Source organism: Nomascus leucogenys, chromosome 23 (genome assembly GCF_006542625.1).
Source record: "Nomascus leucogenys isolate Asia chromosome 23, Asia_NLE_v1, whole genome shotgun sequence".
NCBI lineage: Eukaryota > Metazoa > Chordata > Mammalia > Primates > Hylobatidae > Nomascus > Nomascus leucogenys.
This window is the reverse complement of record NC_044403.1, coordinates 25,628,440-25,762,535: the sequence shown is the minus strand read 5'-3', so window position 1 is coordinate 25,762,535 and position 134,096 is coordinate 25,628,440. Positions and strand designations below refer to the sequence as shown.

General features: G+C 50.1%; 8 protein-coding genes, 3 long non-coding RNA genes and 2 other non-coding genes across 23 annotated transcripts; 9 read left to right on the top strand and 4 right to left on the bottom strand.

Moving 5' to 3' along the window:
* Positions 1-16,608: 16,608 nt before the first annotated feature.
* Positions 16,609-26,650, top strand: LRRC23 (leucine rich repeat containing 23). The gene is made up of 8 exons (XM_003273763.4): positions 16,609-16,779; positions 17,467-17,641; positions 17,726-17,835; positions 18,287-18,540; positions 19,204-19,334; positions 21,416-21,552; positions 25,157-25,454; positions 26,313-26,650. Exons 2-7 carry the CDS (start codon positions 17,516-17,518, stop codon positions 25,428-25,430), a joined length of 1,032 nt encoding a protein of 343 aa, XP_003273811.1. The 5' UTR covers positions 16,609-16,779; positions 17,467-17,515; the 3' UTR covers positions 25,431-25,454; positions 26,313-26,650.
* A 77-nt stretch (positions 26,651-26,727) lies between these two features.
* On the top strand, positions 26,728-36,013 carry ENO2 (enolase 2). Of its 2 annotated transcripts, none has more exons than XM_030804932.1 (12): positions 26,728-27,074; positions 28,240-28,336; positions 28,837-28,932; positions 29,089-29,147; positions 29,456-29,525; positions 29,985-30,118; positions 30,317-30,539; positions 31,638-31,835; positions 33,916-34,117; positions 34,388-34,496; positions 34,676-34,734; positions 35,047-36,013. In XM_030804932.1, exons 2-12 carry the CDS (start codon positions 28,252-28,254, stop codon positions 35,114-35,116), a joined length of 1,305 nt encoding a protein of 434 aa, XP_030660792.1. In that variant the 5' UTR covers positions 26,728-27,074; positions 28,240-28,251; the 3' UTR covers positions 35,117-36,013. The 2 variants fall into 2 exon arrangements, with proteins under 2 accessions (XP_030660792.1, XP_030660793.1); XM_030804933.1 differs by having other exon boundaries at positions 26,753-27,074; positions 28,237-28,336; positions 35,047-35,679.
* LOC115832933 lies at positions 31,854-38,860 on the bottom strand. Its single transcript, XR_004028346.1, has 3 exons — positions 38,316-38,860; positions 36,037-36,100; positions 31,854-32,311 (listed from the first exon to the last, which is right to left on the bottom strand). It is a non-coding gene; the product is annotated as an uncharacterized LOC115832933 (long non-coding RNA).
* Positions 38,861-40,574: 1,714 nt separating this feature from the next.
* On the top strand, positions 40,575-54,601 carry ATN1 (atrophin 1). Of its 2 annotated transcripts, none has more exons than XM_030804925.1 (10): positions 40,575-40,750; positions 46,149-46,337; positions 46,482-46,619; positions 46,771-46,884; positions 47,855-49,833; positions 50,111-50,333; positions 50,718-51,414; positions 53,162-53,305; positions 53,655-53,835; positions 54,028-54,601. In XM_030804925.1, the coding sequence occupies exons 2-10, from the start codon at positions 46,311-46,313 to the stop codon at positions 54,059-54,061; spliced, it is 3,537 nt and encodes a 1,178-aa protein (XP_030660785.1). In that variant the 5' UTR covers positions 40,575-40,750; positions 46,149-46,310; the 3' UTR covers positions 54,062-54,601. The 2 variants fall into 2 exon arrangements, with proteins under 2 accessions (XP_030660785.1, XP_030660784.1); XM_030804924.1 differs by having other exon boundaries at positions 47,852-49,833.
* A 1,495-nt stretch (positions 54,602-56,096) lies between these two features.
* Positions 56,097-56,161, top strand: LOC115832967. Its single transcript, XR_004028378.1, has one exon. It is a non-coding gene; the product is annotated as a U7 small nuclear RNA (small nuclear RNA).
* A 77-nt stretch (positions 56,162-56,238) lies between these two features.
* Positions 56,239-58,256, top strand: C23H12orf57 (chromosome 23 C12orf57 homolog). 3 transcript variants are annotated; one of them, XM_003273785.4, is made up of 3 exons: positions 56,239-56,477; positions 56,736-56,912; positions 58,024-58,255. In XM_003273785.4, the coding sequence occupies exons 1-3, from the start codon at positions 56,345-56,347 to the stop codon at positions 58,173-58,175; spliced, it is 462 nt and encodes a 153-aa protein (XP_003273833.2). In that variant the 5' UTR covers positions 56,239-56,344; the 3' UTR covers positions 58,176-58,255. The 3 variants fall into 3 exon arrangements, with proteins under 3 accessions (XP_003273833.2, XP_012357760.1, XP_012357762.1); XM_012502306.2 differs by having other exon boundaries at positions 56,245-56,477; positions 56,736-56,825; positions 58,024-58,256; XM_012502308.2 differs by having other exon boundaries at positions 56,246-56,477; positions 56,653-56,912; positions 58,024-58,256.
* Positions 58,257-58,710: 454 nt separating this feature from the next.
* PTPN6 (protein tyrosine phosphatase non-receptor type 6) lies at positions 58,711-75,569 on the top strand. Of its 5 annotated transcripts, none has more exons than XM_030804926.1 (16): positions 58,711-58,987; positions 65,864-65,986; positions 66,240-66,434; positions 69,062-69,251; positions 69,407-69,523; positions 69,628-69,741; positions 69,916-70,012; positions 70,399-70,478; positions 70,675-70,824; positions 71,913-72,044; positions 72,179-72,333; positions 74,181-74,248; positions 74,342-74,493; positions 74,594-74,685; positions 75,058-75,168; positions 75,378-75,569. In XM_030804926.1, exons 1-16 carry the CDS (start codon positions 58,974-58,976, stop codon positions 75,460-75,462), a joined length of 1,875 nt encoding a protein of 624 aa, XP_030660786.1. In that variant the 5' UTR covers positions 58,711-58,973; the 3' UTR covers positions 75,463-75,569. The 5 variants fall into 5 exon arrangements, with proteins under 5 accessions (XP_030660786.1, XP_030660788.1, XP_030660787.1 ...); XM_030804928.1 differs by having other exon boundaries at positions 75,058-75,197; XM_030804927.1 differs by lacking the exon at positions 58,711-58,987 and adding an exon at positions 64,302-65,775.
* Positions 75,570-77,496: 1,927 nt separating this feature from the next.
* On the top strand, positions 77,497-78,693 carry LOC115832910. Its single transcript, XR_004028315.1, has 2 exons — positions 77,497-77,600; positions 78,451-78,693. It is a non-coding gene; the product is annotated as an uncharacterized LOC115832910 (long non-coding RNA).
* A 903-nt stretch (positions 78,694-79,596) lies between these two features.
* Positions 79,597-84,969, bottom strand: PHB2 (prohibitin 2). The gene is made up of 10 exons (XM_012502292.2): positions 84,682-84,969; positions 84,457-84,541; positions 83,752-83,831; positions 82,672-82,856; positions 82,153-82,282; positions 81,937-82,040; positions 81,432-81,509; positions 80,666-80,742; positions 80,157-80,162; positions 79,597-79,956 (listed from the first exon to the last, which is right to left on the bottom strand). The coding sequence occupies exons 1-10, from the start codon at positions 84,806-84,808 to the stop codon at positions 79,929-79,931; spliced, it is 900 nt and encodes a 299-aa protein (XP_012357746.1). The 5' UTR covers positions 84,809-84,969; the 3' UTR covers positions 79,597-79,928.
* On the bottom strand, positions 81,598-81,867 carry LOC115832976. The gene has a single exon (XR_004028385.1). It is a non-coding gene; the product is annotated as a small nucleolar RNA U89 (small nucleolar RNA).
* A 114-nt stretch (positions 84,970-85,083) lies between the features above and the next one.
* Positions 85,084-94,214, top strand: EMG1 (EMG1 N1-specific pseudouridine methyltransferase). 3 transcript variants are annotated; one of them, XM_003273772.3, is made up of 6 exons: positions 85,084-85,356; positions 88,616-88,717; positions 88,829-88,970; positions 89,367-89,425; positions 89,504-89,653; positions 89,962-94,214. In XM_003273772.3, exons 1-6 carry the CDS (start codon positions 85,189-85,191, stop codon positions 90,073-90,075), a joined length of 735 nt encoding a protein of 244 aa, XP_003273820.2. In that variant the 5' UTR covers positions 85,084-85,188; the 3' UTR covers positions 90,076-94,214. The 3 variants fall into 3 exon arrangements, with proteins under 3 accessions (XP_003273820.2, XP_030660576.1, XP_030660577.1); XM_030804717.1 differs by having other exon boundaries at positions 85,342-85,417; positions 89,962-90,243; XM_030804716.1 differs by lacking the exon at positions 89,504-89,653 and having other exon boundaries at positions 85,096-85,356.
* Positions 90,467-132,854, bottom strand: LPCAT3 (lysophosphatidylcholine acyltransferase 3). Its single transcript, XM_003273771.4, has 13 exons — positions 132,390-132,854; positions 97,694-97,801; positions 96,931-97,037; positions 96,063-96,156; positions 95,857-95,894; positions 95,269-95,447; positions 93,750-93,858; positions 92,883-92,969; positions 92,628-92,794; positions 91,886-92,033; positions 91,655-91,813; positions 91,424-91,552; positions 90,467-91,179 (listed from the first exon to the last, which is right to left on the bottom strand). Exons 1-12 carry the CDS (start codon positions 132,538-132,540, stop codon positions 91,436-91,438), a joined length of 1,464 nt encoding a protein of 487 aa, XP_003273819.1. The 5' UTR covers positions 132,541-132,854; the 3' UTR covers positions 90,467-91,179; positions 91,424-91,435.
* LOC115832909 lies at positions 100,390-103,107 on the top strand. Its single transcript, XR_004028314.1, has 3 exons — positions 100,390-100,626; positions 102,081-102,137; positions 102,471-103,107. It is a non-coding gene; the product is annotated as an uncharacterized LOC115832909 (long non-coding RNA).
* Positions 132,855-134,096: the final 1,242 nt, after the last annotated feature.

The following is a 134,096-nucleotide window of genomic DNA, read 5'->3' as shown; positions in this document are numbered from 1 at the left end:
CTGGGATTACAGGCATGCACCACCACGCCCAGCTCATTTTGTATTTTTAGTAGAGACGGGATTTCACCATGTTGGTCAGGTTGGTCTCGAACTCCTGACCTCAGGTGATCCACCCGCCTCAGCCTCCCAAAGCGCTGGGATTACAGGGGTGAGCCACCGCGCCTGGCCCTAGTTTTCCTTTTGACATCCTTCCGAGCCTCTGTTTCTTGCTAGTTAATCCTAACAGGGTATCTTCGAGGCTTGTCACTTGTTCACTACTTAGCAGTGATTCTCAAAGTGGAGGGAGGTAAGGGGATTTTATCTGTAAGGGCAAATCCAAATTGAGGGGAGGGTGCTCTTGATTACTTTTTTTAAAAAAGCACATTTAGGCCAGGCATAGTGGCTCACTCCTCTAAAACCAGCTACCCTGGAGGTTGAGGTGGGAGGATTGCTTGAGCCTGAGAGGTCCAGGCTGCAGTGAGCTGTGATCTCGCTATTACAGTTGAGCCTGGGTGACAGAGTGAGACCCTGTCTCAAAAAGAAAAAAAGTATTTATTGAACATTTACTGTGTGCTAGACACTGTGCCAGGCAGTAGGGTGCAGAGTGAAACTGAAGAACTCAAAGTCTATTGGAGGCCAAGTGCAATTTGCTCATGCCTGTAATCCTAGCACTTTGGGAGGCCAAGGCAGTCGGATCCCTTGAGGACAGGAGATTGAGACCAGCCTGGGCAACATAGGGAGACCCCCCACCGCTACAAAAAAACTAGCCAGGCATGTTGGTGCATGCCTGTAGTGCTAGCTACTTGGGAGGCTCAGGCAGGAGGATCACTTGAGCCTAGGAGGTCAAGGCTGCAGCCAGCACTTTGGGAGGCCGAGGTGGGCAGATCACCTGAGGTCAGGAGTTCAAGACCAGCCTGGCCAACATAGTGAAACCCAGTCTCTACTAAAAATAAAAAAAAATTAGCCAGGTGTGGTGGCATGCGCCTGTAGTCCCAGCTACTTGGGAGGCTGACACAGGAGAATTGCTTGAACCCGGGAGGTGGAGGTTGCAGTAAGCCGAGATCAGGCCACTGCACTCCAGCCTGGGTGACCAGAGTGAGACTCCATCTCGGAAAATAAACAAATAAATAAATAAAAAATAAAGAAGAAAAAGCAGAGTTAGAGGAAAAGATTGAGAATTTGGTTTTGGACATGTTGAGTTTGAGATGTCTGTGCCTCATGTAAATGGAGAAGTGAAGTGGGAGGTTAGATGTATGAGCCTGGGGCTCAGAGAAAAGTTCTCAGTTGGAGATAGAAATTTGGGATTCATGGCTGGGTGTGGTGGCATACGCCTGCAATTCCAGCACTTTGGGAGGCCAAGGCGGGCAGATCACCTGAGGATAGGAGTTCAAGATCAGCCTGGCCAACATGGCAAAACCCTATCTCTACCAAAAATACAAAAACAACCCGGGCGTGGTGGCAGGTGCCTGTAATCCCAGCTACTCAGGAGGCTGAGGGAGGAGAATTGCTTGAACCTGGAAGGCGGAGGTTGTAGTGAACTGAGATCGTGCCACTGCACTCCAGCCTGGGTGACAGAGTAAGACTCCGTCTCAAAAAAAAAAAAAAAAAAAAAGTCTGGGTGCGGTGGCTCACGTTTGTAATCCCAGCACTTTGGGAGGCCAAGGCAGGCGGATCACAAGGTCAGGAGATCAAGACCATCCTGGCTAACACGGTGAAACCCCATCTCTACTAAAAATACAAAAAATTACCCGGGCATGGTGGTGGGCGCCTGTAGTCCCAGCTACTCGGGAGGCTGAGGCAGGAGAATGACATGTTTTTTTTTTTGTTTTGTTTTGATTTTTTTTTTTTTTTTTTTTTGAGACAGATTCTTGCTCTGTTGCCCAGGCTGGAGTTCAGTGGTGCAATCTCAGCTCACTGGAAACTGTGCCTCCTGGGTTCAAGCTATTCTTCTGCCTCAGCCTGCCAAGTAGCTGGGATTATAGGCACGCACCACCACACCCCACTAATTTTTGTATTTTTAGTAGAGATGGGGTTTCTCCATGTTGGCTAGTCTGGTCTCAAACTCCTCACCTCTGGTGATCCACCTGCCTCGGCAGCCCAAAGTGCTGGGATTACAGGCATGAGCCACCGCACCCGGTCAAAATCTTGAGAGTACAATTTGAATGTGGCCGCGTGGTGGCTCACACCTGTAATCCCAACACTTTGGGAGGCCGAGGTGGGCGGATCACTTGAAGTTAGGAGTTCGAGACCAGTCTGGCCAATCTGGTGAAACCCCATCTCTACTAAAAATACAAAAAATAGCTGGGTATGGTGGCGGTCACCTGTAATCTCAACTACTTGGGAGGCTGAGGCATGAGAATCGCTTGAACTGGGAGGCAGAGGTTGCGGTGAGCCAAGATCATGTCACTGCACTCTAGCCTGGGCATCAGAGTGAGACTCCATCTCAATAATAATAATTTGAATGTGAAAAATGGGACACACACACATGCACACACAAACAAACATACATCTGGTTTTGCAAACTCTGGCTAATAAATACACAAAGAAAGCCTTTTGAGTATCAGTGATTTGCAAGGAGCAGTGTATCAAGATACTTTGCATTGGCCAGGCACGGTGGCCCACGCCTGTAATCCCAGCACTTTGGGAGGCCAAAACAGGCAGATCACCTGAGGCCGGGGGTTCAAGACCAGCCTGACCAGCATGGTGAAACCCTGTCTCTACAAAAATTACAAAAAATTAGCTGGGTGTGGTGGTGAACACCTGTAATCCCAGCTACTTGGAAGGTTGAGGCAGAAAAATTGCTTGAACCCGGGAGGCAGAGGTTTGCAGTAAGCCGAGATTGCTCCACTGTACTCTAGCCTTAGGTGACAGCAAGACTCTCTCAAAAAAAAAAACAAAAAAAACAAAAAACAACTTTCCATTGAGTCATAAAAATTCTGAGGAAATGGTATTAAAGGGCATTTCATATAGACATTTATTATCTCACATAAAAATAAATCAGGAGGCTTCTGGAAAGTGGATGGTTCCTTGCTCTTATGAGACAGCAGTAAGAAAGGACTGTCAGTGGTCCCACTTGAGTCTCTGATAGCTATGTGCAGCTATCACATGACACTGGGAAGACTCAGTTACAGAAGTCATCACTGTGGACTGCAGTCCTGGAAGACATGGTAGAGCTGAAGGATCAGCCAACTTTGAGACTCAGCTCTAGCTCCGTGTCTCCAGTGGCCTAATGGACATCTCTATGAGGATGTTTGATAGGGTTTGGCTCTGTGTCCCTACCCAAGTTTGATCTCAAATTGTAGTCCCCGTAATCCCCACCTCCAGGGAGGGACCTGGTGGGAGGTGATTGGATCTTGGGGACAGTTTCTGCCATGTTGTTCTTGTGATAGTGAGTGAGTTCTCATGAGATCTGATGGTTTTCTAAGTGTTTGACAGTTCCTCCTTCACACTGCCTCGCCTGCCACCATGTAAGACATGCCTGCTTCCCCTTTTGCCATGATTGCACAGTTCCTGAGGCCTCCCAAGCCATGCAGAACTGTGACTCAATTAAACCTCTTTCTTTATCAATTACCCAGTCTTGGGCAGTTCTTTATAGGAGTGTGAAAACAGACTAATACAGTGTTCCATTACCACTAACTAGTTGGATATATTCATCTTCTCTATGTCCTATGTCCATTCAGTTGCTGAGTCTTGTTGAGTCTTCCTCTCCATCCCTACCTCTTTACTCCATACACTTGTCATCTTCAGCTTCCTAAACTTTCTTTTTTTTTTTTTTTTTTTGAGATGGAGTCTCACTCTGTTGCCCAGGCTGGAGTGCAGTGGCATGATCTTGGCTCACTGCAAGCTCCGCCTCCCGGGTTCACGCCATTCTCCTGCCTCAGCCTCCCGAATAGCTGGGACTACAGGCGCCCGCCACCACGCCCAGCTAATTTTTTGTATTTTTTAGTAGAGACGGGGTTTCACCGTGTTAGTCAGGATGGTCTCGATCTCCTGACCTTGTGATCCACCCGCCTCAGCCTCCCAAAGTGCTGGGATTACAGGCATGAGCCACTGTGCCCGGCCTTTTTTTTTTTTTTTTTTTTATATGGGGTCTTGGTCTATCACCCAGGCTGGAGTGGCTCCCTGCTGCCTCCAACTACAGGGCTCAAGCGATCCTCCTGCCACAGCTTCCCGTATAGCTGGGACTACCGGTTCATGACACCATGTCTGGCTAATTTTTTTTTTTTTTTTTTTGGAGAGACAGGGGTCTCACTATGTTGTCCGGGCTAGTCTCCAACTCCTGGCCTCAAGTGATTCTCCCACCTTGGCTTCCCAAAGTGCTGGGATTACAGGAGTGAGCTACTGTGCCTGGCCTCGAGAATTATTCGTGTTCCTTTTTTTTTTTTTTTTTTTTGAGATGGAGTTTTGCTCTTGTTGCACAAGCTGGAGCGCAGTGGCGCAATCTCGGCTCACCGCAATCTCTGCCTCCCGGGTTCAAGTGATTCTCTTGCCTCAGCCTCCCGAGTAGCTGGGATTATAGGCACACACCACCACGCCCGGCTAATTTTTGTATTTTTAGTAGAGACAGGGTCTCGCCATGTTGGCCAGGCTGGTCTTGAACTCCCAGCCTCAGTTGATCCACCCGCCTCAGCCTCCCAAAGTGCTGGGATTACAGGCGTGAGCCACCGTGCCCGGCCCTCCTAAACTTTCAAGATTCTTCTACCTTCACTGAATCATATGCTAGATATATACCATATATATGCATTTGCTATTTTAAGAATTTAAAGTAACATTTTAGAATTTATTGAGTTTTCTGCTTCTTTCTATCCAATAGTCTATTCTATTATCAGAAACAATAAGGTGGGCTGGGTGCGGTGGCTCATGCCTGTAGTCCCAGCACTTTAGGAGGCTGAAGCAGACAGATAGCTTGAGCCCAAGAACTCAAGACCAGCCTGGGCAACATGGCAAAACCTCATCTCTACAAAACACACACAGAGACACATGCACACACAAATTACCCAGGCATGTGGTGTGTGCTTGTAGTCCCAGCTACTTGGGAGGCTGAGGTAGGAGGATTGGTTGAGCTTGGGTTGTCGAGGCTGCAGTGAGCTGTGATCACACCACTGCACTCCAGCTTGAGTGACAGACCAAGACCCTGTTTCTAAAGGAAAAGAAGGCCTGCATCGGGCGCGGTGGCTCACGGCTGTAATCCCAGCACTTTGGGGGGCCGAGGTGGGCGAATCACCTGAGGTCAGGAGTTCGAGACCAGCCAGGCCAACATGGTTAAACCCTGTTTCTACTAAAAATACAAAAATTAGCTGGGCATGGTGGCGAGCACCTGTAATCCCAGCTACTCGGGAGGCTGAAGCAGGAGAATCGCTTGAACCCGGGAGGCGGAGGTTGCAGTGAGCCGAGATCGCGCCATTGCACTCCAGCCTGGGGGACAAGAGTGAAACTTTGTCTCAAAAAAAAAAAAAAGGCGGCCAGGCATGGTGGTTCATGCCTGTAATCCCAGCATTTTGGAAGGTTGAGGCAGGAGGATCTCTTGAGCCCAGGAATTGGGGACTAGCGCAGGGAACACAGGGAGGCCCTAACTCTACAAAACAATTTTAAAAATTAATTATCCGGGCATGGTGGCATGCCCGGTAACTAGGTGATTCTAGTTACTTGGGAGGCCAAGGCATTACCTGAGCCCAGGAGTTTGAGGCTGCAATGAGCCATGTTCCCAAACTGCACTCCAATTTGAGTGACAAAGCAAGACCCCGTCTCAGGCCAGGGGTGGTGGCTAATGCCTGTAATCCCAACACTTTGAGAGGCTGAGGCAGGTGGACTGCTTGAGCCCAGGAGTTCGAGATTAGCCTGGCCAACATGGCAAAACCCCAAATCTACTACTACTACTACTACTACTACTACTACTACTACTACTACTACTACTAAAAAACTGGCCAAGGTGGTGCGCGCCTGTAATCCCAACTACTCAGGAGGCTGAGGCACGAGAATCGCTTGACGGGAGCAGAGGTTGCAGTGAGCCGAGATTGCACCACTGCACTCCAGCCTGGGCGACAGAGTGAGACTCTGTCTTAAAACAAAAACCAAAAAGACCTTGTCTCAAAAAAAAAAAAAAAAAAAGAAAAGAAAGAAATAATAAGGTGGCAGGATATATTATATATAGAGAAAAATCAATACTAAAATCAATAGTTATGACAGTGTGATACTAGAGCAGAAATAGAGATAGAGATCAATGGAAGATAATAGAGTCCAGGAATAAAACCCATATATATGATAAAGATGGCATTTCAAATCAGTAGAGAAGGATGGGATTAATCAATAAATGATGTAGAAAAAAATTGGCTCCCCTTTTGGCTCCCCTACCTCACACTATATACCAACCTATTCTAGATGTAACAAAGACCGAAAAATATTTAAATACCATCAAAATAGTCAAGAGAATATTTTCATAACCTTAGGGGTGAAAAAGGCTTTTCTGAACCGGACCCACAGTTCAGAAGCCTTATGCAAGAGACTGGCAGTTTGGACTTCACACAAATGTCAGATTTCTGTAAGGTGACACTCTATAAGCAAAGTGAAATGACAAAGTAGGAAAATATTTTCAACATGTATAAGAGACAACAAGTTAATGTGTCTGTGTGGTGGTTTAAAAATATGTCCACAAATTCTGTGATACTCTTCAAGAGGTGAGCCTAATTCCCCTCCACTTGAGTGTGAGCTGCACTTAGTGACTGGCGTCTAAAGAATAGCATAAAGTGGAAGTGATGGTGTGTGATTTTGGAGACTCAGTTAAAGGCAGAGTGGCTTTCATCTTGGTCTCTTTCTGTCTTGGATCACTTGCTCTGGGGGAAGCCAGCTGCCATGTTATGAGGGCACTCAGGCCCTATGGAGAAGTCCAGATGGTAAGGAACTGTCTTGCCAACAACCATGTGAGTAAGCCATCTTGGAAGCAAATCCTTCAGCCCCAGCCAAGCCTTCAGATAACTGCAGCTCCAGCCAGCCGTTTGACTGCAACCCACCTGGGCCACTCTTGGATTCCTGAGAAACTGAGATAATACATTTTGCTGTTTTAAGCTGCTACGTTTTGAGATAATTTGTTATACAGCTATAATCAGTTAATAGTTGCACTTGGCTGGCTGGGCATGGTGGCTCATGCCTGTAACCCCAGCATTTTGGGAGGCCAAGGCAGGAGAATCGCTTGAGCCCAGGAGTTCGAGACCAGTCTGTGCAACATAGTGAGACTCCATCTTTACAAAAAAAGTTAAAAATTAGCTGGGCATGGTGGGGCGCACTTGCAGTCTCAGCTACTTAGGAGGCTGAAGTGGGAGGATTGTTTGAGCCAGGAGGCCAAGGGTGCAATGAGCTATGATCATGCCACTGCACTACAGGCTGAGTGACACGGTGAGACCCTGTCTCTAAAAATAATAATAATGATGTGCCTATTTTTAAAAAGTTTTTAAAGTCATGTTTATTAAAGTATGAATTTACATTCAGTAAAATTCACCCTGTTGGTTGGTTTTGGTGGCTCACACCTCTAATCCTAGCACTTTGGGAGGCTGAGGTGGATGGATCACTTGAGGCCAGGAGTTCACCACCAGCCTGGCCAACATAGCAAAACTCCATCTCTACTAAAAATACAAAAAAATTAGCTGGGCATGGTGGCACATGCTTGTAATTCCAGCTACTCGGGAGGCCAAGGCACAAGAATCGCTTGAACCCAGGGAGCACAGGTTGCAGTGAGCCGAGATCGTGCCATTTCACTCCAGCCTGGGTGATAGAGCAAGACTCCATTTCAAAAAAAAAAAAAAATCACCCGGTTAAGTATAAGCTCTGACAAATGCATAGTCATATCATAGTCAAGACATAGAACAATCGTAGAATCACTCTAACAGTTCCCTCAAGATCAAGATCAAGAAGTCAACCCCTTCTTGATCCCAAGGAACTCATTGACCTGTTTTTCTGTCAAAAGGGGCAAATTTAATCACTAAAATGATCTACAATACTATGGAAAAATTTGTAAGCATAGAAAACACACAAACCAACTTTTTTTAAAAAGTGAGATATTTAAAAAGTTTACCATACCAACAAAATGGAAGTCATTTATAGGCTTTCACCATTTTACTAACAGATTGTTGGCCTAGATATTCAGTCCAAAGGTGACTGAAACTCATTGTCCCCCCCCCGTTCTATCATATGGGCTCAACACAGGAAGTGAAATCACACTCCGGGGACTGTTGTGGGGTGGGGGGAGGGGGGAGGGACAGCATTAGGAGATATACCTAATGCTAAATGACAAGTTAATGGGTGCAGCAAACCAACACGGCACATGGATACATATGTAACAAACCTGCACATTGTGCACATGTACCCTAAAACCCTAAAGTATAATAAAAAAAAAAAAAAAAAAAAAAAAAAAAAAAAAGAATATACTGGCCAGGGCCGGGAGTGGTGGTTCATGCCTGTAATCCCAGCACTTTGGGAGGCCCAGGTGGGCGGATCATGAGGTCAGGAGATCGAGACCATCCTGGCCAACATGGTGAAATCCCATCTCTACTAAAATAGAAAAATTAGCTGGGTGTGGTGGCGCGTGCCTGTAATCCCAGCTACTCAGGAGGTGGAGGCAGGAGAATCACTGGAACCAGTGAGTCGGAGGTTGTGGTGAGCCGAGATCGCTCCACTGCACTCTAGCCTGGTGACAGAGCGAGACTGTCTCAAAAAGAAAAAGAAAAAATACTGGCTAGGCACGGTGGCTCATGCCTGTAATCCCAGCACTTTGGGAGGCGGAGGCTGGCGGATCACCTGAGGTCAGGAGTTCAAGACCAGCCTGGCCAACATGGTGAAACTCCATCTCTACTAAAAATACAAAGATTAGCCAGGTGTGGTGTCACACACCTGTAATCCCAGCTACTCAGGAGGCTGAGGCAGGAGAATCATTTGAACCCAGGAGGCGGAGGTTGCAGTGAGCTGAGGTTGTGCCATTGCACTCCAGCCTGGGTCACAAGAGAGAAACTCTGTCTCAACAAAAAAAAAAAAAAAAAAAAAAAAAAAAAAAAAAAAAAAGAATATACTGTAAAATAACAATCTTTAGAAGAGTTAGAATAATGTGATTTTTGGTTTTTTTCGAGACAGGTTCTTGCTCTATCATCCAGGCTGGAGTGCAGTGACGCAGTCTTGGCTCACTGCAACCCCTGTCTCTCAGGTTCAAGAGATTCTCGTACATTAGCCACCCGAGTAGCTGGGATTACAGGCGTGTGCCACCATGCCAGCTAATTTATTTGTATTTATTTATTTTTTGAGAAGAGTCTTACTCTGTCACCCAGGCTGGAGTGCAGTGGTGCGATCTCGGCTCACTGCAATCTCTGCCTCCTGGGTTCAAGCGATTCTCCTGCCTCAGCCTCCCCAGTAGCTGGAATTACAGGCATGTGCCAAGACCACACCTGGCTAATTTTTTTTTTTTGTGGGGGTAGATATGGGGTTTTGCCATGTTGACCGGGCTGGTCTCGAACTCCTGACCTCGTGATCCGCCCACCTCAGCCTCCCCAAGTGCTGGGATTACGGTGTGAGCCACCACGCCTGGCCAATTTTTGTATTTTCAGTAGAGAAAGGGCTTTACCATTTTGGCCAGGCTGGTTTCAAACACCTGAACTCAAATGATCAGCTCGCCTCAGCCTTACAAAGTGCGGGGATTACAGGCGTGAACCACTGTACCCAGCCCTCAAAAGCTATTTTTTAACATATTAAGATTGGCAAAGTACGTACCATTTGATCCAGAAATTCTACCTTCTAAGAATGTACGCCGGGCACGGTGGCTTCTGCCTGTCTGTAATCCCAGCACTTTGGGAAGCTGAGGCGGGCAGATGGCTTCAGCCCAGGAGTTCAAGACTAGCCTGGGCAATATGGAGAAATACCCGTGTCTACAAAAATTGCAAAAAATTAGCTAGGCCTGGTGACATGTGCTTGTAGTCCCAGCTACCTGGGAGGCTGAGTTAGGAGGATCACCTGAGCTTAGAAGGTTGGGGCTGCAGTGAGCCATGATAATTGCACCATTGCACTCCAGCCTGGGAAAGAAAAAAAATAAAGTTTCTCACATAGTCATATTACTCAATGTGTAGTCCATGAATCAAGAGCATCAGCATCACTTGAGAGGTCTACATTTCAATGAGATCCTCAAGCAATTTCTACACACGTTAACATTTGAGGAATACTGCTACGCAGAAGAGCGAAGATAAATCTATGGGGATTTAAACAGCATTATTTGTAATATTGACAATTTTTTTTTTAAAGTTAATATCCATCAGTAGGGAACAGTTAAAAGTCTACAGGCTTGGTGGCACACAGCTGTAGTCCCAGCTACTTGAGATGCTGAGGCAGGTTGATGGCTTGAGCCCAGGAGTTTGAGGCTGTAGTGCACAATGATTGTGGGCAGGAAACAGGACCTCGACTTTGGACCAGATTCAAGACTGGCTGAAACAGGGAAGAGGCACAGAAAGAATTTCTCCATAAGACACGCCCACCAGCACGACAGTTTACCATTGCCATGGCGACACCCAGAAGTTACTGCCTTTTTCCATAACAACCTGGAAGTTACCACCCCATTTCTGGAAATTTCTGAATAACCCACCCTTTAATTTGCATGTAATTAAAAATCAATATAAATGTGACTGCAGAAGTTTCCCTGAGTTGCTGCTCTCCACACGCTGCTTAGAGGGTGGCCTTGCTCGGTAGGAGCAGTCATGGGGCTGTAAAACTGCATCCTCAATAAAGCTGTATCTTCTACCACATGCTCAGGGAAGAACCATAAGCTTTATTGGGCTAATCGCCAATTTGGGTGTTCACCTGCCCTGCATCAATTGTGCTTGTGAAAAGCTACCGCACTCCAACTATTACCAGTTGAGGGTAATTGTCCAGGTTCTCGGCGTTTTGAACAAAGAATTCGACGAAACACACAAACCAAGGCAATGAAAGCAGAGATTTTTTTTTTAATTCCCCACCCCCCACCCGCCCGTGAAACAGAGTCTTGCTCTTTCGCCCAGGCTGGAGTGCAGTGGCACTATCTGGGCTGCTGGGTTCAAGCAATTCTCCTGCCTCAGCCTCCTGAGTAACTAGGATTGCAGGATTGCCCCACCACACCCGGCTAATTTTTGTATTCTTAGTAGAGATGGGGTTTCACCATGTTAGCCAGGCTGGTCTCCAACTCTTGACCTCGTGATCCACCGAAAGCAGATATTTATTTTAAAGGAAAGTACAATCCACAGAGTGGGAGCAAGCTCGAGCAAGTGGCTCAAGAGCATTGGTGACATAATTTTCTGGGGTTTAAATACAATCTAGAAATTGTATTTAAACATATTTCCATTGGTTCACCCTATGCAAATGAAGTAATGCCCCACTACCAGTCTAATTGGTTATGGGAGGGGACCAATCAGAATGAAGAATAGGCCTGCTATCAGTCTGATTGGTTGTGAGAGGGGACCAATCAGAGGTACTTTCATTTTTCAAATGCCATACAGAGAAAGGAGGGTTTGAAAAGTCAGCATGATTCGGCCTTAGGTTCCCTGCCTCCAAACCCTATTCTCCTGCCTCTCAGCCTGGACAATGTAGTGAGACTCTGTCTCTAGAAAAACACAAGAAAGGGCCGGGCGCGGTGGCTCACGCCTGTAATCCTAGCACTTTGGGAGGCCAAAGTGGGCAGATCACGAGGTGAGGAGATCGAGACCATCCTGGCTAACACAGTGAAACCCCGTCTCTACTCAAAATACAAAAAATTAGCCAGGTGTGGTGGCAGGCGCCTGTAGTCCCAGCTACTCGGGAGGCTGAGGCAGGAGAATGGCGTGAACCCGGAGGCGGAGCTTGCAGTGAGCCGAGATCGCGCCACTGCACTCCAGCCTGGGCGAGCGAGCGAGACTCAGTCTCAAAAAAAAAAAAAAAAAAAAGGAAAAATACAAGAAAGAAAGGAGGCCGGGTGCGGTGGCTCACGCTTGTAATCCCAGCACTTTGGGAGGCCGAGGCGGGCGGATCACGAGGTCAGGAGATCGAGACCACGGTGAAACCCCGTCTCTACTAAAAATACAAAAAATTAGCCAGGCGTGGTGGCAGGCGCCTGTAGTCCCAGCTACTCGGAGAGGCTGAGGCAGGAGAATGGCGTGAACCCGGGAGGCGGAGCTTGCAGTGAGCCGAGATCGCGCCACTGCACTCCAGCCTAGGTGACAGAGCAAGACTCCGTCTCAAAAAAAAAAAAAAAAAAAAAGAAAGGAAAGTGGTAGTATATCCACACAATGGAATACCAGACAACTATGAGAAAAAGAGGTAGATTTATGCTTAGTTGTGGGCAGCAAGCCACCCAGGCACCGAGGCAAGAGACCAAGGACACGAGCTGTTCCAGTATAATAAAATATAAAACAAGAATAGTCATACCAGATATAGATCTTAGATATGATTATATATGAATATCATTAATCATTAGTTGGTAGTAATTACTCTTTATCCCAATATTATAATAATCCCTGCTCTATAATCATAACCGAGGAAAAACCAGGCCATACAGAGATAGGAGCTGAGGGGACATAGTGAGGTGTGACCAGAAAATAAGAGTGCACAACCGTCCCCGGAATGTGATGTTCCCCTTCCTGTGTCCATGAGTTCTCATTGTTCAATTCCCATCTGTGAGTGAGAACATGTGGTGTTTGGTTTTTTGTCCTTGCGATAGTTTACTGAGAATGATGATTTCCAGTTTCATCCATGTCCCTACAAAGGACATGAACTCATCATTTTTTATGGCTGCGGCCTTCTGTTATGCCTGGACAGGGCCACCAGAGGGCTCCTTGGTCTAGCGGTGACGCCAGCATCTGGGAAGATGCCCGTTGCCAGGCGGACCATGGTCTAGTGGTAGCAAAAGGTGTCAAGGAACAACACCGGCTACTTAGCAGACCGAGAAAAGGAGTCTCCTTTTCCCCAGGGGAGTTTAGAGAAGACTCTGCTCCTCCCCGTCTTGTGGAGGGCCTGACATCAGTCAGGCTCGCCTGCAGTTATCCAGAGGCCTAACCATCTCCCTGTGATGCTGTGCTTCAGTGGTCACGCTCCTAGTCCGCCTTCATGTTCCATCCTGTACACCTGGCTCTGCCTTCTAGATCGCAGTAGTAAATTAGTGAAAGTACTATTAGTCTCTGATATGCAGAAATAATGGCGTAAGCTGTCTTTCTCTTTGTCTGCTCTCTCCCTCTGCCTCGGCTGCCAGGCAGGGAAAGGCCCCTTGTCCAGTGGATACGTGATCCACGTGACCTTACCTATCATAGGAGAAGACTCACATTCTTTACCCTGCCCCTTTTGCTTTGTATCCAATAAATAACAGCGCAGCCAGACATTCAGGGTCACTACTGGTCTCCGAGCATTGGTGGTAGTGGTCCCCGGGGCCCAGCTGCCTTTATCTCTTTGTCGTGTCTTTATTTCTACACTCTCTCGTCGCTGCACATGGGGAGAGACCCACCGACCCTGTGGGGCTGGTCCCTACACTTAGTGACATGAAAGAAGCCCAAGACATTAGAATTGAATAATTAGAAAAAAAGAAACCCTAATCTAATCTAAAAATCTCTTTTTCTTTTTTATTTTTTTTTGAGACTGAGTCTCACTCTGTTGCCCAGGCTGGAGTGCAGTGGTGCGATGTCAGCACACTGCAACCTCCTGCTCCCAGGTTCAAGCGATTCTCCTGCCTCCGCCTCTGGAGTAGCTGGGATTACAAACGCCTGCCACCACGCCTGGCGAATTTTTGTATTTTCAGTAGAGACAGAGTTTCGCCATGTTGGCCAGGCTGGTCTTGAACTCCTGCCCTAAGTGATCCGCCCACCTTGGCCTCCCAGAGTGCTGAGATTACAGGCATGAGCCAAAGTGCCTGGCTTTTTTTAGTTTTTTTTGAGACAGAGTCTCGATCTGTTGCCCAGGCTGGAGTGCAGTAGCGTGATCTCGGCTCACTGCAACCTCTGCCTCCTGGGTTCAAGCGATTCTCCTGTCTCAGCCTCCCAAGTAGCTGAAACTACAGGCACAAGCCACAACGCCTGGCTAATTTTTATTTTTATTTTTTGAGACGGAGTTTCACTCTTGTTGCTCAGGCTGGAGTGCAGTGGCACGATCTCGGCTCACTGCAACCTCTGCCTCCCGTGTTCAAGCGATTCTCCTGTCTCAGCCTCCCGAGTAGCTGGGATTACAGGTGTGCGCCACCACCCCGGCTAATTTTTTGTATTTTTAGTAGAGACGGGGTTTCACCGTATTGGCCAGACTGGTCTTGAACTCTTGACCTCAGGTGATCCACCCGCCTAGGCCTCCCAAAATGCTGGGATTACAGGCGTGAGCCACCGTGCCCAGCCTAAATATTACTTTTATAATTGAAAGAGACTATCTAGACCAGCCAATGGGGGAAAAATATCAAGGATGTTGTGGAGTATCTAGCTCTCATTACACAGTGTAACTTCAGTCCTTGCCAACTAAACACAAAATAAAACCTTCAATGGCTCCCCACAGCTTTCAGGATAAAGTTCAGATCCTTCAGTGTGATCCAAGTCTGTTTAGTGCTTCTACCATATTCCAATCCCCCACTGCACCTACTGTTCCAGCCAGCAGAACCACCTGCTTTCTTTGCACAGGCATTGAGCTCTTTTTTCTCCAAGCGTTACCACAGGTGATTCCTGCGTCTGAAATCTCTGCCCTGAATATATGATATCATGTATATGCATATACTATACAATGATCCCTAGCACTTAGTAAAAGCTCTGTAAATGTTGGGTATGATTATTATAACATGTCTCATTATATTGAATTACTTGTGTACTTGATCTTGTCACTGAACTGTACACCTCTTGAAGATAAAAGATAAGGACTTCTGTGCTTTACTGTCCCAGAGCACCAAGCATTTAGAGCCGGGGACAGATTAAGTGCTTAACAAAAGTGTGGCAGGGCACAGTGGCTCATGCCTGTAATCCCAGCATTTTGGAAGGCCGAGGCAGGCAGATTGCTTGAGCCCAGGAGTTTGAGACTAGCCTGGGCAACATGGCAAAACCTTGTCTCTACAAAAAATACAAAAAAATTAACTGGGCATGGTGGTGCACACCTGTAGTCCCAGGTACCCAGGAGGCTGAGACAGAAGGATTGCTTGAGCCCAGGAGGTGGAGATTGCAGTGAGCTATGATTGCTCCACTGCACTCCATCCTGGGCGACAGAGGGAAACTCTATTTCAAAACAAAAATAAAAACAAAATAACAAAAGTGTACGTTCACGGACACCTTCCTAACCCTTACATCACACCTTTTCTTCCCATCTAATGTGTCTTCCTCTTTCTTCTTGGCCAAGGAAAATCATATCCATTTCTTTTGACTACATCAAACCACATGGATTTTTCCCTTCTTCACACTCCAACAATACAATAAGTTTCATTTGTATAGCACATCTAACTCTTCAGAGTGCTTTCATATTTATTATTTCTTTTTCCTCACAGCAACCCCAGTACCGAGGACACAGGCCAGGGGTGGGGAGGAGCAGGAAAATGTTTACTAAGGGTCAACTAAGTGCAAGGCGATTTACCCACATTATCTCTTTTAATCCCTTAACAATCCTTACAGGTGGACATTGTAATCCCCATTTCACAACTGTGGAAATTAGACCTCAGTAAGATTTCATAACCTGCTGAAGGACACACAGGTATTAAGTAGTAGAGACGGGTTCTGAAGCTGGTGGCTCTGACTTTAAAGTCCCTACTGGTTCCATGACACCAAGTAAACAGATTTGCCTATTAACCACATTCCTCCAAGCTGGCCTGGGCAGGAGGTAATATAATACTTCCTGATTTCTTGTCCACCACATCTTCCATCAGACCACTTTGCCGTTAGATAAAGTCTGTGGGCACAATTTAACAAGGAATCACATGCCATCTTACCTGGTTACCTCATTGTTTCATTTACATTAGATACCACAAGACTGGTAACATCCCCCTTTCCCCAGGCAGGAACTGTGTCATCTTAACCTCCCTGAGCCGCAGTATACTCTTCTTTCAAATGTCTGTCTTACGGGACTGTTGCAGAGATTAAATATCAGTTGTAAAGACGTTTGACATAATGTCTCGCACAAACTCTCCAGAAATATTTATTGCATCTCAACATCTTTTTCATCTCCTTCAACACGTCAAGCAGGCCTGAGTGCCTGGGTTTGGCTATGCCAGTTCCTGTTGATTATTGATATAACAGCGTTGGATCAGGAGTATTTTAGTGGGCAGATGTTGAATTTTCTGCCTTCCACCCACTAAAAGGTTTGCATCAAACCAGTCCAGGATAACTCCTAGTGGATCCCTGTCAGTTGATATAGTTAAGCTAATTCTACAGATAACAAAGAGTCTTGGGTACATTTAGCTAGTAAATGCAGATCTGCCAAGATTCCAACCCAGTTCTTAAGGTATCTGGGTCTGGACTCCACCAAGCCACCTTCCAAAGGTCTACCTGAAAATAACTAATTAGGCGGAAGGGGAAAAGACCCCTTATCTTGGTGTTTCTTGCTTTTCCTCTCAGCCCCGTCCTTTTTGCTTCGAAGGATGAGTTTTTCCTGAATTCACAATACTTTTGCATTGAAGATGTCCGGTCCCTTTAAGGTCTTGGGTGACGTATGACTAGCCCCGCCCCCTCTCTTCTCTCTTCTCAGCCCTGCCCACGTGTTTTTGTCCTCAGCCAATTAGCGCCCGACGCCCTTTCCGCGCCTCATCCGGGTTCCCGGGACCGGGAAATTGGCCTGGTAACCAGGCAACTACTGATCAATCTCCTCCCCGGCTGATTTGCGCATCAGGTAGTCGCCGCTCTGCTCTCAATGGTGGCGAGCTGCAGTAGCCAAGTGCCCCGCCCCCGTTGCCATAACAGCAGTACACAACCCCTCCTTCCCCTCGTCCGCTTGCTAAACAGTCCTTCCCTCTCGGGACCAAGGGCCTCTCCAGAACTGCTTCTGATTGAGCAGAAACAGGGCCTGAGCCCCTTTGCTAAGGGGAATTGAGTGGGAGTGTTGGAGACTGCGCTTAAGGCTGGTGTACCAGAGGGCCCAAGGAAATTGGCCCAGTGGGGAGGGAAAAGTAGAAGAAATGAATGGAGCAGGGATTAGGGATGGCGCAATGGGAGCTAAGAGGAGAGGAGGAGGAGGAGGAATTGGTAGGGAAGATTGGAGAGCATGGCTTAAGGGGGAGGTGGGAAGAATGGGGGAGAGGGAAGCTCAGGAAATAGGGACACCCGGCTGCTGGAAGAGAGCTGGAGCCACTGTGAAGGACAGGAAAGGCCTGGGGGTGTGGGTGACATCCTGAAGGGAGGCGGTCCTCAGTGGAAAGTGTGAAGTGGGGGTTGAGAGTCAAAATGAGATGTTCACAGGGATAAGGAAAGAAGCCTAGAGTTGGTGGGTCAGAAGTCATGGGGGTGATGGGAGTGGCACGTGTCAATGACAATGAAGAAGCTGAAGGCTGGCAGAAGCTGATGAGACCTTCTTTCTCAGGAGGAGGACTGAGCTTATCTGACTCCAGAGCTTTCAGGAGGGAAGAAAGATGTCAGATGAAGATGATCTAGAAGACTTTGAGCCAGACCAGGGTGATTCTGAGAAAGAAGAGGACGAGAAGGAGACAGAGGAGGGGGAGGACTACAGAAAAGAGGGGGAAGAGTTCCCTGAGGAAGTGAGAGCCTGGACAAGGGGGGTCCTAGGGCTGAGGGGCGGGGTTGGTCAGGGGAGAGACACCTTACTCCACTTCCACTTGCAGTGGCTGCCCACCCCCCTCACGGAGGACATGATGAAGGAAGGGCTTTCTCTGCTCTGTAAGACAGGCAATGGGCTGGCTCATGCTTATGTCAAGCTGGAGGTTAAAGAGAGGTGCGTTTTGGGGGGACCAGATGAGGACTGTGAAACTGTAGGGCCCCTGTCTCCTTTCCCACTGTCATTCCTGGGTGTTCTGGCTGAGAGTTTGACCCTTCTCATGCCTAGTGGAAAGGAAAGGACAGAATTTACTTTTCAGGAGCTCTGAGACTTCAGCTATCAAAGCTGACATGGGGAATTGAAGACTGGGAGTATATGGGGGGATTCCTGCTGGATTCCCTTATTTGTCTTTCAGAGTATGGGTTCTCTGTCCTTCACAGACACAGGTCTCTCTGCCCACTGTTAAGAACCCATCTACCTTCCCTTACCCTTCTTCTCCCCTACCATCTGTTGGTCATTCTCCCCATTATAAGCCATCTCTATATTGCCTTCTGCTTTAGCAACTCTGCCAGTACTCACTGGGTTCTTAACCCTAAACCTGGTTCCTTCTCCCTCTTCCATCTCCTAGGGACCTGACAGACATCTACTTGCTGCGCTCCTACATCCATCTGCGCTATGTGGATATTTCTGAGAACCACCTGACAGACCTGTCTCCACTCAACTACCTCACCCACCTGCTCTGGCTCAAGGCTGATGGCAATCGGCTGCGAAGTGCCCAGCTGAATGAACTGCCCTACCTGCAGATTGCTAGTTTTGCTTATAACCAGATTACTGACACTGAAGGCATCTCTCATCCTCGTCTTGAAACCCTGAATCTCAAAGGTGGGTCTTTAGGATGGGCTACACAAGATTCTTTCCTTCCTAGCCTGAGGCCAACAGAAGTGGGCAGTATGGTCTTTCGCTAGGGCACATGGCAGTCTGCATTCATTCATTCATTCATTCAGATATGCAATATGATTCATTATGACAGTTCTACATGCTAACCATATAGGAGCCAATAAGACAAGGAACGTCCCTATTCTCATATAACTTATATTCTAGTTGGGAGAGACAAACAAGTAACAACAAACACAATAAGTAAATTCATGTAGCATGTTAAAAGGAGACAAGTGCCTTGGAAAAAAACAGATCAGAGTAAGAGGAATGGGGGACACAGGTGGCAATGTCAAATGGATTGGTTAGGACAACCATCACTGAGAAGATGACATTTGAGCAATGAATTGAAGAAGGAGAGGGAATTAGACATGTCAGCAGCTTCATTCACTCTTCAAAGGCTTAGGTGGATATGTCCATCAGGACCTTGGACTACCTACCACACCACTTGCCTCAGGGCTCCAGAGGTATTAAGGCTGGAGCTGGCCTTCCTCACTATCTACCCTGCTTTGCAAATGTCCAGGGTAGGATGATTTAGAGGCTCCCCAAATTCAGGCTCTAATGCTGAACATTTGGAGTGGCCCTTTGAGCTCTTGAAACCCTCCTCCCCAGGGAACAGCATCCACATGGTGACAGGTCTGGACCCCCAGAAGTTGATCAGCCTGCACACAGTGGAGCTTCGGGGGAACCAGCTGGAAAGCACCCTGGGAATCAATCTTCCTAAGCTGAAGAACCTCTACCTGGTAGCTCACTGGGTCAGAGGGTGGTGCAGGGAAGAGGGCACTGTCCTGGGGGTCAGGATGCCTGCTTTCTAGTAGGCTCAGCTACTAACTTCATCATTATGATAATAACTGGTATTATTATCAAGCCCATAGTTGGTTCCAGATGCTGTGGAGATACAGAGCCACCTAGCAGGGCTGATAATATATAATGTGTGGATAATACAGTGATGATTTACCTTGATACAGGTAGCAGCAAAATGGACCATAACTGAGGTACAAACATCAGTCTGTGGAAATGTTTTGGGAAAACTCTCCTCTCAGACTGGGTTTTTCTTCAGCTCTTACACTACCACCACAACAATCATCAACATAAGACTTCCGGGACCAAAGGTGTGGGACTTTCTCCCCATACACCACGTAGTAGACACCAGCTGGGTGATCTCTAATTTGATTCCTATACTGTCTACCTGGGGATAGCATCAAATCCCACAGATTGAGGGCTCGGTTCCCAAGAGTGACCCCCACACCGCCCACATACACCAGTTGCAAGTCCAAGCCTCTGGAACTTCTGTCACACCAGCTTCAACATGAAGCTGGTTCCCATCACCTCTTCTTTGGATTTAATTAATTTTCTGGAGTGGCTTTTTATCAGTTTATTGCAAGGGCAAAGGATACAGATGAAGAGATGCTTAGGGCGATGTATGGGGGTATGGGTGCGGTGCTCCATGCCCTTCCCAGATGCATCACCCTCCAAAAGCTTTCACCTGTTCAGCTACCCAGAAGCTCTCTGGACCCAGTCCTCTTGGGTTTTCATGGAAGCTTCATGATGTTAGTATTCCTTCTCCCAGGAAATTGGGGAGGCTGTCTCTGGGGAGGGTCTTAAGAACCACAATCAGGCCGGGCGCGGTGGCTCATGTCTGTAATCCCAGCACTTTGGGAGGCTGAGGCGGGCGGATCACCTGAGGTCCGGAGTTCGAAACCAGCCTGGCCAACATGGCGAAACCCTGTCCCTACTAAAAATACAAAAATTAGCCCAGGGTGCTGACATGCGCCTGTAATCCCAGCTGCTAGGGAGGCTGAGGCAGCAGAATCGCTTGAACCCAGGAGGCAGAGTTTGCAGCGAGCTGAGATCATGCCACTGCAATCCAGCCTGGAAGGCAGAGCTAGACTCCATCTCAAAAAAAAGAGGCTGGGCGCGGTGGCTCACGCCTGTAATCCCAGCACTTTGGGAGGCCGAGGCAGGCAGATCATGAGATCAGGAGATCGAGACCATCCTGGCTAACATGCTGAAACCCCGTCTCTACTAAAAATACAAAAAAAAAAAAAAAAAAAAAAAAATTAGCTGGGTGTGGTGGCGGGTGCCTGTAGTCCCAGCTACTCAGGAGGCTGAGGCAGGAGAATGGCGTGAACCCGGGAAGTGGAGCTTGCAGTGAGCCGAGATTGTGCCACTGCCCTCCAGCCTGGGCGACAGAGCTAGACTCCGTCTCAAAAAAAAAAGAAAAGAAAAAAAAAGAACCACAATCAGAAAGAGGGAGAAGGGGGGAAAGATTAGAGCCTTCCCTTGGGGCAGGTGAAAAGATGGCTGGAGAAGTTCCTGAGACCCGCCCCTGAGGCCCAACACACCCCCAACTTTATAACAAAAGACTGCAACAAGGGCTATTATGGGGGTTATAAGCTAAGGACTGTGGATGAAAACCTATATATATATATATATATATATAAAATAACACCACAGGAAGCCACTGAAATATTTAGTCTTTTAGACTCTTAAGCTTCGTTATTCTGGGATGGTGCTGATGCCAATCCTCCGTGGTGGCATGGGGGCTCCTGGGCCGGGTAGGGGGTGGGTTGAAGCATCTCCTCCATCCCAAGTGGCTTTGATGGGGTGAGTGGTAGAGGGTTACTGCTGACCTTTCTCTGGGATGGCAGCTTCTCCTGAACTTCTTTACTTTCTATACTGATCTCTACTCACCCCCACTCCCTTCTTCCACTCCTCCCTTTCTACCTCTTGGATTTCCTCTTTTGCTTTATCTCATTCTGACTTCTCTTTCTTCCCTATCCCTGCTCCCTCTCAATCAATCCACTGTGCCCTGGGGGTCTAGGCCCAAAACAGGCTGAAGAAGGTGGAAGGCTTGGAGGATCTGAGCAATCTCACCACCTTGCATCTTCGAGACAACCAGATTGACACCCTGAGTGGCTTCTCCAGAGAAATGAAATCATTGCAGTACCTCAACCTGAGGTATGCACCCCCTCCAAGCCCCACCTTGCCCCTACCCCTGACCAGGTGCAGCTTTTTTTTTTTTGAGATGGAGTCTCGCTCTGTCGCCCAGGCTGGAGTGCAGTGGCGCAATCTCGGCTCACTGCAAGCTCCGCCTCCCGGGTTCACGCCATTCTCCTGCCTCAGCCTCCTGAGTAGCTGGGACTACAGGCACCCGCCACCACGCCTGGCTAATTTTTTGTATTTTTAGTAGAGACGGGGTTTCATCGTGGTCTCGATCTCCTGACCTCGTGATCCGCCCGCCTCGGCCTCCCAAAGTGCTGGGATTACAAGCGTGAGCCACCGCGCCTGGCCCAGGTGCAGCTTTTGAGCTGTGTTCCTCCCTGGCCCAATCCCCCAGTCCTAGTCTACAGCTGGATTCTCACCTCATCCTCCTCCCTGATCCTCACCCCAGCTTTCCTTACTTTCTTCAGCAGTGAGTTGCAACACTAAGTCCCTTATAGCTTGTGACCCCTGAATTTTTATTCATTCAGTCCACAATTATTGAGAATGTGCTATGTGCCAGCCCTTGTGCTGTGTTTTGGGGACATTTAAAGGAATCAGAGGCTGGGCATGGTGGTTCATGCCTGTACTCCCAGCACTTTAGGAGGAAGGATCAATTGAAGCCAGGAGTTCAGGACCAGCCTGGGCAACATAGTGAGACCATGTTTCTACAGAAGTAAAAATAATGGCCGGGCATGGTGGCTCACACCTGTAGTTCTAGCACTTTGGGAAGCCGAAGCGGGAGGATCGTTGGAGCCTAGGAGTTCAAGACCAGTCTGGGCAACATGGCAAAATCTCGTCTCTACCAAAAATACAAAAATTAGCCAGGCATGGCGACAGGCACCTGTAATCCCAGCTACTCAGGAGGCTTAGGCGGGAGGATCGCTGGAGCCTCGAAGTGGAGTTTGCAGTGAGCTGAGATCAAGCCACTGCCCTCCAGCCTGGGTGACAGAGCCAGACCCTGCCTCAAAAACAAAACAAAAATAAAATATTAAATAAAAATTAAAATATTAAATTAAAAATAAAAATTAACTGAGCCTGGTGGTGCACACCTGTGGTTTCAGCTACTCAGGAGGCTGAGCTCGGAGGATCACTTGAGCCCAGGAGTTCAAGGTTGCAGTGAGCCATGATTGTGCCACTGCACTCCAGCCTGGGTGACAGAGTGAGCTGTCTCTAAAAGAAATAAAGGAATCAGAGGTGATTCCTGTTCCTAAGGGGCTCACAGTCTGGCTCCAACTCTTTTTTCCTCGCCCTATCCTATATAAGTTTCCACTGCCCTTCTCCATTTCCTCAGTCCCAATTCACCTTCCCATTTCCTGCCTCTCTTCTCCTGAGCCCCACCTGTAAGGGGTGACCCTTTTACTGATATAAAACACAAGATGTGCTCAGATTTGAGGAGAGAAGGACATTTGTAAGAAAATCTTTTGGTAGAAAGGCACTGAAGATCAGCAACTCTTGTTGGATGGAGGACTTTATGTGTGTTTCTTTAAGCAAACATGTAAGGAAACTGCCTCTTTCCTTAGTCAACAAGACCAGATTCTTTTTTTGAGACAGAGTCTCGCTCTGTCACCCAGGCTGGAGTGCAGTGGCGCAATCTCGGCTCACTGCAAGCTCCGCCTCCCGGGTTCCCGCCATTCTCCTGCCTCAGCCTCTCTGAGTAGCTGGGACTACAGGCGCCCGCCACCACGCCCGGCTAATTTTTTTTGTATTTTTAGTAGAGACAGGGTTTCACCGTGGTCTCGATCTCCTGACCTCACGATCCGCCCACCTCGGCCTCCCAAAGTGCTGGGATTACAAGCATGAGCCACCACGCCCGGCCAAGACCAGATTCTTGAGCTGGCAATGGAAAGAGCATCTCCAAGTAGGGAGAAGTAGTTGTATCTGGAAGCCCCAACTCTCATCCTGACCCCCTGGCCATTCTCTTATTCATGAACTCTGCCACATGGATCTGGTGGGGTGTGTATATGTGCCATCTTCCTGTTAATGATCTAGGCAGGCATGACGGACCCTTTCTGAGTGGCTGGGGATGTTTTGAGAGTAAGTTGGGTATGTGTGTGGAGGCGGGTGAGGGTGTCTCAATGATTGGGAGGTGCCTCTGGGGCCAGAGATGCTAAGCATCCAACAATGTACGGCAGAGTCCAGTACAAAGTTCCTGTAGCCCTCCTGGTGAGAAACACTGCATGAGGCTCAGCACGACCATGAGATCAGGCTGAAACACTTAAATAGATTTCAGAAAAGCTTAAAGCCAGAACGTGAAAATAAATAAAAGGCCAAGCACAGTGGCTCAAGCCTGTAATCCCAGCACTTTGGGGGGCCAAGGCAAGAGGACTGCTTGAGGCCAGGCGTTCAAGACAAACCTGGGCAACATAGTGAGACCCAGTCTCTACAAAAAATTTAAACATTAGCCAGGTGTGGTGGCACATGCCTGGAGGCACTTGGGAAGCTAAGGTGAGAGGATCACTTGAGCCCAGGAATTCAAGGCTGCAGTGAGCTATGATCATGCCACTGCACCCCCAACCAGGGTGACATAGTGAGACCCTGTCTCAATAAAAATAAAAATAAAAACAGAGTATCGGCCGGGCGCGGTGGCTCATGCTTGTAATCCTAGCACTTTGGGAGGCCGAGGCGGGCGGATCACGAGGTCAGGAGATCGAGACCACGGTGAAACCCCGTCTCTACTAAAAATACAAAAAAAACTAGCTGGGCGTGGTGGCGGGCGCCTGTAGTCCCAGCTACTCGGAGAGGCTGAGGCAGGAGAATGGCGTGAACCCGGGAGGCGGAGCTTGCAGTGAGCCGAGATTGCGCCACTGCACTCCAGCCTGGGCAACAGAGCAAGACTCCGTCTCAAAAACAAAAAACAAAAAACAAAAAAAACAGAGTATCATATAATGAGGCACATTAGGAGATGAAGTTTATTCTTCAGGTTGGGAGGCTCCAACCCATCTGTAGCCCTAGGTTCCCTTTGTGGAGAGCACGAAAAGAGCACCCACCACCCTAAACTCCAGCTTAGATCCCAGTTCCTTATCCACTGACCTAGGTCCTACAGGGTGGAGTGCAGTGGCTCGATCTTGGCTCACTGTAATCTCAAACTCCTGGGGTCAAGCAATCCCTCCTCAGCCAAGTAGCAGGGAGTACAGGTGTATGCCACCATGCCCAGCTAATTTTTTTATTTTTAGCTTTTGTAGAGATGGGGTCTTGCTATGTTGCCCAGGCTGGGTCCTACCTTCTACCCTCTGTTTAGGTGTGATCACAGAAAAAGTTTCTCCCTGTGAGGAAAATTTGCCCTCTCCTCCCCAGCTACAAGACAGGGTTGTGGCCTAGCTTTGCTGCACCAAAAGAACACATGAACACATTACAGAGTAGAATATGGCACTTAGGGATTCCTTGAAGGGCAGAAGCAGGACCAGAGCGGGGTCACACAGCACCTCTGCAGTAAATCTGGCAAGGCTTGGCAGGCCAGTCCTCACAGTGTTTCTAGGGAAACTGGAACCCAGTAGGAGAGTTCCCCCAGAGGCCCCATTCCTAGCAACTGGCAACCAAAGCCCATTATTCCTGCATGAACCCCTCCTGACCACACTGGCAGGGGCAACATGGTGGCCAACCTGGGGGAGCTGGCCAAACTGCAAGACCTGCCCAAGCTGCGAGCCTTGGTGCTGCTCGATAACCCATGCACGGATGAAACCAACTACCGCCAGGAGGCCCTGGTGCAGATGCCATACCTTGAACGCCTGGACAAGGAATTCTATGAGGAGGAGGAACAGGCTGAGGCTGATGAGATTCGACAGAGGCTGAAGAAAGAAAAGGAGCAGGAGCCTGAGCCCGAGCGTAACCTGGAACCGGAACAGTCATTGATCTAGCAGCAGTTCTAGCCTCTAAAGATAGTAAGGAAGCCTGCGGGGAGGCAGTGGGAGGAGGCCAAGGGCTGGGCAGGCAGGGGAAGAGGCAAGAGGGGAAGCTGCTGCCGGAGGAGGTGGGAGAGGAAAGCATCAGACAAGCAGAACCCTTAAAGAGAGCAGGGTTAGGAGTCAAGGAGAGGAAAAGAGACCCAAGGGGCCTGGGACCAGCTGAGAAAGGCTTAGGAGGCCAGAAGAGTAAGTGAAAAGAATGAGGGTGGCAGGCAGAGGAGTTGGTGGGGGGTGGGGCAGCCATACCTGACACAGAGTGAAGTCTGCTAGGAAAGGACAGGTGTGGGTGCATGGTAGGGGCTGCAGGGGAAGGTTGGTGGTGTATGCAGCTGGACCTAGGAGAGAAGCAGGAGAGGAAGATCCTGCACAAAAAATCTGAAGCTAAAAACAGGACACAGAGGTAGGGGAAGAAAAGAGGGCAGAGTGAGGCAAAAGGAGACTGAAGAGATGAGGGTGGCCGGCAGGCACTTTAGATAGGGCAGAGGCTTTATTTATGTCTTTTTTTTTTTTTTTTTTTTTTTTTTTTTGAGACGTAGTCTTGCTCAGTCTCCAGGCTGGAGTGCAGTGGCACAATCTCAGCTAACTGCAACTTCCACCTCCTGGGTTCAAGCAATTCTCCTGCCTCAGCCTCCTGAGTAGCTGGGACTACAGGCGCATGCCACCACGCCTGGATAATTTTTGTATTTTTAGTAGAAACGGGGTTTCACCACGTTAGCCAGGATGGTCTCGATCTCCTGACCTCGTGATCTGCCCACCTCCGCCTCCCAAAGTGCTGGGATTACAGGGGTGAGCCACAGCGCCTGGTCCCTATTTACTTCTGTCTTCTACCTCCAGGAGATCAAAGACGCTGGCCTTCAGACCTGATCAGACTCCCGGGGGGGGCACCACATCTATGACAGAGGACAGAGGATGCCTCTTTTTGCCCCAAAGCTGGAAATTCATCACAATCTGAGGCCCAGGATCCGCTCTGTGCCGGTCCTCTGGGCAGTGTGGGGTGCAGAGTGGGGTGCCTAGGCCCGAGCGCTGCCTGGACCCTAGGCCGGGGACTGCCCTCGGGCAGGCGTGAGTGGGAGCCAAGCCCGCGTGGGCCGCGGGGTGCTGGTAGGAGTGGTTGGAGAGACTTGCGGAGGCGGCTGGGGTGTTCGGATTTCCAATAAAGAGACAGGGTGATGCTCCTGCGTCTGACTGGATTTGTGAGACATTGAGGCTGTCTTGGGTTTCACTGGCAGTGTGGGCCTTCGTACCCGGGCTACAGGGGTGCGGCTCTGCCTGTTACTTTTGAGTGGGTCGGGCCGTGGGTATGAGCGCTTGTGTGCGCGGGGGCCAGGTCGTGGGTGCCCCCACCCTTCCCCCATCCTCCCCCCTCCCCCACTCTACCCGCGTCGGTCCCCCACCCGCGCTCGTACGTGCGCCTCCGCCGGCAGCTCCTGACTCATCGGGGGCTCCGGGTCACATGCGCCCGCTCGGCCCTATAGGCGCCTCCTCCGCCCGCCGCCCGGGAGCCGCAGCCGCCGCCGCCACTGCCACTCCCGCTCTCTCCGCGCCGCCGTCGCCACCGCCACCGCCACTACCACCGGCTGAGTCTGCAGACCCGAGGTGAAGCCCCCGCCAGGCCCGGAGCCCCTGTGGCCCCCTCCCCTCGCCGCGGCGCCCCTGCCCCCTTTACCCAGTGCCGCTGCGCACCTCTCCGCATCTCTGGCCCTGTGCAGCTGCGCACCTGCTCCGCCGCCCGCGCCCAGGACGCCCTCCCTCCCTGGCCTTCCCCGCCCGCTGCCTTCGCTTTCTGGCCCTCTCCGCGCCCATCTCTAACTGCGCCTCTCCACCCTTGCCTGCCTTTCTCCCGGTGCTCGCCCTCATCTACGGCTCTGTCCATTTGTTTCTAAGTTGGGAGCCTCTCCGGGCGGTGCATTTTTATCCTGGCGCGTCCCTTTTGGTTTGCATTTGGGGAAATGTCTTCTCTCACCCTTCCTCACCTCCCCCAGACTTCCCTTGGACTCCCCTCTCTCCTGCTCTTCCCCACGGCACCCCTCTCCGTTCGCGCTTCCTCCCCTCTGCTGCACGGGGGAGAGATGGAAGAAGTGGGGATCTGTCGAGGCGCAGTGGGGAGGACAGACCCAGCTAGCCTCCACTCCCCACCGGCTTTTATCCTCTTCACTTCCCGCTGCAACCCCCAGGGACTGCAGAGCCTTTCTCAGGACCCTCTTCCCCGACACCTCTACTGCGTGCGCTTTTCGCGGGAAGAGGAGGGACACACGTTTGGGAGAGAGTGGGACCTTGGGGAAGGGGCAGCGTTCAGGCAGCTGAGGTGTTAAGTTGGGGAGGCATGGGGGCTCTGGAAGAGAGGCCCAGGCAACCCATCCTCTTCCTGGCTCCCAGGAGAAATGCAAGCCTGGCAGCCATTCCGCTCTGAGGAGATCTGGGGGAACCCCACCGGCTGGCCAAGCTGCAAAGAGGCGCGGGAACCACTGTCGTGCCCCTCCCCTCCTCACTGCAGTCTTCTCCCATCTCATCATTTGATCGTACCCCGCCCCCCACTGCAGTGACCTCCCCTTCCTCACTGCATTGACCTTCTCCTCTTCCCAGGGGGGAGGGGGAGTCCCTTCTACAGCCCTAGACTGCAGCCAGCGCCTCCCTACCCACCCCCCACCCACTGCAGTAACCTCTTTCCCATCCCTCCCAGCCTCCCGCCCCGCCCATTGATCTCAGGCTCCACCCCTCTAAGCCTCTTATCTTTCTCCTTCCTTCCCTTCCACCCGAGGAGATCCCAGCCATCATGTCCATAGAGAAGATCTGGGCCCGGGAGATCCTGGACTCCCGCGGGAACCCCACAGTGGAGGTGGATCTCTATACTGCCAAAGGTAATGGGTGTGGCATGGGCCTTCCTACAGCCCTAGCTTTTCCACCGCCAGGCTGGGTTCAGCCAGGGGTTCGGAGGCCTTTTTTGATACCCAGGGGGATGGGGTGCTGGGCCAGGCTCACAAGCCTGGGTTGTGGAGGTTGGATCCTCCTTGTCCGGGGAGCCAGGGTAGGTGGGTCTGTGTTCGAATTTAGCGTGTGAGGCATGCCCTGCCTCCGTGTGTCTGCCTGTGCACTTGCATGTGTGCAGACGTGTGCTGCAAGCAATTTCCTTTCTGCGGGCTCCCACTTGTGCATGTGGGGCCTCAGATGGGCGGATGAGGAGGCCACTTCTTGTGCATCTGCCTCAGTGTGTGTGTGGGGCGGGGGTGGGGGGGATGTTAGGAAGCAGTGTGGGGAGAGAGCTAGATGTGGTAGGCAGGCAGTTTAGAGCCAGAAGGCTGAAGGGTTCCCTGGCCCCTGTGTCCTCTTCACTCCCTGTCATTCCATGTTCCTCCTTTAGGTCTTTTCCGGGCTGCAGTGCCCAGTGGAGCCTCTACGGGCATCTACGAGGCCCTGGAGCTGAGGGATGGAGACAAACAGCGTTACTTAGGCAAAGGTGAGGTCCTTTCTCTTTCCAGACTCTCCCCCACCTCAGCCTTATGCCCCTACCTCACACCAGTCCCCAGTCCTCCTCTAGCATGCCTTCCCCTCTTCCCATTGTCCCTTCCGGCCCCTCCTGGCCTGACCCAGTCCAGCCTCTTCCTTTCCCCAGGTGTCCTGAAGGCAGTGGACCACATCAACTCCACCATCGCGCCAGCCCTCATCAGCTCAGTGAGGCCTGCTCTTTGCTGGGGATAGCAGGGCCAGAGTTCTGGAAGGAATCCCAGAGCAGGGCGGGAGGAAGGGGAGAAAGAAGGCCCACTTTTAGGAATCATGGTTACAAGGGGGAAGGGTGGGGAACAGCTTCTTTACTGCCCCCTGCTCCCATGGGGGTCCAGGTCCCCTAATCCAGGCAGGCCCCTGTCACAGGGACCTGGTTGGACCCTGGCCAAATGTGAGGTTGGGTGTGAATGAGGGGACCCTCTGCCTTAGGGCTCAGCCTCCAGCCTGGCCCTGGGTGATGGAGGCTCTGCCCTCAGGGTCTCTCTGTGGTGGAGCAAGAGAAACTGGACAACCTGATGCTGGAGTTGGATGGGACTGAGAACAAATGTGAGCCCCGGGGCTGGGAGAAAGTGGGGAAGCATCAGGGTGGGGAGGCGTGAGCAGAAGGGCCAGTGCTGTAGTGGCTTCCTCAGGAATGACTGTCAGGGGCCTCCTCCTCTCAAAGCCAGAGCAAGGGGAGATGAGTTTAGCTGCAGAGGGAGGGACCGACATTAGGCAGAAGGAAGACCTTCTTTGTAGCATACAGAGGAAGGGGATGGCCTGAGAGAGTCTGTGGTCTCAGGGATATTTAGAGGTGCGGCTCTCTGCTGTTTCCAATCTCCTTCTCCCCACCCAGTCCTCTCCCTGCTGTTTTCAGGAGAGCATGGATGAGGTGTTGCTGGGGCAGGGGTGGGGAGGGAGGAGGGGGCCTCCTTTACTGGCTCCTTTTGGAGACTACAGATGGAGGCAGGAGCTAGAAAGGAGAAGGGGACATTGTGCTCAGCGCCTTCCTCTGTAATCTCCCAGCCAAGTTTGGGGCCAATGCCATCCTGGGTGTGTCTCTGGCCGTGTGTAAGGCAGGGGCAGCTGAGCGGGAACTGCCTCTATATCGCCACATTGCTCAGCTGGCCGGGAACTCAGACCTCATCCTGCCTGTGCCGGTGAGCAATGAGCCAGGCCTGTGGCTCTCCCGGGCAGACGGGGGAGGGAGCATGGAACTGGAGGAATGATGGGAGGAAAGTGAATTGAGGGAGGTAAAGAGGAAGGATGAAACTGGGGGAAGTTTGGGATCTTGGGTTAACACTCCTGGGGCGGTAGGGAGGGGCTCTTTTACCCTCTGTCTTTCTGTGGCTTCCCAGGCCTTCAACGTGATCAACGGTGGCTCTCATGCTGGGAACAAGCTGGCCATGCAGGAGTTCATGATCCTCCCAGTGGGAGCTGAGAGCTTTCGGGATGCCATGCGACTGGGTGCAGAGGTCTACCATACACTCAAGGGAGTCATCAAGGACAAATATGGCAAGGATGCCACCAATGTGGGGGATGAAGGTGGCTTTGCCCCCAATATCCTGGAGAACAGTGAAGGTGAGGCCAGGAGCCCCACTCCCAGCTCTAAGTCTTACCCTATTGTGGGACATCAGAAAGGGCCACACAGTTCACCAAGTCCTGAGTAGGCGTGGAGGGTCCTAGGACTCTGCAAACTCCAAAAGGTACCGGTTCTTAGAGAGGATTGCAGAGGGCCTGCCAAATTCACATGCAGACCTAGGGGGACAGTCTTTTACCTGCCTAGCCAGATGTGTTAGCATCCGTTAAGTTGTCACTGGAGGGCCGGGCGCGGTGGCTCACGCCTGTAATCCCAGCACTTTGGGAGGCTGAGGCGGGTGGATCACCTGAGGTCAGAAGTTTGAGACCAGCCTGGCCAACACGGTGAAACCCCGTCTGTACTAAAAATACAAAAATTAACCGGGCATGGTGGCGTGTGCCTGTAATCACAGCTACTAGCGGGGCTGAGGCAGGAGGATCGCTTGTACCCGGGAGGCGGAGGTTGTAGTGAGCTGAGGTCGTGCCACTGCACTCCAGCCTGGGCAACAGAGCGAGACTCCGCCTCAAAAAAAAAAAAAGTTGTCACTGGAGCCCTTGGGAATACTGGGAGATAGTCTGGGTGACCTGTTGGATTCATCCCATCCATTTGAAATCTGTCCTGTCCCCGTCCCAACCTCCTAGGCCTCTAGAATCTCTAATTTTTCTGTGCCTGGGAGAAACTATATAGGGAATGGAAAGAATATAGGTAGTGGTTAAGAGTTAAAGTTCTGGGGCCAAATTACGTGGATTTATTTGAACCTTGACTTGTGGAGTTACTGCTGGTGATCTTTCTTACTTCTCTCTGGAAATAATAACAGAATCTAGCTCATGGTAGTGTGAGGCTTAAATGAAATATATATAATATGCTTAGGTGACATGATGCCAATGAAAAGATAGTAAGTATTATTAACAGAATTCCACTCCTCTATGTTCCTAGAAGATGGCCTCTCCTCCCAGACCTGGGGATAACCCCAACAGCAACCCTGCCAAACTTCCCTCAGGAACAGCCCTCCACCTCTGCCCTGAATGTCTTTTCTTTCCCTCCTCCTTCTTGCCCATCCCTCCTGCTTGTACTGTAATCTCACTGTATTCTGTTCCCAGCCTTGGAGCTGGTGAAGGAAGCCATCGACAAGGCTGGCTACACGGAAAAGATCGTCATTGGCATGGATGTTGCTGCCTCAGAGTTTTATCGTGATGGCAAATATGACTTGGACTTCAAGTCTCCCGCTGATCCTTCCCGATACATCACTGGGGACCAGCTGGGGGCACTCTACCAGGACTTTGTCAGGGACTATCCTGGTGAGAGGAAGTGGTGTGAGGGGGAGGTCTGGGGGCAGGCAGGGACGTGTCCCAGCAACTCTGGACCTTATGGGGTGCTGACTCAGGCACCAGGTGGAGGTGTCCTAAGAAGAACCTGAGAACCAGGGAGAAGGTGCAGGAGCCACCTGCAAAGACTGGGCTTTGTATGTAGTGTAAAAGTGCAGGTACCCGTGACCAATCTGTTCTGTCTGTCTCAGATCCTGATTAAAGTCATGGGTTCTGAAAACTACTGGGGTCATGGGGAAGGCTCTGGAAGGAACCAGGGATGATATGAGTGTGACTGGATCTAGCAGAGAACTGGAACATTTCAGTATCTTTGATTGTTGAAATTGTGGATGCTGAATGGAGCCGGGACTGATGTGTGAGTAGAAAGAAAACTGAGGGGGACTGTATTAGCTTCTGCAAGTCTGCCCAGGGCCTTTATCTCAGGATGGAGGCAGTTGGTCACCATCTTCCTGAAACAGAGTGAAAGAAAATCAACATAATTGCAGAATTAAGGATTTGGATTAGCAATAAGGAAGGGCTTCCTGGCAGTGAGAACAGGAAAATGCAAAGCTGGGTTGTGAACCCTTGTTACTAGAAGATTTTTTTTGGGGGGGAGGGGGGTTGTTTTTGTTTTGTTTTGTTTTGTTTTTTTGAGACAGAGTTTCACTCTTCTTGCCCAGGCTGGAGAGCAATGGCGCCATCTCGGCTCACCACAACCTCCACCTCCCGGCTTCAAGCGATTCTTCTGCCTCAGCCTCCCTGAATAGCTGGCATTATGTGCCACCATGCCTGGCTAATTTCGTATTTTTAGTAGAGACAAGGGTTTCTCCATGTTGGTCAGGCTGGTCTCCAACTCCTGACCTCAGGTGATCCACCCGCCTTGGCCTCCCAAAGTGCTGGGTTTACAGGCGTGAGCCACCATGCCTGGCTGGTTTGCTTTTAATTTTTTTAATTTTTTTGTAGAGACAGGGTTTAGCCATCTTGCTCATGGCTGGTCTCCAACTCCTGGGCTCAAGTGATCCGCATGCCTCAGCCTCCCAAAGTGCTGGGATTACAGGCATGAGCCACTGTGCCCAGCCTATGGAAGTGGCACGAGATCTCTGCTCACTGCACGATTCTTTTAGCCTCCCAAGTAGCTGGGATTACAGGCGCACACCACCATGCCTGGCTAATTTTTGTATTATTAGTAAAGATGTGGCTTCGCCATGTTTGCCAGGTGGGTCTCAAACTCCCAACCTCAGGTGATGCACTTGCTTCGGCCTTCCAAAGTGCTGGGATTACAGGCGTGAGCCAGTGCACCTGGCCTGTTTTATTTGAGACAGAGTCTTGCTCTGTTACCCAGGCTGGCGTGCAGTGGTGCGATCTCTGCCTCCCAGGTTCAAGTGATTCTCATGCCTCAGCCTCCCCAGTAGCTGGGATTTACAGGTGTGTGCCACTATGCCTGGCTAATTTTTGTATTTTTAGTAGAGACGGGGTTTCACTATGTTGGCCAGAGAACTCCTGTCCTCAAGTGATCCGTTCACCTCAGTATCCCAAAGTGCTGGGATTACAGGCATGAGCCACCGTGCCTGGCCTCTCCATGTAAGGTTTTATGAAATAAGAATCAGGAACCAGGCATGGTGGCTCATGCCTGTAATCCCATCACTTTGGGAAGCTGAGGCAGGAGGACCGCTTGAATCCAGGAGTTCGATACTAGCCTGGCAATACAGTGAGACCACATCTCTACAAAAATTTAAAAAATTAGCTGAGTGGGGTGCCACACGCCTATAGTCCCTGCTACTCAGGAGGCTGAGGTGGCAGGATCACTTGATTGGGGGGGGTGGAGGTTGCAGTGAGCTGAGCCACTGCACTCCAGCCTGGATGACAGAGTGAGACTCTGTCTCAAAAAAAAAAAAAAAAAAAAAAAAGTTAAGAATCAGTTAGGGCAGGCTTACACTGGGGTGATTTGTCTTAGCAAGGATTGAGCAGGTGTAGTTAACCAAGGGCCTGTCCATTTCAGGGAATAAAGGGGCATGTTCCTGCCTGATGTAGAGACCCAGGGAAGATGAACCCCCCGCCCATACTCTCTCTGCAGTGGTCTCCATTGAGGACCCATTTGACCAAGATGATTGGGCTGCCTGGTCCAAGTTCACAGCCAATGTAGGGATCCAGATTGTGGGTGATGACCTGACAGTGACCAACCCAAAACGTATTGAGCGGGCAGTGGAAGAAAAGGCCTGCAACTGTCTGCTGCTCAAGGTCAACCAGATCGGCTCGGTCACTGAAGCCATCCAAGCGTGAGTGACTTCTGGCCCTCTCCTGTGTGGTCCTCGTTTCTATAAGACTCCTCTTGCAAGTGCTCCAGCCTAATTCTACCCAGGGTTGCCAAAGAGAACGGGGAACCTGGAATCATCACAGTTCTCTCACCTCTGCCCCTCCACCCCTGATTCTCTGCTCCCCTCCCAGATAGCTTTCCCCTAGATGTTTCCTGACATAGACCAAGGTTGGGGCTGGGAAGAGAGTGCCCAGTGTGAGGGCTGGAGAATCAGTGCTGTGTGTGGATACAGGTGCAAGCTGGCCCAGGAGAATGGCTGGGGGGTCATGGTGAGTCATCGCTCAGGAGAGACTGAGGACACATTCATTGCTGACCTGGTGGTGGGGCTGTGCACAGGCCAGGTGAGTGAGGCAGCCTGGTGAGTGAAGAGAACTCTCTGTGGGATTGGTATTTCTAGCTCACCCACCTGGTCTCTCCTTCCAGGTGTTTGAGGGTGTCAGGGGAGTTTCAGGAGAGCAGAGGTTTCCTTTCAGGGGTGAGAGGGCAGTCACTGAGCTGCAAATCCTTTGAAATGTTTCAGATCAAGACTGGTGCCCCGTGCCGTTCTGAACGTCTGGCTAAGTACAACCAGCTCATGAGGTGAGGGTCCCTGGGGTGGGAGCCCCTGGCCCAGATGGCTAAAGGCCCCATTTGCCTGCCAGACCATCTCTAGCACCCAGGGCCTGGATAACAGTCCATTTCCAGATAATACTGGTTTTTGCTTCCTGGGTTTATTGATGGCCTGATTGACAGATCCCAGAGATCACATGGGAAAGCCAGGGAATGCTAAGCCTTGGGGCAGGACACAAAAGCAGGTGGTGTGGGGGTGGTTGGAGTCTGGGGGACCCCTAGAGAGAGAAGCAGGATCCTCCTGCATCCCTGACCACTTCCTTTGTGGATCATCTCTCTCAGAATTGAGGAAGAGCTGGGGGATGAAGCTCGCTTTGCCGGACATAACTTCCGTAATCCCAGTGTGCTGTGATTCCTCTGCTTGCCTGGAGACGTGGAACCTCCGTCTCATCTTCCTGGAACCTTGCTGTCCTGATCTGTGATAGTTCACCCCCTGAGATCCCCTGAGCCCCAGGGTGCCCAGAACTTCCCTGATTGACCTGCTCTGGCTGCTTCGTGGCTTACCTGACCTCTTGCTGTCTCTGCTCGCCCTCCTGTCTGGGCCCTCCTCATTGGGGTTCCACAACTTCCACTTCTTCCTTTCTCTTTCTCTCTTCCCTCAAAAACTAGAAATGTGAATGAGGATTATTATAAAAGGGGGTCGTGGAAGAATGATCAGCATCTGTGATGGGAGCGTCAGGGTTGGTGTGCTGAGGTGTCAGAGAGGGACCGTGTGTCACGTGTGCTTTGCCCTTGTCCCGCGTGTTTTCCACTTTGCATATGAGCCATGAACTGTGCACAGTGCTGGGATGGAGGGGAGTGTTGGGCATGCAATCATGCCTGGCTAATAAGGCTTTAGTGTATTTATTTATTTATTTACTTATTTTGTTATTCATTCATCCCATTAATCATTTCCCCATAACTCAATGGCCTAAAACTGGCCTGACTTGGGGGAACGATGTGTCTGTATTTCATGTGGCTGTAGATCCCAAGATGACTGAGGTGGGAGGTCTTGCTAGAGTGGGAAGGGTCATAGAAAGGGCCTTGACATCAGTTCCTTTGTGTGTACTCACTGAAGCCTGCGTTGGTCCAGAGCGGAGGCTGTGTGCCTAGGGGAGTTTTCCTCTATACATCTCTCCCCAACCCTAGGTTCCCTGTTCTTCCTCCAGCTGCACCAGAGCAACCTCTCACTCCCCATGTCACATTCCATGGTTGCCACCACCTCTGTGGCATTGAAATGAGCACCTCCATTAAAGTCTGAATCAGTGCACTGTTGTGTCTAAGGAGTCTTACCTCTAGTCCATATGAGGGGAGAGAAGATGGAGCACCTGGAAGCTGGTGAAACTGGATAGCAGAGCTGGGGAGGGCACAAAAAGAGGAAGACGAACTGAACAAATATGGCAAGATGATGGCACTGCCTACCCCATTCTGGCTAGGTGGGGTGCATGTGGCCCCTGCTTTCTTAGCAGCAGGCTTGGCTCCCAGACCCAGGTGAATTAAGGGGTTCAAGAGCCCCTAAAAGCATAAAATATTGTGTGTGTGTGTGTGTGTGTGTGCGCGTGCACGTGCGCATTTTGGGGGAAAGGAAGTCTAAGGTGTTTTCATATCCAAAGGGCTTGTGGACTGGAGCAGCTCCTGTACTGGGCCTCTGCCAACAAAACCCTGGCTGGTTCTCGAATGGAACAGGACTTCATGGCCATTACCCACTGCAAGATGGGGAAATGGGAAGGAAGAATGGTTCTGGGGGTAGTATAGAGAAGGACCTAAGGACATAGAGTCCTCCAATAAACTGAAGATTCAGGAACAAAAGTGCTTAACAGACCCCTGGCTGGGTCAGACTAATAGGAGGGTTACAATATGTGGCTAGAGACATTACTCCTTAGCTATAACTCGTTAACTCTTTTGGGGCCTCAGCGTTGAGATGCTCATTCTAGGTACCCCCGAGAGGCACAAATCCCTTCCTAGTGGCTTGGATGCAAGGTTGCATCCCACAGATAGGGTTTGCACATGGGAGATCTAACCACTAGAGGGAGTCAGAGTTCTGCAGGACGCCATACTGGACGCCAAGTGGGAGGAACTTCAAGGCTGTCCCCTGTGGGCCTCCCACTCTGCTTCTGCTAAGGTCTGGTCCCGGCTCCCTCTGCCATCCTGCCAAGCTCTAGGGCTAAAATAGGATTCTAGTTCTGTATGGGTACAGCCCATTTCTTTTCTTGTCCTCCTTCCTGGGTCCCTGACACCTCAGCCATTTTCAGTTCAAAGAGCTTCATGCCCCCTTTCCATTTCTGTGCCTTTTAATTTCAGTGTGGGCATCTCATCTTTCCCTTTTCTCCTGTCTCCTGGCGACCCTTTATGCCTCCCTTAGGGTTTCCTGTACTTTTTTCTGTGCCTCTCAGTTTTCTCTGGGGTCCCTGATACCCATCTTACCTTAGTAACTCCCAGACTGACCAGGGCTATTCTAGTTTGAGCCTGCTTCCTAGCCTCTGTCCTTTCTTTCATCCCTCCTCACCAGGTTGCCTTCTCTGACAGTCTGGTCCCCCCACCCCCAAAGTACCGGGGTTGGATTGGGTTACAGCTAGCTCTGCCTGGGCCTCCCAGGCCCTTCTCTCCACTTTCCCTTTGTGTCGTTGCCTGGAGACCAGTGGGTTGTGGGGGGCTGAGCCAGAGAGGGAGCTGGGGTGAGGGATGGCTGGGGCTGTGCGTGTGTGTGTGTGTGTGTGTGTGTGTGTGTGTGATGTCCCTGCAGCTGGACTGTAAGCCTGGCCCTCAGGTAGGGGAGGAATGGGAGAGGGTAGACAATGGTTTCTTTTGTGACTCTCACCATCCCCTATCCCCACATATGCCTAAATTTTTCTTCTCGTATCCATTGTAGCCCATTCCTTAGTGATTAAAAAACAAGGGAGAAGAGCTCAGCCTGGAAGGGATTTGGAAAGGGCTTGAGCCAAGGCCCAGTGGGAGACTGAACTGAGTGGTACAGAAAGAGAGGAAATGCAATGGGGGGAGAGGGTGAGAGGGAAAGGGGGAGCCCTGGAACAAAGTTGGGGGTGGGGAGGAGCAGGAGCTACCCTAGAGCAAGAGGAAGGGAGTCGGGGTGCACAGGGAGACAGGGAGCTGGCCTGGTCTCAGGGAGGCCCTGGGAGGGGCTGGGAAGGTGTGCATGGAGTGGTAAAGTGAGTGCCAACCAATTCAAGGGACTTGAGAGTGATGACTCATTCCCAGGCCAAGGAAGTGTTCCTGTTCCTGCGCCCAGTTCCCCAGTGCTCTGGAATCTTGTTTAGAGCTTTTGAGTATTCCCAGAACTTTGTTGAATCTGGCCCAAGGAATTGTGAGACAAAATCTACTAAGCTGCTCCAGAGCCAACCTCCTTCCTTCCCTGAAGGTCAGGTGGGATCTTGCCAATTCAGGGCCCACCCTTAGCCTCCAGCAAGACTGGCCCCACAAGTACCTGGCCTCCACCCCAAATCTGGAGCGCCACTGAGGGCTCCCAATCCACACTCCAGCTCCAGCTCTTCCGGTTTGCCAGTCTGCCTCCCTCCCATTCTCTGGCCTTCCCAATTTTTGCTGCCAAAAATCACCCTGTGTCCTTTGTCCTGGGAGATGTTGCCGCTTGGTGGAGGGCCAGGAGGGAGCCCAGGAGAAGGAACTGGTGGTGGGCTGGCGGAGGTGCTGGCTTCACAGCCGGCGGCAGACTGACTGCTAGAGGCTACCTGGAGAGCAGGGGAGGGAGAGGGAAGGGTTGGGAGGAGCCTGCAATCTGCGGTGGGGACTGTCTCCACCTTAGAACAAGTGGGATTGAGGAACAAGGATATCTAGGGATTTGGGTCCACATTAAGCCCAGTCTTCACCCGACTGCTTCCCTGTGACCCAGGGGATCTTCAGTGATGACTTTCAACAGATTTGAAAAGGAAAATGGAGATGCCACTAGATGGAAGGCCTGAGGATGGTGTCTCGCTCCTCCAAGCTGTATCCCTTACCTATCTACCCATGGGCTTGCCAGCAACACCCCCCCCCGCCCCCCCCCCCCGCACATCTGTCATTTCCTTTAACTGCCCTCGTTTCCCATCTCCATTTTTTCTTTTTTTTTTTTTTGTTTTTTGCCTTTTTTTTTTTTTTTTTTTTTTTTTTTGAGGAGGTGTCTCGCTCTGTTTCCCAGGCTGGAGTGCAGTGGCACGATCTCTGCTTGCTGAAACCTTTGCCTCCCAGGTTCAAGGATTCGCCTGCCTCAGCCTCCGAGTAGCTGGGATTACAGGCATGCACCACCACACCCGGCTAATTTTTGTACTTTTAGTAGAGATGGGGTTTCGCCATGTTGGCCAGGCTGGTCTTGAACTCCTGACAAGTGACCCAGCCGACTCAGCCTCCGAAAGCGCTGAGATTACAGGCGTGAGCCCCCGCACCGGCCCCATCTCCATTTTCTTTTCCCATCCATGATCCTTCCTCTTCCATACTGCCGCCAAAGGCCTTGTTCAGCTTACATTTCCTTCCAATCTTCTTATCCCCCTCTTCCCTATTCTGCCCGCCCAAGTAAACCCTCCTCCCAAGTAAACCCTCCTCGGATCTACTGGGAGCCCCCACCCCCAGGATCCAGCCAGCCCTGTGTCTCCCACCCTCCTTTCCCATCCAGAGCCCTCCTTTCTCACCCAGAACCCATTTTCCCTAGAATTGGCACCTGGGCCCACCTCCTTCATCCCTTCTTAAGGTTCCTCACGCGTTCCCTCCTCTCTCCTCACTGACGTTTCCTCTGGACTTCTCTCTCTCCAGCATTCCTTCATCCCCCCCACCCCCAATTCTTATATTTCTGACTCTTTTGCCAACACTAATCACCCCCAAAAGCTTTACTTCTTCCAGAAGCCCCATCTTCCTATATATGTCATCTTTTCACTTTTTCTCCCTCCTTATGACCCCAAACTTCCATCCCATTCTCTCTGATAATAGCCCCCAAACCCCTCTGGCTCCATCTCTGCCACAGACCCCTCACCCCAAGCTTCTCTCAGTTCTCACTAGGCACCCACAAAGCCCCCAGGCAGTTCCATCTTTCCAATCCAATCCCATTATCCCAATCTCTACCCCAGGATCCCCCAAACTCCTCCCACTTCACCTCTGCCACAGACCCGCTCGCCCCCAAACTTCAGCCTCCCCTCATCTGCCCTCACCACCCACAGCCCCTCCTACCTAGCCCTCTCCCGCGCCGGGCCGGCGGGCTCCCCACATTCCGCCACGGCTAGCCCTCCCCGCGCCCCGGCCCCCTCGGCCTCGGCCTCGGCCAACTCGCGCGGCGCCTCCCCCTCTCCGGCTCCCCCCCTCTCCCCCCTCGCGGCTTGCCTCGCGCTCCCTCCCTCGCGTCTCCCTCCTGGCCCCTCTCTCCGCCGTTCCTCCGCGCTCCCTCCTTCTCCCTCTTCCTCCCTTCTCCCATCCCCCTCTCCCAGGCTCCCTCCCTTCGCCGTCCGCTTTCCTGTGCGAGTCGCCCGACGCACCGCCCAGCCCGTCCGCAGCCCCGCGCCGGGTCGGGGCCACGGGCCGGGCCATTTCGGAGGGACCGCGGCTTCGGGGAGGGGCTAGGAGGGGGAGAGGGAGCCGACTGCCGGGGAAGGGGCGGGGGCCGCGGGCGAGGCGGCCGAGGGGCCCCGGATCGCGCGGGTGCGGGCTGCGCTAGGCGGGCGCGGGCGGCGGCGGGTCGGAGCTGCGCCGAGGGCCGGGCGGCGCGGCGGGGGCGGGCGGCGCGGCCCGGGGCATTCCGGGCGGCCAGGGGGAGGCGGCAAGCCCGGGGAGGTGGGGAGCAGAGCGGAGATCGGGTTTTGCTCCGTGGGCCGGCGGGCGATTGGGGCCAGGCGGGGAAAAGGGGGGATGGGGGCCGCCCTCCGGGGGGGTCGGGCCCGCCGCCGCCGTCGTCGCGGCGGCGACTGAGGCCGAGAAGAGGAGGGGGGCGGGGGAGCTGCCGCCGCCGCCCCCCAGAGGCGCCGGAGCCCGGAATCCCGCCCGGAGCCAGCCAGCCGTCCCAAGCTATCAGCAGGTAAGGTCTGCGGCCGCCTGGGCCCCGAGCCCGCGGGGTTCTGTCCTGCCCGGGCTCCGGCCTGCGGCTCCCCACCCCCACCCCTCCCAGTTCCCCCTCCTGCCGCCGCCGCCTCCATTTGTTATTTTCCCAATCCCGTCCCCCCACTGCGGGCTCTGCCTGGCCTGAGGCCGGGGGCTCAGGGGGTGGGGCCCGCTGAGGAGAATCGGGGGCCAGGGTTTCGGGAGGATCGGGAAGGTGAGGAAGGAGGGAGGGTCTCCGGAGGAGGCCTGTGGGGCCAGAGGGTATCCGGGACCCACAGACCCAAAAGAGGAGGAACATCGAGGCCAGGGTTGGCGGAGGAAAACGGGGGATGCTGTGAGTGGGGTTCCGGGCGAAGGCAGAATGGATAGGAGAGATGGCAGCGAGGTGGGGCATGAAAGCTCCAGGAAAAAGCTCCAAAGGCCCAGAACACGGGTTCCGGAGCCTGGGGTTGGGGGGTTTTAGGAATAGACGGGAAGTGGGAAACGGGAAAGGGGTGTGGTAGGTGGAAAGAGGGATTGTGGCTGATGAAGCTGGGGGAAGCGGAGGCTTGGGCAAAGAGAGGTCCATTTTTGAGATGAGCCGGAGGTTTTCCAGCGTGGAAGTGGGAAGGCCATGTCTTTGTGACGGTTTTCATTCCCCTACTCCAGGTCACCTCTGACCCTGTTTTCCCCATCCCAGACATAGTTACTTCTTGGAGAGGGCACTGGGGCCCAGTAGTGTGGGTTGTCCCAAAACTAATGAGGAGGAAAACAGGAACACAGAAGGGAGAGTTGGGAAGAAAGGGGTTCTGGGAGGATGGAAATGAGAATTGAGCAACCTTATAGGCACTCCAAGCAAGTTGCGACCTCCACCCTCCACCCTCCAATTTCCGGAGCGTCCGCTGCCCCTGATCTATATAGGGATCTATATAGGGAGGCCTTAGTTACTGCTTTGAGCTCAAAGATCTCCCTTTGTGCATGGGCTTATTTCGACTAGGGTAGGTACCTTTAAGCTCCCTTCCCTGAGGTGCTATAGGAGGGTAGGAGTTGCTTTGGCAACTGGGAGGGGGTAGGGGGTGGCTGCCAGATGGACTCCTGGGATGGTCTCTTGAGGGGCACCTTTTGCCACTGTGTTGCTATGGTAGTGATCCAGTGGGATGTCCAGTTGGTTGGGGGGGCTTCGAATGTTTATTGGACCTCAGCCTGTGGCTATGCCCTTGGGACTCTGGGCTGGGTTTTGGAGGATGTTTCTGGATCTGTTGCTGAATGGGAGTTTCCCCACGGTGTCCACCCTTTCATGTTGCAGTCTGTTGGAACAGGTAGATCGGTTCCTTGCAGATCATAGGTGTTTCTCCAAGTCTCTCCACCTGGGCATGATGGGAGGATGAAAACGCTTCTGTTCAGGTTACACCATCTTTTGGCCGTTGGTTCTGACCTCTACCTCCCTTATTATGCTATTTTTTGTAGAGTTGTCTTTTTGCTTCTTTGCACTTTCTTTCATTTTCTAAAACTTGAATTCCTCTTTGAGCCTCCCTAACCCTTTTCCTCCTTCCCTCAGCTAACCTTTGGCCTTCTTCCCTGACCTTGTAGAAATGGCTGGGCTCCCAGGCCCATCCCAGGTGAGAGTGGCCCAGGACAGAGGGCTGTGAAACAGCTTCATGCAGGGGAAATAGTATAGAACAGGAGCCAGGAGACCTGTGTCTAGACCTGGCTGTGCCTCTGTGACCTTGGGCAAGTCACTTCTCTTTGAGCCCTGGCTTCACTTTTAAGATGAAGGGGCTGTAGTTGAGATGATCTCTGAGGCCTCTCTGAAGGTCCTGATTCTCAGAAGGCTTAGGCCAGTGCGTTATCTGCTGGTCTGGGCTGCATTGTTATCTAGGAGTCACTTCGGACTGGTTTGTTAGTCTGGCCGGTCCAGAATGATGTTGGGGGCTGGGCCAATGATCCTGAAATTTAGCCTTCGAGCCCCTCCCAGAGAGCTTGTGACTCCACTGTATTCCTTCTGACATCCCGTATTTCTCTCTTCTTTTCCTGTTCTTACTTAGGGGCTCTTTTTCTAGTTCTCACTTTCTTCCCAACCCAGTCTGGTCTTAATCATTTTCTTTTTAAAGTAAGGTAACGGCCGGGCGCAGTGGCTCACACCTGTAATCCCAGCACTTTGGGAGGCCGAGGCGGGCGGATCACGAGGTCAGGAGATCGAGACCATCCTGGCTAACACTGTGAAACCCCGTCTCTACTAAAAATACAAAAAAATTAGCCGGGTGTGGTGGCGGGCGCCTGTAGTCCCAGCTACTCAGGAGGCTGAGGCAGGAGAATGGCGTGAACCCGGGAGGCGGAGCTTGCAGTGAGCGGCGATCGCGACACTGCACTCCAGCCTGGGTGACAGAGCAAGACTCCGTCTCAATAAATAAATAAATAAATAAATAAAATAAAGTAAGGTAATGAAGGTGAATGTGCTTAGTATGTGGCCAAATACAGAGTAGGTGCTCTGTAATATTAGTTACAATGATTGCCTGCTAGGAGTGTAGGCTGGTGCTAAAACATGACCCAGGTCTAGAAACACACACAATCCAACCCTAACTCCTTTCCTCCTCTGCCACTCCTTATCCCCAGGATTTCTTGTTCTTTTATGACTGCTTTTCTCCTTCAAAGCTACTCATTGCTAGTTTTTATCAGATTTCAGGTGATTAAAAAAGAAGGGCGTACTATGATTGCTGTGTTCCTCAGGTACATTCCTGTGTTTCTCTGACCTTTTGGATCCCTTAACCTAACTGACTTGGTGAACAGGTTCTGTGATGGTGAAGGGATATGGACACCCTTCTCTAGGAGGGCCGGCAAAAATACACCAATCACAAATAGTCATCTTTGTTGTGCTTTTTGTTTAAGATTGTTTTCCTCTTTTGCTACAGTGGGTGTTGTTCTTTGGATTTTTTTTTTTTTTTTGGTTGATAGTATTTTAAAACCAGTCTACACAACAACTAAAAAATGTGGCAAAATAGCTGTAGTTGAAAAAAAAAAAAAGGCTGGGCACGGTGGCTCATGCCTGTAATCCCAACACTTTAGGAGGCCAAGGCAGGTGGATCATCTGAGGTCAGGAGTTCGAGACCAGCCTGGCCAACATGGTGAAACTCCGTCTCTACTAAAAATACAAAAATTAGCCAGGCATGGTGGTGTGCGCTTGTAATCCCAGCTACTTGGGAGGCTGAGGCAGGAGGATGGCTTGAACCTGGGAGGCGGAGGTGGCACTCCAGCCTGGGGAACAAGAGCGAAAATCCATCTCAAAAAAAAGTAAAGAAAACTAGTTGGCCGGGCACAGTGGCTCAGAGTGCCTGTAATCCCAGCACTTTGGAAGGCCGAGGCAGGCAGATCACCTGAGGTCAGTAGTTTGAGACCACCCTGACTAACATGGTGAAACCCTGTCTCTACTAAAATACAAAAAATTAGCCAGGCGTGGTGGCGCATGCCTGTAATCCCAGCTACTCAGGAGGCTGAGGCAGGAGAATCACTTGAACCTAGGAGGCGGAGGTTGCAGTGAGTGAGATCGCGCCACTGCACTCCAGCCTGGGCAACAAGAGTGAAACTCTGTCTCAAAAAAAAAAAAAAAAAAAAAGACACGTCTACTAGGCAGAACATCAGTTGAAAGTTCAGAAGACAGGCTCTGTTCCAGCAATTTTGTGATTCTAAGTAAATTGTGAAGTTTCCTGGAAAGGTTAGACTCACCCCTTACTGCCTGCATCAGTATGGTTCCATGGAGGTGAGTGAGAATTACTGTGTTCCTTGGGAAAAATACACTACAGAATATGGACATGCCGTTTACCTAGCAGGCCTCCAACTCAGAATAGAATAGATGGGTAGGCTTAGTCTATTCCCACTGGAGCTAGCAGCACTTAATTCAGGAAGAAAGACCTACTGAAGTTAGTGGGTTTAAAGGTCAATCACAAGAAAAGCGCACACACATCAGTGGAAAGGAAGAAAACAGTAAGAAAATACCATTTTTGCTCTCAAAAGATCTTACAATCAGTAATTTGCAGGGACTTGACACTTAGCAAAAAATACAAACAAGTGCAAATGAATACAGCTGGCTATAGGGATTTGGATAAAGATAGATACCTGCCTACCTGCTGATAGACAGATATGGATGGACTGGCTGTGAGAAGCTGTGTAACCCAGTCTACACCAAGTAGGAGGATAGGCTTAAAAACTGGTACATCTGTATTGTTTGCTCACGGATGTTTTGAGTCTTTAATCATTTATGTGAAAACTCTGACTTTTCCTCTAGCCTTAGGGAGCTCAAGTACTAGAGAATGGGTCCTTTATGGGGCTCTCAAAAATGAAGTTCTACAATTTGGGGCTACCTAGGTTTAGTCTTGGGATTGGTAGGGCTGTGTTCCTTTGTATTATAGAATGGGACATTCTTCTTCTACCTACTCTGATGTGAGAAAAGATTCTTTTCATATCTCTGTGACTGATCTAGGCCTTCTGAGAATTCTCCCCAGCAACTTCTGAGGAGAATATAGCAAAGTATAGAAGAAAGAGCATGGGCTTTGAAGTCACCGACGTGGGTTTGATCCTGGCTCTGTCACTGGTTCCTCAGTGTGTGAGGTTGGGCTAGTCCCAATCACAATCTTTGAGCCTCAGTTCCCTCACGTATATAATGAGGGTAATAATGCTTACCATTCAGGGTTGGTTGTAAATATTAAATGAAATCATGTATGTGAAGGGCTTGATATAAAGAAGGTACTCAATAAATTAATACTTCAACGTCATTTCTTTTTTTTTTTTTTTTTTTTGAGACAGAGTCTTACTCTGTCACCCAGGCTGGAGTGCAGTAGCATGATCTCGGCTCACTGCAACCTCTGCCTCCCGGGTTTAAGTGATTTGCTTGCCTCAGCCTCCTGAGTAGCTGGGATTACAGGCACGTGCCACCACGCATGGCTGGGTTTCACCATGTTGGCTAGGCTGGTCTTGAACTCCCGACCTTGTGATCCGTCCACCTTGGCCTCCCAAAGTGCTGGGATTACAGGCGTGAGCCACCATGCCCCGCTCCATTTCTTTATGTTCCTTTGTAAGGCTCTGTGGAATGTGTGTGTTCACAAATATCCTTTAGGAATCATGAAGGGTAAAACTGTGTAATCTCCTGGATTGGGGCTTGTAGGTGCATCCGAATTTTCTGCCCTCTGCAGAGATGAAAGAGATTATACTCTAAGCAGAGTCTGCCTCCCTTTTTGATAGCTAAGGTAGCCCATGGGGCATGCCAGCAATGGCTTGTGGTATCTGTACCTCTTGGCCCAAAGGCTTAGGGTTGGGCCGCTTGCTCAGTTCTCTAACGAGCACAATAGTATTCCTTTGTGACTCTGCTCTCCCAGTTGGAGACTCTGATGGTTTCCTTCTAACAGGTTTCATTGAAAACAGATCCTGCAAAAGTTCCAGGTGCCTACACTGGAAACTTGGAGATCCTGCTTCCCAGACCATAGCTGTGGGGAACTTGGGGTGGAGCAGAGAAGCTTCTGTATTCAGCTGCCCAGGCAGAGGAGAATGGGGTCTCCACAGCCTGAAGAATGAAGACACGACAGAATAAAGACTCGGTGAGTTAAAATGAGAGAGGTGAAAGATGAGGGGCGGGGCAGGCAAGCTAGGAGGAAGGGTCTAGAGAAGAACAAATAATGTGCACCATAAAGTTAGGTGCAATGTAAAGAACAGTGTTACCTACCTCCTTCCTCCTCCTGTAGATGTCAATGAGGAGTGGACGGAAGAAAGAGGCCCCTGGGCCCCGGGAAGAACTGAGATCGAGGGGCCGGGCCTCCCCTGGAGGGGTCAGCACGTCCAGCAGTGATGGTAAAGCTGAGAAGTCCAGGCAGACAGCCAAGGTATTCTGTCCTCAGGTCCTCCCACAGGATGCCCAGGCACTGGGGCTGAGGGTGTGTGTGTGTTGTGGGGGGAACTTCCTGTTTGGCAGAGGGTAACGGTGGAGCTTGGGAGGTAGGGAAAAGACAGAAATTTTCTCTTTCTCTCTAACAGAAGGCCCGAGTAGAGGAAGCCTCCACCCCAAAGGTCAACAAGCAGGGTCGGAGTGAGGAGATCTCAGAGAGTGAAAGTGAGGAGACCAATGCGCCAAAAAAGACCAAAACTGAGGTGGGAGACCCTTGTCGCCATCCTGACCCATCTTGTGACCATTCTTTTCTCAGACTTCCTTATGCTCACTATTCTTAGCTGGATCTCTCCTGGGACATAAGAGAAAGGCCAGATCATAGTGCTTACGAGAGCAGTTCTGTCTATAATATGCCAGAGAGATTCTTAGAGCTTTGACAGACCACCAGATGACCAGGCAGGGCCAAAGGGGACCAGAAGAGTTGGGGGATTCTAGTCTCTGGGTGAGAAGTCTTAGTGGGAGGAACAAATAAATCTTAAGGAAAATGCAGAAGTGGTCTTTCTTTTTTATTGTTTTTTGTTTGTTTGTTTTTGAGAAAGAGTTTTGCTCTGTCACCGAGGCTGGAGTACAGTGGCACAATCTCAGCTCATTGCAACCTCCGCCTCCTGGGTTCAAACAGTTGTGCCTCAGCCTCCCGAGTAGCTGGGATTATAGGCATGAGCCTCCATGCCCGGCTAATTTTTGTGTTTTTAGTAGAGACAGGGTTTCACCATGTTGGCCAGGCTGGTTTGGAACTCCTGGCATCAAGTGATCCGCTTGCTTCAGCCTCCCAAAGTGCTGGGATTACAGGTGTAAGCCTCTGTGCCCGGCCAGAATGGTCTAAGAACCAAGGGCTTGGGGGATGGAGGATGGTTAAAGTGGTGGTTATGAGATGGTGTAAGACAGGGATTTGGAGTCAGCTGTGGGTAGAGACAAGGTGCTTGAGATGGATCCTTGAAGAAGGAATAGGGTTTTACAGGAGGGAAACAAGACTGGCTGCTAGGGAGCAGCCAAGAATGTGAGGAAAGTGAGAAATCCCCAGATGGTAAGAGGTGGGCTTGAGCAAGAGTACTCACCACATCACAGTACAACAGTGTGCTGTGAGGGGAAATGATTTTATGCAAGAGAGGCCCCAAATCGCAGGGAAGCAAGAAAGGAAAAGAGAAAAAATGAGCCTTCCCTTTTCTACAGCAGGAACTCCCTCGGCCACAGTCTCCCTCCGATCTGGATAGCTTGGACGGGCGGAGCCTTAATGATGATGGCAGCAGCGACCCTAGGGATATTGACCAGGACAACCGAAGCACGTCCCCCAGCATCTACAGCCCTGGAAGTGTGGAGAATGACTCCGACTCATCTTCTGGCCTGTCCCAGGGCCCAGCCCGCCCCTACCACCAACCTCCACTCTTTCCTCCTTCCCCTCCACCGCCAGACAGCACCCCTCGACAGCCAGAGGCTGGCTTTGAACCCCATCCCTCTGTGACACCCACTGGGTATCATGCTCCCATGGAGCCCCCCACATCTCGAATGTTCCAGGCTCCTCCTGGGGCCCCTCCCCCTCACCCACAGCTCTATCCTGGGGGCACTGGTGGAGTTTTGTCTGGACCCCCAATGGGTTCCAAGGGGGGAGGGGCTGCCTCATCAGTGGGGGGCCCTAATGGGGGTAAGCAGCACCCCCCACCCACTACTCCCATTTCAGTATCAAGCTCTGGGGCTAGTGGTGCTCCCCCAACAAAGCCGCCTACCACTGCAGTGGGTGGTGGGAACCTACCTTCTGCTCCACCACCAGCCAACTTCCCCCATGTGACACCGAACCTGCCTCCCCCACCTGCCCTGAGACCCCTCAACAATGCATCAGCCTCTCCCCCTGGCCTGGGGGCCCAACCACTACCTGGACATCTGCCCTCTCCCCACGCCATGGGACAGGGTATGGGTGGACTTCCTCCTGGCCCAGAGAAGGGCCCAACTCTGGCTCCTTCACCCCACTCTCTGCCTCCTGCTTCCTCTTCTTCTGCCCCAGCACCCCCCATGAGGTTTCCTTATTCATCCTCTAGTAGTAGCTCTGCAGCAGCCTCCTCTTCCAGTTCTTCCTCCTCTTCCTCTGCCTCCCCCTACCCAGCTTCCCAGGCATTGCCCAGTTACCCCCACTCTTTCCCTCCCCCAACAAGCCTCTCTGTCTCCAATCAGCCCCCCAAGTATACTCAGCCTTCTCTCCCATCCCAGGCTGTGTGGAGCCAGGGTCCCCCACCACCTCCTCCCTATGGCCGCCTCTTAGCCAACAGCAGTGCCCATCCAGGCCCCTTCCCTCCCTCTACTGGGGCCCAGTCCACCGCCCACGCACCAGCCTCAACACATCACCATCACCACCAGCAACAGCAGCAGCAGCAGCATCACGGAAGCTCTGGGCCCCCTCCTCCTGGAGCATTTCCCCACCCACTGGAGGGCGGTAGCTCCCACCACGCACACCCTTACGCCATGTCTCCCTCCCTGGGGTCTCTGAGGCCCTACCCACCAGGGCCAGCACACCTGCCCCCACCTCACAGCCAGGTGTCCTACAGCCAAGCAGGCCCCAATGGCCCTCCAGTCTCTTCCTCTTCCAACTCTTCCTCTTCCACTTCTCAAGGGTCCTACCCATGTTCACACCCCTCCCCTTCCCAGGGCCCTCAAGGGGCACCCTACCCTTTCCCACCGGTGCCTACGGTCACCACCTCTTCGGCTACCCTTTCCACGGTCATTGCCACCGTGGCTTCCTCGCCAGCAGGCTACAAAACGGCCTCCCCACCTGGGCCCCCACCGTACGGAAAGAGAGCCCTGTCCCCGGGGGCTTACAAGACAGCCACCCCACCCGGATACAAACCCGGGTCGCCTCCCTCCTTCGGAACGGGGACCCCACCGGGCTATCGAGGAACCTCACCACCTGCCGGCCCAGGGACCTTCAAGCCAGGCTCGCCCACCGTGGGACCTGGGCCCCTGCCACCTGCGGGGCCCTCAGGCCTGCCATCTCTGCCACCACCACCTGCGGCCCCTGCCTCAGGGCCGCCCCTGAGCGCCACACAGATCAAACAGGAGCCGGCTGAGGAGTATGAGACCCCCGAGAGCCCGGTGCCCCCAGCCCGCAGCCCCTCGCCCCCTCCCAAGGTGGTAGATGTGCCCAGCCATGCCAGTCAGTCTGCCAGGTGAGCGGCCAAGTGGGGCGGAGGTGGGCCTGGGAGGGGGACGACGACAAGGCGGCGACGAGGGAGGGAGTAGCAGGGAGGGGCGTTGCGCTGGTGTAGTGTTTTAGCAAAGCACGCCCCTCTCCTCCGTCCATGCCTAGTGGCCAGTGAGGCCGGCAGCAGCTCACAGCCTGCAGGGGTGGTTTTGAGGCGGGGGCTGCAAGCACTCGCCGCGGCGCCGCGGGCTCCATCGGGCAGCTCGCACCGGCTGAGCACGCGCTGCTTCCACGCCCGGCAGGTTCAACAAACACCTGGATCGCGGCTTCAACTCGTGCGCGCGCAGCGACCTGTACTTCGTGCCACTGGAGGGCTCCAAGCTGGCCAAGAAGCGGGCCGACCTGGTGGAGAAGGTGCGGCGCGAGGCCGAGCAGCGCGCGCGCGAAGAAAAGGAGCGCGAGCGCGAGCGAGAACGCGAGAAAGAGCGCGAACGCGAGAAGGAGCGCGAGCTTGAACGCAGCGTGGTGAGTGCGTCACTGCCTGCGCCACCGCCTTCTTTTCCCTCCTTCCCGCCGCGCTACGCGGCTCGGTGGGCGGGCGAGTCACGTCGCCACCTGTCGGAGGGGAGGTACCACTGCAGCCCAGGAAATGGAGCCCAAAAGGTTTTCAGCGAGAGCAATCTGCATTCCTGGGTTGGGAAAAGGCATGCTCAGATGGGACTACCTGTGGATCCCAAGAAGGGCAAATATTCGGGAGGGGGCGGGGGTCGCAGTTAAGTTCCAGGTGGGCAGAGTTTCAGTGAGTTGAGGCATTTTGGCATTCGGCTGTCGAAACAAATGGGCAGCTTGAAACCAGCCACCTCTTTTCATAACTTCCGCTTTGACTCCACTTTTCCCTGTACCCCACAGAAGTTGGCTCAGGAGGGCCGTGCTCCGGTGGAATGCCCATCTCTGGGCCCAGTGCCCCATCGCCCTCCATTTGAACCAGGCAGTGCGGTGGCTACAGTGCCCCCCTACCTGGGTCCTGACACTCCAGCCTTGCGCACTCTCAGTGAATATGCCCGGCCTCATGTCATGTCTCCTGGCAATCGCAACCATCCATTCTACGTGCCCCTGGGGGCAGTGGACCCGGGGCTCCTGGGTTACAATGTCCCGGCCCTGTACAGCAGTGATCCAGCTGCCCGGGAGAGGGAACGGGAAGCCCGTGAACGAGACCTCCGTGACCGCCTCAAGCCTGGCTTCGAGGTGAAGCCTAGTGAGCTGGAACCCCTACATGGGGTCCCTGGGCCGGGCTTGGATCCCTTTCCCCGACATGGGGGCCTGGCTCTGCAGCCTGGCCCACCTGGCCTGCACCCTTTCCCCTTTCATCCGAGCCTGGGGCCCCTGGAGCGAGAACGTCTAGCGCTGGCAGCTGGGCCAGCCCTGCGGCCTGACATGTCCTATGCTGAGCGGCTGGCAGCTGAGAGGCAGCACGCAGAAAGGGTGGCGGCCCTGGGCAATGACCCGCTGGCCCGGCTGCAGATGCTCAATGTGACTCCCCATCACCACCAGCACTCCCACATCCACTCGCACCTGCACCTGCACCAGCAAGATGCTATCCATGCAGGTGAGACTCCTCCTTCCTTGCCCTGGCCCTTTGGGGCCACCTTCCCCCTATCATGACTGGGCTCTTTCGTTCCTCGGGCCAAGACGTTCCTCCCCTGGCCTGGCATGAACCTTTCCTGAGATTGCTGCCCTGAACTTTGCCTCCCTGACGTTCTCTCAGCCTTGTCTCCTCATGGCCTTCCCTGGCCACAAAGCCTGTATTCCCCACAGCCCAGTCCTCTCCATAGTCTAGTGTCCTACCCATGACAGAGGCCGAGGCGGGAGCCTTTGAAGGACACACCTTTCTATCCTCACAGCCCCATTCTCCCAAGCCCTTCACAAACCTATCTTCTTACTTATTTTTTTGAGACATGGTCTCGCTCTGCCACCCAGGCTGGAGTGTAGTGGCGCAATCACAGCTCACTGCGGCCTCGACTTCCCGGGCTCAAGTGATCCTCCTACCCCAGCCTCTGGAGTAGCTGGGATTACAGGCGTGTGTCACCATACCTGGCCAATTTTTGTATTTTTGGTAGAGATGGGGTTTCGCCATGTTGGCCATGGCTGGTCTCAAATTCCTGAGCTCAAAGCGATCCACCCACCTTGGCCTCCCAAAGTCCTGAGATTACAGACGTGAGCCACCATGCTCAACCCACAAACCTATTTTCTGATTTCTCTGGATTCAACTCTTTTTTTGCCACTTTCTCCTTTTCTCCCTGTGGGAGGTCTTTCATGTTCTTCCCCATCTCTAGATCTGTAACTTTCTGGAAAAGGCCCTGTAGGTTTGGGTTTGGGTGTCATAGGCAATAATGAGCTTTACTTACGATCCTTTCACCATTTTTTTTTTTTTTTTTTTTTTTTTTGAGACGGAGTCTCGCCCTGTCGCCAAGCTGGAGTGCAGTGGCGCGATCTCAGCTTACTGCAACCTCTGCCTCCGGGGTTCAAGCGATTCTCCTGCCTCAGCAGGCACTGCCTGCCCAAGTAGCTGGGACTACAGGCGCGTGCCACCAAGTACAGCTAATTTTTGTATTTTTAGTAGACACAGGTTTACACTATGTTGGCCAGGATAGTCTTGATTTCTTGACCTTGTGATCCGCCCACCTTGGCCTCCCAAAGTGCTGGAATTACAAGTGTGAGCCACTGCACCTGGCTTCCTTTTTTTTTTTTTTTTTAATTTGAGATCGAGTCTCACTCTTTTGCCCAGACTGGAATGCAGTGGTGCGATCTCGGCTCACTGCAGCTTCCACCTCCCAGGTTCAAGCGATTCTCCTGCCTCAGCCTCCCGAGGAGCTGGGACTATAGGCGTGTGCCACCATGCCTGGCTAATTTTTTTTGTATTTTTGGTAGAAACAGGGTTTCACCATCTTGGCCAGGCTGGTCTTGAACTCCTGACCTCAGGTGATCTGCCTGCCTCAGCCTCCCAAAGTGCTGAGATCATAAGGCTTGAGCCACCGCGCCTGGCCTCTTCTTGTCTTATTTCCTAAGCTTCTATCTTCCACCTCCTTCAAGCAGTCCACCTCTCCCTGTCCTTCCCCTCAGACCCTTCTGATGACTATAATCTCCTGTGCTCTGTCATCCATATGTCCGTCCTCCAGGAGGGCTCAGCCTGTCCACCCCTGCCAGGTCTCTAGTTCTTCCACTCTGCCTTTGTTCCACTTTGGAGCTCCTTGTGTTTGTCTGACTCAGTTCCCAGGCTTGGATCCCTTCACCCAAATGCATGGTTTGCCCTAAACCTGCCTTCTGGTGACACCTTCCTCTTCTCTGCCCTCCAGCCTCTGCCTCGGTGCACCCTCTCATTGACCCCCTGGCCTCAGGGTCTCACCTCACCCGGATCCCCTACCCAGCTGGAACTCTCCCTAACCCCCTGCTTCCTCACCCTCTGCACGAGAACGAAGTTCTTCGTCACCAGCTCTTTGGTAAGGGTGGAAGTTGGGGTAGGCAGCTCTAATGAGAAAAGGGCAGAAAGGAGGTTTTGGGTGGGGGGATGGGCCTAGTTGGTCTTGGGGAGGGATGAGGAGGTACCTAAGGGAGCTGGGCATGGGAATAGGAGAGCTGAAGCTCTGCCCAAGAGAAGCACAAGTTTTAGTGTCAGCCTAAGAGGTTTGAATCCCAATTCCATTCTACCACTGGCAACTTACAGAACTGGCTGTGTTACCTGACTTTTTAGTTCATTAACTTTGCATGTAAAGGAGCTGGCTATCCCCTGGTCCAGAGCAGCTACTTGTTATCCATTGGTCATGTGCCCCTTGCCCTTCCTGCTCACAGCTGCCCCTTACCGGGACCTGCCGGCCTCCCTTTCTGCCCCAATGTCAGCAGCTCATCAGCTGCAGGCCATGCACGCACAGTCAGCTGAGCTGCAGCGCTTGGCGCTGGAACAGCAGCAGTGGCTGCATGCCCATCACCCGCTGCACAGTGTGCCGCTGCCTGCCCAGGAGGACTACTACAGGTACCCTAGGGTGCCCCAGCCCAGGGGACATGGGCTCAGCGAGCCTGGGAGGGGCTGTGGACATGATACGGCTGGGCACTGTGCTCCTGGGGGAGGGAACTCCTCCTCTCCCAACCCCTTCGGCAAGAGGGGGCGAGGTCAGGGTTGGTCTCAAGTCTCTTACCTCTCTGCTATGCACTGCCCCTTCCCTAGTCACCTGAAGAAGGAAAGCGACAAGCCACTGTAGAACCTGCGATCAAGAGAGCACCATGGCTCCTACATTGGACCTTGGAGCACCCCCACCCTCCCCCACCCCGCCCTTGGCCTGCCACCCAGAGCCAAGAGGGTGCTGCTCAGTTGCAGGGCCTCTGCTGCTGGACAGAGAGTGGGGGAGGGAGGGACAGACAGAAGGCCAAGGCCCGGTGTGGTGTGCAGAGGTGGGGAGGTGGCGAGGATGGGGACAGAAAGTGCACAGAATCTTGGACCAGGTCTCTCTTCCTTGTCCCCCCTGCTTTTCTCCTCCCCCATGCCCAACCCCCGTGGCCGCCGCCCCTCCCCTGCCCCGTTGGTGTGATTATTTCATCTGTTAGATGTGGCTGTTTTGTGTAGCATCGTGTGCCACCCCTGCCCCTCCCCGATCCCTGTGTGCGCGCCCCCTCTGCAATGTACGCCCCTTGCCCCCTCCCCACATTAATAATTTATATATATAAATATCTATATGATGCTCTTAAAAAAACATCCCAACCAAAACCAACCAAACAAAAACATCCTCACAACTCCCCAGGAACATGGCTGTGACTGTTCTTTGCGGGATATGGGGGTAAGGCTGGGTCTCAGTGCAGCGGTGCTTAGAAAGAACCGCAGCCAGGGTCTGGCAGGGAAGCGGGAAGAGACCAGACCTTCTTAAGGAACTAGGTGTGGGGGCTGGGAAGAATTGGAGAGGGGATTCCTGAAAAGCCCAGAGCCTTGACTCAGCTGGAGGCGGTACCACGGGTGCTGGTGCTCCCTCCTGCCCCAAGGCTAGGCAGGACCACTGCGCGCCAGTGGAGGCCTCGGCCTGGGCTCTGGCTAATGCCTGTAAGAGGCGGGTGGATTGCTTGAGCCCAGGAGTTAGAAACCAGCTTGGGCAACATAGAGAAACCCCATCTTAAAAAAAAATCAGCTGGGCGTTGTGGTGCACTTATGGTCCCAGCTACTCAGGAGGCTGAGGTGGGAGGATCACTTTGGGGTCGAGGCTGCAGTGAGTCATGATCGCACCACTGCACTCTAGCCTGGGTGACAGAGCAAGGCCCTATCTCAAAGCAAACAAAGGAAACCCCAACCAACCAAACACTAGAGGCCTGGGATAGGCCCACCTCTGACATGGTCAGGTCTAGGAATCTATTCAGACAGGTCTCACTGCTAGGAGCCACCAGAGTCCTCTGGAACAAAGGCTTCAGCGTCCTGAAACCTTTCCGTGGAATAGTTTAAGAAACAGTTATGAGGCCAGGCGCGGCGGCTCACGCTGGTAATCCCAGGACTTTGGGAGGCCGAGGCGGGCGGATCACGAGGTCAGGAGTTACAGACCAGCATGGCCAACATGGCAAAACCCTGTCTCTACTAAAAACAAAAAATTAGCTGGGCATGGTGGCGCGCGCCTCTGTAGTCCCAGCGACTTGGGAGGTTGAGGCAGGAGAATCGCTTGAACCCGGGAGGGGGAGGTTATGGTGAACCAAGATCCCCCCCAACTGCACTCCAGCTTGGCGACAGAGCAAGCAAGACTCCGTCTCAAAAACAAAAAACAAAGCCGGTTATGAAGCGGGGACGGGGTGGGCTAGTTTTAATAGGTCGAGGCGATTAGTACTTGGCATCCTTAACCACCCTACAGTTTGAGAAAGGAGTGGGTGATAATCTCACAAGCCTGGAAGGGAAGGGAAATCGGGCCGGGCGTAAGGCTCCATCGCTCATCAGTAGACAAGGCCATTTTAGGAAAGTGCGACAACGGCTTTGGCTCTGGGCTTTTACTGCGGAATCCAGGTCTCCAGGCTTAACAACAACGAAGGGGCTGTGACTGGCTGTTTTCTCAACCAATCAGCACCGAGCTCATTTGCATGGGCTGAGAGCAAATGTTCGCGAACTCTAGAATGACTTAAGTAAGTTCCTTAGAATATTTTTCCTACTGAAAGTTACAACATGCGTCGTTGTTTATACAGTAATAGGAACAAGAAAAACGTCACCTAAGCTCACCCTCACCAATTGTGGAGTTCATGCATATCCCATCTTCTCTCCAGAAATAAACGCAGTAGTGTTACAGCTCTTTTAGAATTTGTCTAGTAGGCTTTCTGGTATTTCTTACTGGAAAGCCCTTATTGTACGGTTTATTTTCAAAAAGCAGAGATGTTTGTTTGGTGTACGTGCGTAGGATTTACATCAGCCTGTAGTCTTGCTGCTTTAAATACTGTTATAAGCTTTAGGGGAAAAAAATGACGAGCCGCGCTTGGAGGCTTCCGGCTACGACGGATGCTGCTTCCTTTCCGGCTCCCCCTGGCTTATGGGAAGAGTTGTAAGACGTGGCTTTCTCTTCCTGAGCTTTCCATTTATTTTCTCTGAACCTAGAGCTCAAAGACGCCGTATGGCGTCCGCGTCGACCCAACCGGCGGCCCTGAGCGCTGAGCAGGCCAAGGGTGAGAATTATCCTAGTCAAAACAGGGGCTGCGGGTCCGGGGAGGATGCGGGCGGAGAATGGGGCGAGAAACCTGGCTTCGTCCGCCGGGAAAATGGGGTAGTGGACGCCGAGTACCGTCCTTCTAAGTGGGGCGCTTGACCCCAAGACGCGGGATCTTACTGGGTTACCTACAGCCTCAATCCACTAATTCCCTGCGCTCTCCGCTGGGCCCGCTGTCCGTTCTCTGACGCCTTCCTGGGATGCTTCTGGCGCGCAGTGGTCCTGGCTGAGGTGATCCAGGCGTTCTCCGCCCCGGAGAATGCAGTGCGCATGGACGAGGCTCGGGATAATGCGTGCAACGACATGGGTAAGATGCTGCAATTCGTGCTGCCCGTGGCCACGCAGATCCAGCAGGAGGTTATCAAAGCCTATGGCTTCAGCTGCGACGGGGAAGGTGGGTCAGACGCGGGAAGGCGGGAGTTGGGTCGGGAGAGGGCGCCGAATCTGTGGGCCCATGAGCGGTTGTCCCCTTTCTCGCCACACGGCGGCAGCCACAATCTGACTAACATTGTTACCACCCAGAGCCCAGGGTCTACCCTGAGCTTGTGCGCCCCAGTTGCATTTTGTACAGTAGAGGTTCCGTATCCCTTATCCGAAATGCTTGGGACCGGAAGTGTTTGGGGTTTTTTCGGATTTCGGAATATTTACATATACATGGATATCTTGGAGAATGGGACTTAAATCTGAACACGAAATTGTTTTGTTTCTTTTTTTTTTTTTTCATATACACACACCTTATGCACATAGCCTGAAGGTAATTTTATATAATAGTCTGAGTAATTTTGTGCATGAGACAAAGTTTTGACTGCGTTTTGACTACAGTCCCCCCCACCCCCCACTATGAAGTCAGGTGTGGAATTTTCCATTTTCGGCCTCACATTGGCACTCATAATTTCAGATTTTGGATTTTCTAATTAAGGATGGTCAGCCTGTACTGTTAATCACATTATTATTCCATTTTGTGATGAGGAAGCAAACTCTAACGGTGCAGACTCTAGAGTAGCAGAGCTGGACTTAAATGCTGTTGTGTCACCTTTTAGTGAGATGTCTGCATGACAGCAGTGGCTGCAGTCTCTCCAGGGTGTTTCAGCTAATTTTTGTTTGGGGGTTGGTGGTTAAATTTTTGGTGAGATCCCGGTGTTGCGCAAAGGTGTTGACTGATTCAGCTCTGCTGCCCCATAGCCTTCCTGAGTTCCAGCTACAGACCTGGGGTCTTGTGTTCGTTCTTGGGGTTCCAGTGACTAAACTGCTAAAATGGTTCACCTGAGAGCAAGAAGCACACTGCCTTGGGACATTTTCATTCACTGCATCCCATCTGGTTGTGCCCAGTGTAGACCAAGAGTCATCATCCAAACCACACGGGACAGAGGCCTGCATGTGTCCTGTTTTGCAAACAGCTGCCCAGCCAGTGGGGGAGCAGTTCATGCTTAAACTACCACCCCCTCCAGGTGTCTTAGGCACGCTGGTCCTTAGGAGAAGCGTTGACCCTCCACTCCCTCTTGCAGGTGTCCTTAAGTTTGCTCGCTTGGTCAAGTCCTACGAAGCCCAGGACCCTGAGATCGCCAGCCTGTCAGGCAAGCTGAAGGCGCTGTTCCTGCCGCCCATGACCCTGCCACCCCATGGGCCTGCTGCTGGTGGCAGCGTGGCCGCCTCCTGAGAGTTGGCCCTCCCTTGTGCCACTGCCAGGGGAGGAAAGGCCTTGATGTTCCAGACAATAATAAACGTGCCTGTGACTTAGCCTTGGTGTCAGTCTTTGCAGACCTGACAACCCCTGTCTCTCCTTCCCTGATTCCCTCTGCCTTTCCAGGCCCCGTCCCTCTGAACAGCTCCTTCCTATAGTCCTGGCTGGGCCTAACCCTGCCCCAGTGAGGGCCTGAGGCTCCTCCCCTTCCCCCGGGGCAGGGTGAGAGGCTGGATTGGGTCCCTCAGCGCCCTGGGTGGGTGGGCCTGCACAGGGGGGCACCTCCTTCTCTGAGGAATTGGGCTGTTAGGGCTTTCCCTTAGGCTCTTTGGTTTCTGCCTACTGAGAGGTTCCCCCCATTGGTTGCTCTTCCCTCAGCCAGGGTTACTTCCTGGTCTGTTCCCTTATCCAACGTCCCGCCGCTCTGTCAGCTTGAGCTCCAGGTGGAGCTCCAGGTGGCTCCTCCTCTCCCGAGGGAAGGCGGCCCTGGACCAGCAGGCGGGCCTGCTGTACTCCTGCTTTGGGGCCGCAGAGAAGCTGGCCGCTGTGGGCGGTCTCAGGCCAGCCCCGCCCCACCTGTCCTTTTCTTGGAGACTATTAGTCCAGGGTTTGTCCCTGCAGTGCCATTGGCCTGGCAGGCAGGATCGAGGAGGAAGTGGCTGGTTTCTGAGCGGTTCTTCCTCACCTGGCTTGGGTCACTGTGCACAGCTGTGCCACTGGCTCAGCCCCGCCCCCTGCGGCCCTCCGCCGTGACTTCCCCATCCCTACAGAGAGATGCTGTCTCGTGGGTAAGTCCCGGGCACCACCTGAGTCCCAGTCTCCTGTTGGTTTTGGAGGGAGGGAGGGCCTTGTTGATGCTCATTCCAACGTGTGTGAGCGTGAGTGCGATCTGCCGCTGCCCTGCGCCTGTTTCCGGTCCCTATGAACCTTCCCCTTCCCGCAAGGTGTGAGGACCCCCAGGCTCACTCATGCCCCTCTGCCCCATCTTTAACATTTTCCCCCGGACAAGTGTGTATCTGTTCTCTCCATTGCATTTCTACTTCCAGCCTCTGGGCTGCTGCTTCTGCCTCCTGCTTAGGACCTGTTCCCCTGGGTAGCTCACAACACCTCAAACATAGCAGTCAGAGGCCACCCGCAAAGGCCCTCCCATGCCCAGCCAACTTCTCCGCACTTCCCAACATCCGACTTTGGTCCCCTCTTCTTTCTGTTTCCTTTCACTACCCCTTCCCCTGCATCATTCATTCAACAGGTACGTGTTGAGCATCTATTATGCACCAGGTGCTGTTTCAGATGCTAGTAATACTGGAGTGAACGAGACAGACATGGTCCCTGCTCTCACGGAGCTTACATTCCAGTGGGAGGTTACAGACCGAACAAATAACCCAATAAATTGGATCACTGCAGATTCTCAGAAGTATTACACAGAAAATGAAACAGACTTGGCCGGGTGTAGTGGTTCATGCCTGTGATCCCAGTACTTTGGGAGGCTGAGGCAAGAGGATTGCTTGAGCCCAGGAGTTTGAGACCAGCCTGGCCAATGTAGTGAGACCCTGTCTCTACAAAAAATAAGAAATTAGCTGGGTGTGGTGGCACGCGTCTGTGGTTCCAGCTATGGAGAGGCTAAGGTGAAAGGCTTGCTTGAGCCCGGGAGGTCAAGGCTGCAGTGAGCGATGATTGCACCACTGCACACCAGCCTGGGCGACAGAGCGAGACCTTATCTCAAATAATAATAATAAAAAAAATGAACCAGCTTCATGTGCTAGCAAGTGACTGGGTGTGCAGGTGACATTACTAGCTGGAGGGATCAGGGAGGCCTTCCTGAGGAGGTGACATTTGAGCTGAGACCCGGATGAGGAGGAAGAGGAGCCGGCCATGTGATGTGGTGATCAAGAGTCAAGCATCCCTGGGCAGAGGAGATGGTGAGCACAAAGCCCTAATGTGGGAACAAACAAAAAAAGGACAGTGTGCCTGTGGCAGAGGACCCTAGTGGAGCAGAGGCAGGGCCACAGCAGGTTAGACCTTGTTGGAGCTGGGATGTTGAAGGTGAAAACCTGGCCAGATGAGGTGGCGCACACCTGTGATCCCAGCACTTTGGGAGGCCGAGGGGGCAGGATTGCTTGAGCTCAGGAGTTTAAAACCAGCCTGGGCAACATAGAGAGACCCCATCTCTATTAAAAAGAAAATACTGGGTATGATGGCTCAAGCATGTGGTAGTCCTAGCAGTTTGGGAGGCTGAGGTGGGAGGATCACTTGAGCCCAAGAGTTCAAGACCACCCTGGGCAACATAGGGAGAGACCTCATCTCTACGACAATGACTACTACTAATAATAAATAGCTGGACGTAGTGGCACGCACCTGTGGTCTCAGTTACTTGGGAGGCTGAGGCAGGAGGATCACATGAGCCAAGGAGATTGAGGCTGCAGTGAGTTGTGATTGTGACACTGCACTTCAGCCTGGGTGACAAAGCAAGATTCTGTGTCAAAAAGAGAGAGAGAGGAAAGGAAGGAAGGAAGGAAGGGAAGGAAGAAAGAAAGAAAAAGAGAAAGAAGGAAAAAAAGGAAAGAGTGAGAAAGAAGAAAGAAAGGAAGGAAGGAAAGACGAAAGAAAGAAAAGAAAGGAAAGAAAGAAAAAGAAAAAGTGACAACCGGTCAAAAGAAAGAAGAAAGAAAGAAAAAGTGACAAACGGCTGGGCGCGGTGGCTCACGCCTGTAATCCCAGCACTGTAGGGGGCTGAGGCAGGTGGATCATGAGGTCAGGAGTTCGAGACCAGCCTGGCCAACATGGTGAAACCCTGTCTCAACTAAAGATACAAAAAAAAAAAGAAAAAATCAGGCTGGCACGGTGGTGCGCACCTGTAGTCCCGGCTACTAGGGAGGCTGAGGCAGGAGAATTGCTTGAACCCAGGACGTGGAGGTTGCAGTGAGCCGAGATTGCGTCACTGCCCTCCAGCCTGAGTGCAGTGGGAGAGACTCCATCTCAAAAAAAAAAAAAAAGAAAAAGTGACAACCTGCTTACAGACAGAGTACTGGCGAGTTTGTGGGTGGGTGGCTCCCCCGCCCTGCTGATTCTTGCTTCTCACACTCACGTCTGCCCCTGCCCCAGTACACATCTTGTCACTGTCGGCCCCACCGATGGGGTTCCTACTGAGTCTTCTGGTCCCTGATCCTTTCCATGGTCATTTTCCTGCCAGGTAGCTTGGCCAGGCCTCCCTTGGTGCAGATTTCATCCTTGATTTCTCAGCCTCGCCTTGAATGACCCTCTACAGCAGGGTCCCAACCTCTCAGAACAACCTTGCTCCAGCCACACGGCTTGCTCACAGCCAGGCACTGCCCATGTGGACTCTGTGCATGCCACCTCTTTGCCCTGACCCATGTTGCCTCTGGGGGAGCACTTCTTCCTCCACCTTCCATCATGGGCCGTGGCAGTGCCCATCCCATCTGCCCCCTGACGCTGTCTGCTGTGGTATGATTGTTGGGGGAAAGGGCACCAGGCTTCGGCGTCTGACAGCCTTGTTTTACCCACCTTCCCACTCACTAGCTTGTGACCTTGGCCAATTATTTAACATCTCTGAGTCTTAGTTTCTGTTTCTAAAATTGAGTGAATAACACCTACTAAGTAGGGTTGGCCTGAGGATTAATAGTATAATGTAAAACCTGGCAGCACTGAAACCCTGCCACTTACCAGGTTTTCACATCAGTATTTGGGAAATATTGTTAGGCTCATTTGTCAGGCGGGGATTCTGAGGCTCAGAGAAGTTCAAGAACTTTCTACAGATTATTTTGCCTTGTTTGCGCTTCCAGACTGCCTTGTATCACCATTGATCTTGATCTGTATGGTTTTTAATTTTTTAAAAATTTATTGGGCCGGGCGTGGTGGCTCACGCCTGTAATCCCAGCACTTTGGGAGGCCGAGGCGGGCGGATCACGAGGTCAGGAGATCGAGACCATCCTGGCTAATACGGTGAAACCCCATCTCTACTAAAATACAAAAAAAATTAGCCGGCGTGGTGGCGGGCACCTGTAGTCCCAGCTACTCTGGAGGCTGAGGCAGAAGAATGGTGTGAACCCGGGAGGTGGAGCTTGCAGTGAGCCGAGATCGCGCCACTGCACTCCAGCCTGGGCAACAGAGCGAGACTCCGTATCAAAAAAAAAAAAATTATTTTATTTATATTTATTTATTTATTTATTTAGAGATGGAGTCTTGCTCTGTCACCCAAGCTGGAGTGCAGTGGTGCAATATCTGCTCACTGCAACCTCCACCTCCCAGGCTCCAGCAATTCTCCTGCCTCAGCCTCCCAAGTAGCTAGGATTACAGGGTAGCAGAGACGGGGTTCCACTGTGTTGCCCAGCTGGTCTCGAACTCCTCACCTCAAGTGATCCTCCCACCTTGGCCTCCCAAAGTGCTAGGACTACAGGTGTGAGTCACTGCGCCCAGCTGTATTTTTATTTTTATTTTTTGAGACAGGGTCTCACTCTGTCACCCAGGCTGGATTACAGTGGCACAACCTTGGCTCACTGCAGCCTCGACCACCCCAGGCTCAAGCGATCCTCCCATCTCAGTCTCCCAAGTACCTGGGGCTACAGGGGTGTGCCACCACACCTGGCTAAATTTTGTATTTTTTGTAGAGACAGGGTTTCTCCAGGTTTCCCAGGCTGGTCTCAAACTTGGTGTCAAGCAATCCACCAGCCTCACCCGCAGAAAGTGCTGGGATTACAGGCGTGAGCCACTGCACCTGGCCTTGACCTCTACTTTTACCTTCCTGCTTCCAAGGAAATACTTTTTTCTTCTGAATTATCAGGCACTTACTTTTGTAATTCTTAGTCTCCCTAAGCTTGTTTCCTCCCATAAGAAAATGGGGAAAATTATTCCTACATCACAGGGCTGTCTGAGGCCTAAATGAGATCGTGTATGTGAACGTGATCTGCAAACCCCACGCCATGCCAAGGTAAGGGAGGTAGTGTTTTACTTTCCTGCCAAAGGATAGCAGAAACTGTACCTCTTCTCTGAGTTCTGCCTCTTGGCTTGACACCCTTCAGAGGAATTCCTGCCTCTTCCATGGGTCAGGAAGAGGTGCCTAGTTAGTTTCTTCTGGGTGCCTAGTTAATTCCTTCCCACCAAGTGGGTTTAAGCCCTGGAAGGAGTGTCTTGGGGCCAGGGTGCAGTGGGCGTTTGGTGCTGAGCATGGACCCGAAACCTCATGTGTGGTCAGATTTATGTTCCATGTGTGGGGATGTGCACTGGACCAGGTATGTGTGTAGGTGGACATGGATGATGAGGTGTGTGTGCTTTGACTGTGTGTGCACCCTTGCCTGTGTATGACAAGCAGGCCGTGTGTGTAGGACCAGGAAGCTGTACTTGCGGCCAGGTATGTGGCTATGGACTGACGAGTTTGTTTGTTGGACACCTGCTCAGTGCCAGGCATCGCACTGGACTCTGAACACTCAGAGATGAGCAGGAGCGCCAGCGGGTGTCCCGCGCTGCAGCCAGCTTTGCATGTGCTCTTCTTGCTCCTTGGCGTTGGGCGTAGGGATTCCGTGGGGTTCCGGGGCTCCGGGGTGGTGTCCAAGCTGAAGGGGTAGTCAAAGCTGAGCCATGCAATAAACCCAGCAGGCAGATTCCCCAGGGCACCAGTGAGAGAAGAAAACCAGAAACAAATAGAACAAAAAGCAAGAAAAGTGGAAAAGCCTTTTTTGGGGGAAAACATTGATGTTTGATGTTTCTAAAAATGATAAAGTAGTTATCATGGGAAAATTAGACTTGTTGGGCTTAAAACTTTATTTTTTCTTCTTTTAACTGAAGCATAACATGCATAATGCTCATAAATATTAAGCACACAACCTGACTTCGCTTTTTTTTTTTTTGAGATAGAGTCTTACTCTGTTGCCAGGCTGGAGTGCAGTTGTGTGATCTTGGCTCACTGTAACCTCCGCTTCCTGGGTTCAAGTGATTCTCCTGCCTCAGCCTCCCGAGCAGCTGTGATTACAGGTGCCCACCACCTCGCCCAGCTAATTTTTTTGTATTTTTAATAGAGAGAGGGTTTCACCATGTTGGCCAGGATGGTCTTTATCTCCTGACCTCGTGATCTGCCAGCCTTGGCCTCCCAAAGTGCTGGGATTACAGGCATGAGCCGCTGCACCCAGCCGACTTCACGTTTATACACATCCATGCAAAAAGCATCCAGGTAGAGACAAAGAGCCTTCCCTGTACCCTAAAAGTTTCCCAGAAATTGTTCCCAGTTAGCATATTTATTTTTATAAAGGTAATGCATGCCCATCATATCACATTCAAAAAGGTATGTAGAGAACCAAGTGTCTCCCCAGCCCTGTCCTCTCCAGCCACCCAGTTTCCCTCCCTAGGGGAAGCCACCAACATGTGTTTCTTATGTATCCCCTGTTGAGCTGCTTTTCCTCGTTTTGGTTTGGCGGTGTTGATGTTTGTATTTGGAATTACAGGCAGGGAGCATCATATACCTTAGTGTTTAGGGCCTCTAAGATCAACCAGACCTGAGAAAATCAGCCATGGCGAGGACCTTGGCCCCCAGCCCCCAGGAGACAGGCCCCCTGGTGCGAGTCCTGGGGCAGGGCAGAGGCCTAGGGACAAGAATTAGAAAGGATCCAAGTTCGGGCTGCTCAGGGTCATGTTGGCCATCCCTCTGCCACAGTGGCACGGACAAACTGCATGTGTTGGTTAGAGGAGGGCACCCTTCTCTCTTGCAAGCATTGGCAAGGTCTTCACTATTAGTCTCCTGCTCCCATGGCAGCCCCTTTGGACAAGGAGGCTCTTAATCTCTGTTCTTTGAAGCCCTGAGGGCTGGTGTATAGGAGTTAAAAGCATTGGCTTTGGAACCGGACTGTCTGGGTTTGAATCCTGACACTGCAGCTGACTCACTGCTGGACAGGCAATGCCTTAAACTCCCTGAGCCTCAGGTTCCTTGTCTGTAAAATGAGAAAGACAGCCCGTTTCGTAGGGCTGTGGTGAGAAACCAATCACACAAGGCATGTGAACGCCATTATAGCACAGTGCCCGGCATCCAGCAGGACTCACTCGATGACAGCTGTCACCACCATCGTTGTTATTAGCGTGGGCCAGGGAGGGCTGCGTAAAAGCAGCTGGTGGAGGAGGGAGAGATGCCGTGTGACCGTCTGGGTTTGCATGCATGAAGTATGATCTGGGCCTGGAGTGTGCAAGGCACACATGTGTCCTTACTGCATGTGTTGTCACATATGTGCAATGCCATACTCCTGAGCCTTTGATTGCAGACGTGTGGGAAGTGGGCCCCGTCCCCACCCCCAGTGCCACCCTGCTCTGCTTCTCTTCCCTTGCTCTGCTCTAAAACGAGAAGTACAAGTGAGTTCCCCCAAGGGGTCGGCCGCGCCTCTTCCTGTCCCCGCCCTGCCGGCTGCCCCAGGCCAGTGGAGTGGCAGCCCCAGAACTGGGACCACCAGGGGTGGTGAGGCGGCTTGGCACTGGGAGCTGCATTTGAGGCTTAGTCCCTGAGTTCTCCGCCTGCCCAGACTAGCTGCACCTCCTCATTCCCTGTGCCCCCTTCCTTTCCGGAAGCCCCCAGGATGGTGAGGTAAGGGCCTGCCACCCACGGTAGACAGGAGGCAAGGGTGCCTGGTGCCCACGGGACCCCTCCTCACTGCCCTGCCTGGGCCGCCCAGGTGGTTTCACCGAGACCTCAGTGGACTGGATGCAGAGACCCTGCTCAAGGGCCGAGGTGTCCATGGTAGCTTCCTGGCTCGGCCCAGTCGCAAGAACCAGGGTGACTTCTCGCTCTCCGTCAGGTAGGTGGGCCCCCCCTCAAACCCCAGGCGTTTTGGCCACTCTCTTGTGCCATCCAGGCCCTGAACCACTCATTCCTGGTTCCCCGTGGCAGTGCTGACTCCCCGTCTGTTTCCTTGCCCCCCACCCCCGCACTCCCCATCCCTGTCTGTGGCCACCCATGCCCATGTGTGCTCCCACCCAGGACCTCAGCCGATCCCTGCCCTCCTGCCTCTACTCCTGCACCAACTGGCCTCACCGCCTGGTGCCCTGCAGGGTGGGGGATCAGGTGACCCATATTCGGATCCAGAACTCAGGGGATTTCTATGACCTGTATGGAGGGGAGAAATTCGCGACGCTGACAGAGCTGGTGGAGTACTACACTCAGCAGCAGGGCATCCTGCAGGACCGCGACGGCACCATCATCCACCTCAAGTACCCGCTGAACTGCTCCGATCCCACTAGTGAGAGGTGAGGGCCCCGCACCCCCACCACTCCCAAGCAGGGACGAGCCGGCTCCCACCCTGAACGGCCAGGGAGGCAGGGAGACTGGCAGCCGGCACTGCCTACCCTCCATCCCCTCCCGTCCCTGCACCGGCTGGGGCTCTCAGTGTCCCTCCTCCATGCTGTCCTGCGGCCTGGTGTCTCAGAGCCTAACCTACCACCCTTTCCATCTAACCCCGAGGAAGCCACAGAAAGCTGCCTTGCCTGACTCCAGGGGACCTGGCTGCTGCAACCCAGGTCCCACTAGAGACAGGGAGGCCACTGCTGGTGGCCAGCATGTTGTGCAGGCCCGCTCTGTTGTTAGAAAGCTCTTCTTCCTCTGGAAGCAAGCCTGCCTTCCTCCATCTGCCCCTCACCCCAGCACGTTAGGACAGTGAGGAGTTGACACTGGGGTGAAGATGGGGATGAACGCTTGCCAGGACACTTGGTGCCTTGTCCCAGTCGCCCAGTGGGGATGGGTCTGTTCTGTGGGGTCAAATAGGTCTCCGGCCCAAACAGAGACCACTGAGAGCAGGATGTGAAGTGTTCACCTGTGTAAAGGGTCTCACATTGTTCCGGGCACAGAGTGATACTCCAGGCATTTCCCTCCTGTGCCCTCCCCGACTCCTCCTGTGGTCTCCCAAAGGCATGCGCTGGGGGCTAGGGGGCTCTGAATGCTCCTCAGGACACCATGGCTCCTTTCAGCAGCCGCATCTCAATGCCAGATCCTCTTAAAGGGCAGCGGAATAATGCTAGGGGGTTTCCACATGGACCCCTGGGCCAAGCCGATTTGCCCTTGCCCTGCATTCATGGATCGGTTATTGAAATGATTGGGAAACTTGCTTCTGCCAGCTTGCAGCCTCTCGGAGATTCGGGTCTCCAAACTGCATCAGTATTTTTGGTCAAGTCACTGACTGAAACTTAGAGCTGGATTCGGTCACGGTACAGCCCTGTGGCCCACCTGGGAGGCCTCCTTTCCTTGATCTGCCTCCTTCAAGGCCTTCCTTCTCTCTGTGAGCCTCACATGGCTGGCTCTGTGTCTGCCCCCCTGCCCTTCCTCTTCCCCACCGCAACACTCAGGGGGCTTTTGCCCCTGAGACCCTCTAAAGCTCATGTCCTCTCTTTCTCCTTGCCTCAAGCCAGGACAGGAGGACGGGCTGACCAGTGCCTGGAGTTGGAAGAGAGGAGCAGGGCCCAAGGAGGCCCCTGCAGAGGAGGCTGAGGCCTGGGTTCAAAGAGAAGAGAGAAGAGAGAGAAGGAAGGGAGGGCAGTGCCAGGGCAGGAGGTTAAGACCAGGGAAGACACGCTGGAGGCCCTTTTGGGTGACCCATCCCAGGAGCCAGTGTCACCCCTGAGCCTGGGAGTGTGTGAGAGGCTCTTTCTCCCTGGTTCTGCTGTGTCCCCTGCCTTGTCTGTGGCGCCTCCTTCTCTGCAGGAATTTGCATCTGTCCCTCGGTGGCTCTGCGCTTCCTGTGGTCAGCCTGACATTTGCATGGAGACTTCCTCATCCTGGGGCCTGAGGGAAGGGGCTCAGCCCCCTCCCCACTGCCTGGGGTCCTAGCTTGTCTGCAAGCGGTGGGCTGAAGTGGCCTACTGGGGTTAGGAGGCTCTGGGGGTCTCTCGGCTGGAGTCACCTCTGGGCAGGGGTGAGATGGGTTGGGACAGACTGGTCCTCCCCTCCTTCCCCCCATCCCTGCGGTTGGAAAATTTGCCCGCCCTCCCCTCGTCCCTGGGCTGAGGAAACCTCACAACCTCACTTCTCACTCTCTCCCCAGAAGGAGTTTTGTGTTTTTTCCATCACGTGGTTTCCTGTGGGGCTGGGCATTGTGGGGCTACAGTTTCCTCCTGGGAAAGGGGTGTGCTTCGGGGAAAGGGCTTAGTTCTGCTTTCTGCCCCGACAGCCCCTTTGAATCCCTTTGAACCCGTTTGAACCCTGGGCTCCCCTTCAGTGACATCATCCAGGGCACCCCAGAACCCCCATACCACTCTTTCCCCAGTGGGGTTGTCTTCCCCACCTCCCTGGGGAGCGCACCCCATCCGCCTTCCTTGTGACTTGAGTCTGTGTGTCCATCTCCCGCCACTGCCTGTGGTGTGGCCTCGGTCTGCGTTTCTCTTTGCTTCTGGTCTCTGCTGGGGCACAGCTCTATCCTTCACGGAGATTCGTCCTTAGTTTCTCTCTTCCAAATATTTTGAATATTGCCAGCCTTTCTGCCTTTCAGAGGTGGGCTCTGGGTTCAAAGCCTGGTTAGAACTCTGGAGGCTAGGATGGCTTGAGCCTGGGAGGTCGAGGCTGCAGAGAGCTGTAACCGTACCACTGCACTCCAGCCTGGGCAACAGAGCTCTGGAAGCTTGCCTTGGAGTCAGTCAAGGGCCCTAGGCCAGTGAGTAACAAACAGCTCAGCGTCAGTTTCCTCATCTATCAAATGGGGGTAATATCATACCTAGCTCTCAGCATGTTTGTGAGAGGCCTAAATATGGTGGTGGATTTGGAAGCATCTAGCGCAGTGCCTGACACACAGTAGGTGCTCGATTTCCTGCCCCTCTCTGTGAATGTCTTTGCTCAGTGCCTTCCCCTGTGGCCTGGGTCTCACCTCCCCTGACGCTGCCTTCTCTAGGTGGTACCATGGCCACATGTCTGGAGGGCAGGCAGAGACACTGCTGCAGACCAAAGGCGAGCCCTGGACGTTTCTTGTGCGTGAGAGCCTCAGCCAGCCTGGAGACTTCGTGCTGTCTGTGCTCAGTGACCAGCCCAAGGCTGGCCCAGGCTCCCCGCTCAGGGTCACCCACATCAAGGTCATGTGTGAGGTAAGGTAGCCAGGCGGCGGGGGAGCCTCTGCTGAGGCTCCTGTCTGTGACCGCAGTGTGGGTGGCAGGGAGGGTCTGCCTGGGCTTGAATCCAAGGCTGGGGCCCAGGGAGGGAGACTCAGGTCCTGTGAATGGCCTTATTTGGCTCCCCCCAGGGTGGACGCTACACAGTGGGTGGTTCGGAGACCTTCGACAGCCTCACGGACCTGGTGGAGCATTTCAAGAAGACGGGGATTGAGGAGGCCTCAGGCGCCTTTGTCTACCTGCGGCAGGTCAGGGGTGGGCCCAGCTGCCTCCCCGCTTCCCCTGAGCTGTCCCCCAGATGTGAGCTTCTGGGATCTCTGAGTTGCTGACTTCTCGCTCTCCCCCACCCCAGCCGTACTACGCCACGAGGGTGAATGCGGCTGACATTGAGAACCGAGTCTTGGAACTGAACAAGAAGCAGGAGTCCGAGGATACAGCCAAGGCTGGCTTCTGGGAGGAGTTTGAGGTGCACGTTGGGGACCGGCAGGGCTGGGGTGGCTGAGGTTGTGGCGGCGGTGTGGGGCCCCAGGCGGACACCTTCCCCTCCTTGCCCACCTCTGTTCCTGACCCACCCCACGTGAGCTCCCCCGATGGATGCCCTCTCCAGGAGCTGATGCTCATTTCCCCACCCACATCTCAGAGTTTGCAGAAGCAGGAGGTGAAGAACTTGCACCAGCGTCTCGAAGGGCAGCGGCCAGAGAACAAGGGCAAGAACCGCTACAAGAACATTCTGCCCTGTGAGCACCTAGGCTGCCCCATTCACCCAGGAGACCGCCCCTGCCCCAGCTGCCTCCCCTCATCTCACAGGTCTCCACCCTCCACTCCAGGAGGGGCCATCTCCCCACACCCCCTAACAGAGCCTCCCCCTTCTCCAAAAGGCCTCTACTCCTCCCAGAAGTGCCTCCCCACCACCAGCAGGCAGGTTGCCCCCTGCTCCCAACCTCCTTGTGAACCCCCTCACTCCCTCCATACAGATGATCTCCCATCCCTGCTGCCCACAGTCCCCCGCAAGCCTCATGGCTTCTGAGACCAGAACGGCCTGTTAGCTCAGGAGGGTCTGGCCCAGGTGTGGCGAGTCCCTGGCTGACCCAGGCCATCTCGCCTCCTTTCCACCCACTCCCAGTTGACCACAGCCGAGTGATCCTGCAGGGACGTGACAGTAACATCCCTGGGTCCGACTACATCAATGCCAACTACATCAAGGTCAGTGGTGTGGGTCATGTGGGAGGAGAGGCTGGGCCCTGGGAATTCCCTGTCTGATGGGGGACCCTAGATCCAGAGACAGCTGGGCAAAGCCGAAGCTGGCTTCTTGCGTGGGTGAGGGTAGCAGTGGTTCAGGGCCTGTGCTGGGCCAAGGGGCTCACTGTCTTGGGGTGCATCTCTCCACGCTTGCGTCCAGAACCAGCTGCTAGACCCTGATGAGAACGCTAAGACCTACATCGCCAGCCAGGGCTGTCTGGAGGCCACGGTCAACGACTTCTGGCAGATGGCGTGGCAGGAGAACACCCGCGTCATTGTCATGACCACCCGAGAGGTGGAGAAAGGCCGGGTAGGGCACACCGCCCCATCCCCACATCCGTCCCCCGTGCTTGTGGTCATACCATTAAGTCAAAGAACCGTCAGATGCCAGGGCAGAAAGGGATCTCGGGGGTGAGGGTCCGGCCCTTGTTGGGAAACTGAGGGCTAGTGACAAAGTCTCGATCGACTACACAATGCGACCCCCAGATCCCTGCATGCATCCCTGGGCTCTTCTGAGCTCCAGACCCAGGTTTTAGGCTGTCCTCCTTTCTCCTACCCCTTCCCCACCTGTCTGTATCCAGGCCCCTCCTGTCCTCTATGCCCCATAGATCTCTCTGGAGTCTGCCCCTTACCCTGCAGGCTCCCCTACACAGCACCCTCTGTGCTGCCACTGAGCCGATCCCATCCGTAACACAAACTGGGTCAAGTTCCTTCCTTTCTGAAATCTCTTCCATGGCTCCTGGTCACCTTTGGGATAAAGTCGCACTCTAAGGCCTGGCACTCAAGGCCTGGTGGCTTCCCTCTGACCCCCACGCTTCTCTTGAAGGCTCACCGCCCCCAGCAGCCCCGGCTCTTTCAGGTTCCCAGCCTTTCTTCGCACAAGCTCATTTTCTGCTAGGAAATGACTCCACACTATCTCTGCCTGGCAGATGCCTCATTTTTGAAGACACAGCCGAAGTGCTGCCTCCTCTGTGAATCCAGGTCTTGTTTCTTCCAGGACCTAGAGGGAGAATTACCTCTTTCTCAGCCATGCTCCTCAGCGCGGTGTCTCCGCCGGTCACCTGTCTCTGTGAGCTCCTTGAGGCACAGGGGCACACACTGGGTGTTATTTGTGTCTGTGACTGCAGCCTGGTTTGCACAGTTTCAGGGACAACGCCTGCCCTGGCAACGTTTGTTGAATGACAAATGGATGTACCGGTAACGTGGCTGACCAGGCCTCACCACCTGTTGGTGGCTGATCTGAGACGACAGCCCAGGTCTCCTGCCTGTCTGCCAGCTCATCAGTCCATCCAACAAATGTATGGGCCAGTGCCAGGCACTCAGAATATAGAGCAGGACTTGGGATGGGCCACAGTGCCCTGCTCTGTGCCTTATCCCCACCCGACCCTCCCTTTCCAGAACAAATGTGTCCCATACTGGCCCGAGGTGGGCATGCAGCGCGTTTATGGGCCCTACTCTGTGACCAACTGCGGGGAGCATGACACAACCGAATACAAACTCCGTACCTTACAGGTCTCCCCGCTGGACAATGTGAGTGGCCCCCCACGCCCTGCTCCGTTCCGGGAGTCCCTCCCTGGATTTGTTCTCCTCTCTGGTTGGGTAGGGCGAGATGGATGGGGTGTTCCGAGGGAGGAGGGGGCACTGACCCTATGTCCTCGGCTTAGGGGGACCTGATTCGGGAGATCTGGCATTACCAGTACCTGAGCTGGCCCGACCATGGGGTCCCCAGTGAGCCTGGGGGTGTCCTCAGCTTCCTGGACCAGATCAACCAGCGGCAGGAAAGTCTGCCTCACGCAGGGCCCATCATCGTGCACTGCAGGTGAGGATGATACTCCTGATGGTAGTAGTGACAGCTGAGAAGTAAATACTGCTAAGTGCCATGAGCTGTTACAAGCAATATAAACGTTAGCTCACACGTTTAGTGCCTTTCGCTCACCCCCAGCTTCTTCTGGGTCCCCTCATGGCTCCAGACCCCTGGGTGGATCCCGGCTGGAACCAGCCCCACTTTGGCCCTCTGCCTGTGGGTGTCTTCCTCAGAGCCCTCCCCAGATGTACCATCTCGCCCAACCCTGCCAAATACAGAGGAGGAGCCCAGGACCCAGTTGCTGGCCAGGCACAAGCTAGTCAGGGCAAGGCCGGGCAGGCACCCACAGTAGGCCTGGGTCCCAGCTGCTCCGCTTTCTCTCGAGGTCCCATTCCGTGGGTTTCTTCTCGTCTCCCAGGAACATCCATGGGGCGTGTGCTCCCCATTCCTCCTCCTTTTCCATGGGTAGCCGCAGGGCTTCGGCTTCTTCCTGACTCCGCCCTCTCTCCCAGCTTCCCCAGGCAGTGCCCCATCCTGGCCCCCAGGGCTGTATGGGGATGGGTGATGCCTCTTTGGGGCTGCACATAACTCCTCTATCTACCCTCATGTTTGTGATCAGGAGACCCCAGTAAGGTGCAGAGGTGGGGGCTGCAAGGAGGAGCAGGGGTCCCACAGATGAGTCCACTGAGCCGGCCTGGCCTGGGTGGATGAGAGGCAGCGGGTGCAGGGACCCTCCGCTTACCAGCTGTGTGATCTTAGACAAATTACTTAACTTTTCTAACCCTCAGCTTCCTCATCTGTAAAATCAGGATCTCAGGTTGTCGTGAGAACTCAATGAGACCCTGTCGTTGTGGCTGGAATTCCGTCAGCCCTCAAAAACTGGGCGCTGTTACTGGTTTAGTAACTCACATCAGGCAGAGAATAGGGGAATGGGAGCCTGCCTTGCCCTGGTCCCTTCCCACGCCCTCCGTAGACCCCAGGCCTGCGACCGCATCTGGCTTCCTCCTCTTCCCCCAGCAGCTGTTTGTCCTGGGACAGGGCAAGTCGGCTGAATCTAGAGGTGCCCCCGACGGGCTGTCTCGGGGACGCAGCTCTGTCCTCTGCTCTCTCAGGGACAGGCCCATCCCTGAGAGCTACCCTCCTGCTCACCCACCACACACATTCACAAACTTCTTGAAAGCCCCATGGCCTTTATTTAGACGTTACAGGAAGGAAGTGGGTGTGGGGGTTTATTTTTGACAATCTGGGTTTGAAATTAGCGCGACTCAGGGCATCAGCTTGATGGGCTCAGTCGAGGGTGGGCCTGGGGTCTCCCTGGGGTCTGCTTGCCCAGGGGTGGGAAAGGAGAGAAACTTCCTACTGCACTGCTGGCCTGAGTCCCCTGACCCTGTGCCCCCGCACCCTGCTGTTTCAGGACTGTCCTTTCCCTGATGTCAGGGTCTGAAGAAAAGGGGAAGTGAGGCCATGCTGAGAGACGCTCCATAACTCTTGCAGGGAGAGGCGGGGAGGGCTCAGGGTACCTGGGAGCCGGCAGGACAGCGGTGGGATTTGGGGGTCCCAGGTCTTCCGGGGTGGGGGCAGCCACTCACCAGGAGTGAGGAGTCGGCGCGAGGAGTGGAGGAGGGAAGGATGGTGGCAGCTGGGGAGCCAGCGTCAGCACCACAGAGCCAGAAGTGGAGCGTGTCCATGCAGAGCTGGGCAAACCTCCATCGTCACTTGCCTGGTGACCCTGGGCACATTCCCTCCCATCACTGGAGGCTCAGGCTGTTCCTGTGGTGCCTGGGGCTGGAGCTGAGCACTGGGTACCCCCCTTCCCAGGGAGGGCTTGACTGGCCTCTGACGGGGCCCCCGTCTTTCCCCAGCGCCGGCATTGGCCGCACAGGCACCATCATTGTCATCGACATGCTCATGGAGAACATCTCCACCAAGGGTGAGGGGCACCTGGGGGTTTGGGGGTGGGGAGTGAGCAGCCCCTCGGTGTCCGCCTACGCCTGGACCTGAGGTTTGACTGCCCCCCACCCAGGCCTCGACTGTGACATTGACATCCAGAAGACCATCCAGATGGTGCGGGCGCAGCGCTCGGGCATGGTGCAGACGGAGGCGCAGTACAAGTTCATCTACGTGGCCATCGCCCAGTTCATTGAAACTACCAAGAAGAAGCTGGAGGTCCTGCAGGTGCGTGCAGAGCAGGGCCTGGGCGGGGGGCTGCAGTGTGGGATGGGTGCCGCCTGGCCCTGCTGGGACCACCACCCTCCCACTGTCCCTCTGCCTACAGTCGCAGAAGGGCCAGGAGTCGGAGTACGGGAACATCACCTACCCCCCAGCCATGAAGAACGCCCATGCCAAGGCCTCCCGCACGCCATCCAAGTGAGTGGCCCTGACTGCCACCGCCCGGCATCCACCCCTTTGTCCTGCGCAGCCTGATCCTCACTTTCTGGAGAGGACAAGTGTTGCAGCTGGGGGGGATCTGGCTTCAAGTTCAGGCTTGGTTCTCACCCCTTCTGTTCATAAGCATTTCTCGAATGCCCACCACGTGTGGGCCTCTGCTAGGTACCAACAGTGCACTCATGTATGAGATGTAGCCTCTGTCCTCTAGGAGCTTGGAGTCTAGTGCAGGGACAGTGGCTGGGTCACCTGTGAGATGGGGTGGCCAGAGGGGACTGCCAGTGCCGGGTCCCCCTGTGCTGTCTCCTGACCTGCACCAACGGCCTGTACTTGCCCCCCTGCACCCCGCTGCAGACACAAGGAGGATGTGTATGAGAACCTGCACAGTAAGAACAAGAGGGAGGAGAAAGTGAAGAAGCAGCGGTCAGCAGACAAGGAGAAGAGCAAGGGTTCCCTCAAGAGGAAGTGAGCGGTGCTGTCCTCAGGTGGCCATGGTACAGCTCTTCTGCCTGGGTGTCGTCCCTGCCCTGCCCCGTGTCCTTGGCTCCACTGCCTTCCCTGGGTGGATGGGGTGGCCGCAGCCTCACTCTGTGCTTCCCAGCTGCCCCAGACCTTCTTGTTCCACCTCCAGGTTCCAGCCACCCTCTCACTCCCTCACTCCCTTCTCTTGGCAGCCTCAGCCCTGACCCTGCGGAAGCGTTCCAGGACGGGCAGACTCACAACCTGAACCTAGGAGCGCCCCATTCTTTTGTAATTTAAATGGCTGCATCCCCCCCAACCTCTCCCTGACCCTGTATATAGCCCAGCCAGGCCCCAGGCAGGGCCAACCTTTCTCCTCTTGTAAATAAAGCCCTGGGTTCACTGTGTGTCGCCTCTGAGCACTTTGCTTGCCCAGTGAGTGGGCGGCCAGAGGGCAGGGCAGGATGGGTAACCATGGGTGCCTCCGTGCGTGCCTTGCGTGAAAGCTCCGCCTTCCGTCAGACGGACGTGGGTCGGGACTCCGCCTCACACGTGGGAGGGTGACCGTGGGCGAAGCTCCCCAGTCTCCTTCTTTAAAATGGAGGGCGATCATAACAGGTGGTTGTGAAAAGCACCGAGATGACGGCTGACGATAAGACGGGCACAGTGACTCATCACACGCTGCCATGTGCCCAGGCACTAAAAGACTACACACGTTAGTTCAGTCTAGGCACTTCTGTCATTCTCATTTTACAGTGGAGGAAACTGAGGCACAGAAAGACTAAGTAACTTGGTCACTTGCCCAAGGTCACAGGGCTATGGAACAGTGAAGCTGGGATTTGAACCCAGGCCGTCGGACCCCAGAGCCCACACTCCTTACCCTGGAGTTGCAGCTGGGGCCACCCTCAGGGGGTCCTGATCACACTCCCCTGATGCTGACTTCCAGATCTGAACTAAGAAGAGTAGTTAACAGCCGGAAGCGCAGACCTGAGGCCAGCCCGGCTGCGTCCCCTCTGGCGGGAACAGGGACTGGCTCCTCAGTGCACCCAGGTGCGCCCAGCTCCTCCCCTCACCCAGGCCGCTGTCGCCCTTATCCTCTTGGGCAGAGTTTGAAGAGCTGGCTGACCTGAAGAGTGCTTTGTTTTTTGGTCCCCTCTTCCTTCCCCCATGTCGGGAGTGGGGTTTCTTCTTTATTTGAAACACTGGTCTTCTGGGGAGTAAAGCTGGTGGGAGTCATCCCTCAGGAAGGGCTGGCGCCCACTCCTGGAAAGGCTGAGACAGCACAGGTCCCGAAGCCCAGAGGCTGGGCGTGCATTACTCAGCAAATCCTTCTTTACAGAGCCCCCGGCGCCACAGGCATTCACAGTCCCCCGACCTCCTGGAACTTAGGAGGCTGGTCAGGGAGACAGATTCACAAACCGATCACAAGCATCAAATAATTGCAGGCGGGTATTAAGAAGGAAGCAAACAAAGACCTGGGGAGAGAACAACAGCTAGGGATTGAGCAACACAATAGTTCCCTGGGGCTGTGGCCCTCCAGGGCATGGGTGGGGCAATCACCTGTCGGGTCCAGGTCCCCTCTCCCAGCAACGCCCTTTCTATCCAAGCCGCAGCTGCACAAAGGCAAGTCCCACCTCCTCTAACCGCCCTTGGGCTACCTGCCCTTGGGGTGGGACTTGGACTCCACCGAGGGCTGTGCTGTGAGGTGGGTCCGGGAGCAGCTCGGTCCGGAGAGTGGAGCGCGATCATTCCCTCTGCAGGCCTCAATCGAGGGGCAGGGCTGATGCTCTGGGCCAGCTGGGGTCTCTAGGTAGCGGTGGGTAACTTCACACTAGGGGCACCTTGCTGGGACCTGCCTGCCCTTCACAGGCCTGGCGGGGCCTTCTCCCTCCCCTTTCCCTCAGGGGATCCCAGCACAGGCTGGGCACTGCGTGGCGGCACAGCCCAACTCCTGCCCAGCTGACCCCTCGCTGACCTCAGGGATCTCTGGCCTTCCAGCTCTGCTGTGGGCAGGATCTGAGGCCACAGAGGAATGGGTTAGTCCTGGGGGCAGCAGCTGCTGTGGGGAGGGGACCCAAGGACAGCCCCCCTTTTTGTGCCTCTGGAGACAAGGGTGAGACTAGGCAGGTTGGAGAAAAGAGGCCCCTGGGAGAGGGTGGGAGGCCTAGAGGAGTGGCCAAGCCTTAGAGGAGGTGCCCGTGGCTGGCGCTGGGAGGGAAGGGGTTAAGGCAGTGGGGGGGCAGCCTATGGCAGGAGGACACACCTGTGCGCAGGGTGGCAGGCGGGGCCCAGGTAAGGAGCCTGCGCTGCCCGGCAGGCGGAGAAGGAAGGAGGAAGAGCGGAGGCCAGGGCGGGCTCTAGGCCGTGGAATCTGGGGCCTTAAAGCTCCTTCGTCTCCCCAGCACCCACTCTCTGGGGGCAGGTGGGCCCGGTGACAGGTAAAGGCCACCAGGGGAGAGGTCCTGGGCTGAGCTTGGGACTGCAGAGGGGGGATGAGGGTGGGTAAATCGGTGTGTATTGCGTGTCGGGAAAGGCTGCGGGGGTGGGGGAAGGTGGCTCAGAGGCGGGTGGCTGACGGTCGAGGGGCTTCGGAGGGCCTGCTTGGACCGAAACCTGGGCCTAGTGATCAGCGAGCCAGGGTGTGGCTGGTGGCGGGCAGCAGGGCTCACCAGGAAGTGTCCCCAGGGACTCGGGTGGTGGGGGGATGGGAGCCAGGGATCTGCAGCTTTTCCGCAGGGAGCCTGGGCCTGAAGCTCCCCGACCTAAAGCGGGCGGGCTGGGTGGGGGCCCTCGTCTTACCCAGCAGTGTTTGGGTGCGGTTGGGAGTCTCTAATACTGCCGGGTAATGATGGAGGCCCCTGTCCCTGTGTCAGCAACATCCATCGCCTCAGGTCCCCAGCCCTTAGCTGGCTGCAGCCCCCTCCCCACTTCCCACGCACCCCGGAAGCCCCTTGTCTTGAGCTGAGAGTGTTGCACAAGGGGTGGTTCTTGTTGGCTGGCTGCCACTAAGGGACACAATGGGCCCCAGCCCCTCCTCCCACCCAGTGCTATTTGTCACCTGGTGGATCTAGAACCCACAGTCGACCTTGAGTTTGGGGTTGGCTCGCCCCCTCTCAAGAGACCTCACCTGGCCTGTGGCCAGGGTCCCTGTAGCAACTGGTGAGCGCGCACCGTAGTTCTCTGTTGGCCGGCCCTGGGTCCATCTTCCAGTACAGTGTTGGATGGTCTAATTGTGAAGCTCCTAACACTGTCTGGTAAAGATGGCCCCCGGGTGGGTTCTCTCGGCAGTGACCTTCAGGGAGCCCTGAAGACCATGGAGGACTACTGACCAACAACCTCTGACCTTCATCCCTCTGGATGGGGGACGAATCACTAGGCAAACGGGAACAATGGGAAGGAGACAAAATGGCTGCCTTTACAGCTGCAGCAAGATGTGGAAACACAGGTTCCCTAGGCACCTCCATTGTCTTCCCGCCTTGGGAACATGAAATAAAGTGTGAATGGGAACATGAGGAAGACTGATCCAGGTCACTTGACCTGTCTTTTGTCTAATTGTTGATCTCATCTTAGCCTCCCAGCAACTCAGGATTGGGGCTGCAACGTCTGCTTCGTCTTCGATGATAGTCAACCCCAAGCAGAGAAAAACATTTAAAAAATCGAAGCAGATTAACCCAGTCCCTCTGTTCAGATCCACCTGCTGTCCCTCTGTTCAGATCCACCCATCTGCATTTGGCAGCTCCTGTACATACTTTGCCCCCATGTTTTGTCTGAGTTCCACATCTTCCTTGTCTCCCCGCAGAGATGGGAAATGGGCAGTAGTGGGAGATTCGGGTATAAACGGTGGCTCTGGTTCTCTGGTGCCTGAGATTCGGGAAGGCCTGTCTTGGGAAGATAAGTGTCAGCTTATCTGTGGACTGAACAGACAGGCACCTGTTCTGTTGGACCCAGAGCTGTGGGGATGAAAAGCCCACCTCTACAGGGGTTAGCTAGCAGCTCCTCACGCCTGGTGGCTGAGAAATGGAGTCGCGAGCAGGCCACGCGATCCACTGGGCTGGGCACAGAAGTGCCTCAACAGGCACAGGCAGGCTCCCCACAGCCACAAGGAACCCTGCTACCAAGGAAGCAGCTCCTGTTGGGGTCATCAGATTTTTAATCTGGCTCAGCAAAGCCACGGCTGTCCAGCCTTAAAAAAATGGGTGATGTGGGAGAAATGGAGGGTGGGGTGAAGAACACAGCTGGGCCTCCAGAACTAAGGGCCAGCCTTCCCAGCTTGGGACGTGTTTCGGAGCCCAGGCCTTGCTTCCCCTTAGCCGCCCCAGCCAGATTCTTTTGCGCCCCCTGCTGGCAGACACAAAGACAGACCCAGGAGCGTATATGTGAACGTGCGCATGCGTGCTGCCCGTTACCCAGTTCATGAACACGTGAAGCCTTGACTTTGGGTTAAGTAATAAAAATTTATTGAGAATTCCTGGGTTGGTGGTTATCTCCTCCCAGCCTTGAGGGAGGGAACAACACTGTAGGAAATCACTGGGAAATCACGCACTGTCCCAACAGCCCCAGTGTACCCTGGGAAGAGGAAAGTAATTCCCCAGAAAAGGGGCTAGTCTTCAGTCTTCCTTAATCCAAGAGGGGTTCAGGGAACTGGTGTGGTGGACCATCGCATGATACTGGGGCAGGGTAGGGCTGTGCTGGACCCCTGGCTGGCTCCTCAAAAACTGGAGAAGCAGATCCACTTCCTCTGGGGGTGGAGTTCTTGGTAACTAGGCTCATTTCTTACCCTTGATGAGGCTGTCACTGTAGAAAAAAAAAAGATAGATAATGACATTATTAGGGGACATAAATGTGAGAGGCAGGACACTCTAGGCCATTCCCTCTACGACCCTCCTACCCTGATTGAGGGTTTGTCTGCGGGAAGGTGGGAAAGGGGGTAGGGTAGGAGGCAGGTACTGGGAGAAGGTGGCCTGCAGGACCCCACAGAAGCAGCAACAACTTACCTTCCTCTGTGGTGCCAGATCGCCAGATGAACAAGAAACAGAGAAGAGAAATGCACATGTTAATTGACAGCTTCAGGCCCCACTCAGCTTTGAACCCTCCTTTGCTCCCAAGAGAAAAGACACAGGGTTGCCAGCCAGGAATCTCAGGCTCATGAAAGGAGGAGGCATGTTCTCATGGCCACTGCTATTTCTCATCTCCTTTCTTAACATCCCTCCATGCACCAGGAGTTTGAGGGCTCTTGAGTAAGAAAACTGAGTATCATCTTTCATCACTTTTTGGTTAGATGAAAACTTTATAATTAAAGTGCTTTTTATGTGAATAATCCTATTTGATCTCATAAAATCAATCCTATGAGATGCAAGATAGAAACTGTCAACCACCCCCTTTTCTAATTTTGGTTCAATGTCTCTGAGCCATATGAATAGCTGTAGCAGGCTCCAGAGCCCAAGCAACCAGACTCAAGTCCCATGTTCTTTGTGATACCCCACTGTGTGGTCACATCTCTCACCTGGTGAAACTTTCATCCTGTAGGTTCAGTACAAGGTTGTCAGCCGTGAGATAGATACGATTCTGTGATGTGGCGATCTACAGGGCAGGAAATAAGACAGATGCTTACATTAAGCAAAGACCTCAATTCTGACCCCTGCAATTCAGTAGCTACTTAATGGAACACATGTAGATTAGGGCAGGGATACAGCAATGAATAACACATGGTTTCTGCTCTCATTTAGGGATCCAGAGCAGTGAGCAGCAGCTATGATTATTAGCAAAGTAACAGAGGCAAGAACAAAAGGTCAGGGAACCCAGAGGAATCATTCTTGATGGGAAGAGTACTGGAGAAGCCAATTATTTATTTATTTATTTTTGAGACGGAGTCTTGCTCTGTGGCCCAGGCTGGAGTGCAGCGGCATGATCTCAGCTCACTGCAACTTCCGCCTCCCGGGTTCAAGTGATTCTCCTGCCTCAGCCTCCTGCGTAGCTGGGAATATAGCTAAACGCCACCACAGCAGGCTCATTATCTTTCGTATTTTTAGTAGAGATGGGGTTTCACCATGTCGGCCAGGTTGGTCTCGAACTCCTGACCTCAGGTGATCCACCCACCTTGGCCTCCCAAAGCGCGGGGATTACATGCGTGACCCACCGCGCCGGCCAGAGAAGCCAATCTGAGTAGAAACCTGAACAAGCAAGGTTCGAATTCCCTCACCTCAATGTGCCTTAACTGAAAGCACTTTCTCAAGGCAGCCCCATCAGAGCCGCTGGGCTGACACACTCACCGTCTTGGAGATATTCTGGGCTGCTCGAATCTTGCGAAGTTTGATGTAGCCAGGGTTCTTGCTCAGTGCTTCTCCAAGGTGAGGAGGGTTAAGGTTCACGCAAGGGCAGGTCTCAATCCCTGGCCCCGTCCTTACCACACTCCCTTGCTCCAGTCCTCCTCTGGGCTGTCAGATCCAAGGTTGCGCTCAGGTGGCTTGTGCCCAGCCCTACCTTGGACCCCACCTGTGGGCCTCCCTGCAGGCTGCTGCCAGGAACTAGGGGCAGCAGCAGAAATGAAGGCAAGGCCACCAATGCTATTGATCTGGCCTTACAGTGGGGAGTCATGGCTCAGGTACCCCCACTAAGATTTCAGATCTCATCTGTAGTCCCCACCCCCAACAAGAAGCCAAGGGCCAGAGAGCACGAAGTCGCATTCGCCTTAGTCTCATCAGCCTGCCCACGAAGGAGGATGGGGAACTCAGGCGCCCTAGGGGCTGCGCTGAGATCTCTCCAGCAGAAGGATATCATCTTGGCAGCCTCGGCCTCACCCTCGGCCTGCACAATCTTCTGCCGCTGTTCCTGCTTCGCTTTTTCTACCAAGAATTGGGCCCGCTGGGCCTCCTGCTGGGCTGTGGTGGGAGAGAGTCAGGGAGACCCTGTCCTGGGTCAGGAGCCCCGTCCATGGAGTCTTTCCACCTCCTGCATCTCGGAAGCCCTCACCCCACGGCTCTTGCGACTCACCCACTTGTTTGGCTTCTACAGCAGCTGTGTACTCTCGGCTAAAGCTCAGCTCTGTGATGGCCACATCATCCAGGATGAGGCTGAAGTCCTTGGCCCTCTCTGTCAGCTCCCGGCGGATCAACAGGGATACCTGAGGGCAAGGGTGACGAGGGGAAGGGAGGGGTGGTTTGAGGGGACTGGGGAACTGAAAGAAAGGTTGCGACCCCTAATGCTTCACTCTCAATACAAGAGGCACTGCCTTAGCTTCCTGTCAGGCAAACCTGTAACATAAGCCTCTCTGCTCAAAGAGGTGCAGGAAAAGCCAAGACTTGGCCATTTTCCTCTGTGTTTCCTAACACCAAGTGCTCTCGAGTTCTAATGCTGGCTCTCCTTATTTCACAGTGGCAATTAGCACAGCTTTTAGGTGGAAATGGCACTAGGGTGACAATCCTTTTCTAATAAGCTGCCTTTCCTAATTCCCAATACCCTGGGCCTAGGAGGCAAAGGCTGACACCATGCAGATGGTGGTGGGAGTCAGACCTGGGCCCGCTGGGTGATCAGCTGTGAGGCATTGAACTTGGCCACCACACTCTTGAGCACCTCGTTGACAATGGACGGCAACACTCGTTCCTCGTAGTCCAGCCCTAGGCGCTGGTACATGCTAGGAAGCTCCTGAGCATTGGGTCGAGACAACACTCGCAGGGAGATATTCACCATCTGCAGGTCTGAGATTGAGGTCAGCAGTGGCTGGTCAAGGCTAAACACCCTTTCCCAAGCATTTTCTCCTTCATGTTCCTCCCTGTATGCCCTGTACAATGGTGTACAGCCTGGCACTACCCTGGGGGGAGGAGAGTTAATCAGGCTGACAAGGAAGACAAGACGCAGCACAGGTGAAATGCACCCTCACCCACTGCGAAGCCTTGAACTGCAACCCCCGTCACCAGCAGAGCTGACTACTTTCTCCCCCTCTGTACTCTGTGCAACCTCTAACGTGGGCGCTTTCATGCTGTACCATAATCATGTCTCCTGTAAGGACTTGGGGAACAAGAATTGTGTTTAATGAATCTTTTATTCCCAGGGCCCAGTCTAGTAAATGAATAAGCGACCTGCATTAGGTATAGCACAAAGAAGTACGTTACAGGTGAGCTACCTGACCCACGGTGTATGTGTGTGGGTGGGTGGGGAGGAGGAAGAGGTCTGGGGAACTCAAAGGCACGGCTTTTATGTATGGTCTAGAAGGAGAGAACAGGTGAACTAGTCAAGAGTAAGGACAAACTTCTCCAGAACAGAGTGTACTAGTGGATGTAACTGTAGATATAATAAGTCAAGCAGTTAGAAAAAAGGCTTTAAAACAAGGCTTTGATCTAGGCAGTGAATAAGACAAGGGACAAACAATACTCTTACTGAATACACGTCAGGGAGGAGACAGTAAAAAGCACGCAAACACAGTGTGTTCAGAAAGTGCTGCTTTGACCCCAGGAGGCAGGTATTTTTGTTACAGCTCTTGCAGATGTGGAAACTAAGGCCTTTAGGCCTGACACTACCATCTTCCCCTGGGGTTTCTTGCCAGCTCCCTTTATCATCCCACCTACCATGTGATTACCAAGTGCTCAGACCTACCTTTGGAGCCTGTAGGGGAGGAGATTTTTCGAGGTCTGGCCCGAATGTCATAGATAATGGGGTACTGGAACCAAGGGATCCTGGAGAGGACAGGGATAGGTATTAAGAGTAAGAGGCCGCAGTTTCGGCCAGGCGCGGTGGCTCACGCCTGTAATCCCAGCACTTTGGAAGGCCGAGGCGGGCGGATCATTTGAGGTCAGGAGTTCGAGACCAGCTTGACCTACACAGTGAAACCCCGTCTCTACTAAAATACAAAAATTAGCCGGGCGTGGTGGCGGGCGCCTGTAATCCCAGCTACTCGTGAGGCTGAGGCAGGAGAATCGCTTGAACCCAGGAGGCGGAGGTTGCAGTGAGCCGAGATCGCGCCACTGCACTCCAGCCTGGACGACAGAGCAACACTCCGTCTCAAAAAAAAAACACACAAAAAAGCCGCAGTTTCACCAGCTTTGCCCGGTTTCCCCTCACCACGCGTTTTTTGGCCTGCTCCTCCCCACGACCACAGACAAAGAGAGATTCTCTTGTCCCTTTGGAAAACAACAGTTTGTATGCTGCTGGAGGGTCGCGCAGCACCCACTATCCTAGGGGCAGGGATGAGGAGGGTGGGAAAAGAGCAGCGTTGAATCCTGTTGCACGTCCGACTATAGCCACTGCTGGGTCGGCGTTAAAGGTGAAAGGTCAGGGTCAGCAAGCTCTGCCCGCCATTACCTGAAGTGAAGGCCCTCGGCCAGGATAGTGTCCTGCTGCACTCCACCGATCCGATTGAAGAAGATGGCTCTGTGCCCGCCTTCCACTGTGGGGAGAGGGGTGGTGATCAGGCCAGGCCGATAGCAGCTCAAAGGAAATGCTAGGCTCGTGGAGGGGCGCGGGGACAGGGCAACGGGTTTGGGGGAGGGACTGGAAGCGTCCGGCGAGCGGGCGGAGGTTGCTCACCGGTGAACACGGATTCGCGCACACCGTAGGCCACGGCGCCGGCCCCCAGCAACAGCTTCAGGGCCGTGCCCATGCCCCGGGGCCCGGCGGGCAGCCGTCCCGCCAAGTCCTTCAAGTTCTGGGCCATGTCTGATCTTGAGGCCGGCGGCACCGGATGTCAGAAGGGGGTGCCGGCCCGCCTCTACCCCGCTCTGGCTTAGGTACTGCACCCTTCACACGAGGGTTCGGGCCCGTAAGGCTGGCGAAAGAAAGGGCACCGGAAGTGCGCTCCTTTTGAAACCTTCCCCCTTAGCCCACTATGGACCCGAACTTCGCGCACAGGAATCGCGCATACGGAAGTCCCGCCCCTTTCTGGAAGGCTGCCCTCCCTGGGAGGGCAGAGCAAGACAGCAAGTCATCTCCATTTCCGAGCCCACTTTCAAAATGGCAGCCGGAAGGACATTTGTGATTAGAAGCCGCGCTGTTCTCATTTAAGAGCGTTAGCGCAACTTCCGGTCTCGTTGCAAGATGGCCGCACCCAGTGGTGGATTCAGGGCTCGTGAACGAAGCGGTGGGGAGCAGGCACAGGACTGGGATGCTGTGCCACCCAAGCGGCCCCGACTAGGGGCAGGAAACAAGATCGGAGGCCGTAGGCTTATTGTGGTGCTGGAAGGGGCCAGTCTGGAGACAGTCAAGGTACTTTGGGACAGGAAGCGGAGAAGTAGTAATCGACAGGCTGGGACTCCGTGGAATGAGGGTAAGGGGCTTTTGAAGGAAGATGCTTTTGAAGGAAGGTGAAAGATGCTTTTGAAGGAAGGTGGCTTGGTTGGCTTTGCGTTGATTTGATATCCTGGGGTGGTAGTACTCATTTTTCCTTTTTTTTTTTTTTTTTGAGACGGAGTCTCGCTCCGTCGGCCAGGCTGGAGTGCAGTGGCGCGACCTCGGCTCACTGCAACCTCTGCCTCCCGGCTTCAAACAGTTCTCCTGAATCAGCCTCTGGAGTAGCTGGGACCACAGGCACGTGCCACCACGCCCGACTAATTTTTTTGTATTTTTAGTAGAGATGGGGTTTCACCATGTTGGCCAGGCTGGTCTTGAACTCCTGACCTCAAGTGATCCGCCCGCCTCGGCCTCCCAAAGTGTTGGGATTAGAGGCGTGAGCCACCGTGCCCGGCCGGTAGTACTCATTTTGTTTTGCTCTTCTTGAATGATATTCCAGCCCTCACCTCCTTGCTTCCAATTAGTTTACCAGGATTCTGTGATACAGTAGTCTAAGCAGAGAAAAGTTTCGTTCCTTGCGTCATTCCACATCCCAAGACAAGTTACTGGGCAGATGAGAAAGGTAGTTATGTAGCCTAGTCTGCCCACACTTTTTGTAAGGGCTTCATGTTTCAATTCATTAGTGTCCATAGTTACCTCTCTCTAATATCCACCTACGATACACTGTCCAGACCTGGTTATTATTTAAAATTTTTACATCTGCATTTTTATCTATCATTCATCTCTTTCCCCACATGTAATAGAACCAGCTGTTCTCTATCTTAAAGCCTTGGGCAGTGTTCTTCGTCCTCCTTTCTCTTACCCGTTAGAACTAATTCAATGAATAGGCCCAGAAGAAATTGTATTGGTTTAGAAGTCAGACCAGGATTTTAATCTTCGTTCAAAATACATTTTTTTTTTTTTTGAGATAGAGTCTCAGTCTCTCCCAGGCTGGAGTGCAGTGGCACGATCTTGGCTCACTACAGCCTCCGCCTCCCGGGTTCAATAGATTGTCCTGCCTCAGCCTCCGGAGTAGCTGGGATTACAGGCCTGCGCCTGTAATCTATTAAAAGAATAGAAAACATGGTTATATCCTACTAATGGGTTGAAACTGTATTATTCATTCAAGAAGGTTTTTTTCTTTTATAACTAAGGGTGTCTCATGGACTTAGTTCTTGGTCATTTGTTCTTTCTTTGTGCTTACTCTCTGTGACATTATTACTTCAACTATTCAATTTCAAAATCTCTTTTTTCGCAGACTTTTTGGAGCCATATATCTCAAGAATCTTGCTAGACATATACATTCCAGTGATACATAAAAACTTAGCCTTCCAAAACTTGTATTTGTATATAACAGTTTGTTTTTAGACTTTTTACTGACCACCCTAATGCTCCTTGGGACTCCAAATTGCAACTTGGAATTCTTTCCTTCAGCTGCTACAGATGTAGTCCACTTCTTTAACAGCAAACTTCTGATGTCTTTTCCAGTGTACAGAGAGTTGTTAGGATAGTGTCTGTCAGTCATTCCCATCCTGCCCTGCTTACTCCAGAATTATTTTTGGCTTTGTGCTTGATACATTAGGATTCTGTGGTTTACAAAGCAGCTTCATGTATAACCACTGCCCTTCAGTGTCTCAGCTCCCAATTTTCCTCAAAATTGCCTTTCTTCGTTTCCACTTTTTTGTTTCTTTTTTAAGATAGGGTCTTGCTCTGTTGCCTGGGCAACAGAGTGCAGTGGTGTGATGGTTCACTGCAGCCTCTACCTCCCTGGCTCAAGCAGTCCTCCCACCTCATCCTCCTGAGTAACTGGGACTGCCAGCAAATGCCACTGTGCCTGGCTTTTTTTTTTTTTTTTTGTGAGACAAGGTCCCACCGTGTTGCCCAGGCCGGTCTCAAATTCCTGGGCTCAAGTGATCCTCCCGCCTCGGCCTCCTAAAGTGTTGGGATCACAGGCATAAGCCACCACACCTGGCTACTTTGTCTTGATTCCATCTGTACCTTTGCTCATGTCAGTCTTTTTTTTTCTTTTTTTTGAGACAGGGTCTTGCTGTGTCACCCAGGCTGGAGTGCAGTGGTGCAGTCTTGGCTCACTGCAATCTCTGTCTCCCGGGCTCAAGCCATCCTCCCACCTTAGCCTCCCAAGTAGCTAGGACTACAGGCATGTGCCACCATGCCCAGCTAATTTTTGTATTTTTAGTAGAGATGGGGTTTTGCCATTTTGCCCAGGCTGGTCTTGAACTCCTGACCTTAAATGATTTGCCTGCCTTGGCCTCCCAGAGTGCTGGGATTACAGGCATGAGCCACTGCACCTGCCCCCATGCCAGTCTTAAAACTGGGAATAACCCCTCTTCATTTTACTTCTGAGAGTTTTCTTTGATTAAACTGCCTCCTGCATCATTAGTTTTCACATTTCTTTTTTTTTTTTTTTGAGACGGAGTCTTGCTCTGTTGCCCGGGCTGGAGTGCAGTGGCACTGCAAGCTCTGCCTCCTGGGTTCACGCCATTCTCCTGCCTCCACCTCCCAAGTAGCTGGGACTACAGGCGCCTGCCACAACACCTGGCTAATTTTTTATATTTTTAGTAGAGATGGGGTTTCACCGTGTTAGCCATGATGGTCTCCATCTCCTGACCTTGTGATCCGCCCGCCTCGGCCTCCCAAAGTGCTGGGATTACAGGGGTGAGCCACCACGCCCGGCCTTCACATTTCTTCTTCTTCAGATTTGCAGCTCTTCACTTAGTGCATGTTTGGTGTACACAAACTGAAGGTAGTGACTGTGTATTTTGCACAGTACATACTTACTGCTCCTGTAATAAACACAGCATTCAGCCTTGCTCACTACTAACTCCTGCCTAGTTCCAGGATGTCTCATTGGCCTTGCCTAACAGCCACAGGTTTTTAAATTAAATCCAGTGTATTAGTAGATAATGTGAAGTCACAGGTTGTGCCCTTCCTCCTGTTTCCCTCTAAGACCATTTACTGGGGAGTGCAAATAAGGCTGCACGGTAATCCGCCGAAGGGCTTGCTGGGCTCCACCTCCAGTGTTTCTGGTTTAGTAAGTCTAGGGTGGGCCTGAGAATTTGCCTAACAAGTTTCCAGGTGCAGCTGCTGCTGGTAGTTTGGGGACCACACTTGAAGAACCACGGGGCTAGGTAATAGAAGCTTATGCTGTTCTTTCATCATGTTCCCTGTTCTTCAGGTAGGGAAGACATATGAGCTACTCAACTGTGACAAGCACAAGTCTATATTGTTGAAGAATGGACGGGACCCTGGGGAAGTGCGGCCAGACATCGCCCACCAGGTAACTCCAGGGACAGTGCTCACAACCCTTTGAGCCTCTGTATGGAAGGGTTGGCAGCTGAATGCTGCCTCTCTTCAGCCTTAACCATGCCTTGGTTTCTGCTTTGCTCAGAGTTTGCTGATGCTGATGGATAGTCCCCTGAACCGAGCTGGCTTGCTACAGGTTTACATCCATACACAGAAGAATGTTCTGATTGAAGTGAATCCCCAGACCCGAATTCCCAGAACCTTTGACCGCTTTTGTGGCCTCATGGGTAAGAAGCCTTAGAACAAAGTTAGAATGAACTTGTCAGTAGGCAAGAAGGGAGGAAGAGGAAAAGGGAGAACTAAATGTGGGATTTTTAAGCGAGGAAATGGGAGAACAACATGATTAATACCAGGACAAGGACTGTTATTATTTTTCTATGTTTGTGGAAACTCCACTCCTGTTCTTGCAGTAGCTTCCGGGCTGAGTGAAAGAGGGAGTCTGAACCCATCACTGTACAGCTAGCCATATGCTTGGCAGCTGTTTGTTCCTAACATTTCAGGAGTCCAGTCTGGATATAAAGTACACAGGGAACTCATCTTACCTATGGGGTTTTCCTTGTTAGATGACTGGACAGAAGGACTGTGGTCTCCATCTAGCTCTGAACTCCTTTTCCCCCTTCTAGTTCAACTTTTACACAAGCTCAGTGTTCGAGCAGCTGATGGCCCCCAGAAGCTCTTGAAGGTGAGGTATTGAAACCTATTAGTTGAAGGTTGGTTCTGGGAATGTTTCTGGGGCTGACTTTTCTCTTTTTTACTTTAGGTAATTAAGAATCCAGTATCAGATCACTTTCCAGTTGGATGTATGAAAGTTGGCACTTCTTTTTCCATCCCAGTTGTCAGTGATGTGCGTGAGCTGGTGCCCAGCAGTGATCCTATTGTTTTTGTGGTAGGGGCCTTTGCCCATGGCAAGGTAAGGTCTGGGCTCAACCCTGAAATTCTTGGTAGAGCTGAACTTAGTATAGAATTCCCAGAGCAGTAGGCATTTTAACAATGCTTACAGTGAGCTAGAAGACACATGACAGTTCCACACTCTGCCCCTTTGAGGACTGCTGCCATAATTGTAATAGTCACAGTTAGGACCTTCTTCATTCTTTGTCGGAATTTGATATTAAACAGCACAGCTGAAATACTAGCTCAGCCATAGTTTTCCTGCTCTAAAGAAGGGTTGAAACAGCTACTGAGTGACAGAGTTGGCTGACAAAACTGTTCTTTTCTTAGGTCAGTGTGGAGTACACAGAGAAGATGGTGTCCATCAGCAACTATCCCCTTTCTGCTGCCCTCACCTGTGCAAAACTTACCACAGCCTTTGAGGAAGTATGGGGGGTCATTTGACAGTAGTAGAACCTATTCTGAAACCAGAAACTGTTGATGTGACATCCTTTGACCCTGGTCTGAGCCGACTGCTGGAAGATGATCTTTCTGCACTGAGGCTGTGGAGTTTGGGGAAGCCAAGGCTGTACATTTGCTATTGGTTTATCCTATGAATGCTGTTCTTGCAAACCTGGTTGTTTTGGGATTCCTAAAGTATCCAATGTTGTAAAACTGTTTGTTCCCTGGGACTTCAGGGACAGATAAGAGGTTACAGAGTTTGCAATTTGGTTCCATGCTTTGAAGGCGGGCTGTAGCTCCCAGATTCCTGTGCACTAAAGGAGAGAACCCTGATGGTCAGCCATGGCAAGGATGGAGAAGAACTGTGAAAGAGAGCAGTCAGGAATGCTAGTGGTGAAAAACTGAACAAACAGAAGTGATTTTATCTAATACAGTTCCAAGGTAGAAAAAGTGGAGCAGGCAGGGCCTTGCACCCCTCTTCGCCCCCCCATGGGGGGGGTGGTGGTAGCGGCACATACACAATCATAGTAAATTGGCAGAAGAAAAACACAATAGATTCCTGGCTAGATGGGGAGAGATAAGGCAATGTGCATGGGGGAGTCAGAGGGGAGATGTGGGCCCCTCTGCCCCTCCCACAGGAGTTTCCCCTTTGGGCCGGGCATGGTGGCTCACGCCTGTAATCCCAGCACTTTGGGAGGCGGAGGCGGAGGCGGGTGGATCACTTGCGGTCAGGAGTTCGAGACCAGCCTGGCCAACGTGGTGAAACCCCGTTTCTACCGAAAATACAAAAATTAGCTGGGCGTGGTGGCGTGCCTGTATTCCCAGCTACTTGGGAGGCTGAGGCAGGAAAATCACTTGAACCCGGGAGGTGGAGGTTGCGGTGAGCTGAGATCGCACCACTGCATTCCAGCGTGGGTGACAAAGCAAGACTCCTTCTCCAAAACAAAGTTTCCCCTTTGGCCCCAAATGAAGACTTGGCTGGCAGCAGAGGGACAGCTGGAAGCATCGATCTTCCACCTCCCTGGCTTTTCCATTCTCTGCTCTGGGGCAAAGGAGTGTTGTGAAAAGGGAGACAAGTAGTTTCTGCACCAGTCCTGCATAGGCCACCTGCAAGACAAGATGTGATTGGAAGGCTGGTTAGTTACTCCCCTAATTCCTGGTCTGTAGCCCTTCCAGATGTTTCCTAGCATGCCTCAGTAAGTCACAGCAGTCATTGCCCACACTGTGTTCCTTAGTAGCCAGGCTAATCCTTGGAATTCACCCCAGATTTCTAATACTATTGTTTTTTTTCCAGTCTGTTGCCTCTATTCTGTAACCTGGTGGTAGTTTTAGCTTAGCTGTATTTACTCACCAGGGAAATGGATTATTCCATCTTCTTTAACTTCTCTTTCCTTGGCACCATTGCTTTGTGAATATAAGGCAATATGAATAGTAGGCTCAAGAAGAAGACGTGGCCAAGGAAATAGATGGATTTATACACCTGTGGAGAGAGAGGCCACTGAGGTAGACAGGCCTGGAGTGTCCCTTGCTGCCCGAGGTTGCAGTGAGTCCCTCCCAGTCTCACAAGCAGGCCTTCACTTGCCTTAAGCCATTTGTCCCACGTGAAGAGGCAGAAGGCAGTCATGGAGTAACCCATGAAGAGCCAGTGGATGGTCTGTTGCACCAAATAGTAGAAGGGCTGGAGGACAGTAATGGCGGCCAGGTTGCTCAGGGTGGGGCTCTCTTGAATGAGCCTGGCAGCCTGGGGAGGGAGGAGGAGCTTATCAGCATCTTGTCCCTTATATTCCCCTTCACCCCCATCCTGGAGGCCTACCTGTCTTTCCACGATAACAATGAGGAATTCCATCTGGAAGCAGACCAGGTATCCTGAGTGCAGGCCATGCCAGAGAGCCAGGAATAGCAACGAGAGACCCTGAGAGAGTTCTTTATTTCCAAGGAACTTGAGTCGTTTGAAGAAGTAGCTGGAGAAAAGGGTGGGTGGGGCGACCCTCAAACTGACTGGTCCTTGCATCCCGCCACCTGCCTCTGGGTCCTCACCCTGAGGATTGGAGTGGAGTGCTGGTAGGCTCCCACGTGTAGCCCCCAGAGGGTACAGGAGGCAGTGCTGACTGATTACTTTTAGAGATGGAAAGCAGACCCAAGGCGGAGCTGGAGACCGTGTGCGCACGAGCCACTTGGTTCAGCAGCAGTGACTGAGTGCTGATGCCGAGATCAGTGGTGAACCAGACACTCTACTCAAGCTGCCCACACTCTAATGGTGGGGACAAACAAGTAAAGCTGTTTATAAACAGGGCAGTGGAGGACATAAGTCTATTGGCAGAGCTGGAGTAACACCCAGGTCTTAACGCACTTTTATATCTTGCCTTTTTTTCAAATATGACAGGAATTTTTTTGGGGGGGGGTATAGGTGGGGGGGTCAAAGTCAGTGTGAGCGACAGGGGGTTCTGCCCAGGTGGGAAAGACGCATAGGGGTGACATGGTACATCCCTGCCCTCCAATCTGGGAAGACAGTGGAAGGAAGGAACCAGGGTCCAGGCTCCCCACCAGCAGCTCACCGGGCCACCCAGGCGTTGGTGTTGATGTTGAATGAGGCAATGGTGCCAGTGAAGCGGGGGTTTGTTTCAAAGAGCCACACCTTCATGTTGGCACAGGCATCCCACTTTGCCTTGCCCTTTTCTTCAAAGCCATTGAAGCCCAGGCCCGTCAAAATGCATACTCCTTCCTGAGAGGGAATAGCTCAGTTAGGGCTCTTGCCGTACCAGCCCCCATGGCTTGTCTAAATAGGACCCTGTTTCAACTTTTCTACTTACTGTGACCAGCCAACAGGTGACATATTTGTACAGCACAAACTTGCCCCAGATCAGCATGTACATGCAGCGGAACCAGAAGGGGTGGTTCTTGAGAGAAGAAAGCACAGTGCATTAGGGATATCGCATGATTAGGCAGTTTCTCTTAGCACTCTTCCTTTTCACACTTGTGGCTACTTCATACCTGCCTGAGTCCTGCTGCCAGATGCCCCCAATAGTCTGGCCTGATTGCCTTCACAACAGGCAGAGAGGAATAAGCAGAGAGCCGGGAGAATATTCATTCACCTTTCCCTTGGAGAGCCCCAAGGGCAGCACTGTGTTTAACTTCTCTACTGTTTGCCTTCGTTGGCAAAGTTTTTGGAATGAGCATTTGGAATGTTAAGTATGGAGGGGCCCATACTGGATTTTAATTTAAGGAGAGAAACCTGCCCAGAATTAGTGAACTGTTTTCAAGCCTTTCAGCTGGGCAGGAGCAAAAGCCAGCACTTCCCCCCTTCCCTTGGTTTCTGATTTCCCTAGAAGCACCCAAATGTATCAGTCAAGAGAAGAAAATAGGATGGAGAATCAGAAGCTGCTGTGCTCTGAGGGGTCACGTGGATGTGATAAGGCAAGCTAGGAGCGGCTCCTAGAGAAGGCAAGGGGTGCTAAATGTGCACCTGGCACAGCCCTGTGCCCGCGAAGGTCGTTCATTGCTGGCTGATGAACGTGTCCCAGCATGCCTGGCATTGACACCAACTCACAGATCTACAGCAAAACCAACATGCATTTGTAGATGATATTTCCTACGTCTCTGCTATCTATAGGGATCCTTGCCTGTCCATTTTCTAGCTCTGGTGCAGTCATGCTGCTGCTGCTTTAGTAGACACTCACGTCATAGTCTTCAGTGAGGAGATAGTCTTCTGTGATGTGGGGGCTGAGCAGTGTGTAGCCCACTAGGTAGAAAAGGCCCAGACTCAGGCGCTTGAGAGCAGGAATGGTGCTGGAAAGGAACGAGTGAAGTTCCTGGTCACAGAGAGCAGAGACTATTCCCTTCACCCTCTGACCTTCAGTTATGGAGAGGCGTGTTTAGGGGTGTGGTTGTCTACCTGGAATGGGATGAGAAGCTCTGCTGCCCAAAGTGTTTCCTGTTTCAGGAAAAGATTTCTATGGCTGGCTATGAGGAATGGGAAGTGCAAACCTCTAAGAGTTGTGGGAAGGTCAGGGCAGCAGACAGTGGACCAGTCTTGTGTTTACCCCTCAGGGATGCTACTGATCTCAAGGTCTTGCCAGGTTTCACAGTCTCCGTTGGGACTGAAAACCCAGTGGAGGTAAGATAATAAAAATAACCACTTTGAATCTGCTCCTTCATTTCTTGGTTGAATTGATGCTGAAACACGGGATGGACAAGTTCTCAGTGAAGGAATTCTTCTGGCAATTAAACTTTTTTTTTTTTTTTTTTTTTTTTTTTACCATTTTAATTTTTATTTTCTAGAGACAGGACCTTGCTCTGCCACTCGGGCTAGAGTACAGAGGCATAGTCATTGCTCGCTGTGGCCTTGAACTCCTGGGCTCAAGCGATCCTCCTGCCTTGGCCACCTGAGTAGCTGGGACTATAGGCATGTACCACCTTGCCTGGATAATTTTTTTTGTGGAGATGGGGTCTCACTATGTTGCCCAGGCTGGTCTTGAACTCCTGGCCTCCAGTGATCCTCCTGCCTTGGCCTCCCAGAGCGTTGGTATTACAGGCATGAGCCACTGTGCCCTCCTACATTTCCTACTGATAAATAAATATTTTTGAGACAGGATTTTGCTATGTCGCCCAGAATGGAGTGCAGTGGTGTGATCAAAGCTCACTGCAGCCTTGACCCACCTCCCCTGGGCTCAAGCAATCCTCCCACTTCAGCCTCCTAAGTAGCTGGGACTACAGATGTATGCCACTATGCCTGCTAATTTTTGTATTTTTTTGTAGAGACAGAGTCTGTCTATGTTGCCAGGCTGGTCTAGAACTCATGGGCTCAAGTGATCCTCCCACCTCGGCCTCCCAAAGTGCTGGGATTATAAAGGTGAAACCACTGTGCCCAGCCTCTATCTACCTACCTACCTATCAATCATAAATATATTTCATATATACATGAAAATAGGCTTTAAAGGCAGAAATGTGACTGGTTCAGGCAAAATCCTGTGGCATAAATGTGGATTTTTATGTTTGTACCAGTGTTAGAATGGATAGCTGGGAGAACCCTAAACTAAAAAGGCCTACTCCTGGCACAGAGTGCCTGTTACAACAGTCCAGGGCCTGCATGACACAGGTCTCTATGCCAGGGTCATGCTGGAGGAATGCAGCTTTCAGAAGAGTCACTTCAGTGAGTGAAATACCTACATGAACATCTGGACCAAGAGGGGCAATTACCTGTTTGGTATCTTTCCTGGTATGTCAGTCAGCTCTCCCTGCACCAGCTTCATGTAGTGATTCATTGAGAACTGGGGCCCTACCAAGAAGGCCCCATAGAAGTAGGAGAAACCAGCAACTTCCAGCAGGGAAGGAACACCACGTATGGCATATTTCTGTTGCTCAGAGGACAAGGAATTCTATGCCAAGAAGAGAATGCATGGTTCAGGATAGCCTTGAATCTCCCCACAAGAGCCAGTTTGAATGTTCCCCACCCATGTGCCCCGCTGACTGGGGTTCTTCAAATAGCCTTCTCTTTGGGGGATGACAAATAGTTGCTTCTTGTGGAAATGCGTATGTGTGTGCATAGCTGGCTGTTGCTGCTTTAGCAAATGCCTTGCTGGCATTGATCTCTGGACTTTGTGCAAGAGCTGGATCCTGGGCAAATTAGATTTGTTGATCCTCACTCAGTGCTGTCTGAAAGGGAGATTGCACAGGCTGGGGAATGAGGGAGAGGCTCTGCTCTGGAATTTGGGTTCAGTCTTTTGTTAACCTTTTTCTTCCCTTTCATTAAGTCTTGAACCTCTCTGCGGATGAATGGGTACTTACCTGATCTTTCCCTCCGTCAAAGTAGTCAACAGCCAAACCTGAGCAGAGAGAGAACGGGTGGGTAGGGTGGTGGGAGAGGACACTGAGGATGTGGCCTGTAGACTGAGTGCAGCCAGAAGTGTATGGCGGGGGAGTGCCGAGGAAGTTTTTAGTGAGATGGGGGAGGGACCTACATGTAAGGAAGGTAGGCAGTGACCATCACTCACCAATCAGCTTCAAAGTCAGAACACAATGTGGCATTGTCCACTTGATATCATAGTTGCCGGTGGCTGTGTAATAATATCCAGCCAGAAGGTAGGCCTAGGAGAGGCAGAAGTATTTATTCTAGCATCACTACTATTTCTTCTCCCTGCTCTGAAATTCAATGTTCTCTTTCCTTTTTCCTTTCTCCTCATCCCATCATTAAAAGCCTTAATAAATTCCTACAAATGGAGGTGCTGAAAACCTATAATGGGAAGAGTGTTGCTCAAGGCTTCTTGGCAAAATGAGGGCTAAACTGAGATGAGAATTTAGATGCTGGGACCACAGGTGCATGCCACCCCACCCGGCTAATTTTTAACTTTTTTTGTTTCACCCTGTTGCCCAGGCTGGAGGGCTAATTCTTGTATTTTTTTTTTGTAGAGATGGGATTTCACCATGTTGCCTGGGTTAGTCTCAAACTCCTGGGCTCAAGCAATCTGACTGCCTTGGCCTCCCCAGGTGCTGGGATTACAGGTGTGAGCCACTTTGCCTGGCCTAGGCTTAGGTTCTTTAACTCATTCTGAGTTGCTTTTCTGTCTTGCCTTGAAGTGACTCTGCTCCTGGATAGTGGGCTAAACCAAAGAGCCTAATGGCACAGTATGCAAAGGGTTAGCTGGTGGCCCTTCCTTGAGGCAGGCAAAGAGTTACCATTACAATCTGTGGATGGAACACTTGGGGCCTGTGATAAGCCACCTACCTAAAGTCATACTGCTAAGTGCTGGGAGAGGGGTTAGAAATTAGGTCTGCTAATTTCCATACTACAATCCCCTGCCTACCCCTGTCCCCTGAACTGCTGTCAGTTGTAGCCTGAGCTGCTAAGGGAAAGACGTTTACCATCTGGAAGCAAAAGGTAGTGAGGACGGCAGTGATGGTGCGGCCCATTAGTCGAAGGATGAGGAACTGAAGCACAATACATAGCAGGGAGTGGTAGAGCTGGTTTCCTGGATGCAAGAAGAGAGAATTTAGCTTGGTTTTTACACTCCCACCCGTCCTGAGACTTCCAATCACAACGTAATATATAAAGAAATAACGTTGGCATCAGGATCTTTTTTTTCAGAATAACCTCATGTTTTGGAGGAGAGGATGGAAATTCGTTATTAAAATAAAAAGATTATTAGGGTGTTATTTTATTTCTTTTCTTTTTTTGTTTGTTTTTTTAGAGATGAGACTTGCTCTGTTGTCCAGACTTGAGTGCAGTAGCTCAATCATAGCTCACTGCAGCCTTGAATTCCTGGGCAAGGGCTACCACGCCCAGCTTGTTACTGTATTTTTGAATGTCTGAAGTGAAGAATGAATCTAAGTGGGGATTGCTTGGCTCGGTCATTCAGTTACATCCACAGCAGAGAGAAACTAAGGATTCTTTGTTGATGAGGTATGGCAAGGGTAACCACCCTCAAAATGTTTTTATCTGACAGAGGAATGTACATAAAAGAAAAAAAGGAAAAGTTAAGCTGTGTTCCTCTTCATACAACCCTCTTTGCAAGTGGGAGCATTATAACTTCCCTACCTATTAGATTCTCTCAAGGAAATTTTGTTCAAGTCTGTTCCCTCCAGGTTCCCACTACTTGCAGTGTCACTGCTAATTTAGTTTACTCACCAAAGTTAAAATAAGCAATTGAGAGGCCTGTAAAGGTATGGAAGAGGTGGATGAGGTAGCTCTCCTTGTAGAAAAGGTAATGCCGATAAAACAAAGCAAAGGGGTAACCTAGATGGGGAAAAAGATAAGAAGAGTGTTATTTGTGCCTGGTGCCATCCCAGTTTGGTTTGGAAGTTTATCTGGCATGAAACGCAGCCCAGAGGGAGAGAGAAAAAAGAAAACATACATTATATGTATGGCAACAGAGAAGGCAATAACAGTATCCCCAAAAACCAAAAGTTTTTTTGTAAATACAAATTTTGAACTAAAGATATTAATATTTGATTGAGGCAATATAAAGGTGGGTCCTAAGACTAGGTTTCATTTATAGCTTATGAACTATTGCCAGACATTTTCTCTTGAATTTATAAAAATGATACAAGGAAGCTAGGCATGGTGGCTCCCATGTATAATCCCAGCACTCTGGGAGGCTGAGGCAAGGGGATTGCTTGAGCCGAGGAGTTTGACACCAGCCTGAGCAACATAGCGAAACCCCGTCTCTATTAAAAAACAAGATACAAAGATTTGAGGGTACCCATCTATGCTCCAGAAACACTCATTTACACTTTGTGATCTATCTTGCTAGCACAGTATTATCAGATTATGAGGAAAAATATAAATTAATATCAGGCTAAATACTGGAATTGCTGACTGCATATATAGCAGTTACAAGATATGTGGAGATACTCCTCACAGTCTGTAATCTGGGCATCAACCAAGTTATAAAATCCATTTAAGTATACTGGAAAAATGTCTTCTAAAGCCATGATTCAGAGTATAGTCCAAAGGCCATGAGTGAACCACAGAGGATCTCCTGATGGGTCATGAACTGATTATACACGGCCAAGGGTTGCTTATTGAATTAAAAACGGTTAATAACATTTGGTATTCCTAAACTAAAATTAGCATATTCCATGGCTTTACTGCAGACTCACCTTCAGTGTTCTATCTAGAGGTCTGGCTGCCATGCCTGGCAACGTTCCTACTGCCCTAGTGCATATGTGGAGGATGGGAATCTCTCAACTGCTTTTTGGAAAGACATTCTGCCTATTCTTTCATTGATTATTCTCTTGAGTTGGTCATGGTTTATACTTTCCGCAATTCTTGCTTTTATTTTTATTTATTTTGAGACAGGGTCTTGCTCTGTCACCCAGGCTGGAGTGCAGTGGCATGATCATCGCTCACTGCGGCCTTGACCTCCTGAGCTCAAGTGATCCTCCAACTTTAGCCTCCTGAGTAGCTGGGACCACAGATGCTTGCCACCATGTCTGGCTATTTTGTAATTTTTATGGACATGAGGTCTCATTATGTTGCCCAGGCTGACCTTGAACTCCTGGGCTCAAGGAATCTTCCTACCTGGCCTCCCAAAGTGTTGGGATTACAGGCGTGAGCCACTGTGCCTGATGAATTGCTGCGATTCTTGCTTTTAAATTATGTAAGTGCAGTTTTTATCATGGGCAATACAGTTTACTCTGAGTTTCATTAACTCTAAAACGCTTAGAATAGTATCATACAGAAATAAATTGCTCAATTATTTGTTAAATGAGTAAATGCACAATCATGTTATATGTTGGTTTCTGTCCTTCTAGTCATTTTCCCCCCATACATTAAAAAAAAAAAAAAAAAAAAAAAGGCCGGGCGCAGTGGCTCATGCCTGTAATCCCAGCACTATGGGAGGCTGAGATGGGCAGATCATGAGGTCAGGAGCTTGAGACCATCCTGGCTAACACGGTGAAACCCCATTTCTACAAAAATACAAAAAAAAAAAAAATTAGCCAGGTGTGGTGGCGGGCGCCTATAGTCCCAGCTACTCGGGTGGCTGAGGCAGGAGAATGGCATGAACCCGGGAGGCGGAGCTTGCAGTGAGCTGAGATGGCGCCACTGCACTCCAGCCTGGGCGACAGAGCAAGATTCTGTCTCAAAAAAACAAAACAAAACAAAACAAAAAACTGTACTGGCTGGGTGCAGTGGCTCATGCCTGTAAACCAAGGCACTTTGGGAGGCTGAGGTGGGTGGATCACTTGAGATCAGGAGTTTGAGACCATACTGGCCAACATGGTGAAACCCCATCTCTACCAAAAATATAAAAAATTAGCTGGGTGTGGTGGCGGGCACCTGTAATCCCAGCTACTCGGGAGGCTGAGGCAGGAGAATCACTTGAACCTGGGAGGCAGAGTTTGCAGTGAGCTGAGATCGTGCCACTGCACTCCAGCCTGGGCAACAGAGCGAGACTCTGTCTCAAAACAAACAAACAAACAAACTGTACTGATGTGTGTCCTAGTTTTCCCATACAACAGCATATCCACCATTTGATCTTCCTGGTGCCAGGATCAACTGGTGTTTTTTTTTTTTTGAGATGGAGTTTAGCTGTTTTTACCCAGGCTGGAGCGCAATGGCGCGATCTTGGCGGCTCACTGCAACCTCCGGCCCATAGGTTCAAGCAATTCTCCTGCTTCAGCCTCCCGAGTAGCTGGGATTACAGGTGCCCGCCACCATGCCCAGTGAATTTTTGTATTTTTAGTGGAGACGGTATTTCACCATGTTGGCCAGGCTGGTCTCGAACTCCTGACCTCAGGTGATCCACCTGCCTCGGCCTCCCAAAGTGCTAGGATTACAGGCGTGAGCCACCACGCCCGGCCAACTGGTGTTTTTTTTTTTTTTTTAATTGCTGTTCCCATAATGGGCTAGGCTCTTAAATTTACAGCTTCATGCAAGTATAGTCGACCCTTGATAAACACAATTTTGAACAGCATAGGTCCCCTTAGACTTCCCTCTGCCTCTGCCACTGCTGAGATGGCAACCCTTTCTCTTTCTCCTCCTCCTTGCCTGCTCAACCTGAAGATCATGAGGAGGAAGACCTTTATGCTGATCCACTTCCACTGAATGAATGAAGGGTAAGCATATTTTCTCTTGCTTATGATTTTCTTAATAACATTTTCTTTTCTATAGTTTACTTTATGGTAAGAAATACATATATAATACAAATGACATACAAAATATATGTTAATCAACTTGTTTATGCTATTGGTAAGTCTACTATTAGTAGCTAAGTTTTTGGAGAGTCAAAATTTATATGTGGCCGGGCGCGGTGGCTCATGCCTGTAATCTCAGCACTTTGGGAGGCCGAAGCAGGCGGATCACAAGGTCAGGAAATCAAGACCATCCTGGCTAACATGGTGAAATTCCGTCTCTACTAAAATACAAAAAATTAGCTGGGCATGGTGGCATGCAGCTGTAGTCCCAGCTACTCAGGAGGCTGAGGTAAGGGAATCGTTTGAACCCGGGAGGCAGAGGTTGCAGTGAGCAGAGATTGCACTGAGCAGAGAGAGCCACTGCACTCCAGCCTGGTGACAGTGCGAGACTCTGTCTCAAAAAAAAAAAAAAAAAGTTATACATGTGGGCCGGGTGCAGCAGCTCACACCTGTAATCCCCAACTTTGGGAGGCTTAGGCGGGTGGGTCGCCTGAGGTCAGGAGTTTGAGACAAGCCTGACCAACATGGTGAATCCCGTCTCTACCAAAAATACAAAAATTAGTTAGGCATGGTGGCAGGCACCTGTAATCCCAGCTACTTGGGAAGCTGAGGCAGGAGAATTGCTTGAACCCGGGAGGCGGAGGTGGCAGTGAGCTGAGATCACACCATTGCACTCCAGCTTGGGCAACAAGCAAGATTCTGTCTCAAAAAAAAAAAAAAAGTTTTATGAGGATTTTTGACTGTACAAGGGGTGGGATCCCATAGGCCCTGTGCTGTTCAAGGCTCAACTGTAATTAATTCTACAGCTATCTTGTGGATTACCGGCTCATGTATTCATTCACCAAGTGTTTAGTAAATGCCTGCTATATGCCAGGTATTCTGTTTATGGAGCACGTAATTGGGGAGGAGGTGGCATGTGATGGTTCATTTTCTAGCTGGCTGAGATGATGGGATATAGTATCACTAGCTCCAGGGAGGTGGAGACATCTATGACCCTTTCAGGTAGATGAATGAGCAAGGAAATAGGATCAAGTCTCATACATTTCACATGGGCAGAAATTTGGCAGAGACAGAACACCAGGTTAGCAGCAAATACTGCTAAGAACTAGAGCCAGGAACTAGAAAGTATATAGACTAAAAGTCAATGCCTTCAATCTTTTGCTTTATTTTTACTTTTTTTTTAATAATGGGGTATAAATAAATAAAAATATAAAACAGAGTAGATAATTATCTAGAGCACTCATAAATAAGTTCTAGATAGCTAAGTTTCTCTCTTTAAGCATGAAAACCCTTAACCATTTGGAATGCTCGAAATTAAAAAACACCACACATATTACTCTGCCTCTTTAAGTTGAGTCTAATGTAACATTTTCTAGGTGTCTGGATCATATGTATTCCAGAGTAAAGTCACGATGGCTTTATGACGTTCTGAGGTATGTGAAATTGTCTGCCTGACTCTAACAAGACCTACACTGTCCTGAGTTCTGAGTTCTTGTGTCCACTTCTTATAGCCTGTCTGTCCCTTTCCTTGCTACTCTGGGATCAACAGTCACCTCTTGAACTTTCGGGGTGCTTGGCAATAGTTCCTTTCCCTCCTCCTAATTTACGGCAGGCCTTAGAAACCATAACCTTATTTTAAAGGTGTAAAAAAAAGATTTAAGACAAAAGCAAGGGGCTTGGGTGCTTTCCTTATGGACTTAGTGCATAGGCCTGGTAACATCTGTTCTGGCCACTTAGAGGCCTTGTGTGCTATTTCTTGCTTTCAGGTACGTTCCAAACAGGTGAGGTATTGCACACTAGCAAACACATGATAAGAAGGTGGAGGAATTGGGAGAAAAATAAAAAGAATGCAGCAGGCCAGGTTAGCGGGAACGTTAAGACGGTGACAGGGAACAGCAAAGCCTGGAAGCAAGCCGCCGTGGAGAAGGAAGAACTGTGCTGGGGTGAGTTGCTGTGACAACCCAGGCTGATTTTGAGTATGTAAACACCAAACCTTGTTCTTGGCTGCCGCTCAGCTCAGCCGGCTTTGGAGCCTGGCTGCCCAGTCACCACTTCAGGGATGTGCTGTTTTTAGGGAGGGTGTGACCCTACAAGATGTTTCTGAGCCTTAATGCTTTTTTGTGGGAGCCAATGTTTAATATGGTGGCTAGAGTTACCTGAAGAATCTATAAAAAATGACCGAAGCCCCTTCTGCTCACCCTCCCACTCATCAGAGTCGGCTTCTGTGGGTCTGAGTGGGAAGGACTTCCACTTTTAACAGCATGAGACACGGTTCTGACAGCCCCACTAACATCCGAATGCAGGCTGCAGTGCTCAGTCCTGAGGATAAAATTCTCAGCTTGGAGATTGGGGTTGATGCCTTACCTTTATTAGCACCAGATGGGTTCGTAACAACCCAGAGGTTTGTAAGAACTTGTTGGCCGGGCGCGGTGGCTCACGCCTGTAATCCCAGCACTTTGGGAGGCTGAGGCGGGCGGATCACCTGAGGTCAGGAGTTTGAGACTAGCCTCAACATGGAGAAACCCTGTCTCTACTAAAAAAATACAAAATTAGCTGGGCGTGGTAGTGCATGCCTGTAATCCCAGCTACTCGGGAGGCTGAGGCAGGAGAATTGCTTGAACCTGGGAGGCGGAGGTTGGGGTGAGCCGAGATCACGCCATTGCACTCCAGCCTGGCAACAAGCGCGAAACTCCATCTCAAAAGAAAAAAAAAAAGAACTTGTTTGGCAGCACTGTAACTGTTCCTTCTTTTTGATTGTTTGTTTAAAGCAGGGCCTTCAGAAACTTAATAGCAGACGAAGGATGATGACCTTTAGTACACTCCAAACCTGAGGATCTTCTACTAGAATGGGAGCTCTATAAGCCCTAATGCTAGGGACATTCAAAATGCTGTGTTTTTTTTTTTTTCTTTTGAGACAGAGTCTCTGTCACCCAGGGTGGAGTGCAGTGGTGCGATCTCGGCTCACTGCAAGCTCTGCCTCCCAGGTTCACGCCATTCTCCTGCCTCAGCCTCTCCGAGTAGCCGGGACTACAGGCGCCCGCCACCACGCCCAGCTAATTTTTTGTATTTTTAGTAGAGACAGGGTTTCACCGTGGTCTCGATCTCCTGACCTCATGATCCGCCCACCTTGGCCTCCCAAAGTGCTGGGATTACAAGCGTGAGCCACCGTGCCCGGCCAATGCTGTGGTCTTTCAAGCAGCTGCTGGGATACATTTAATTTGTACAAGCCCTCTTTAGGGGTTGTAGTCAAGCACAGGGAGCGGATAGAACTGTATTCTTCAGTCTCTGGACTTCACTCAGTTCCAAGTGCTGTTTGTGTCAGGGACCAGTTCTATCACAACCTGCATTGTTAGCGGGAACGTTTTCTTATTTCCTGTACAATAGTTGTGAGATTACTTATTAATCCTAAAGTTGTGAGGTTTCATCTGAAGAAACAGAAATGGGCTGTTTCCATTAAGTCTGGTAAATTTGGCTAAGAGTGGTGGCTCACGCCTGTAATCCCAGCGCTTTGGGAGGCTGAGACGGGAGAATCACTTGAACCCAGGAGTTTTGAGACCAGCCTGGGCAACATAGCAAGACTCTGTCTCTACAAAAACTAAAAAAAATAGCTGGGTGGGGTGGGTGGTGCGTGCCTGTAGTCCCAGCTACTTGAGAGGCTGAGGCAGGAGGATCACCTGAGTCTGGGGAGATGGAAGCTACAGTGAGCTACGATGATGCCACAGCACTCCAGCCTGGGCGACACAGCGAGACTCCGCCTCAAAAAATAAATAAATAAGTAAATAAATAAATAGAGCACCCCAAACAACTTTTGTTAATGTGGGAACTATATCTCAATGTTTACTGTGTTAGAAAATAAGACTAAAGACCGGGTGTGGTGGCTCACTCCTGTAATCCCAATGCTTTGGGAGGCCAAGGTGGGTGGATCACTTGAGGTCAGGAGTTTGAGACCAGCCTGGACAACATGGTGAAGCCCTGTCTCTACTAAAAAATACAAAAATCAGCGAGACATGGTGGCAGGTGCCTGTGATCCCAGCTACTTGGGAGGCTGAGGCAGGAGAATCGCTTGAACCCAGGAGGCGGGGGTTGTAGTGAGCTGAGATCATGCCACTGTGCTCCAGACTAGGCAACAGAGCGAGACTCCATATCAAAAAAAAAAAAAGAAAGAAAATAAAACTAAAAAAAAAGTAAAAGATATGATTAATTCAGTAAAAATATTAACAGTAAAACTACTATACATTAATATAAATAACATACTTTAAATGTAAACCACTATATTTCCCAAAACAATCAAAGAAATAAAGCCATCTAATGAGAAGAATGCCATTGTTTTACATTTTCATAAATGTATGGCCTCTGTCTGACTTAATAGAAGATGGCTGGATTCTCAAATCTGCTTCTGCATTTAATCCGTTGTAATATGTTAGTTTGGTTAAAATAGACAAAAAAAATCTGGCTTTACACAGACAGAGAAAGTATCTGCATTTTCAGATAATTTTGGATATTCTTTAGCACTACATCAAAACTTGACAAGTAGTAGTTTCTAAACAGGAACTTTTGTTATAATAAAACCCATTGGCTTCTCTTGCGCTTTGAATGGATATTTTACCATGCATGACTTTGTAACATCACACATGGGTCACTGCAAAATACCGGTTCACTGTTGTTAGGCAGATCTTCTAAATATTGACATATTTCATTAGAATGCATATCAAAAAATCATATTCCTTAAATTTCACCATTGATTTCAGCAGAAAAGTCTGTATATATTGGCAAGTGGTCAAGCTCATGGGAGTGGATACAAGTTTAACAAAATTCTAATTTTTACTTGAAAGTGTAAATTTTATCACTGGCTACAAATATTGTCATTTGTTTACCTTGAAGTGGCAGGCTCATTTCATACAGTTTTAAGAGACTGTCTGCCAGATGCCTAAGTCTAAAACCATAGTTTGTCCATCATTCTTTCAAGTAAAAATGGTGGTCGGTGAAAAAAGAAGCTGCCAAATCAATATGCAACTTGAATAATCACCCAAATGCTTTTCCTTGTGACAACCACTGTACTCTACCAGTGTGCAGCACTGGTAGCGGTTTATGCATATTTCCCATTTCTTCAAACAAGGTTAAAAACATGTACTCAGGATCAGGCATGATGGGCTACGCCTCCCAGCACTTTGGGAGGCCAAGACGGGTGGATCACTTGAGGTCAGGAGTTCCAGACCAGCCTGGCTAACATGGCGAAACCCTGTCTCTACTAAAAATACAAAAATTAGCTCGGTGTGGTGGTGCATACCAGTTAAAAAAAAGATTTATTCAAGGACTGACATTTGATACAATTAATAATATTTAGCCTGGGCAACAGAGTGAAACCCCATCTCTAAAACAAAACAAAACAAAGCAAAACAAAACAAAAACAAAAATTAGCCAGGTGTGGTGGTACACACCTGTAGCCTCAGCTACTCAGGAGGCTGAGGTAGGATCATCTGAGCCCAGGAAGTTGAGGCGGCAGTGAGCTGTGATGGCCCCACTTGCACTCCAGCTTGGGTGAGACCCTCACTCAAAAAAAAAAAACAAAAAAATTTACCACTTCATCAATGATTCTTAAGTGAAAGTGGCTCTGTTTTGATTGTGAGTGCATGGCAGTAAAGAATGCAGCCACCACTAGTACAGTTTGGTGCCACTTTCCTGATTTGTGCTAAGGCGCCAGCGGTTTTACCACCATTTTGCAACATCAGTGCAAGTGTCAACCCAGTGAAAAGACAAATACATCTTAGTAGTATCATGAAAATAATTTTTACCCCAAAGAAAAGAAGTCTCAGGAACTTTTAGGAGTAGTCTGTGGACTGCATGCTGATATGGAATGATTTGTTTTAATCTTTCATCTTCTAATACCCAAATCCAGTAGTCTTTCCTTCCTCCCTGGTTTCCTTGACTGCCCTGCTGTGTTTTCAATCTTTTTGAAACTTCTCTGTCACTGGTTTCATTGGTTTTGAATACAGTTATCTCTTGGTATCCATGAAGGATTGGTTCTAGTACTCCCAGAGGACACCACAGATTATTATTATTATTTAGCTTAGTACCCACAAATATGGAGGGCTGACTATACACAGTTTCCTGGATTTTTTCTACTGAGATATAATTTAACATAAAATTCACCCTTCAAAGTGTAAAATGTAATGTTTTTTAGTATATTCAAAAGGTTGTGGCTGGGCGCGGTGGCTCATGCCTGTAATCCCAGCACTTTGGGAGCCCGAGGGGGCAGATCACGAGGTCAGGAGATCAAGACCATCCTGGCCAACATGGTGAAACCCTGTCTCTACTAAAATACAAAAAATTAGCCAGGCGTGGTGGTGCCTGCCTGTAGTCCCAGCTACTCAGGAGGCTGAGGCAGGAGAATTGCTTGAACTCAGGAGGCACAGATTGCAGTGAGCTGAGATGGCGCCACTGCACTCCAGCCTGGCAACAGAGCGAGACTCTGTCTCAAAAAGAAAAAAAAAAAAAAAAAAGATTGTGCAACCATCCCCACTATCTATCTAATTTCAGAATATCTTCATCACCTCAAGTAGAAACCCCATACATGCTGGCAGTCATTTCCCATTCTAACTCCCAGAGCCTGGCAACCATTAATCTACTTTATGTCTCTATAGATTTGCCTATTCTAGGTGTTTCATATAAATAGAGTCATGCAATATGTAGATTTTTGTGTCTAGCTGATTTCACTTAGCATGTTTTCAAGGTTCATCCATGTTGTAGCATGTATCAGTACTTCATTCCTGTTTATGGCTGAATAATATTCCATTGTATGGATACTCTGCATTTTTTTTTTTTTAACATTTAAAAACTTTTTTATAGACAAGGTCTCACCATGTTGCTCAGGCTGATCTTGAATTCCTAAGCTCAAATGATCTGTCCACCTCAGCTTCCCAAAGTGCTAGGATTGCAGGCATAAGCCACCATGTCCGGCCTGCATACTCTGCATATAATCTACCCATTCATCAGCTGACAAACAACTGGGTTGTTTCCACTTTTGGGGCATTATGAAGAATGCTGCTACAAACATTCATGCATTTTGTAGAGACACGGCCTCACTATGTTGCCTAGGCTGGTCTTGAACTCCTGGTCTCAAATGATCCTCCTGCTTTGGCCTCCCAGAGTGCTGCAATTACAGGTATGAGCCCATGTACAAGTTTTTGTGTGAACATATGTTTTTATGCTTTCAATTCTCTTGGGTATATACCTAGGAATGGATCCCCTGGATCTTTTTTTTTTTTTTTCCCTTTGGGACAGAGTCTCTCTCTGTTGTCCAGGCTGAAGTGCAGTGGCATGATCTTGGCTCACTGCAACCTCCGCTTCCCAGGTTCAAGTGATTCTCCTGTCTTAGCCTCCCAAGTAGCTAGGATTACAGGTGTGCACCACCATGCCCAGCTAATTTTTGTATTTTCAGTAGAGATGGGGTTTCTCCATGTTGGCCAGGCTAGTCTCCAACTCCTGACCTCAAGTGATCCACCTGCCTTGGCTTCCCAAAGTGCTAGGATTACAGGCGTGAGCCACCGGTCTGTTGCCCACGCTGGAGTGCAGTGGCATGCTCACGGCTCACTGCAGCCTCAACTTCCTAGGTTCAAGTGATCCTCCCACCTGAGCCTCCCTAGCAGCTGGGACTACAGGTGTGCACAGAACGGGCTAATTTCTTGTAGAGTTGGAGTTTCACCATGTTGCCCAGGCTGGTCTCGAACTCCTGAGCTCAAGCAATCTGCCCGCCTCGGCCTCCCAAAGTGTTGGGATTATAGGCATCAGCCACTGTGCTTGGCCAATGTTCACTCTTACTTTCTGTGCTTACTTCTGGCATGGGTTGGCTGACTACAATTTGAATAGACCCATCTTTCTGTCTCTTTCACCGAAGGCATTTCTTTCTGGCTCCTAGATGTTGCTGACCCTCAGGATCCAGTCTTGGCCCTCCACTATTCTTGCTACACTGCTTCTTTGGAAACTCATCTACTCTCATGTAACTTCATATAATCTTTATGCCAAAGACAGATCCACATCTTTAGTTCTAACTTCTTTTTCAGTTCCACATTTCCTACTTCCTTGCAGGACAGTTTTAATTTGATATTTCATTACCATCTCAAACTCTGTATAACTAAGGCATAAATTTCTCCCTAAGTCAGCCTTCTCTGGGCTTTTTTTTTTTTTTTTTTTAAATTAACAATGGTACCATTCTCCAGGTCACACAACATTCAAAAGTGTGTTTTCCTGCCTGGGCGTGGTGGCTCCACGTCTGTAATCCCAGCACTTTGGGAGGCCAAGGCAGGCGGATCACCAGGTCAAGAGTTCAAGACCAGCCTGACCAACATGGTGAAACCCCATCTCTACTAAAAATACAAAAATTAGCCAGGCGTGGTGGTGCATGCCTGTAATCCCAGCTACTCAGGAGGCTGAGGCAGGAGAATCGCTTGAACCCAGGAGGTGGAGGTTGCAGTGAGCTGAGATCGTCTCACTGTACTCCAACCTGGGCAACAGAGCCAGACTCTGTCTCAAAAAAAAAAAAAAGGGTTTCCCTTCTTCATATTGGTTCTCTGTTATCTAGTCATGAAATCCTGTTGATTCCTCCTTTCCAATCTCTCTCACCATCACTGTCACCATGACCATCACCACTCCCTTTTTTCTCTGCTGATTTGCAGTTAAAACCCTCATGGATCTCACCCTTAAATCCTTGCAATGGCCTCCTACCTGATCTCTGCCTGCACCACATCTTCCCAGCAGTCCTATACCGGGGTAATCTTCCTTCAGCTCCTGCTCAGAAACCATCAATAGCTCCCAGCTGACTACTCAATAGTCAGCAATCCTGTCTGTTCTACCTTCAAAATAAATCCAAAATCTGACCACTTCTCTCCGCCTCTACTGCTTCCCCTGGTCTGAGGTGCCACTATCTCTGGATTATTATTATTAATATATCATTATTATATTCAATGTATTATCATTATATAGTTGCCTCCTGACCGATCTCGCCCTTTCTGGCTTTGCCTCCCTTCAGTCTAGCCTTAATGAAGCATCTAGAGGGTTCTATTCAACTTAAGTCAGCAGGTCACTCCTCTGCTCAAAGCCCTCTCAAGGCCTCCATTCTCACTCAGATCAAAAGCCTGAGTGCAGCCAGCACCTGCAGGTTCTGTCCCTCTGCCCGGGCCCCACTGTCCTCTGACTCATCTCTCAATCTGGCCTCCACCCTTCTGCTCCAGCCCCTTCCTGGAATGTTAAGCAGGTCCAGCCTTGGTGCCTTCACGTGATAAGTTCCTTGCCTGGAAGGCTCTTTGCACAGATAAGCTCAAATCCTTCCTACACCTCAGGTGCTTTGTAAAATGTCACCATAAGTATCAGTGAGGACTTCCCTGTCTTATCTAGAACTGTATACAACACTACCCCTCCCCACCCTGTAACCCTCCCCCATCACACACTTCCTGTTCTTTCCTGCTTTTTCTATTTTTCCTTTCAATACTTACTACCTTTTGACATACCATATATCTTACTTTTCAGTCTTTTAAAGCAGGGATTGTCATCTACTTTAGTCCCTACCGTACCCCAGTGCCTAGTACAGTTCCTGGCACACAAAATTTCTCAAAAAGTATTAGCTGAATGGCCGAAAGAATGAGTGAACAAGTGCTCTGTACTCTAGGCAGTCAATACAATATTTATTAAGCACTCACTATGTGGTTAGCATTGCATTAGGCATTAGGGGGAATATGGTAGAATTTTAAGAGGTGCTTTCTATTCTTAAGGAGCAAAATCAAATAATGATGTTCTATGCTAAGGGCTAACTGTATGGAATAGCCAATGTTGTAGAGGTTAAAGAGAAATCAGTCTCGACCACCGTAGTCGGGAGAAGTAGTTCTTGAACAGAGAAGAGATGACGGCATTCCAAGGGAGGACAATGTAAAGACACAGAAGTAGGAAGGAGCATGGGGCATTCGCTCCAAGAGACTGGGCTAATTTCAAGAGGGGAAAATTATTGTAACACAATGGATGGGAAAGTAAAAAACCAGGCAGAGTCTGAAATTGATAAACGGGAAAAAAAATCAATAGACTAGGTGTAAGAGAAGGAAAAGGACAAATTAAAGATGTTTATGCCACTGATATAATGGTCTTCAGGTCTTCAAACCTTTTTGGTGAATTTTGAAAAACTATATATCCTCCTTTCACATTTTAAAGTTGCCATCTAAACCTTATGTTTTTATTTCTTTATTTTTTTATTTTCTTGAGACAGTACCTCACTCTGTTGCCCAGGCTGGAGTGCAGCGGCACACTCACAGCTCACTGCAGTTTCAACTTCCTGGGTTCAAGTGATCCTCCTGCCTGAGCCTCCCAAATAGCTAGGACTATAGGTATGTGCCACCATGCCGCCAAAACGACAGCAAATTGTGTGTGTGTGTGTGTGTGGTGTGTGTGTGTGTGTGTGTTTCAAGACACAGTCTCACTCTGTTGCCCAGGCTGGAGTGCAGTGGTGCAATCTTGGCTCACTGCAACCTCTGCCTCCCAGGTTCAAGCGATTCTCCTGCCTCAGCCTCCCAAGTAGATGGGATTACAGCTGTGTGTCACCATGCATGGCTGATTTTCTTTTCTTTTTTTTTTTTTTAGATGGAGTTTCGCTCTTGTTGCCCAGGCTGGAGTGCAATAGCGTGATCTTGGCTCACTGTAACCTCTGCCTCCTGGGTTCAAGTGATTCTCCTGCCTCAGCCTCCCGAGTAGCTGGGATTACAGGCATGCGCCACCACGCAGGGCTAATTTTGTATTTTTAGTAGAGACAGGATTTCACCATGTTGGTCAGGCTGGTCTCGAACTCCTGACCTCAGGTGATCCTCCTGCCTTAACTTCCCAAAGTGCTGGGATTACAGGCGAGAGCCACCGCACCCGGCCGCATGGCTGATTTTTGTATTTTTCGTAGAGTAGGGTTTCACCATGTTGGCCAGGCTGGTCTTGAACTCCTGACCTCAAGTGATCCGCCTGCCTCAGCCTCCTAAAATGCTGGGCATAAGCCACCATCCCTAGTCAGTGTGTGTGTTTTGTGGCAGGGTCCTGCTCTGTGGCAAAGGCTGGAGTGCAATGGCGCAGTCATGGCTCACTGCAGCCTTGATCTCCTGGGCTCAAGTGATCTTCCCACCTCAGATCCCTGAGTAGCTGAGACCACAGGAGTGTGCTACCACATTCAGATAATTTTTAAATTTTTTGTAGAGATGGCATCTTGCTATATTGCCCAGGCTGGTCTTGAACTCCTGGGCTCAAGCAATCCTCCTGCCTCAGCCTCGCAAAGTTTTGGGATTACAGGTGTGAGCTACTGTGTTTGGCTGTGTGTGTGCTTTCTAATGCCTATTGAAGGTGTGTTTTAAGTGCTTATAGCAGATGTCTGCCATGCAATCTAAATGGCAAACCAATCAGCTGGATCAGTCTTACTTACAACACACCTAGCCTGTCCCTCAACTTTTCTATTCTTTCACCAAAATGGAAGTTCCTTATGTTAGAGAACTTACAGAGAAAAGGAAGACAAAGAAAAGTAAGAAGGAGAGTTAAGCTCTGCCTGACACTGTCTGCTTAAGTGATGGGTAACTGATTAGGCTCAGTGCTTAGAACTTCATATAATGAGATACAAAATCTCATTACTGACCCACTCGGCCTGCTGGAAGAGCACTTGTAGATCATGGACATTTAGGTGGGGATATAGCCACCTTTGATCCTTTCTGTTCACTAGATTAAGCCTTGTTGCTAGTACGGGCAGGAGCCAACATACCTTCCACACTCCAGCAATCCTGTACACCTTGGGCTGAGTCATATGCTGAACAGTTATTCATGAATACAGATTCTTAGAACTGAAGAATTACCTGCTCCAAACCCTTCATTAGGTAGATAAGAGACTAAGGCCCAAAGGGGATAACTGGCATGCCCGGGGTTAACAGAGCAGAGCTCGAATTAGAATCCACATCACCTGATTTCCATTCTACTATTCTTGCCACATGCCTTGGCACTTAGCAGTGACCTGGGAGTGAATCACTAATAACCAGCTGTGTGCTCTTTTAAAGCTACAGCTCTATTATTCTTTGATGTCCAGATAACAATCTATGCTCCAGCACCTGTTTATAGACATAAGCACACCCATTTTAATGTTTGCTTATCCTCCTATTGAAAAATATTTTAAAAGTTCATTTTAATGCTAAATTTAGGTGTACTTTCTTTGTTAATCTAATTCTTGTGCACTCTGCCCCCTTCAGCAGTTCATTTCTGAAAGTTACCTCCACCTGAATAGCTCAAGCATTGTGACAACTGTGATACAGGACTCATGGAAACTGGGACAAGTGATCAAAAATGTCTGGGGGAGGAACAATAGAGGGGACATTTTAAAGGCAAGCTATTGGATAGTTGTTACTTGTGAGAAAGAAAGAAAAAGGGTTAGGTTAAGAAATGTTAGTTTTTTACTCTCTCAACCCAGCCAAACAACCTAAACTTGAACTGTCCCAAAGGCCTGCCAAAATTCTTTAATTTCTTCACTTAAGCTGAGTGCTCTTAATAAGCAAGACTTCTGAGGTGTAGTGCTAGTGATTAATGTTATACACACCCGTTGGCTGACTGGTGAAACCTGCTGCAAAAACTAAAAATTTTTCTATAAAAATGTATAGGCAGAAAGAATGTTAAAGCTAAAAGAGGCCTTTGACTCATTTCTTTGTTTTAGTAGAACAGGTGCAACAGATTGAGGCACTTGAAGACATCTAAATGGCTTTACTAGCAAAGATAAAAATCACACTTGCCTGTACTCAGGGCATTTTATCACATTCTAATTCTTTGTAAATTAGTAAATCCCCTGGTACAACTTCTAGCCAGATTATCTGGGCTTTGGAATCTGAATGATCTAGTTTAAAATTTAGCTCTGCAGCTTGGGCAAATTACTTAGATTTTTTTTTTTTTTTTTTTGAGACAGAGTCTCGCTCTGTTCCTCAGGATGGAGTGCAGTGGCGCAGTCTTGGCTCACTGAAACCTCTGCCTCTCAGGTTCAAGCAATTCTCCTGCCTCAGCCTCCCAAGTAGCTGGGACTACAGGCGTGTACCACCATGCCTGGCTAATTTTTGTATTTTTAGTAGAGACGGAGTTTCACCATGTTGGTCAGGCTGGTCTTGAACTCCTGACCTCTGGTGATCCGCCCGCCTCAGACTCCCAAAGTGCTGGGATTATAGGCGTGAGTCACTGCGCCTGGCCTACTTACATTCGTTAAACCTCAATTTCTTCATCTGTGAAATCGGGAAAATACCAGCCATCTTGCAGGGCATCTTAAAAGTGAAAATATTTGGCCGGGCACGGTGGCTCATGCCTGTAATCCCAGCACTTTGGGAGGCCGAGACAGGCAGATCACAAGGTCAGGAGATCGAGACCATCCTGGCTAACACGGTGAAGCCCCGTCTCTACTAAAAATACAAAAGCCGGGCACGGTGGTGGGTGCCTGTAGTCCCAGCTACTCGGGAGGCTGAGGCAGGAGAATGGCGTGAACCTGGGAGGCAGAGCTTGCAGTGAGCCGAGATCACGCCACTGCACTCCAGCCTGGGCGACAGAGTGAGACTCAGTCTCAAAAAAAAAAAAAAAAAAGCAAAAATATTTGCAAAAGTAGCATACATGTACTTCCTTCAGGCCACTTAAAATACTTATGCATGTCTAAATATTTTATATAAGCATACCTACACCTAACTTCTTAAAAATTGTTTTTTTTTTTTTTTTTTTTTTTTTGAGACAGCTGTCGCCCAGGCTGGAGTGCAGTGGCGCGATCTTGGCTCACTGCAAGCTCCGCCTCCCGGGTTCACGCCATTCTCCTGCCTCTCAGCCTCCTGTGTAGCTGGGACTACAGGTGCCCGCCACCACGCCTGGCTATTTTTTTTGTATTTTTAGTAGCGACGGGTTTTCACTGTGTTAGCCAGGATGGTCTCGATCTCCTGACCTCGTGATCCGCCCACCTCGGCCTCCCAAAGTGCTGGGATTATAGACATGAGCCACCGCGCCCAGCCGAAAATTGAGTTTTTTTTTTTTTTGAGACGGAGTCTTTCTCTGTCCCCCAGGCTGGAGTGCAGTGGCGCGATCTCGGCCCACTGCAAGCTCTGCCTCCCAGGTTCACGCCATTCTCCTGCCTCAGCCTCCCGAGTAGCTGGGACTACAGGCGCCCGCCAACACGCCCGGCTAATTTTTTGTATTTTTAGTAGAGACGGGGTTTCACCGTGTTAGCCAGGATGGTCTTGATCTCCTGACCTCGTGATCCGCCCCCCTTCGCCTCCCAAAGTGCTGGGATTACAGGCTTGAGCCACCGCGCCCGGCCTGAGTATTCTTTTAATGGACTTTAAGACATAAAATCTCAGGCTCAGAAATTTGAGCCACCTAGTGGGGAGAAATTTTGGCCTTTGCCTGCTTCGAACTGACTTAACTAAATTAAATCTATAGAAAGTAAAAAATAAAGGTCTGTAAATGTACCCACTACTCCCAGGAAGAAGCATATTTGCCATGAAGCTAAAAAAGCTTCAGTTTCACTCCCCTTCCAAGGCTCTGGGGGGTGGGGTGGGGGCGGGAGCTAGCAACGTGCTCACATGGTCATATATTTTTGTAAAACTTATAGAAGATATTTTTGTATTCTTTTTCTTAAAGAAGGTATCCAAGATTGTATAAGCTTCAGATCCCAGAAATCCTAGATTTAAAAAAAATAATCAACCACCACCCCAACAAAATTAGGCATATGCCTGAAAATTCTGCTGCTACTACCAGAATTCTGCGGGTAGGGGCTTCATCCAAGGTGTTCCTAATAATAGGCAGAGTCCCCGGATTAGTTCCGGTGAGGCTTTTGGGAGGGGTTATTTGGCGTGGTGTTGGCGTTGGTAGGATCCTGGCTGTGAGGCTGAGGCAGGCCTGAGGAGAGCTGGGGCTGACAGGTAGGCAGAGTTGGCTGGGATGTGAGGTGCAAGGGGTGGTACTTCGGAAACAAACTTTGAAGAGGAGAAGGGGCAGCAAGACTGTGAGTCTGGACTTTGTGATACACTGTCACCCCTAGTTTAGTGTGCCTGGTTAAGGAGAATCACGCAACATGGAACCCCTCTTCCTTTTTCACTAACATTTTTCTGTATAGTGGTTGAAACCCAGCGTTAAGAGACTGCATGACATGGGAAAAAAATGGAGGAGAAAAAGAGCCCATATGAGGCAGGAACAGAATGCAGCCAGAATTAGGGCAGGCAGGGAAAGGAAGGGAGTGAAATGTGGGAGTCGGGGGGGAGTTGAGGTAACCTGCATTTTATATGCTAGAGCTCTGTATTTTAGATGCAGGGGCAACTGTTTCGGTCGAGGAGTGGAAAGGACTGTAGAAGCAATCTAGCACAGCTGTTTCTCACTTGGGAAAACTGAAGCCCTCAGAGGCACAGAGGGAGGAGTGGGGAGTGGCCAGGCCAGGACAGGACTCAGTCCCCAGTTCCTCTTCTCAGGCTGTCCGATTCCTTCTGATCTTTCTCTCCTGCCCTCTCTGTTACTGTTTCCTCCTGTTATTACCTTTATATACACTTGAAGTTTTATCCCCATTTTTTATGCTTATGAGATTGTACACTTTCTGGTTCTCTCTCAAGTCCAACCAGTATGTGGTAACCCGTCTCTTCCCACTTCATTTGTGGCACTGGTTTGCAGTGGACAAACGGTCTGCGGCTCCTCTTCTAACCTAATCTGGACTGGGTTGCCCAAAGGTTGCCCTGCCACACTGCCAAGTGACTAATTAGCTGTTTTCTCTCCAACCCCTCCAAACACTTATCATGATAATTTCTCTTGTCTTTAGAGTTGCCAAATCTAATCTCTGTAAATACAAATGTGGTGAGACTTTTTCTCAGGAGTTTCAGCAAATGAAACAACACACTTTTTTACCGTGCTAAGATTCTAAAGATAACCATGAGAATACCCCTAATTATCCTTATAAATTTGAATAAGTGTGGTTGTTGGGTTCTCTCACCCTTTTTATATCCCTTCAAAAGAAAATACAAGTTTGAATTCTATAAAAATATTTTTCTGGCCAGGCGCAGTGGCTAACGCCTGTAATCCCAGCACTTTGGGAGGCTGAGGTGGGTGGATCACAAGGTCAGGAGTTCAAGACCAGCCTGGCCAACATGGTGAAACCCCATCTCTACTAAAAAATACAAAAGTTAACTGGGCGTGGTGGCGGGCGCCTGTAATCCCAGCTGCTCAGGAGGCTGAGGCAGGATAATCACTTGAAACTAGAAGGCAGAGGTTGCAGTGAGCTGACATCGCACCACTGCACTCCAGCCTGAGCAAAAGAGTGAAATTCCATCTCAAAAAAAGAGAAAAAATTTCGAATACTTACGGAATGCACTCTCTTATATACCAACATATATATGTAGCATTTTTTTCCCTTCGGAGTATGAAGAAATCAGAAAAAATGGGCAAAGCACAAATGACAAATAATGGATTTTGTTAAGTCCTATGTGTCACTTTAAGAACTTGAAACTGGCTCAAATAAAAACCATTTTATTTGGTTATTAAAATGAGACTTAAAAACTTAAAACAAGATTTTAAGTTATCTTAAAATATCTTATCCTACAGAAGATTTTAGAGGCAATGTAGTACAAAAAGCTCTTCCTTTTCTCTGAAGAATTTATTGAGTGCTTTGGGAGTAGGGTGAGTTTTTTTTTTTTTTTAAACATATATTTGATTCAATTAAGCAAAAAATATTGTTTCATGTCTCACGGAACTGAATACATTCTACTACCCATTGGTTTTCAATGTTCACTTACTTATTTTATTTTAGTAGAGACTGGGTCTCACTGTGTTGTCCAGGTTGGGTTTTCAAATTTTATGTCTAATACAGTGTGCTAAATACAACTGAGTTTCATAAGCCATTTTTCCCACTTCTGTACATGGCACTGGTCTCAACCTGTATCATGCATAAGAATTACCTAGGATGCTTATTAAAAATGCAGATTCCTAATTCCTGAGGGGAGGTCATGCCTTGGCATCTTACTTAGAGAATCAGTGCTATACAGAAAGTATGAGAGACTGGTTCATATCAAAGAATATTGTGAAACTGCACTATATTTGTTAAGATATAGAAAACCCATTTTATGGCTAAAAATCATCATTTTACTACTACTAAGCTTCATTATTAGTAGATGGAGTTTTTTTTAAAGGGTCATTTTTCACAAAGAAAAATTTGTTTTGTCTTTTAACACTTTAGGACTGTTACTTCATGGGTTATCCGGGGCAGAGAACAACAGTGGGCTACTCTCAAACCTGCTCTGGAGTTTCAGACTAGCAGCTGACATTTTTGGGGACCTTTCTTTAAGCTTGACATTGTAAACACTTTATATGTATTAACCCACTTAATCCTCAAAACAACCTTGATGAGTAGGTATCTTTATCTTACAGAAGAGGAAGCTGAAGCACAGACAGGCTTAGTGACTTACCTAAGGTCAGTGCTGGAAGGTAGCTGAGCTGGAATTTGAACCCAGACAGCATGTGGGTTCTGAGTGTTTTCATTTTTAACTACTCTGCTATATTACCTCTCTAGTTTTCAGTATTCATATTAGCACCTCAGCCTTCCCCAGATGACGACAAATCCCATACATATGTGTATACACACATACATAGGGTCATTCATCAAATCTGAAACTTCAGGTGTTCAATTTGACTTTATAGAACCTTCTACCTCTCCTGGCTGATAGTATCTCTTTCTCATTTCACAAATTAAACTTCCTATAACACTACCTTAAACATGCCACTCCTGCTCAAAATACTCTGGTGGCTTCCTACTATCTGTAAGATGAAAGCCAACTTCTTTAGCTTGCCATTCAAGGCCCTTCACAATCTGTCTTCCCAGTCTTACTGTTTATTCTATCCCTACTTGAGCCCAAAGCATTTTTTTCTTTGATCATGCATAGTCCTTCTTTCTTCTTTTTTTTAAGTGTACAATTCAGTGGATTTTAGTATATTCAGTGTTATGCAACCATCTCCACGATCTAATGCCAGAACGTTTTCATCTCCGCTATCTAATGCCAGAACATTAGAAACCCTGAACCGCATAGCGGCCATTCCCAGTTCACCCTTCCTCTTATCCCCTAGCAAGCACCAATCTATTTTCTGTCTTTATGAATTAGCTTATTCTGGGTATTTCATATAAATGGAATCCTACAGTATGTGGCCATTTGTGTCTGGCTTGTTTCATGTAGCAAGTTTTCAAGGTTCATCTGTGTCGCAGCATGTGATCAGGATTTCACTGTTTTCTTATGGCTGAATAACATTCCATTGTATGGATACAACATTTTGTTTATTCATTCAATTTGTCCCAATTGGTGGACAACTGGGTTGTTTCCACTTTTGGCTATTATAATAAGGCTATGAACATTTGTGTATAAGTTTTTGTGTGAATGTATGCTTTCAGTTCCCTTGGGTATAACCCTAGGAATGGAATTGCTGGGTCATATGGTAGCTGTGAACTTTTTGAATAACTGACAAACTATTTTCCACAAGTGGCTACACCATTTTACATTCCCACCAGGAATACATGAGGGTTCCAATTTCTCCATATCTTCACCAACACCTTTTTGTGTGTTTTTGATTATTGCCATCCTAGTAGGTGTGAAGTGATGGTATCATTGTGGTTTTGATTTGCATTTCCCTAATGACTAAAGATATTAAACAGCTTTTCACAAGCTTATTGGCCATGTATATGTCGTTTTTAGAGAACTGTCTATTCAAATCCATTTTGTAAAGTGGGTTATCTTTTTATTGTTGAGTTCTAAGAGTTCTTTAAACATCTGAATACTAGACTCATGATTTACAAATATTTTCTCCTATTCTGTGGGATAGCTTTTTACTTTCTTGATAGTATCCTTTGGTGCACAAAAGCTTTTAATTTTGATGAAGTCCAATTTATCACTGATCATACCAGCTGGAAATCTACTTTTTTCTATGTCAGCATCTCAATATTACTTGATGATTTGGGGAGAATTTTTGAAAATATAAAAATAATATACATAAAGTTTTGATATACAACAAGAGGGCCAAGACTTGAAGAAATCTGGAGCTTCTGTTGAGACGATGACCTGGGGTCCCAATGATTACTGTTAGGATCTTAATGTACTTAGTGGAAAGGTTGAGAGCCGCTGGCCTACGGCAGGCACCCCTACAGTAAGACTGAACCTAAACTGACATTGGTCAGTTTACTTGGGAAGTTGACCATATGTGTTTTTTGTTTGTTTGTTTTCTCCCAGGCTATAGTACAGTGGCGTGATCTTGGCTCCCTGCAACCTCTGTCTTCCAGGTTCAAGCAGTTCTACTGCCTCAGCCTCCTGAGTAGCTGGGATTACAGGTGTGTGCTACCACGCCCAGTTAGTTTTTGTATTTTTAGTAGAGATGGGGTTTCACCATGTTGCCCAGGGTGGTCTCCAACTCCTGACCTCAAATGATCCGCCCACCTTGGCCTCCCAAAGTGCTGGGATTATAGGCGTGAGCCATGGTGCCTGGCCGACGGTACACATTTTAAAAATAAAGGTATGCTATCTAGGAGTTCCCATGTTTTGCTATTATTTCCTATTCTTTCAGAGCACCAATAGTCAATGAAGAATTAAAAGTGAAGTCAGATTATCCTTTAGCTAAAGAGTGGGGATTTCTAGTAGTATGGTTCAATATTTTTGGTCAGGGCCCCATATGTTTGTACTCCAACTTTAATCAATCTTTTCCACTTCTGACTGAGGGATATGCTGTAGGAACTTTACGGGTACTATTTCAGTTGGTCTCTGCTGGCTTATAAACAGTAGTTGATATTTAGGGACAGTAATCCAGAGTAGTGTCCAAGTCCATCTGAGTTTAGAATTGCTACCACAGCAGAAACTGGAAGCCTCGAGAGTTATAAGCCATTTACCACATTTACATGGATGCCACTTCTCCTTAAAGCATATACAAATATACAGAGATCAGAACTTTAACCTTCTGGGATCTAATATCTTCCTAAGATTTGCATACAGAATGTACACATGGATCTTCTATTATAGCAAATTCTTTTTTTTTTTTTTTTTGAGACGGAGTTTTTGCTCTTGTTGCCTAGGTGGAGTGCAATGGCGCGACCTCGGCTCACTGCAACCTCTGCCTCCCAGGTTCAAGTGATTCTCCTGCCTCAGCCTCCCAAGTTGCTGGGATTACAGGCGCCCGCCACCATGCCCGGCTAATTTTTTGGATTTTTTTTAGTAGAGATGGGGTTTCGCCATGTTGGCCAGGCTGGTCTCAAACTCCTGACCTCAGGTGATCCACCCACCTTGGCCTTCCAAAATGCTGGGATTACAGGTGTAAGCCACCGTGCCTGGCCAGCAAATTCTTAATTGCCTGTAAAATTACCATCTCACTATGTATTATTTTAGGTAGCAGATATGACTGTGTACAGTTTTCTTATAAAAATGCCATAGCAACATGAATACTCAGTACTGACAAGCATCTTTAATTGACAAAAGCTTTTTTTTTTTTTTGAGACGGAGTCTTGCTCGCTCCCCCAGGCTGGAGTGCAATGGTATGATCTCGGCTCACTGCAACCTCCCCCTCAGCTTCAAACGATTCTCTTGCCTCAGCCTTCCGAGTAGCTGGGATTACAGGCGTGCACCACCGTGCCTGGCTAACTTTTGTATTTTTAGTAGAGACAGGGTTTCACCACGTTGGTCAGGCCAGTCTCAAATTCCTGACCTCAGGTGATCCACCCACCTCAGCCTCCCAAAGTGCTGGGATTACAGGCATGAGCCACTGTGCCTGGCCATGACAAAAGCTTTTTATTTTTAATTTAATCTTAGCCTATGGTTAAAGTGAAGCATTTAAATAGCCTACTTGATGACTTCATGTGAGCCAAGAACAAAACCTGGGCCTGATAATCTTCTACCTACTCTCTGACAAACTGTCCCTACAATTATAATGCAATGACATTTCTATGAGAAGCCTTTATTACTAACAGTTATTATACACTTGGTTCTTATACAGAATACTTCATTCAAGATGTCCAGAGCTTCATGTATCTCACTATCTTCAAAGCTTCTGCTTGAAAAGGGAGGAACTTACACAATCAGTCCATTTTAAGCCAAAAGGAAATTCTTACCCAGAAATTAATTACTTATCCTTTCTTTAGTGTGTTACTCTCCACACCCCCTTCCTGTTTTGAAAGCAGGGAGAAATAATGATGTATACAATATCTTTTGAACTATACAAATTACAGATAAGCTTTAAAGGTCTCTAGGAAGCTATTACTGTTTTACCATAAGAACTCCAAGCGGGCCCTAAATCTCCTGGTCCTTGACTTTAGCCACTGCTAGGAAAATGTCAATACACACACACTCCTATCTTAAAAACTCTGTGCTTGAGAAGAAGGATGGTTTGCTTTGATATTAGACTAGCTTTCCCTGGCAGCTGCAACTAGGGCACCTAATTTTTGTTAAAGCTACAAGTCACAATTTATTACTTATATTAAGAAATGTAAGGAGATCAATCAGGAGAATGCTATATTGCTCAAGGTGGTTGATGCAACACAAAAAAGATGGAGCCATTAGTCCAATAACCTTATTTAAAAAACTCCTCCTCGCCGGGCGCGGTGGCTCACGCCTGTAATCCCAGCACTTTGGGAGGCCGAGGTGGGCGGATCACGAGGTCAGGAGATCGAGACCATCCTGGCTAACATGGTGAAACCCCGTCTCTACTAAAAATACAAAAAATTAGCTGGGCGTAGTGGCGGGCGCCTGTAGTCCCAGCTACTCGGGAGGCTGAGGCAGGAGAATGGCGTGAACCCGGGAGGCAGAGCTTGCAGTGAGCCGAGATTGTGCCACTGCACTCCAGCCTGGGTGACAGAGCGAGACTCTGTCTCAAAAAAAAAATAAATAAATAAATAAATAAAAAAATAAAAAAAAAACTCCTCCTCTGGGTGTGGTGGCTCATGCCTGTAATCCCAGCACTTTGGGAGGCCGAGCACCTGAGGTCAGGAGTTCGAGACTAGCCTGGCCAATGTGGTGAAACCCCGTCTCTACTAAAAAGACAAAAATTAGCCAGGCGTGGTGGTACATGCCTGTAATCCCAGCTACTCTGGAGGCTGAGGCAGGAGAATTGCTTGAACCCCAGAGGCGGGGGTTGCAGTGAGCTGAGATTGTACCTCTGCACTCCAGCCTGGGCCACAAAGTGAGACTCCGTCTCAAAAAAACAAACAAACAAAGAAACAAAAAAAACTCCTCTGTATCTAACCTTCTCATCAAAAGTGTGAAACAGATGGTGTATGTAATGATCCTGATAATGAACATAATAACAATGTGAACATAATAACAACAACATCTCTTTATTCTTCAAATAACATCCAGAGCAGGAACTCTGGAGTCAGGCAGAACTGAGTGTGACTTTAAGCAAGTTACTCAATTTTTGTAGGCCCAACTTTCCTATCTGTCAGGCCTACAAATGGGAAAAACTAAACCATAAGGAATCTAAGAGTTTTGTTTATTCCAAAGAGTACAGGATACAATGATCTTTCTTTTTTTTTCTGTCACCCAGGCTGGAGTGCAATGGTGCAATCTCGGCTCACTACAACCTCTGCCTCCTGGGTTCCAGTGATTCTCCTGTCTCAGCTTCCCAAGTAGCTGGGATTACAGGCGTGTGCCACCATGCCCAGCTAATTTTTATCTTTTTAATAGAAATGGGTTTCACCATGTTGGCCAGGCTAGTCTCGAACTCCTGACCTCAGGTGATCTGCCTGCCTTGGCCTCCCAAAGTGCTGGGATTACAGGCGTGAACCACCGCGCCTGGCCAATGACATTTCAAAAAGGTGCTATCAGGACATCAAGTACTACAAAATAGGCACCGGAAGAAATATAATAAATTAGTAATCCTCAAACTCTAGAGTAATAAGTATAACCTGGCTTGCTAAAACAGATTACTGGGCACTATCCTCAGAGTTTCTCAATCAGTAGTTTTGGAGTAGACCAAAGAATTTGCATTTCTAACAGGCTCCCATGAGATACAGACGCTGTTGGTCACAAGACCATACTTTGTGTCTCCTTGGAAAGGGAGAAAATAAATATTTATTGACAGGGAAGGGAAGAACAATGATTTAAGATGGTCTTGGGTCAGGCATGGTTAAGTGTTTACATAGTTTATCTTATTTAGTCCTTACAACATCCCAGTGAGCAACAGTTCTCAAACTTTTCCAGACCAAAGGAGAATGAACACATCACAAAACAGTATGCCTAAGCAGTCTTCTAGAAATAGAAAATTCCTTTGATGACTGTATTTAAAAATTCATATAAATTTTGTATTCTGTTTCAAAATACTGCTGTTGGTTATGAATGAAATATAAATCTAAAAATTATTTATCAGATAAACTGCTTAACTCTTAATTGCAATTCTTTAGTAAAATTGGCCTGTGCGAATATAAAGAAATGGGTGGTTGAAGTTTGGTGAAACAGCTAGTACATATTTATTTGATCCAGCATTTGAACCTAGGCCAGAAGGTCTCTAAAGACAATGCACATATTACTACCTTACTCTGTCATTGACCTCCACCTACATAAAAGGCCTACCATGTTTTTCTCTACTGCTCTTTTATGATCTATTGTTCTAGCTAAAGAGGACTACTTGCTGTTCCTCAGATTTTTCTCAAAATTTTTTTTTCTTTTTCCTTAGGTTCAGGGACAGACAGGATCTTACTCTTCCTGATCTCCAGATTACTCTTTGCAACTGGAGAGCTCCTCCGCTTTCATCTCTACTTGACTAGAATCTTACCATCCCCTTTAAGGCCCAGCTAAAATGCCACTTTCTTTCAGAAGACCACATACCATTATTGACTGATTGATTGACTGACTGACTGACTGAGACACGGCCTCACTCCTGTTGCCCAGGCTGGTGCAGTGGTGCGATCATGGCTCACTGCAGCCTTGACTTCTGGGGCTCTGGTGCATCCTCTCACTTCAGTCTCCTGAGTAGCTGGGACTACAGACACATGCTACCATGCCCAGCTAATGCAAATATCATTTTTAAAAGGCGACTCAACTGGACGCCTCATATGAGCTCCCATGGCTGCCCAGACATGCTTTCATGCCAGTGATTATGTAATTTTTTTTGTAAATTAGCTTATGCAAATAATCTTGTGAACCCCAACTTATACATGCTTCTGCAAAGAAACATGTTTAACAATAAAGTTATATTGGAATTCAAAACATAATGTTTTATGGAATGTAAGACATTGGGGTATAGATAAAAAGTGGCTGGAAAAAATATATATATTTATTTTTAGAGATGAGGTCTCCTTCTGTCATCTAGGTTGGAATGCAGTGGCATCATCATAGCTCACTGCAGTCTCAAATTCCTGGGCTCAAATGATCCTCCCACCTTGGTCTCCTGAGTAGCTGGGACTATAGGTGCATGCCATCATGCCTGGCTAATGAAAAAAAAATTTTATTTATTTATTTTTGAGACAGAATCTTGCTCTGTTGCCCATGCTGGAGTGTAGAGGTATGATCTTGGCTCAATGCAGCCTCAACGTCCTGAGTTGAGCGGAGGACCCCGGGCTCCAGTGATCCTTCCACCTCAGCTTCCCAAGCAGCAGGAAATATAGGCATATGCCACACAGCCCAGTTAATTCTGTTCACTTTTTGTAGAGATGAGGTATCACTATGTTGCCTAGGCTGATCTTGAACTCCTGGACTCAACTGATCCTCTCGCCTTGGCCTCCCAAAGTGCTGGGGTTACAGGCGTGAGCCACCGTGCCTGACCTGGAACATTGTATTTAAAAGAAATTCTTGGCCAGGGGCAATGGCTTATGCCTGTAATCTCAGCACTTTGGGAGGCTGAGGCGGGTGGATTGCTTGAGCTCAGGAGTTCGAGACCATCCTGGGCAACATGCTGAAACCCTCTTTCTACAAAAAATACAGAAAAAAATTAGCCAGGCATGGTGGCTCACGCCTGTAGTTCCAACTACTCAGGAGGCTGAGGCTGGAGAATTGCTTGATCTGGGAAGCAGAGGTTGCAGTGAGCTGAGATTGCACCACTGCACACCAGCCTGAATGACAGAGTAAGACCATGTATCAAAAAAAAAAAAAAAAAGGAAAAGAAATTCTCAAACAGGAAGGTTTAGATTATGATGAAATTTGTGGCTATGAACTAGAATAAAGTCTAAACATGTAGAAGTAATATACCTAGACTTTTAAAATTGGAAGGGTCCTTGAAAGTCATTTAGGACAATCTCCCTATTTTATAGCAGTAGAATTTTTGGACCCCGCTTTGTATTATGGTCAGAAGTCTCTTTGTTTTGTTAATGCTGCTTAATTTTCATCGAGCTTATCTTTGGTCTCTTTATATTGTGATTCCAGTGCTACCTGAAGAAAGCTTTTTGCACTGAATAATGGATTTTTTTCTGCAGGGCCAGACCTGACTTTGGTCCAAAGGGAACTAAACTGCAGGACCTCCTTTGATTTTAAAGGTCGCTAACTTTAGTGATACTAATTCTGAACCTCTGAGGAATGAATTGTTACCCTCAGCTGCAATTTTTGATCAGTCTAACAGCCAAGCCACCATCATGGCCAAGACTAGGGAACACTCACACTAAGCAGGGTGGCCATCTGCTCCATTTGGCCAGCTGTAGCTTTGGACGCTGAGAGTTGGCTCATATGCTGATTGCATCTTGGTTTAACCACCGAGAGTGAAAAGAGAAAAGGACACCAAGGGCATTTATCTTTTCCACCTCCACATGCTCCTCCCAATCTCAGTGGTAAAGAGCAGGAACTCTGGAGTCAGGCAGAACTGAGTGTGACTTTAAGAAAGTTACTCAATCTTTGTAGGGCTGACTTTCCTATCTGTACCAGGAGATCTTAACTATAATTACCTCACGGGTAATTGGCAGGTTTAGGTGGGGAACTGCCTGTTGACCATTTAGGACAATGTCTGGTACACAGAAAATCCTTAATAAATACCAGCTATTACTATTATCAAGGGGTAGCAACATTAACAGACCCAATCAACGTGACTAAGATCCTCTTCTCTGTATAAAGCTTTTCCGTGGCATTTCATTCCCTCCCTGAGTCAGTTATGATACCAATACTGTCTCCTAAAATTCTGTCTTTAGCCTAGCTTCTTTCCTGAGCTCAAGACCAGGCTTCACAACTCCCAAGATACCTGGAAGAGCCCTTGGAACCTAAAGTAAATCCCAAACCAGATCATTTCCTGGCACTGAACAGTATCTGATCCTCCACTTGACCTCTGGCATTGGTCAAAGATACCCTTATCTTTCCAGCTACTCAGGCAGGAGGATGGAGTCTTTTTAAAATTACGACTTTATCCTCCAGCTAATAAGCTGCCAAGTCATTCATTCATACATTCACCTATTCAAGTATTTATCGAGCCTTTTCTACAAGCCAAGTACTGTGTTAAACTCTGGGTACACTGTGGTAAACAAAACTTCCATGGTTTCTGCCCTCATCTACAAATATACAATTACAAAGTGTAATATATACTTGGAAGGAAATTCCAGTCAGTATGAGAAAGTGTAACAGGGGACATAATTTAACATGAGAGTCAGGAAAGAACTCAGAGGAAGATGAAAAGGAGTTTGTCAGGTAACTGAAGGGCACTCCAGGCAGCAGGTGAGCGTGTGCAAAGGCTCTGAGATAGGGAAGCCTTCATGCCTTTCCTGAGGAACTGAACAAAGACCATGTGGCTAAAAGGTTGTCAGCTTGCTTGGGACGAGGCTGGGGCAGCAGGCAGGGGCTTACCAGCCAGGTATGGAAGCCCCTGAAGGGTTCTGAGCAGGACAGGCACAGGATCGGATCGCTCTGGCTGCTTTTGGAGAGTGGACTGAGGGGGCAAGAACAGAATTAGAGACCAGTCAGGAGGCTACTTGGGTGGTGCTGGTGACAGATGGCTGGTGGCTGTGGTGATGGAGAATAGTAGATGGATCTGAGACACAATCTAGAGGTTGTATTGATAGGATTGGGTGACTGGGATGTGGGGAGTGAGTGAAGCAAGGCAACAAAGCTGATTCTTGGGTTTCAGGCGTGAGCAGCTGTATAGATGACTGTCTACAGAATCTACCTTTCAAACGGCTCCGGTATTCCTAGAATATCTCACAGGAGATCCCCACTTTCTCCTCTCAGCGCAGCCACCCTGCCTCCAAGCCATTATAACTTCCTCTCTAGATCACTTCGTTCTCCTTGGTTTCTCTACTACTTGTCTATGCTGACTTCAAATCACCCCAGGCTGTATTATCTTTTTAAATACAGCTCCAGCCATTTTATTCCCCATTCAAAAATCTCCAATGTTCCCTATCACCTACGTGAGTACAAACTCTTTACCTTGGCTTTAAAGGCTCTTTAACCTACAGTTCCAGCTTGATTTTCCATCACTTCTCTAAAGTCCTGTTTTAGTCAAACTAGCCTACTGACTGTTCCTTGGCTGTGTTGCCACATTCACACCTCAGTGCCTCTGCTCATGCTATTCCTTAAGTCTTACCATCTGATTATGCTGAAACCTTACTCATCTTTAAATGAAATGTCCCATCTTTAAATCTCGCAAAGCTCTGTACCTCTCTTATGGTGCTTAAAATTTATTGGGGTTATTAGTATACTTATCTCATGCCCATTTCCTGTACCCGAACAGACCATAATACCTTTGAGGGCAGGGCTCCATGACTCATACATACTACACCCACTGCTCTGGCCCTTGCAGGGTTAAGAATACTGCTTTACCTGTAGTAGGTGCATGTTACTGAATTTATTTGGGCAATTCATGGTATTAGTTACATTAAGGAGTGATGAGATCCAAGTTGTTGAAGGGGAGATGTTTTCTGGTAGTATTTGCCAGCACCAGGGCTCATGGCAAAATTCCTCTTCAGCATCCTTCCATCAAACTCCTTGCAAGCATACACAACACAAACATAAACACACTCCTTTTACAGTCTTCTGGCTGCTCAAAATACTCCAGTGCACCAGTCCACATAAACTTACTTTTTCTTTGAAATATTGAATATTAAAAATTGCAGCCTCGGCTGGGCGCAGTGGCTCATGCCTGTAATTTCACGCCTGTAATTCCAGCACTTTGGGAGGCCGAGGCAGGTGGATCACGAGGTCAGGAGATTGAGACCATCCAAGCCAACATGGTGAAACCCTGTCTCTACTAAAAATACAAAAATTAGCCGGGTATGGTGGCGTGCACCATAGTCCTAGCTACTCAGGAGGCTGAGGAGGAGAATTGCTTGAACCTGGGAGGCGGAGGTTGCAGTGAGCCGACATCGAGCCACTGCACTCCAGTGTGGGCAGCAGAGTGAGACTCCGTTTCAAAAAAAAAAAAAAATTGCAGCCTCTAACTCAAGATTTTTCAAACTGTTGTAACTCATTAACAAGTCATGAAATCAACTTAGTGAGTTATTATTAAGGGCAAGTATTCTTTCCTGAAACTTGTTTCAAATACATGTATACACATACATGTCTGCGTGTTCTGGGTCACAATGTAAAACATATTTCTTACGATGGGTCTTAGTCAAAAAGGTTTGAAAGCCAGTGCTTTAATGCTCTGCATTCCACCCCAAGATCAGCACACAGAACTGAGGTAAAAAAAAAGTAAGATGTTAAGAAAACAGTAATTAGACTATCTGATTAAAAAGTACATTTTAAAATGTGAATGATATACCTAACTCTTCCCTTGGGGTATTTGCATTTAGGGAGGTGTTTTTAACCTGAATTAATCTAATCAGTGGAAAGTGAACCAGAAATCATTTTGGACTACAGGCTTTCTTGGTACCTCCAGCAAGGATTTCCTCCAGTATCCCCATTCCCTGAGAGAGCTGGGTTCAAGAACCAGGAACTCCACTGCTGAAAGGCTACTGGTTTCTAGGTTACAATACACAGAAATGGTAATAACCTTTGTATAGGAAACATATTTACAGCCAAAATGCACTCCTACCACGCACACATCAAGCTTAATCAATTTATATTTACATGTATGTATTTAAACTATGCCTACTAGGAATACAATCCTACCTGTCCACATGATGAGCTATACCTGACAGGAGGCAAGTTGAAGCCCCAAGTTGATCTAAAAATGAGAAATACTATGAGTTACTGAAGGCAACAGGGCATGTGAGATAGGAAGGCAGGCTGTGGGAAATGGTAGAATGAGCAAGGGGGCTCGGGAGTGTGGTAGATGCATTATACCAAGTGTTTATTACTTTGATGATTGGTGGTAATGAGAGAAGATGAGAGAAGAGGAGTGGGATACGGAGAAAACAATTTCCTAGTCAGCTGTATGCCCCATGACAGTACACAGCAATAGCCCAGCACGAGTGCACAGGCAATATGTGATTATGTCAACACACAAAAGTTGAATTCCAAGTCCTAATTCCAGCCCTAACTCCATTTAACAGATTGCCCCTTATAACTGGTTGCTACTTGTGTTACATTCTGAATTTATTGTTGAGAAACCAACAGTTTCCTAACTAATGAATGTAATACAATTTTTTTTTTTTTTGAGACAGGGTCTTGCTCTATCCTTCAGGCTGGAGTGCAGTGGCGCCACGGCTCACTGTAGCCTCAAACTCCCAGGCCCAAGTGATCCTCCCACCTCAATCTCGGGAGTAGCTGGGACCACAGGCATGGCATGAGCCACTACGCCCAGCTCATTTTTTTATTAATTTTTTTTTTTTTTTTGGAGACAGAGTCTTGCTCTGTCGCCCAGGCTGGAGTGCAGTAGAGCTAACTTGGCTCACTGTGACCTCCACCTCCAGGGTTCAAATGATTCTCCTGCCTCAGCCTCCCAAGTAGCTGGGATTACAGGTGCCCACTACCATGCCCAGCTAATTTTTATATTTTTAGGAGAGATGGGGTTTCACCATGTTGGCCAGGCTGGTCTCAAACTCCTGACCTCAAGCGATCTGCCCGCCTTGGCCTCCCAGAATGCCGGGATTACAGGCATGAGCCCCTGCGCCTGGCCTAATTTTTTAAAATTTTTTGTAGAGACAAATAAAATGTTGCCCAGGCTGGCCTCAAGCGATTCTCCCACCTTGGCCTCCCAAAGTGTTGGGATTATAAGCATAAGCCGCTGTGTCCTGTCAAATGTAAACACTAATTGCTAATTACAATGTCAACAAATAACTGGGTCAGAAACAAGGATGAAAGAGTAGGAAGTTCAAAGCTGGTGTAGTGCAAATAACCCTAGACTGGGGTGCTGATAAATTTGGATGGTGTCTGGGTGACAATGAGCAAACTGCACAACCCCAGTTCCATTCCATCTTTAAAATCTTACAATTCCACAGAGGAAGAAAAAGGTGATCTTTATTTGGAAGAAAGGAAGACCTTGGTTTGATATGTAATAGGAAAGTAACAATGCTATTAGGCAAGGTTGTTTAAATATGAATTAATACCTATCCCATTATCTAGATTGGGTTAACACCCTCTGGTGATATTATATGTCCGTGTTTCTACTGAATACTGGATAAACGCCAAACTTCTCTCTGGCATTTAAGGCTTTCCACACCTGCCCAACTTTATCTCAAACTTCTCATGGTTCAGAACTCTAACCCTCTGCTCTAGCCCCAGTCCTGTTTCCTTATCATCACTTACAGCTTTTGCTTAATCCTTCCCACCCACCCGCTCCTAAAGTTCTATAACCTTCATAAAACGTTCCAACTGCTTAAATTTTATGTATATATATGTACAGGTACTTCCCAATCTTGGCCTTTCTGCAGGACTTTATGGCAATCCTGTGTGGTAGGCACTGTTGTCCTCATTTCATAGATAAGGAAATTAGGCCCAGAGGGTTTTGTGGCCTGCGTAGGGTCCTTCAGTTTGTGAGCAGCAACAAGGCTGGGTCTGATTTGTTTGCCTTCAAAGCCCATACTTTTTTCCATTGTACTATGCTACCTCCCTGTATTAAACCATGGAGTGAGGATGCGGTAAAAAAGCCTATAAACCAGTTGTAATACAGCTTGTTCTGGCATAAATTCAGATACACCACATCCTTTGAACCACACGTGTAATAAACGCTTGGAATAGTATGGTTCGATTTTAAGGAGGTTGTTAGTCCTGTTTCCCAAGTCCAGCATTAAAATGATATTCCAGGGTAAATGACAGGTAGGTGGCTTGGAAAATAAAAAAAGCAACATGGTATAAAAAGAAAATAGTAGGAACGGGACAGAAAAGAGACGAAAGTATAATATAAGCTAGCAATAAACAAAACAGACACTCAGAATATGAAATATGGAATATGGGGCTGAAAAGGCCGAAAGGGCTAAAGTTAGGGGCCCTATGCCTACCGATGAGATGCGCGCGTGTGCGGGGTGGTTATTAATGACAGAGCAGGACACATGGCCAGATAGTGGAACTCAACAGAGCGACAAATAAAGATAGGTCGTGGGAGCAAGGGTAGAGCCTGGCACAAGAGGGCGGGGGCCCGACTGAGGGGCCAGAGGGCATGGCAGGGGTTGAAGAGTAAGGTGAAGAGGTTCAGAGGGCACAGCGCCCCAGACTCGAGACAGGACTTCTGTCTTCCCTCCGTAGCAGTTGGTGTGCTTCAGGATTCACACCCGAACCCGGCACAGCCCTCCCAGGTGGCTCCGGGAAGAGAGGGAGGTCCTGTCCCCATTCCTCCCCTACTCCCCGGGGACTCCGCGAGGGGCGGAGGCAGGCAGGCAGGAGGGTCCTTACCCAGGAAGATGGAGATGATCAGCCGCAGCGCCTGTTCTGACGCGCCCAGGGACGTCGCCAACTTGTTAAGGCTCAGCTCCTGGAAACCCGATTGCAGAACCCCCGCCAGCGCCACCACAGTCCCCTCGTCCCCCTCCGCTGAGGACGCCATCTTAACTCCGGGCGCCCCACAGGGACCCCCCCAGCTCCGCGCGCCCCGAATGCGGGCAAAACGCTATCGCTTCACCCCCAATTCCGGCTCGGGGCCCGCCCACGGCGTGCGCATTGGCTGGAGGCCCGCCCCGCGGCGCCAGCTCACCCCGTTATTGGCCGACCTGCGCAGAGGGCGGGGCCTAGCGCGGCAAGGTAGGAAGAGGGCGGGTCTGAAGGTTTGTAAGGCAAAGGTGACTCCTGCCGAGAATGCACACGGGGAGGCCCAGGGCTGGGCGGGGCTTGGCGTCGGGACCCAGAGCTGCCATTGGAAAGGTCTGAGCCCGTGGCCCGGCGACCGTTCAACTCCGTTCGAAATGCTCCCGGGAGGAGCCCTCCGGGGCGAGCGTCCGGCCGGCCCGTTCGCTGCTTTCCCATTGGCTGAGGCGGGAGCAGGCGAGAGTCTGGGCGCGGGGGGGGTGCCGCCCGCCCGCGAGGTTACTCCCGGTCGCCGGCGCTGGGGTTACTGGGGCATGTAACGGGGAGGCGGGAACGCCCGCGCGGCCTCGCGCGCGCCCCCTAACGGCGCCTCCCGACCCCTTCTTAAATTCTTAGGTGGTTAGACTCGTCTTCACTCCCGGGGGTTCAGCGGAAAGCCCGGTGCCCCAGGAGCAGACATTGTCTGCTCCTTTTATTTCATGGATCCCTTTTCCATGCAATTTCCTGTAGTAAAACATGACCGTCCCCCGAGAGGCGATGAAATTAAGATATGCCTATTTAACACTTATTATTTTAATTAAAAATTGAAATAATTTTGCACTGAGTAATACATGTTTGTGATAAAAGTTCTAACGGTATAGAAATGTAAAACAGAAGAGTCCTATCTCCCGGCCCTGCTTTCCATTCTCACTTCCTACAGGTAATCCTGTTAAGATTACGCCAAAAAAAAAAAAAAAAAAAAAAAAATTCTGTCGAGCACTTACCATATGCCAGGGAGTGTGCTGGGCTTGGGAATAGAATCAGGAGCCGAGAGCCACGGAGTGGGAGGATGCACAAATAATAGCATCGATTAACGTGTTATTGCAAGTGAAGGTAAGTAGTCTGAAGGAAAGGGTCAAGGTTCTGTGAGAGTATGTTACAAAGGAATACTAAGAGTTTCTTGCAGTAACTCTTAGTTACAATAATTTGTGGTACATTCTTGTAAAATTACAGCTTATACTTCTATAGCACTTGCACTTTATAAAGCACTTTTATCCGTATTATTTCACTTGCTTTGGCTGTGCAATAGAATATTTATTATGATGATGTCCTCTTACAGACCCAGAGGCTTGGAGAAATTAAGAAACTGGGTAAGTTCCTTTACAAGTAAGCAGCAGATAGAATTTAAACCTAGGTCTGTCAAATTCCCTACCCCTACTCCGTTTTGGGGCAAGATTTTAAAAAACAAAATATTTCATTTACACAGAAAAGTAGAGGATTATATAACTTCTCCAGGTTTAGAAACAAACATCACCTATACATTTGAAAAGCCGGTATATCCCTTCCTGAGGGCATTTCCCTCCTTTCTTTCTCAGAGGT

What these genes read in the sequence shown, in the direction of transcription:
- ATN1 (XM_030804924.1), top strand. Translation starts at nt 46,311, where the DNA reads ATGAAGACACGACAGAATAAAGACTCG. An exon ending in CACGACAGAATAAAGACTCG is followed by an intron (nt 46,338 to 46,481) that starts GTGAGTTAAAAT and finishes CTCCTCCTGTAG; the next exon opens with ATGTCAATGAGGAGTGGACG. An exon ending in TCTTCGTCACCAGCTCTTTG is followed by an intron (nt 53,306 to 53,654) that starts GTAAGGGTGGAA and finishes TCCTGCTCACAG; the next exon opens with CTGCCCCTTACCGGGACCTG.
- LRRC23 (XM_003273763.4), top strand. Translation starts at nt 17,516, where the DNA reads ATGTCAGATGAAGATGATCTAGAAGACTTTGAGCCAGACCAGGGTGAT. An exon ending in AAGCTGGAGGTTAAAGAGAG is followed by an intron (nt 17,836 to 18,286) that starts GTGCGTTTTGGG and finishes TCCATCTCCTAG; the next exon opens with GGACCTGACAGACATCTACT. An exon ending in AGCTGAAGAACCTCTACCTG is followed by an intron (nt 19,335 to 21,415) that starts GTAGCTCACTGG and finishes CTGGGGGTCTAG; the next exon opens with GCCCAAAACAGGCTGAAGAA.
- EMG1 (XM_003273772.3), top strand. Translation starts at nt 85,189, where the DNA reads ATGGCCGCACCCAGTGGTGGATTCAGGGCTCGTGAACGAAGCGGTGGG. An exon ending in GGCCAGACATCGCCCACCAG is followed by an intron (nt 88,718 to 88,828) that starts GTAACTCCAGGG and finishes TGCTTTGCTCAG; the next exon opens with AGTTTGCTGATGCTGATGGA. An exon ending in GCCCCCAGAAGCTCTTGAAG is followed by an intron (nt 89,426 to 89,503) that starts GTGAGGTATTGA and finishes TTTTTACTTTAG; the next exon opens with GTAATTAAGAATCCAGTATC.
- PHB2 (XM_012502292.2), bottom strand. Translation starts at nt 84,808, where the DNA reads ATGGCCCAGAACTTGAAGGACTTGGCGGGACGGCTGCCCGCCGGGCCC. An exon ending in GCGCGAATCCGTGTTCACCG is followed by an intron (nt 84,542 to 84,681) that starts GTGAGCAACCTC and finishes CTCTCCCCACAG; the next exon opens with TGGAAGGCGGGCACAGAGCC. An exon ending in TGTAGAAGCCAAACAAGTGG is followed by an intron (nt 82,041 to 82,152) that starts GTGAGTCGCAAG and finishes CTCCCACCACAG; the next exon opens with CCCAGCAGGAGGCCCAGCGG.
- ENO2 (XM_030804932.1), top strand. Translation starts at nt 28,252, where the DNA reads ATGTCCATAGAGAAGATCTGGGCCCGGGAGATCCTGGACTCCCGCGGG. An exon ending in GGATCTCTATACTGCCAAAG is followed by an intron (nt 28,337 to 28,836) that starts GTAATGGGTGTG and finishes TTCCTCCTTTAG; the next exon opens with GTCTTTTCCGGGCTGCAGTG. An exon ending in AAGTACAACCAGCTCATGAG is followed by an intron (nt 34,735 to 35,046) that starts GTGAGGGTCCCT and finishes CATCTCTCTCAG; the next exon opens with AATTGAGGAAGAGCTGGGGG.
- LPCAT3 (XM_003273771.4), bottom strand. Translation starts at nt 132,540, where the DNA reads ATGGCGTCCTCAGCGGAGGGGGACGAGGGGACTGTGGTGGCGCTGGCG. An exon ending in TCTGACTTTGAAGCTGATTG is followed by an intron (nt 95,895 to 96,062) that starts GTGAGTGATGGT and finishes CTCTCTGCTCAG; the next exon opens with GTTTGGCTGTTGACTACTTT. An exon ending in ACCAACGCCTGGGTGGCCCG is followed by an intron (nt 92,034 to 92,627) that starts GTGAGCTGCTGG and finishes CCTTTTCTCCAG; the next exon opens with CTACTTCTTCAAACGACTCA.
- C23H12orf57 (XM_003273785.4), top strand. Translation starts at nt 56,345, where the DNA reads ATGGGAAGAGTTGTAAGACGTGGCTTTCTCTTCCTGAGCTTTCCATTT. An exon ending in GAGCGCTGAGCAGGCCAAGG is followed by an intron (nt 56,478 to 56,735) that starts GTGAGAATTATC and finishes TCTGGCGCGCAG; the next exon opens with TGGTCCTGGCTGAGGTGATC. An exon ending in CTTCAGCTGCGACGGGGAAG is followed by an intron (nt 56,913 to 58,023) that starts GTGGGTCAGACG and finishes TCCCTCTTGCAG; the next exon opens with GTGTCCTTAAGTTTGCTCGC.
- PTPN6 (XM_030804926.1), top strand. An exon ending in CTACAAGAACATTCTGCCCT is followed by an intron (nt 70,013 to 70,398) that starts GTGAGCACCTAG and finishes ACCCACTCCCAG; the next exon opens with TTGACCACAGCCGAGTGATC. An exon ending in GCCTCCCGCACGCCATCCAA is followed by an intron (nt 74,686 to 75,057) that starts GTGAGTGGCCCT and finishes ACCCCGCTGCAG; the next exon opens with ACACAAGGAGGATGTGTATG.